General features: G+C 46.8%; 6 protein-coding genes across 11 annotated transcripts in view; 1 reads left to right on the top strand and 5 right to left on the bottom strand.

Moving 5' to 3' along the window:
- The window catches only part of ROR1 (receptor tyrosine kinase like orphan receptor 1), a 152,892-nt gene extending 123,888 nt beyond the window's left edge, over window positions 1-29,004 (bottom strand). Inside the window, exon 1 of the mRNA XM_063166276.1 lies at window positions 28,902-29,004. Within this exon, the coding sequence (XP_063022346.1) occupies window positions 28,902-29,004 (103 nt within the window). The remainder of the gene's footprint in view (window positions 1-28,901) is intronic.
- A 13,128-nt stretch (window positions 29,005-42,132) lies between these two features.
- PGM1 (phosphoglucomutase 1) lies at window positions 42,133-65,889 on the bottom strand. 2 transcript variants are annotated; one of them, XM_063166270.1, is made up of 11 exons: window positions 65,614-65,889; window positions 53,137-53,299; window positions 52,240-52,386; window positions 51,204-51,329; window positions 50,496-50,686; window positions 49,972-50,126; window positions 49,045-49,160; window positions 45,825-45,960; window positions 44,237-44,420; window positions 43,196-43,330; window positions 42,133-42,360 (listed from the first exon to the last, which is right to left on the bottom strand). In XM_063166270.1, the coding sequence occupies exons 1-11, from the start codon at window positions 65,857-65,859 to the stop codon at window positions 42,271-42,273; spliced, it is 1,689 nt and encodes a 562-aa protein (XP_063022340.1). In that variant the 5' UTR covers window positions 65,860-65,889; the 3' UTR covers window positions 42,133-42,270. The 2 variants fall into 2 exon arrangements, with proteins under 2 accessions (XP_063022340.1, XP_063022339.1); XM_063166269.1 differs by lacking the exon at window positions 65,614-65,889 and adding an exon at window positions 56,844-57,414.
- Window positions 65,890-65,979: 90 nt separating this feature from the next.
- On the bottom strand, window positions 65,980-85,917 carry EFCAB7 (EF-hand calcium binding domain 7). 3 transcript variants are annotated; one of them, XR_010029062.1, is made up of 15 exons: window positions 85,811-85,917; window positions 83,486-83,655; window positions 80,754-80,965; window positions 80,303-80,389; window positions 79,687-79,876; window positions 78,898-79,025; window positions 75,856-75,997; window positions 75,235-75,344; window positions 74,460-74,617; window positions 74,134-74,267; window positions 72,568-72,716; window positions 70,660-70,869; window positions 69,322-69,429; window positions 67,577-67,645; window positions 65,980-66,955 (listed from the first exon to the last, which is right to left on the bottom strand). XR_010029062.1 is itself a non-coding variant. In XM_063166268.1 (14 exons), the coding sequence occupies exons 2-14, from the start codon at window positions 83,652-83,654 to the stop codon at window positions 67,637-67,639; spliced, it is 1,806 nt and encodes a 601-aa protein (XP_063022338.1). In that variant the 5' UTR covers window position 83,655; window positions 85,811-85,917; the 3' UTR covers window positions 67,561-67,636. The 3 variants fall into 3 exon arrangements, 2 of the variants coding, with proteins under 2 accessions (XP_063022338.1, XP_063022337.1); XM_063166268.1 differs by lacking the exon at window positions 65,980-66,955 and having other exon boundaries at window positions 67,561-67,645; XM_063166267.1 differs by lacking the exons at window positions 65,980-66,955; window positions 67,577-67,645 and adding an exon at window positions 67,693-68,310 and having other exon boundaries at window positions 85,811-85,893.
- A 26-nt stretch (window positions 85,918-85,943) lies between these two features.
- On the top strand, window positions 85,944-104,644 carry ITGB3BP (integrin subunit beta 3 binding protein). Of its 2 annotated transcripts, none has more exons than XM_063166273.1 (9): window positions 85,944-86,010; window positions 90,342-90,384; window positions 93,066-93,180; window positions 95,426-95,498; window positions 96,237-96,315; window positions 97,042-97,135; window positions 98,202-98,261; window positions 103,268-103,388; window positions 103,768-104,644. In XM_063166273.1, the coding sequence occupies exons 1-8, from the start codon at window positions 86,006-86,008 to the stop codon at window positions 103,375-103,377; spliced, it is 579 nt and encodes a 192-aa protein (XP_063022343.1). In that variant the 5' UTR covers window positions 85,944-86,005; the 3' UTR covers window positions 103,378-103,388; window positions 103,768-104,644. The 2 variants fall into 2 exon arrangements, with proteins under 2 accessions (XP_063022343.1, XP_063022344.1); XM_063166274.1 differs by having other exon boundaries at window positions 85,946-86,010; window positions 95,429-95,498.
- A 1,680-nt stretch (window positions 104,645-106,324) lies between these two features.
- ALG6 (ALG6 alpha-1,3-glucosyltransferase) lies at window positions 106,325-124,098 on the bottom strand. 2 transcript variants are annotated; one of them, XM_063166272.1, is made up of 15 exons: window positions 124,035-124,098; window positions 121,557-121,660; window positions 118,615-118,699; window positions 116,822-116,911; window positions 116,082-116,170; window positions 114,346-114,428; window positions 113,682-113,746; window positions 111,811-111,996; window positions 111,511-111,604; window positions 109,399-109,484; window positions 108,950-109,034; window positions 107,855-107,925; window positions 107,501-107,569; window positions 106,949-107,147; window positions 106,325-106,784 (listed from the first exon to the last, which is right to left on the bottom strand). In XM_063166272.1, exons 2-15 carry the CDS (start codon window positions 121,636-121,638, stop codon window positions 106,590-106,592), a joined length of 1,479 nt encoding a protein of 492 aa, XP_063022342.1. In that variant the 5' UTR covers window positions 121,639-121,660; window positions 124,035-124,098; the 3' UTR covers window positions 106,325-106,589. The 2 variants fall into 2 exon arrangements, with proteins under 2 accessions (XP_063022342.1, XP_063022341.1); XM_063166271.1 differs by having other exon boundaries at window positions 111,469-111,604; window positions 124,035-124,094.
- Window positions 124,099-132,046: 7,948 nt separating this feature from the next.
- FOXD3 (forkhead box D3) lies at window positions 132,047-133,258 on the bottom strand. Its single transcript, XM_063165188.1, has one exon. It carries the CDS (start codon window positions 133,256-133,258, stop codon window positions 132,047-132,049), a length of 1,212 nt encoding a protein of 403 aa, XP_063021258.1.
- Between the last annotated feature and the right edge of the window lie 8,030 nt (window positions 133,259-141,288).

The following is a 141,288-nucleotide window of genomic DNA, read 5'->3' as shown; positions in this document are numbered from 1 at the left end:
AGCTCGTCTAGAGGGGAAAGGGGAAAAAAGGATATTTTTTATCATGCTCACTTCAAGATAAACTTTCTGTAGCCTAAAATAAGCCCTCCTGTTGGAGTGCATTCAAATCAGTGTTCTGATAGTGTCATGTGGAAGGGACACAGGCTTGTCCTGGATGTAAGGTCACTGCTGTCCAACAAATTCACTTCTCCTCACACTAAAAACAATATTCCCCACCCTCTAATCAGTGAGCACTTAGCCCTCAGAAGAAAGCTTTTCCTTTTCTTTCTTTTTTTTTTTTCTTTTTAATGAGAATATTTACAACAGGTAATAGGGAAACTTAATCAGCCCTTGGAAAGCATTTAGGGATAAAGAGGTGCACAGTGCTCTCCCCTTCCCCAGCAGAAATGGGATATTTCTGCAGAGCTGAAAGGCAGAGAGTTTATCATGTCCACTGAACACCTGCCTCCACTTAACCCTTTGGGGACTTTCTGCTTCAGCTGCTTTCTTCAATGGGGTGAGTAGATCAACAAGGCTCTAAATTCTTCACAAACTGTCTTCCCCCTGCCTCTTTTCAACAATATCTTACCAGACACTCTTTCAACACAGGGTCTCCATCCTTATGGTGTTCCAAAAGACTCCAGCTGAGGGATCACAGAAAGTCAGGACAAGGCCGTTTTGTTCCTGCCAAGGATTTGAGCTCAGATCCCCCCGTTCATTGTGTCAATCACTTGTCTGGGCTGGGTCAAGAGTTATTCCCAGCTCCAGATGCAATCCAGGATTTCGCAGTCTCTGTCTCCTGAGCCTCCATGCTGCACACACTGCTCTGTATCCAGGCACAAATGTGCAAAATTCTTGCAATATATAAAGTTATGCAAGTGTATTACCAATATTCATACAATTCATCCTCATCTCTGTGTGTATGTAAAATTTACAGCAGATTTCTTCGGGTACTTATGTTTTTAAAAAGTGTTCAAAAGCAATGAGTTTACTGAGAAAAAAAAAATAGGGGAAACACCACAAAGGAAAATGAGTGTGAGGCTCCATTAATATGAAAGTCAAATATTTTATGTTTTATTGGGTGGTTCATGTAAAATACTTGAATTAAGTGAACGGCAGCAGCAAGAAGCTGACAGCAGATATCAGGTCCTGTGCCTTTGCTGTTTGCACAGAACACCACAGAGGTGCTTTAAAGAGAGATAAAAATGACATTCACCCCACTCCAAACTTCCCTTCTCAAGAAAAGTGAGATAAGATTATCTCAGTACACAATTGTAAGTGTGCCCTATTTATTTACACACTTTATTCTGAAACATATTGAATGCTCCTAGTTGCAAGCAGCAAAGCTCCTTTCCCCCAGTCTTATTTAAATAAAACTGGCATTGTTACAGATTATTTTAATTTTTTAAGCCTAAATGCAGGATAGTTGGAATTGGAAGGATATTTGTCTTGTGGAGCTCAGCGCTACAGAAATCTGCCATCAAAAGTACAATAGAAACCAGAGTTTGGTGGGAAGTTCAGCTGCTTCACTCCCCTGCTCTGAATAGAGCAGAAAACTTCCATTAATTCCCTGCTGTTGCAGGCAGGGCAGGTCAATTCCCTCAGCCCCAGCCTGGAGACTCTTCCAGCAGGGCTGGATTAACCCTGTTGGTGCTGCTCCACTGCCAGCAAGCAGCGTGGCTTTCCAAAGCTCAGCTCCAAACTCTGCAATATGGACTGGCCAGTTACTCTAAAATCTGGGCTGATCTGCAGCTTCTCAGCCTGACATCTGCCCATTATCAGTGCACTTACAGGGACAAAGGGTGGCAGTTTTGGCATAAAACACAACCTGGATTTCCACTCTGTGCTGGCAGAGTGGCAGCAGCTGGAAGCTCCCTGGAAAAAGTCATTGCAGAAAAGACATGTAAAGGAAAAGACATGTAAAGCACAAAGTGCTCAAAACAGGGACAGTTAGCCCAAAATGCATGAAAAAAACTGCCTCAAGCACACTCCATGGAAAATTATTTGAGAAACACAAACTCAGGTCTAACATAACATTTTTTGCCATCTCAGATTGAAAAGCTGAATCACAAACCTGGCATTTTAACAACAATATCAGGGCAGATACCTGCTGAAAGGACTGAAAAAAAATGTGTTGCTGTAAATTCTAGATTTGCAACTAAAATTAGATTTATTATTAAAAAAACCAAAAAGGCAATACCTAAGCAACTGAAAGAGGATTTCCTAACTGGAGTTTGAAGCCACCCTGGAAGGGAGAGGGTTTGAGCTCCTTGTTCCTTGCAGAGTTTGGAGTAAGGGGAGAGCAGGAGGAACAAGTTGGAGGCAAAACCATTCCTTCATCCTCCTGCCCTGCATGCACCACTGGCCAGGCTGGAAAAGCTCTGCTCATTGCTGAGTTCCAGGTGCCAGCCTTGAACTCAGTTATTTTTATTTTTTTAATATATTTTTATATATTTTTAACAGAGTTATTTCACCTGTGCAGGGATCCATTCCCAGCTGTGCCAGGGGAATAGCACTTTTTGCCTGCCTAAGGAGAAACAGAACAAGGAAAATTATTTCAATGTGATGAGGTTTTGGGGTATTTGCAGTGATGAGAACTGTGAGAGCCAGAAAACAGGAGAAAATGGAGGTTTAGCCAAAAAATCAGTATGGAAAGCACTCCACAGTGCTTTGAAGTTCAGCTCAGCAGCAATATTGAATGAAATGGATGGATACTAAACCAAGTTCATCCCTCCTGGTGGTGTCAGCAGCCAAATACCTGCACAGAGAGAGACCTGCCCTGAGCAATGCTCCCTTTCTGGGCTGAGACTCTGAACAAGCCCTCCCTTGGCTCATTTGAATGAAATTCTGGCAGCCCAGTGCTCAGAGGTGCAGAGCTTTTGGCTTCCGAAGCTCCAGCCAGGGGCATGCACACAGAACCTCAGGAAAATCTGAAATGAGTCTGCTGTGCCCAGCTAAAACCCCTTCTCTCCTCAGTGAGGATGACACTCCAAGCACATGTTTAATAAATATCCAAATGTGTCTTTACAATGGAAAAAAAAAACCACATTTAGAAATGCTTAACTGGCTGTGGGAAAGAATTCATGTTCAGGAGAGGATCCAAAAGGGTGGCCACAAATGTGCCCTGTGGATTCTGGGCCAGGCAGCAAGAAGAAGGGTCCAGGCTGTCTCCTTTTCTGTGCAGCTGCCCCGTGCTGTGCAAGGACTGAAAAATCTCTTCCCACTTACCACAGAAAGAACTAGGAAAGTGTCAGCAGTGCCAAAGCTCAGAGGATGACAAAGAAACCAACGAAACCCAACAAAACCAAAAGAAAAAAAAAAAATCAGTTGCTATTTTCCCGAACAATTCTAGGAACACAAATATGGTTTTCTAGATTTAAGTAATTATTTTCTTAATGGAAACAAAAAATGAAAGAGAGCTGTAATACCAAAAAGTTATATAAGCTCCAACAAAAGCTGGTTATTAAGAGGAAATCTTTAACCACCTAAGGACCAGAATTTTTGCCAAGAAGCCAAGTGGCAGGCAGCTGCCACATGCCAGCAGGGGGAATTCATGGATCCAGGAGGAACTTGCTCCATTGTTTAAGAACTGATTTGCTAAGATATGGGCACTGGAAAAGCCAAAGGGCCTGAAACTTCCCTCCAGTGGTGGTGGCTGCATCCAGGCCCAGGCATCCCACCCACTCCTACTCGATTAACTACAGATGGTAGGGAAATGAGGGAGGAAAAACACAATATGCCACAGCTCTTTCCCACAGAGACTGAGCAATATCAGGGGATCACACTGTGTTATTTAAATCTGGGAGACTAAAAATACAGCTCTTTATTGCTCTGGAATGTGAAGGCCAAGAGCAGTTCCACAATGTGAGGTAACAAAGCTGAGGATGTCCCACAGTTCCTCCCTGTGCCCTGGGTTTGGTGTGCATTATGTTACTGCAGACCTTTTCCCCTCGGTAAAACAAACAAACAAACAGGCAAGCACATGCTACTAATTTTATTTACATTACACATTATCGACCAAATCTATATTTGGGGTTCTTTCCAGACCACCGAGGCTCTCGTTACAGGGACTTTGCACTGAGCAGAGAAACAAAAAAAACCAGAAAAATCTTGTCATTTCAGAATGAAACAGAATGAAATAGATGCAGAGTAAGAATATGTTTATGAAAATCCAGGGGTGGGAAAGACATTCCCATCTCCAAAGGGGAATGTCTATTATCCATATATTTAAAAATGCAGCAGACTCAGATCATTGTAGTGACAGCAAATTTGCTCCTATCACTCATCCCCGGCTCCAGCGGAGGAAAGCTGGCAATCTGCAGTGCCATTTAGAGCTGACAGGGACCCCAGAAACAGCAGAGACACCTCCAGCCAGCCAAGGCTGCTCCAGGGCGAGCTCAAAGCTCCCATTGACTTCCCAAGGGCTGCAGCAACCTGTGCACCCAGCCCAGTGCCAGGAATGTGATCCCCCAGCTCTGCCCTGTCCAATTCAAACATCTCCAGCACTGCAGCTTCAATAACCTCCCTTGCAGGATTATTCACTCCCAGGGATTTCACTCGTAGGAAACTCTGGAATTTAGCTGAGGTTTCCTTGTCTGCATTGGCTCCCCCCTATTTACAGTCATGCCTTGCTCTAAATAACACCCCTGTCCCTGCAGGTAGCACAAAGATGTGCACAAAACATCATCCCCCTTACTGCAACAGGGCTTCATACCCCAAAATAAAAACACAGAATTGATTTGGAACTTTTTCTTCCAGGGTTCAGCCCAGTTTGTTGAAATCTTTTCTTGGATATTAGAGATGTGCTCCCAGGGCAGTGCAGTGCCAGCCCCTGACCTTGCTGCTGCTGTGTCCCCTCCTCTTCACGTTCCTTTCAGCAGAAATCAGGTTTGGGGGATGTTTTTAGGAACAAATATCTATTTATTGCTGCCTAAATCCCTCTTCCTTCCTTTGTGACAGAGAAGGGAAAACAGGCAGAGGTTGGATTGCAAGGCAGAGGTTGGAATAGGTGACCCCAGGTTCCCTGGGGCAGCATTACAAGGATTCCACAATTTATAAAATTCAGGCATTCTGCATCCTGGAAAACAGCATGACTCTGGCACAACTGACTGACACCATTACACAGGACACAAACCTCCTTACCTAAAGTCTGATTAATAAATATTAAAAGGCTGAGTTTGATCTCTCCAGAACAGCAGCAGACTTCATAAACAGGGTGATGTCAGATGGAGATTACTGGGGCAAAAAAAACAACAAAACTGCAACGGAAGGAGGAAAAACTAAACACAGCCCCAGACTCCTGAGATTACAGGTCAGCCCATTTGAATAAAAAATTGAGTATTAAAGAAGGGGCGGGATGTGTGTCTCCATGTATTTTGGGGGGAAGGAGGAAGGGGAAAGGGGAAAGCAGCAATGGTTATTTGAGCAGGGCATGCCTTTTTTCTTGGCAATCTCTGCCTTCTCTTTTCAACAGACACATCCTTTGGGGCCTGAACTGTGAGTTAGACACATGTCCAGAGAGAAACGGGCCTCTGTTTTCTGTAGAACAACAGACTACTTATTTTTCAGTACAGACAACCCCTCCTATCTGGTATTTAACTTAGATGTAAACTAGTCCCAGCAGAGCTACCCCTCTTAATGGCTCACACAACCCTGGAAAACAGATTTTTTTCTGCCCTTGGACTGGGCTCATCACTGATGCATTAACTCAAAACGACAGTGAACCCAAGTCTGTTCAGTTCTGTGGAGTGATGAGGCTTCTTGGCAGACCTGAACAACTTGGGAAGGCAGAAGTGAATCAAAGGCTATTACACAGATAGAGCAAAAACACGAGAGAGATTCTGACATGCTCAATCCCTTCAGAATGTTTGATGTTCTGCTGTTCTCCAGTGACTCATGTGATTAATAAAGTAGATATATTTGTCATCTCCTTGGACAGAGCTAGAGATGTACTTTGCTAGGAGCAAAACCAAATAGGCTTTGAGAGAAACACCTCGGGTGGGTGAATACCACCCACAGCAGCAGGGATCTGCAGGAACTGCAGGAACTCCCTTTTTATGGGAATTCCCAGGAGCAAGGACAGCAGGAGCTCTCAGGATCACAGAACACAGTTTAGGTCTGAATCATGCTTGTTTGTGAATGTTCATATCAAAAAGCATTTTATACTGCATCAGAAGAAAAAACTTAGCTATGACACCATTATTGCTTTAATTCAGGAGTGTATTTGTAAAGGTCTGAATAAACAGGTGAGGGAAATATTGACAAAGGCTAAATGGAAGCTTTGGTTTCTCTGGGATGCCTTTAGAGTCACCACGATATCCAGGGTGAAAGAGATGGGGCCATGCCCCTCCCAGACTGTCCTAACAGATGTAAATCTAATTTCTTGTTAAAACACAGCCCTCACAGCCTCCCAGGACTCTGAAAGGCTTTATTCTCCTCACCCTGGCAAGTTTTCTCTCTCATATCTAAATTAAGCCCATTCTGCTTTAAATTAAGTCAAACATCTTTTGTCTTAGCAATCACTGCCATTGGGAATAAGCTGTTCTGTCCTTCCTTGTAAGAGCTGATGCAGTAACAACTCACAATATATCCTGTTACTCCATTTTCCCTCCTTTTTGGTGATGCAATCAATATACGTTTTTTTGCCTTTTTGGTGATGAAATCAATATCTCTTTTCTTCCTTTTCCCTCCTTTTTGGTGATGCAATCAATAGCCTTTTTTTTTCCATTTTCCTCCTTTTTGGTGATGCAATCAATATACTTTTCCTTCCTTTACCCTCCTTTTTGGTGATGAAATCAATATCCCTTTTCTTCCTTTTCCCTCTTTTTTGGTGATGCAATCAATATCCTTTTTTTCCTTTTCCCTCCTTTTTGGTGATGCAATCAATATCCTCTTTTTTTCCATTTTCCTCCTTTTTGGTGATGTAAACAATATGCTTTTTTTTTTTTCCTTTGTGGTGATGCAATCAATATCCTTTTATCCATTTTGCTCCTTTTTGGTGATGCAATCAATATCCTTTTTTTCCTTTTTGGTGATGCAATCAATATCCTTTCTGGTGATGCAATCAATATCCTTTTTGCTCCATTTCCCTCCTTTTTGCTCAAAGCTCACCCATCGTTACCAGCGTGGTTTTGACTCCCCTGGCCATTCTCCAGCTGCTCCCTGCCTTTCTCCAGACCCACTTCCCAAAGGCAGCTTTGCTGCTGCTGGGTCTGTCCCATGCTGGGCAGAGGGACAGAGACTTTCTGTGTCCTGCTGCTTGTGCTGCTGCCTGCCCAGCCAAACACAACGTTTGCCTTCCCCTCACACTGCAGCCCTGCTGCCTTGGCTCCCAAATCCCTCCCAAAGAGCTGCAGCCCAACCAGCTCCTGTCATTTACACAGCTGGCCTCTCCTTCAGCAGTTCTACACATTGCACTTAGTCCATATTTATTCTATTTCTCCCATTTAGCAATGTTATAGATACATGTATTATAATATTGGCTTTTCGCAAATATTAAAATGGATTTTATATGTGTCATGTTAAAGTTAACTTTGTTATAAAGATATAGTTTTTATTTCTGCTGTTAATTAAGCTCAGACATAGTAGTGCAATAGCTGATATCAGTGTGCTTGTGTCAAACTGCCTGCTTGGATGAGATAACACCCAGTGCACACATGATGAGGACACCTGTACAGATCTGCCAGCTATCAGCACTCACCCTCTGTAGGCAGAGTAAACCAAGGCCCAAAGAGTGGAAGTGATAAAGAGAAGGAGCCAAAACCACAGCCAGGAAACACACGTGCTCTAAAAAGGCAGGCCAAGGAGGGGCCATGGAAAACAGTTCTGGAAAACGTAAGCTAGTTTATAGATACGCAAAAGCTCTATGAATATGCAGCAGGCTGATGTAATTAAAAGGTATTTAAGGGGTGTCCCCAAAGGTGACAGTGTGGGCTGAATCTTTGCTTTACTGTCTTTGTCTCCTCATTGTCCTTTATTAACCTGTTTACATTTTCACAGGACAGTGAATGTGATTTCACAGCAACATCATTTTGAGCTGCCTCCCATCCCTCCCACCCGGTGTCCTCCAGCACCGCTGCTGCTCCCATTCCCAGTTTGCCCCACCAGAACCAAACCAGGCCCGAGCCTTCCCAGATACCTGGAGGTTCTCTGCTCCCATTCCCAGTTTACCCCAAGAGCCAAACCAGGCCCGAGCCTTCCCAGATATCTGGAGGTTCTCTGCTCCCATTCCCAGTTTACCCCAAGAGCCAAACCAGGCCCGAGCCTTCCCGGATATCTGGAGGTTCTCTGCTGTCCCTGCATGGGAACCACTCCAGTGCTGCCTTCACAGAGCTTCACTCCCGTGTCTGTCCCTGCCGCCACAATTCACAGCAGCTCCAGACTCGTCCCGTGTCCCCCACAGGGCCTGACAAGCTGCCCTCAGGGGAAAGGAGGCTGCTGGGACGGGATTTGGCCCTGACAGAACCATCTGAGCTCGCTATTTATCCCCTTGTTATCTCCCAGCTGCTTGCAAATGCTTTATCTGCTGTTAAGCAGATTGATGTTGAAATCCTCACACTCATTTTTTGCTTCCTTCCCAATTTTTTAGGGTCTCTCACTCCTCAGCCTGACCCGGGCTGAGCAACTTCCTCAGAGCTTGAGGAGCTGACAGGAGAAATCCCAAAACATCTCATTTATCCAAGCATTCCCTAGCAGTTTTTTCTCATTCTAGGCTGAGATTGCAGCGCTGATGTCTCTGCATTCCTGGTGTCTGCTGGGTTTTCCAGGGCAGGGTCAAAAGCAGTGCAAAAAAAAAAAAAAACCAAAAAAAAAAAAAACAGCATTAAAGATTTCAGCCTTTGGTTTCACTCTCCAGAACATTTCCTGTGCTCTGAGTCACAAGTCAGCGTTTTCTCCTGGCTTTCTCTTCTCCTGCTCCCCTCATTATCACTTGGAGCTTCAATCCCGTTCTGTGCCTCAGCTTTCCTGACTTTGTTGCTGTTTTTCCTAAACTTTTGTGCTGATCTCTCTTTAAAATACTTTCCTATCCAGGGCCTCTCTCTCTCTTTTATTCACACTCAGAATTCCCAAATCAAAAGTATAAAAATGTTCTCCATAAGTAACTATAGAGTCCCTTCAATACTTTGCTTAGATTTACTTCCCATAAGAAATGAACTTTAGTCCAACAAATCACATATTTATCATATTAGGGATTTATCATATTAGGGATGATATAAAAATATCATATCATCACGTGATATTTTTATATAATCCCTATTTCCTAAAAACTTTGAATTCTATAATTCAAAATTGTTAACTAAAATACTTCCCAAAGCCACAACAGCAAATTTACGAGCATTTTGTCATTTTATAATTGAGAAAAGAGCATTTCAACCCCACATTGGGCCATCTCAAGAAATGTCACAAAATGCATTTATTTTATGAAGGTGAGAAGTTTTGAAATAATTACCACCTCCAAAAGCAAACTGACAATGATTTCTTCCTGACAACATCCCACTCCCCTCCCCAAACCCACCAAGCTGGGAATGGCTTCAGCAGGATTGGGAAGGACCTGGGCAGGAGGCAGTGGTTGAGAACTTGGGCTCAGGAACAAGGATTTATGTATGTGAGATGGTTCCATATGGCACACCTAGATAGGTCCCACACTACTTTCAAATAAAGAAATAAATAAAAATGCTTTGATCTTGGAATTTCAGTAAAAGAGACATGTGGAAGAGCAGATCCCCAGCTTTTATTCCTAGACCTCATTTGGGTTGTTGTTTTTTTTTTTTTGGAAGCTCATACAAGATTTAACTTATACTCCTCTACAAAAGGAAAAAAAAAAAAAAAACATAACCCACAGCAAAAAAAAATCAAAATTGTTTGTAAACAGTTCTGAGCATCCTTGATCAAAACTACTGCTAAAAAAATCAGTAACTTCTGGATACTACCACCAGAGAAATAAAAACTGAGTGCTCAGTATTTCTTTTCGATGGAACATTGAGAAGATTTGCTTTTTTCTGATGCCTGCCAAGCTGCAATAAGAACCATATTTTCTGCATGAAATTTAACACCCAGAAGAAACTGTAAAGGACCAGAGGGTCTCCTGTCCCTCTACACTTATTACTGCTGTGAGCTCCATGAGCATATGGAAAGAACACTCTGGGTTGCCTGGAGATGATGTAAATACAGATAAGTGCATTCATCTGTTTAAAAACGAGTCAAAAGAAAAGAAAACCTCCAGATCTTATTTAATAAGTTATCACAAAAATATGAAAGTACATCTTTGCAGTGCATCAGTCCAGGCACATCATTTTTCACAGGTTTTATACGTTTGGGTTTATGTGCCTTTTCCTTTAGCTGCACTTCATGTTTCTCAGGACTCGGGGAAAAAACAACTTAATATATCTGACACACAAAATTTATTTGGGTATTTTCCATTCTGATCCAACACATATCAATGGCCTAAGCTACATATTATCAGCCTCAAGGAAACCATTCAAGAAACAGCACCAAAGGATGACAGGTGGTCAAAACCTGCTTTTTATCCTTTTTCTGCTTTCCATCATCCAGCTCCTCCCGCTCCAGCTCCCCCTAATCCAGGCAAAGTGAGTGCAAATATTGACTCTAATATAGAAATTGTGCACATTTCTGCACGAGCAGCTCCTCTTCCATCCCTGCATCCCTGAGAAAAAGCAGCTGCTGCAGCCCAGAGCAGGGGAAATCCAAACAGATTACACTCAAGTGCTGCTTTATGGGAGATTTAGGAGAGACCACAATAATCCTAAATCTGATCCCCTGCATGACACACGCCACAGTTCCCTATATCCAGTGGTTCTGCACACATCCCAGTGCTGCTGGGAGCACACTGTGCCCCAAGCCAGGCCTGATTTAAAGGCTCCCAAGTGATGAGGAGCCTCCCACATCATTTGACCGTTTGTTTCCCACAAATAGGTCCTTTCCAAGTGGAAAACTCACAGAAGAAAATGAAGTTGGCTGCCTTGAGTTCAAGCTGGAGATTTGTCTGTCCCCACTGCAAACCACACTGAGATGGGGAATTGCAGGAGCAAAGCTGGGAAGCAGAATTGGGGCACCAGAAGGTCCATGTGGGGAAAGGGCCTTGCCTGGAGCATCATCAGCTACAGAGAGCCTGTGCCAGACCCAAAATACCCAAAATAAATGATGTGTCTTCACAGCCAACCAGCCTGATTCATCTCTGCTGACTGAAGTCGGGGTATTTAAAACAAACTCTGAACAAAAATACCTTTTTTGTTTACAAGACTCTGCTCTCCAAGTGGTTGTCTCTGAAGATGGCATTTTCCAGCCAGCTCAGGCCTCTGGATGCTGTGAGGGATCCTTTGGGAATGCAGCTGAGTGGCTCCAGGACTTGGAGTTGTGTCAGTACCACTGTCAGAGCCCCAACCCTTCCCCAGGGGCTGTGCCCTGGATCCCAAGGAAGATAACAGCACAGGGAATGGCTTTGTACCCAAAGAGCCAATTCCAGGATTAGCCCTCAGCCTTCATTCTGAGCTGCTTCAGTGCAAAACTGCACAGCAAGATTAAATCTGCAGCAAAACCAGGCCCAAGAGGAGGTAAGGAAGGACAAAAGCTGTTCCCATCCCAGAGAACATCCTGTCACCCCCTTTTCCCTGATCTCCCTGCCTGCCTTTATGACATTCAATCAAAAATTACATTTTGTTATAGCCCAGTCTTAAAAGTTTGGATGAAACCAAAAGAAACCTCCGCTGGGCTGCAGCCTGTTAATGATACCGTGCTCCCCTCTGGCTCCCTGCCAGAGAGTGAACAGTGCCAACATTTGCAGACTTCCAACAGGAAATTAAATAACTGCCCTGTTGGAAATATAAACCCATTTACAGTGGTCAGGCTTGCATTTTCCAAAACAACGACACAGTTTGTGCACGTAAAGCTCGAGGAAAATTTGTCAGAAGATTCAGCCAAGCGAATATGAAACAAAGCCTGATGGAAAGGTGTTTCACCAGGTCTCCAAGTTAGAGTTTGTCAGGTGTATTTCCTGCCCTGGAGGAACAATTCTGGGCCCTTCAGTGAGTGCTGCACACACAGAGCCCCCCACGGCTGGAGATTAACAGAGCTCCTGCTTATTCCATCATTTTCTGTATGCTTTCATTTACTTCTCAAGAATTGTTTTGGGGAGCATACATAAAGTGCTGCTGCAGGCTGGGGAGAGCCTGGCCTTGATTTTTAACCTCTTTGGTGACTTTTGGTCAAATCTCTGCTCCAGGCTACCTTCCTCCTCTCTCAGAATCATGGAATCCTGCAATGGTTTGGGCTGGGAGGAGCCTTAAAGCTCATCCTGTTTCAATCCTGCCACCTCCCACAATCCCAGGTGCTCCAAGTCCCAATGTCCAGCCTGGCCTTGGGCACTGCCAGGGCTGCTCTGGGCACCTGTGCCAGGCCCTGCCCACCCTCACAGCCAGAAATTTATTCCTAATATCCAACCCAAACTTCCTGTCTTCCAGTTTGAAGCCATTCTCCCTTCCCCTGTCACTAAACATCCTTGTAAAAAGTTCCTCTCCATCTTTCTTGAATATTTATTGAAGAGAGAGGCAAACTCCTGTTTAGCCACTGGAGTTTCACCACTGCCATCACCACCAAGATCTACACTGTGAAAGTGCCAGAGAAAGGATTTCCAGTTCCTTCCCAGCAGTTTGAACAGCCTGGGCTGTGCCATAAACCTTGTCCAGGCCCCACAGGTAGAGCACACAATAAATATTATATTCTGGAAGCATTATTGATTAGCAAATTTGACCCTCATCTTCACTCCTCTTCATCATCCAACTGTTGAAACCTTTTCCTCTCCTACCTCCCCTTCATCTCCCTGCTGCTGACACTTAGTCAGAAATCACACAGACACACAATCCAGGAGAGAAAGAGGCAGGCAGAATATTCAATATCTATATTGAATATAATACTGCAGGAACAGCAGCAGTAGAATTTCCACACTTAAAGGATTAGAAAACCATTCTTCACATTTTTGCTAAGATAGTGATGACTGTAGTGCTGTTCTCCAATATTATTCCTTTGTTTTTCTTTAATATGAATCCTTTGCACCCCACAAATGCAAACCAGCTACACCTTTTTATTAATGAAATTTCCCCACATTCACTGTAAATAGTCTGAAGCTGCAGGTACAGAATGCCCTCCTCCCCACCACAGTGCCACCTTGTATTTTTGCACAGTAGGGCCTTTCATTCAAGATGTGAACCTGCATTACACAGGTGGGTGAACACGATTATCCAGCTTCAGTTGGATTGTTGAGAGTCCATGGCAAACCTGCAGCAGAGTCATTCCCTGAAGGGCAGATTGGTTTCCCTGGAGCCAGCACCCAGCCCTCTGGAGTAAAGACAACTTGCAAAAGAAAGAGTTTGTGGGATCAACCCACTAAGAAAGTTCCTCTCACTAATCAAAGTCATATGGAAAGAATTGCTTGAAAAAAAATCCCATTTCCTTAACAAACTCTTCTAAAATGGATGGAAGAGTCACAAGAAGAGGTTATCTATGTTTGTATTTTCAAGCCTCATCTTGAGTTTCATGTGTATGTACATAAAGTTGTGCATGTATTTAATGCCAGTGAAATAGAGAGACACCTCTGCATCACTGCCCTTTTGCTCCTTCTCTTCTTCCACCACACAGGCTGGGTTGAGGCCCTTGGAAAACATGACCAGTGACAGCGCTGCCCCGGCATGCAGTGATTTGCATCTTTCAGATTGCCGTTCTGCAGAAGCCATGGGGCTCAGAGCAGGAACACAGGCCAGGAACAGGCAGCAGGGGCAGAGCCCTAGAAAGGCTCAGCGAGCTCCTGGGTGCCCAGCACAGCACTGAGCAGCAGCCAGGCCTCACTCTCGAGCCTCACTGGTGTAAATGAAACACAAGCCCAAGTCTCAGTCCCTCAGGCGCTGCTCCAGGAAGGCTCTCAGGCGGGATCTGACTTTAAACACAGAGCTGGGCCCGCCTAAATCTCTGCTCTGTTTCCAGCCCCAGCCTAGGGGTAAGTGCTCTGCTGGACTGGGGCCTTGAGCAGGGATTGTTATTGAACACTTTCTCTGAGTCACCCTGCCGGTTCCTGGTGCCTCAGCAAACTTCATCTCTTTCCCATCCGCTGCATCCCCTGGTGTTCCTTGAACAAACACAGATGTCCCCACTTTGAGCACTGAGATTCTGCCACCACAGCCAGCTAGGAACCGGCAGATACTACATGCAAAGGGGACCTGCTATTTTCAGAGATTTCCTCAAGACAGGAGTAAATTAGCACCATTCACTGGCAAAGTGAAAAAAGGCAAAGTGGGGCAAAGGGAGCTGATAGGAAAGGGGAAATCAACAAAACAACATAGGAAAGGGAAAATCAAAATAACATAGGGAAGGGGAAATCAATGAAACAACATAGGAAAGGGAAAATCAAAATAACGTAGGGAAGGGGAAATCAATGAAACAACATAGGAAAGGGAAAATCAACAAAACAACCACCTCCATCCCTTCGTAGTAAAAAAGCCCATCCCAGTAGAAGAGAGATGTGTTGTCTCCGAGGGGAGCAAAGATAGAAGTTTTTGATAGAAAGCAAACCACCACCTACCACTCCAAAGTTATCACAGAAAACCAGTCAGCCCATCTCAATAAATCAATAACCTCTTAAACAGAAAAAATTAAATATTCTCAACACATAATACTTAAACAGCTCCAGAGGAGGTAACAGCTGGAGGAGTTTTCCCTCCCCACAGCCACTGCCTGGGGAGGAAGATCAGCAGGAGGAGCTCTCTCTTCTGGCTGTGGCTGATCAAAGACCAGGCCCTGCCACAGGATTTGCCTGCTGGGAAGCAGCAGAGGATGTGCAGCAGTGCCCTCTCCCAGCCTGGCCCAGAGCAGCCTCCCCTTGCTGTCACTGTCACAGCCCCGGGACCCCAAGGACACCCCACGGCACAGGGACAGAGAAGCAGCCGCAGCTCTCGGGCCTCCTCCCCATCCCTGCCCCACAGAGGCACCCGCAGACAGCACAGGAATCATCCCAGCAATCAAAGGGAACAGCTTTCTTCAAAGCTGAGCTGAAGAAACTGCTTTAACAGACCTCAGCACAGTCAGCAGGGGATCCCTCTGGAAAAACAAGACTCCCAAGGACCGTGAAGAAGAAAAACCACACTGGAGAGCAGAGATTAGAAAAGAGGAAAGAAACAGCATGAGGAGGAAGGGGTATCATGTGCTCTGCTAACTGCACCTCCTAATTAAAAGAACACAAGTGTGGCTCAGAGAAACAATGTGCCTGCACATCCCTGTACAGCACACGTTTAGAAAAGGGAAATATTCCTGCTCTTCCAAAGGCTGAAGGGTTTCCATTCATCTGGCTGCAGCATGTTACAGAACTGCCCAACAGCAAGGTAATCTCTGGAAAGCCTGGGCTGTTATTCATATATTGAAACATAAGTAAGATATTATTGGTTTGGAAGCTGTCAAGACATTCTCTGTGTGCTGCAACAGGAGTCAGAAGCAGACATTATTCAGCCCCTACCCAAGGCTTCTATTGGACACTGGAAAAATCAAAGACCAGAAATCCTTTGGGGTGTTGACATTATTTCCTAAACAAAATCATCGCCACTGTAGTTCCCCTTCACATAAAACTAATTTTATTTGAGATATAAAGCTTCTAATATAAACAAAGTTTCTGAAAGAAAAAACTGGTCAATCATTGCAGCTGCCACGGTGAATAATATTACAGATTTTTTATTTCTTAATACCCCTACAAGGTCTGGGCATGTGAACATCTGTAACCCTGCTCCCCAGTACCTTCTCCCCTGAAAATTAAAGTGGTACAGATGGATTTTTAAAAAAAATTTTAATAACCCTAGTCAGTAAAAAATGGAAAATAAGAAGAAAGCATTAAAAACTGCATTGTTATTGGTGTGCCTGTGTTGTATTAGCCCAGACATGTCTGTGCCTGGAAACAAATTGATTGCATCACTTGGTAAATCAGCCCCTCTGTGGAGAATGCACCAATCTCTCTCTGCCCAGATTAAAGAAGAAGCATCTGCTTATAAACACAAACCAACTGAGGAGCTGGCACTGCAGCAGCACTTCATGGCTTGTGTTCTCTGCTCCTCATCATGTGAGCTACAGCACATCTCTAACACCACATCAGGGGCTTCAGGTAAACCTCTAACTGCTCCATCTGCACAAAAAATCCATTTAAGGTGATTTTTTAAAAAATAAAATGCATGCAAAGTATGTGATGGAGCATTTATCATGGACTCTCTAATAATTCATTACCAGGGCTGGTACAGGATGCATTTATTGTGAATTTACTGGAGTGCAAGGAGGAACAGGTTTCGTCAAAATATCCTCCTGTGGCTTTAAAGATCCAATTAAGCAAAGCACATTCCCAAAATGAAAGAGATGCTAATAGAAAACATGGAAGCAGCTCTTGGCTGACACAAGAATCCTCAGAAACCCAAACAACCCCCAGGACCCTGAACTGCCAATGGCAATGATCCAGCAGAGCAGCTCAGAGGCACAGTCCCGAGTGGGCCCTGCTGCTCCCCAGGAGTGGAAAAGCAGCTGCTCTGTGGGATGTGCCCTCAAACCCCAGCATTCCTGAGCCAGCCTTTCACCACAGGCACAGCAAATCCCAAATTCAGTGTACAAAGGCACAGCAAATCCCAAATTCAGTGCACAACGTTCCCCCTCCAAAGCTCCGCCACAGCTCGGTCCCACAGAGGGCAAGCTTGTCATTAAAACACAAGAAAACAACAAAAAAATTTAAAAATCCACCCTGCCAAGCAGGCAGTAAAAGTGAATTTCTAAATATTTAGTGCAGAGGTGATCCTCCTGCATCTTCAGACATCCCAGGACCCGGGAATGAGCTGGGAGCCCCAGCAATAACGTGGATTAAAAGTGGCCCAGGGCAGAAAGTGCTGGTGCAGGCCAGGAAAGGGCTGCCAGACCCTGCCCTGCCAGGTGCACCCCTTTTCCAGCACATTTCCACCTGGGCTGGTGGCCAAAATAAACCCCCCAAGTCCCAAATCCCAAACATCAAAGATGAATGAGCACAAAGTATCTGAAATGTTTCCTAGTTTGGCTCAGACTGGGAAATTCTGCAGAACTCAGAAAGGATCAAGCTCTGTGCAACAGGAAAGAGACACTTGAAGCTGCCTCCCCTTTCACTTCATCTGAACAAATGTTTGATAAATTCAGCATAACGGAAAAATCCTGAAGATTATAAAATCCTTTCTCTACATATACAAAAATCACTCATTTCATAACTCTGTGCAGTGATGAAAAAGTAATAAAAGCCAAAAAAGCCACGTGAGAGACTGAAATGGGAGTTGCTTCCCAGTCAAAATTTAAAAGCACAGCGTTAAACATTTCCTTTTTTATCTTTATATTCCTCCAAAATGTGAAAAGTTCTTGCTCAGAGAGGTACTGCTCTCCTTGAACTGCACAATAAATTATTAAATATAGGTTCCAAGAACAAATACTGTCTCAAGTTGCAGCAGCTTTCACCAAGTACTGCAAATGTTTTCTTGACACACAAATGAAGTTAAAATTTGGAAATTATTTCGAGTTCCACGTTCAGTCTGAGAAATATCCCTCACAGAAACAGTGTATTTTCATTAGGATTTAACTGATTTATTAGTAGCCAAATGAGATACCTTTTGTGCACATTTTTGGAGGAAGAATTGGGATATTATCCTTAGGGTTGCTAGAGAGCACGAGAACATCTATGGAACAAAAAGTGCAACCATTTGCATTTGGCTGCTCATTTGAACCCCGTGAATATTTTTGGACAATATTTTGTTTGGAGAAATCCAATCCCCCCCTGAGCAGGATTTTCCTGTCTGCAGAGCCCTGGTCTGTCCTTCCCTGGGGCAGCCCTGGCAGAGCAGCCCTGTGTGCCCCCAGAGCTGAAGGGACACTCATCTTTCCCAGATCACACCAGCCCTGCTGCCCTGGCACGTGGAGCAGGAAGCCAGGGGAACACTGCATCCTGCCCCAGGACTGATCCCAAGGATTCCAGCTCCACACCTCCTGCACAGGGCATTGCCCAGCTCTGGGAAGGGCACAACCCCGGGATAAAACCATCCCAGTGGGCAAAAACCATCCCAGTGGGCAAAAACCCACAGGATAAAAATCCACAGGATAAAACCATCCCAGTGGGCAAAAACCCACAGGACAAAACCATCCCAGTGGGCAAGAACCATCCCACGGGACAAAAACCCACAGGATAAAAACCCACAGGATAAAACCATCCCAGTGGGCAAGAACCATTCCAGTGGGCAAAAACCCACAGGATAAAACCATCCCAATGGGCAAAAACCCACAGGACAAAACCATCCCAATGGGCAAAAACCCACAGGACAAAACCATCCCAATGGGCAAAAACCCACAGGACAAAACCATCCCAGTGGGCAAAACCCCAGAGGACAAAAACCATCCCAGTGGGGAAAAACCCATAGGACAAAAACCATCCCAGTGGACAAAAACCATCCCAGTGGACAAAAACCATCCCAGTGGACAAAAACTCACAGGACAAAAACCCACAGGACAAAAAACATCCCAGCAGACAAAACCCCACAGGATAAGAACCACCCCAGTGGACAAAACCCCACAGGGCAAAAACCCCACAGGGCAAAAACCATCCCAGTTTAGGATGGTCCATTTAGATACCAGAGATGCTGGGAACATTCAGGAGTTGTAGCAGTACAAAATATTTCTCCCATTCCTTTAAGCACCACGTGTATTTTGAGCCCAACAAAGTCCCTGAGAGGAACTGCACTTCTCTGTTTTTCAGGATAAAATGTTCCAGGACACTCTACGTTTGAAGTGTGTCTGGAAACAAAGCAGTAACAGCATTTTCTAAGGGGAAAAAAAGTGGATTTCAGTCTAAAACCAAGGAAAATCTATCAAAATAAATGTTCAGTGTACTTTGCTTGTGTACTGGTGACAAGTGCCATCATTAGCAGGCCTGAGTTCATTCTTTGGAGCTCTTTTAAGGCAATAATATCCCACACCAGGGGTGGGCACATCGTGACTTTCACGTGGAAAGTCTGTCTGTCTTCCTTTACACAGGAAATACTTCAGCTGGCTGAAAGCAACTGCCCACTGAAGTTACTAAAAGATTCATGACATGCATCCTCTAAAGGATCCTGGCAGAAAATCTGTCAGGCTCTGCTGCTCAGATTGACTGAATAATCAGCACTGCTCAGTGACTCAGCCATAACCAGGATCTTTAGGATCTTGGAGGATCTTTAAGACAGCAAAGCAAGCAGAGATCAAAAACTATTTCCCTGCTGCACCTCAGTCATCTTCAGTGTAATCCCCAACATCTCTGGTGTCAGTAATTCCCAGCAAGAACACAGCAACAAACAGCAGGATAAAATCAAGCCTCGATACCTGATGAAATGAAAGCTAAATTAGCACAATAATCCTTCAAGAACATAAGTGCCTCCTCAAGGAGCCTGACACCAGCTTATACAGGAAGGGCAGAAAAAAGCCTATAAAATTCACTTCAGTGGGATCAAGCAACAAAAGCTGAAGAAAGTTGAGCCTCCCATCACCACACATCCATCCCTTGCAACATTTCAAATGATTTTACAGTTCTCCTGACAGCTCTGTACATAGACACCTCTCAGCAAATTACATGGGATATACACACACCTAATCCCCCCTGCACTGCTGAGGCAGAACTCCTGCCCTCAGGCCCTGTCAGTTATTACAATTAGTCCAGGTGAAGTTACCCTTGATAATCTCAGGAGATAATACCTGGCAGCAGGAGCAGGATAACAGAACATCCGACAATTACAGGCTTTGGGTAGGGGATTTCTGCAGAGCTGACAACAAAATAAACAGCACCTGATGTACAGACCTGTGCAGGAGCCTGAACTCTGACTGTCCCCAAGCAGAGGCAGTGCCAGCATTGCTGTCCCTGCTGTGACCCTGCTGCATGGGCTGTGCTGCCTGAGGCCACAGCTTCACTCATTTACTGCCACAGAAAACTCCTGTTCAGACTTTGCTGCTGCATTCTGTCAAAGCTTTCTGAAAAGGGGGATTGCTCTTAGAGCTAACCATGGATTTTTACAGTTGGCTGTACCAGAGGTACTCCACAATCAATATGAGCCCAAAAACTTCACCCAGTGCTTCAGAGCTCCAAGCCCAGAATGACCTTGGGTGGGAGAACTGAACAGGACTGAGCCTTCTCTCTTGGATGAGGGAACCAAACACAACCATAAACTCAACTGAGCAACCTTAAATGTTCAGATTCCCAAAAATCCATGTAAAGGTGCCCTGCTTACAGCATCACTTCCACCATGAGATATTGTTACCCTACCAAAGGCCTCATGGCAAGGAAAAGCTGTCAGTTTGCAGGTGGTCTCTCCTTCTTTATTGCATGAATTCCCTGAAATTTCACTGTCCCTGCTATCGACACCAAGACCACCTTTTCCTCTTTCCCCAGTACCAACTCTCAACTTCTGAAGTTTTCAAGACAGATCAAAGAACCTCCCCAGAACCATTAGGACCTACAGAAATGTTCAAAGTGTGATCAGTGCCAAATGTGGCTCCCCAGTGAAACCAGTTCAGGAAGGAAGGAGTGGCCCAGTTCACCCAATGCCCAACCTAATTTGTCTCACCCTGAACAGCTCAACCAACAAAATATTGATGTTGACATTCCCTGGAGGCTTTCAGCCTGAAATGAGAGGGGTTGGTCACACACTCCTCACATCAGGCCCATATTTGCTGCTGGGAAAAGTAAGAGACAACAGATTTTTAAGAGAAAATTGTCTAAGTTCTGCACATAAAATACTTTCAAGTTTGTGAATATTTTACTGCTGCTCAGGGGTCAGAAATACTCATTAGGATTTAAAGAAAGATCAATCACAAACAGAATGCAAGAACACAAATCACATCCTACAAACAGGCTCTCCAAAGCAAAAGAGCAAATCAGATACCGTCTCTTCCTATAGAACACAAGAAAATCAGGTCAGTATTTTCTTTTAATCCCTGATGAAATATAATTTTGCTAATAAGATACCCCTTCAGTGAGAGAATGCCTTTGCAGCTTCTTCCCTTGCCTGGGCCTCTTTTTGGGAGAATTTGTGTAGCAGAGGGGAGTGAAAGGAGAAAAAACCCTTCAAGAGTTTTTACCAGGGTGTCCCAAGGCCCTCCCAAAGCTCTTTGCTGTGCTAAGAATGCAGTTTATACACAGGTAAAATGCTGCTGTTCTTAATATATTGAAAAACACTTTTTTTTTTTTTCCCCAACACAGAGCAACAAATCCTGCACAGAGAAGATAATGACAACATCCAGCTTATGGGAATGACCCAAAACTTGGGAGAAAAGGGGTCTGGAGCTTCAATGGTGCTCCACTGCTGCATCCACTAGAATGCATTCTGTTATCCCACAGCAGGTTTCAATTATTCATCTCTTAATCAAATTCAGATTGACTTCTTTAAAAGGATGCAATTTTAACAATAAATCTCATGGACAGTGTTAATTAAAAGCTAAATCTTGCCCTGAGCTGGACGCCCAAGGTCTATGAGAATGTTCACAGCCCATTTATTTACTGCAGCATTGTGTCAGTTATTGAATTACAGTAAATTAAAAACACAGTGACAGAGCAATAGCAGAAATGAGCGAGGCTTGTTGCATCTCACTTACAAAGGTTGCCAGACTTGGGCTCTGTCAGGCTGCCAAGAAAAGTGAATGTAAAAGTCAGGGGCCCTCGGTTCAGAAACATCCTCTGGTGAGCATGAAGGGTTTCAGCCTCAGAGATGCCAGCAGGCAGAAGCAAAGGTGCACCACGAGCTCTTCCCTGGCCTCCTGAAAGCATTTAATGATATAAATCCATCTTCCTGACAATCAGCTGGGAATTAAATGACCTCTTGTCACTGCAGGTGAAACTCACTGAAAGCAGAGCTCAACGTGGTGCTCTCTCCACTCAGCACGTTCTGGAGAAAAAGAGATGTCTCCATCGTGCTCCAGATTTTCATTAAATGCACAGAGAGATAATGTGTTTTGTAAAGAAAAACCCAAACATATGGAATGAATAATTAGCATACACAAAAAAGAATTGAAAATGAAAACGCGCAGAACGCTTGTTACTTATACAGCACATCAAGGACTCCAGAGTAAACAAAACAATTACAAAGACACTTCCTTTCATTGGCAGCCAAGTTCATTTTGGAGAGGAGATGCTCACCCATGATAACTGACCCCTTACAGGAAAAACTGGGAGAGGCAAGAGCTGTTGTAAATACAGTGCAGACTGCACAGGGCTCGGATGCACATTAACTGCACACAGTGCCACAGGTGAGATGGTCCCTGTACAACAGGATCATCCCTCTCCATGAGCAGATATTGTACAACAGGATCATCCCTCTCCATGAGCAGAGATATTGTACAACCCTGTACAACAGCATCATCCCTCTCCATGAGCAGAGATATTGTACAACAGGATCATCCCTCTCCATGAGCAGATATTTTACAACCCTGTACAACAGGATCATCCCTCTCCATGAGCAGAGATATTGTACAACCCTGTACAACCCTGTACAACAGGATCATCCCTCTCCATGAGCAGATATTGTACAACAGGATCATCCCTCTCCATGAGCAGATATTGTACAACAGCATCATCCCTCTCCATGAGCAGAGATATTGTACAACAGGATCATCCCTCTCCATGAGCAGAGATCCTGTACAACCCTGTACAACAGGATCATCCCTCTCCATGAGCAGATATTGTACACCCTATACAACAGGATCATCCCTCTCCATGAGCAGAAAGCTTGGCAGAGGTTCTGCAAAGAGGACCTCACTTGAGGAAAACCAGGTCTAGTCTCAGTTCTAACACTGATTTTGTGTTTTTATTGTCTGACCAAGCTTGTGTCTTCCTGAGACCTCTGTGTGCTCACAGCCACATTCATCTTTGAGGACAGAATGACTGAAGCTGAATTCAGAGAGAGAACAAACCCCCTCTACACCTTAAATGTTCCTCAGGAGCAGATGGCAACATGGTTAGAGCTAAAGGCCCTCAAGAATTTTGAAATTAAGGCCACCCAAATCCCAATCCCTCCTTGTCCAGCACGTGTTCCTGCTCTGCAGGAGCAGTCATGGTGTTGTGTATGGAGCAGCCACAGCAGGGACAGGCTCATTACATTCACACCCTCCATCCTCTAAAGCTCAGCTCAGCATCTTCAGGGGGGACTGAGCCACCAGAGCAGCTCTGCAGAGGAGCACCCACGCTGTGGCTGTGGAAGAGCACATCCTTCCAGAGGCAGCCTTCAGTTCCCAGGGTAGGAGAAGCATCCCCTGCTCCATTCCCAGCCTCTGGGATGTGTGAGGAGGTTACAAAGCATTTTTCCCTGGCTTATCTCTGATCTTTCCATTTCCCATGGCCTGCTGCTGCTCCAGCTCCCAGCCCCACCACTCCAGCTCCTTCCTGGATCTGCCTGGAGCAGATGTTCAGGGCTGTGCTGCAGACAGACAGAGCATCTGGGAACGGGACAGGGGGACAGCCCTGGGAGGGAAGGAGCAGAAGGTCACAGGAAGCCCTTGTGCCGTATCAGTTTCAGCATATGACCTGAGCAGCTTGAAAGAGAGCTTTTAATAAAATGCAGGCTTCCCCCAGAGCCTGCAGGAACTTTTCTCAAGAACTCACCCAGTTATGAAACCTTCCCAGTGCATACTGGGATGGCAAAGTCCTAACTTAAATCTAGTCCCAGATATCTGAGAGTGAGTGAAAGCACATCTCTGCACAGCTCAGGGCTTACAGAGACCATGGAACATCTGCACAAAGTGCCCAGCACTTCTGCTCCAGCTCCTGGGGACAGTGGCTGCCTGTACACACAGGGACTTGCCTTGTTATTTTTTTTTCTCTGACACAAAAAGCAGACAGATTTTCTTTGCCTTCAACATTCCCAGGGCATGATAAATACGCCCAGGATTCCTGTCTCCAATGTGACATCATAGAATCACAGAATCCTGAGCTGGAAGGGACCCCAAAGGTCCATCCAGTCCAGCTGCTGGCCCTGCACAGACACCCCAACAATCCCACCCGTCCCTGGGAGCATTGTCCAAATGTCCAAACACTCCTGGAGCTCTGGCAGCCCTGGGGCTGTGCCCATTCCCTGGGAGCCTGTGTGGTGCCTGAATACCCTCTGGGGGAAGAGCCTTTTTCCTGATACCCAGCCCAAACCTCCCCTGACCCAGCCTCAGCCATTTCCCAGAGCCACTGGTAACAAGAGCAGAGAGGTCAGAAAATCTCAGCTGGGTTAAGCCAGGCCCGGACCAGCACCCCCAAACTGGCACGTTGCAGCCAAGAGGGACACAGCAGCCAGCCCCACCAACACCATGACCCAGGACATGTCCTGCAGGACCATTCTGTGCTGTCCTTCACCCTCTCTGATCAACCTGACCCACTCAGCTCTCCAGAGGGGTTTGTTACAACAGGATATCAAGCCCCAAAACCCCACAGAACTCAGTGAAGCAGCAAAGCAGCCCCGACCTGAGCCTGGTCCTGCTCCTGCCCTGGGTGTGAGCTCCATGGGGTGAACCAGCAGGGAAAGGGCAGCTCTGCACACACAGCCCTGGCCCCACAGCCCATTTCTCCCTGGCAGTCCCTCCTCCATGCCTTCTGCTCCTCTCGGTGACCACTCTGCACCATTTTTCCAGGAATCCTACCTGGCAATCATCCTCCAAATCTGTGTCCATCCCACCAACAGGAACCATGGGATTCTTTCCACAAGCTCTTCCTTTCATCTGCTGCCCTGCAGATTTCCTTGGAACAGTGGCACTGCAGAGTCTCCACTTGAGGAGGGGATCCTGGAAAGCAGTCTCCCTCACGCTGGGATGCTGGCATGGAACAGGCTGAGCTTATTGCTTTCCTCACCAAAGGGTTCCTTTCTCAGGCTACTTCTTTTCCCCAAGCTGCCTGACTTTGGCAGAGCACCATTTTCAATATTGCACTGCATCAGAGTCCAAATATAGGCAAGTTCTTTTCTTTTACATTATATTCCTTGGAGGACTTCAAAGAACTTTACTATTAAATAACAGCAATATTTAGAGTTTTATCATCACATCACACACTAGTATAATATAGATCTATATTTAAGGTGAAATTATTCAGTTTTTCCACCTTGGCAAACTTCACAGTGTAGCCCCCCCTGGCTCTCCTGTTGTTCCAGCCCAATTAAATGACTTTAAACATGTCCAGGGCTCTCACATGCCACACTCCTGGCAAGGACAGCAGTGACTCTGCTTGTAAACAGACAGGAAAAAAAAAAAAAAAAAAACCAAAAATCTGGAACATCCTCTGCAGCACCTGACCAAATGAAACTTTACACCAAATGTAGAATTCCAGGAATTTTAAAGCCCTTCATCATAAAGGATGTAAAAGTGCAATCACCACCCCCACAGAAGCATCCTCAGCTAACACCAGCATTTTGTTTTTATTTACAAAGAATCACTGACAACTGCTGTCATTTACTCATTTCACTGCTGTTCCATTTATACATGTGCAGATCCGTTGACTTTCAACATCTCCTTGATTACAATGAAAAAGAAATAAGAGAAGCCCTGCAAATTCACTTCATTATTCAGCTCTTTGGGGCTGGGGCAAACCCAGAATTGCTTTGAGCTCAGCTCTGGGGAGCTGATTTCAAGACACAGCACGGGGTTTGCTGGTTTTTAAAAGCAGGAACCTGGATCAAAGGCAGCACCTTAACAGCAAAATAACTGGATTTGCTACTGGTTTAAGTGCCTGGAGAGGGAGGAGTGTGTCAGACGCAGGCTGGGTGTGAGAGCTCCACCTCTGCCCGGCGCCGTGAGACTCTCCAGCTGTGCCAGCTGTGATTTCCCCGGGATACCCACCCAAGGTGAGAGCACACCAGGCAGCAGCAAACACCTCGGACAAACAATTCCTGCTTCTGGAGACACAACATTTCACACACCAAATTCGCAGTTGAGGATGACTGAGGGGTTTTTTGGGTTTTTGTTTCCAGGGCTTGGGGAAGGAAAGGTTTACACTTTTTCTTTTGTCTGAGTTAGCTTTCTACAAGCTCCTGGCTCGCAAGACAATCGCTGTGTGTAAAGCAGCTGCATTTAGTTAGAGATTTTTTAAAAGAGTTTTCAGCTCCGAGGTGCTCTTTGGAGTCCCAGCAGACCGCTGGATTCCTACATCTGTTTCTAAAGAGCAGGATCCAGTGTCACACCTCAGGGAAACTCTTTTTTCCTGCTCTTTGCCTACTCAAATCCATGCACAAGCTTTAAAATACTCCCCTGCCTAACTCTCATTTGCAACACTTTAAATCCCGGCGAGGACGTAATTAACACAGCAGTTTCAGTAGAAGTTAATTATGGAAACAAAGGAACGATGTCCTGAAGATAATTTGCTGCTACTTCAAGCCACTTTTGTCAAGAAATACAAGGCTGCAACCTCAAACAGTGACATCTAACCTCATCCTCTTAGAGGCTTAAGGCAACAAAAGCATTTTGTTTGTTTTTAAACTCATTCCTGGATAGGCTGAAGCAGCAGCCTGTGACCCAGGGATGAAACAATTAACCACAGGGACTAATCAAGAGCTGTGCAACTTTATCTCGCAACTTCCAAGGAAATCAGCAGCACCCCTACAATCTGAAACACAATCTGGAGATCTGCGGGCTTACTCCAAGCTTTTAAAATGTTTTTCTGTTACTCACACGTCTTTCATTGTGACTCCTCACAAAGTTCCACGATCTGGAAGAACAATAATGGAGCTGAACTGGGAATATCCAGAGCCACATGCTGCAGAAAACGTCCAAGCTGGAGAGGTGCTGCTCCTTAAATTGACATTAACTTGGTGTTTTTATTTGGAACGCTCGGGCCAGCCCCTGAGCACCCTAAAGGCAGTGAATGGACAAAGATTTTGGGGTTTTTTTGCTCCCTGCAAGGAAAGGTCATGGACAAAAAGGCAGCAGCAGGAGACTGTGGTCCACATTCTCCTTCTGAACATGTCAGGGTTAAAGGGTAGGGACTGAAGATTCCATCTGGGCTGGGTTTCTGATAGAGCAAATTCTATTTACCCAACCACTACAGTCACCTTAAAGAAACCTGTAAAGCTTTTTAGAACAGGCTTTTTCTTTGTTTGGTTTTTTTAATTGGTGTTGGACGTTCAGGTTCCCTTGTTCTTCCACAAAACCTAGTATGTGGTTGAACATGTAATAGATGTCTATCTATAAAAAATTTAAAAAATCACTTGATCTGCCCATGAATCCACGCTGTAAGCATTTGCCAAAGATATTATTCAAAATACAGGAAATACTTCAGTGTGGAGAGTAACTGTACATAATCACAGATCACAGTCCAGGCTGGAAGGGAACTGGAAGGATCACCTGGTCCAGCTTTTTGTGGGAAAGGGAGATTATCCACTCCCATCTTGGAAACCTCCAGCCACGAGGATTCCACCACATCCCTGGGGTGGTAATTCCAGTAAATTATTGTTCTCACTATAAAAAAAACAAAAAAACTGCTTTCTTATATTGAGCTGAAACCCTTCTTGGTGTAACTTGTACTACATGAGCTGTGCTGTAATGACTACATTAATACATAAGGACTAATAATAACAATATTAATATATTCACATACAGGTGAATTCATTCTTTCTTAGGTACTTCCCAGCAGAATGCACAGAAAATAAGAAATTGTCTGTTTCAGACCCAATGTGATTAATTGTTTTATGTTAATGGGGTTTTATTTTTCCCTTCCAGGCTCTTTGAAATATGGAAAAAAAAAAACAAAAACAACTTGCATTGCCCTAAAGCTTTGAAACCATCTTAAAAACCAGGGGGAAATAGCCTTTTTTGCCCCTTTAAAAAATACAGCCATTTGTTAAGCACAGACAGCACTCCCTGGAGACACTAGAAAACGACTTTTGAAAATTTTCCCATTGAGATGTCATGAAGAATTCCCACCCCAAGCTAGAACTCCTCCAGCCATTGAATGTGCACCACGAGGCTCCCGGGACGTGGGGAAGTCATTCCAAGAGCTCCACTCCCTCTCTCAGTGCCGGGAACAGCATCCTCAGGGACAGCGGCACCAACCCAGGCTCAGCGACACCGCAAGACTTTCATCTGCTAGCTACAAGCACATTTTAAAGGCAGTTATCCCACAGTATTTACAATTTTAGCTTTTTCCACCAACTTTCGCTCTTTAGCGTTCACTTTTTTTCACTTCTTTAGCTATTAAATACAGGCATATTATCAAGCAGCACTGCTCCGAGTGGGTTGTGATTGAAGCACCCACCACAAACCGCTCTGGAGGAGCCGGAGCTCACGTACATCCAACTCTCAGAGAAATTCTCATGCAGGCGTCCAAAAACACTGCTCACTTTTTACTGCCTTGGCCTGAAGGAATCAGTCTTTTTCCAATTCCAGCTTTCCCAGCTCCAAGGTCCCTTTATGCCTGGGCTACGCTATGTTTTACACATAAATCCCTGGCAAAAAGGCTGGAGTCAGATAAAGCAGAACGATCGCGGGATAAATATCACTTTCTAAGAGCAAAACGGAGACGCTTTCTTTTGGTTGCAAATAAATAAACACATAAATAAATAAACAAACCTTTTTGAGGGGTACAAAATAGGTGGGATGGCGAAACAAGCACTGAGAGCGGCTCTGAGGGCCGAGTCCCCAGTGCGGTAACACACCTCGGGCACCATCAATCACGGACCGCAAAGCGGGACCGCCTGGCAGTGCTTACGCTGGGAACGCTCACCGGCCCCAACACTTGCAAAGAGCTTTTTTACGAAGCAATTAAACACGGACCGAGCATAAAACCCCGCGCTGGTTAACGGGAGGCGGCGCGGGGCCAGCGGGGCTCCCCTCGGTGCCGGCCCGGCCGCTCTCCCTCATCCCGGCCGGGACCGCCGCCCGCCCTGTCCCGTCCCCCTTACCTTGCGTGGCGTCCCCGGGCTCGGCGCGGCTCCCCGCTCGCAGCAGCAGCAGCAGCGGCAGCAGCAGCGGGAGGCTCCCGTCCGCGCCGCCCGGCTGCTGCATTCCTGAGCCGGCGCTGCTCCCGCATCCACCGCGGGGCCGCCGCTGCTCCGTCCCGCGCTGTGCCGGCGGGCGGGCGGGCGGGGAAGGCGGCGCGGGCGGGGAGGGAGCGGGGCCGGGCCCGCCGCCCTGAGCCCGGCCCGCTGTCAGCGCTGCCCGGCCCCGCAGCGCCCCCGCGCGGCCGCCCGCGCCGCCCGCCGCCGCCATTTTGTCCCCGCGCGGAGGGGCCGCCCGCCCTCCGAGCCCTCAGAGCCGCCCCTCAGAGCTGTGAGGGCGGCGGTGCGGGGATGTCGCGTTCCCTTCTGAGGGACAATCCCTGCGGGATGTCGCGTTCCCTTCCCCAGGGACAGTCCCTGCGGGATGGTCGCGTTCCCTTCTGAGGGACAGTCCCTGAGGGGATGTCGCGTTCCCTTCCTCAGGGTCGGTCCCTGCGGGGATGTCGCGTTCCCTTCTGAGGGACCGTCCCTGCGGGATGGTCGCGTTCTCTTCGTCAGGGCGATCCCTGCGGGATTGTCGCGCTTGCAGGGGTAACGCTTTGGGTAACGCAGTTGGATTATCGAGTCCAGCCTGTGAGCAGACACAATCATAGAATCGAGGTGGAAGGGAGGGAGTATTGCGGGTGATGTGGTCCAGCCTGCCTTCTCCAACATCCCAGAGCCCATGGCATGGGGTTGTGTCCAGAGGGTTCTGAAATGTCTCTAGTGAGGAAGACTCCACACTCATCTCTGGACAATCCGTTCCAGTGCATGGTCATCCACACTGGAAAGGTTTTCTTCCCTTCCCCAGGGTCTGCGAAACATCCTGTAACCGCAGTCTGTGGGATTACTGCACTCTGAGGGGCACACTTTCACAGAATCACACAAATGTGGAGGTTGGAAAAGACTTCCAAGACCATCAAGTCCAACCTGTGATCCATCCCCACCTTGTCAACCAGCCCAGATCCCAAATATGCTTTCCCCTCTCTCTGGTGACTGGAAACCAAGATTTTGGGCAGGAGGGTTGGAGTTCCCTTATGCCAATGGTGGATAACACTGCCAAAGCTGGTTGAAGCTCCTAGCAGTGATAACTACTTTCCATCCAGGAGAATGATCACATTTCTGGGATGCTTAGATTAGGTTTAGGGTTTCAAAAGTCAGCAACTGTTTAATAAAAAGCTCATAAGCAGAGTGGAAACAAGGACAAGATTAAAGGAATTTCCCCCTCACTTCCTGCTAGATCAGATCCCTTAGGCTTTTCTTCTGCCATATGAATCTTGTATTTCTTGTCAGACACTAACAGAGTTTCAAGAGGAGGAAGAAACCCAGATAAACATCTGGCAGCGTGTTAGGGAAGAGATTGAGGTCTGGAACCTCCTTCTTCTCACAGATACTAACATGCCCATGTACCTCCTCTCAGCAGCCAGGAAAAGGACAAGAGATTATCCATTTTCTCGGGAAAACTGGCCAATAAACAAACAGGGATGAAATGGATGAGGTGTGTGGAGGTTGATGTGTTTTAGGATCTGGTGTGACACATGGAAGGGACTGTCAGCTGCTGGCACCTGAGTGCAGTTTCTGCTGCTTTAAGTACTTGAAGCATCACCCCCAATCCAGGTGAACAAAGCAGGCCCAGCTCCAGCCAGGACCATCAGGCTGGTTCATGGTGGCAGGTCTGAGATCAGGCTGAGAACCAACAGCAGCTCCAGGGCCATTCCTCAGGGACCATTCCAGCAACATGGGACATTCTAGACACTGGGGCTGCTGACAGGTCCGTAGGGATGAGACAGGTCTGAGGTGAAGCAGGGAATGAGAAAGGTCTGAGGTGGAACAGGGAATGAGACAGGTCTGAGAGAGAACAGGGAATGAGACAGGTCTGAGGTGAAGCAGGGAATGAGAGAGGTCTGAGGGGGAACCGGGAATGAGACAGGTCTGAGGTGAAGCAGGGAATGAGACAGGTCTGAGGTGAAGCAGGGAGTGAGACAGGTCTGAGAGAGAACAGGGAATGAGCCAGGTCTGAGGTCAGTCCGTGCATCAGGAGGGTCCATAGCCCCACCCAGGGATGCTGCAGGGACAGACTCTAAGGGGAACAGGGCTGAGCTTAAAGAGAGCCCCAGCAAGGTGGGGTAGGACTCATTAAGAGCTCTGAGTGTCCTCAGGGGCCTGACACTTGTCCTGGAGATAGGGAATAGCAGGAATAGCAGGATTAGCAGAGCTGTGCCAGCAGGAAGGTCCGGCCATGCAGCTGGGATTGCAGTGCTGCCCACCAGCCCAGGCTTGCCTGACCCCCTGAGGTGACATTTCGGGTTATTTCTGACTGATCTAACAGCAAGAAAACCCCTCATGTGTTTCCTTGTGTTCCCCCAGGCCAGTCCATTCCATGAAGCCTCTGGTGAGAGGGAATGGGAGCTGTGTTCCCGGGGATCAGCAGCTGGGTCTGATTCCCCACAGCTGCAGGAGTGTTGGATCCAGCAAAGGTGAGGGGGACCCTTCTGCAGGGTCTCCACTGAGCCACTGCTCTTGGCAGCAGCTGCTGCTCCACCTCTTCAGCTCCAGCACAGGAGTGTTTCCTTCATCCCTCTGCAGTAAGATGTCCATGAGATCCAGATTCCTCTGAGCTGGGCACATGGATAACCCACTAAAGACACAAAAAACTCCGTGGCAGCTGCAGAAACTAAATGCAGATTCTCCAAGGTCTCTTTTAGCTTCGAAGTTTTAGCTCCATGCAGCGTGAGAGGATAAATCATTTATAATTAAAAAACAAACCACTTATTTTTAGCTGCAAATCTACCAAAGTGCATGCAATTAGCAGATATAAATCATTTCCTGGCTTGCAGGCTGCTCAGCACAGCACATAAATGAAAGTTAAAACATACGTTTGGGGAATACGTGGTACATCTGCTCTCAATCTGCGGCATTTGGAAATCAATACAAATATTCTCCCTGCTTTAACATGCTGCAGTCTGTCATCCCACAGTGCAAGGGCTAGAAATATATAAAACAAAGGGACTGGAGTGGACACAGCCCTAAAGACCCCAAAATGGATAGCAGGGAGTGTCCACAGTGATCTGGTGGCAAAAAGAATTCCAGGTAGGGGTCAACACTGGCTTGGGAGGACAAATTGGAGTTTCTCCTCATGGTCTCAGGATGCTTGGGTGATGAAGTGCACACATAAAGCTTCAGAAGGTGACTCCGGGGGAAGAATCAACCATTTGATACATGGCCACATATTTTAAAACAACGACGGGCTTGTAGTCAATATCTTTGTGGAATTAGTTCCCGCAGGGAAAATGTATTATCCACAAAACTTTCTTATTCTTCTTCTTTTTTTTTCTTTTTTTTTTTAATGAAAAGATAGCAAAGAAGCTGTCTGGGAATGATTTGTAAGTACAATAAACCTCACAAGAGGATGATAAGCAAAGCATTGTAAGAGAATCGTGTCAGAAGTACAGCAAAAGAAAAGAGAAACATTACACATTTGTAGTTACTGACAATGTGTGTTCTTAAGTATCATGTCACATTAGAAAAGAATCCTTGTTTTCCTTTCCAGCTTTCACTAATATTCCTATTAATCTGTACCAGATTTTTTGATTCCACCATTTGAGGCCATATCAATCACCCTTTTCCCCTTGAAATTCAACTGGAATTACACCAGCGTGTTCAGGCTTCCAGAGTGGAAGCTGGAAGTGAGGGCAGAACTTCCCTGGATTCCCAGAATCTGTGCATCCGTGGAAAGACCCAGCGTAAATCTGATTTCACCATGGATTTTCCAATTATAAGGTGGAAAAAAACTGTTTCTGTTACATTTAAAGTTGGAAGATTTAGACATAACTTACACTGAGTTCTTTAGGGAAGGAATTCTGTCTGATGCAGGTGAAATCATTGCCCACTTGGTGCCAGCTTTATTTTCCAGTGGAGTTTCAGGAGCAAGTGCAGCATAAATAATGTGTTTCCTTAAAAGGGATGGGAGATGTGAGAATAAATAGTTTTCTATTTGTTATGTTTGATTTTATCTTTTTCTATTATATTCTGTTCTTCTGTCCTGAAGGCAGCACACCAGGCCAGTAAGGAGGAAGTGCATTTGTGCCAGTATTTGCAACAGCTCCATCTCCTCAGGTGGGATTTTTCCTTTGCTGTGGGAGGAAAGCAAAGGCTCAGCAGCCACAGGGAAGGTGGCAGGGAGACTGTGGGGACAGGGGACAGGGGTGGCCCCAGGGCACAGGGACATCAGGAGCTGCAGGTCAGCCCTGTTCAGATCATTTCGTTCAGTCTGTGGTCTGGGAGCACTTTGAGAATTGGCAGAAAACTACAGAAAAGATGAAAGGAAAAGCCTTGAAATAGACCACAATTCTTTCATGTGTGGATTACACTGGAATTTTATATATATAAATAAATATACATATATTTATGTCTCAGGAGGACTCTGTTCTTTACATCCCTGAATTCCATACCTCCATAACATGAAGTGTCACCCTTCTGGGAAAAGGAGGGTGACAATGGAACACAAACAGCAGCAACTATTTAATAACACATGCAAATATTGGCACACTTATTGCACATTAGTTTTGTTGTTATTGTGACTTTATTTTCGGAACTGGCACCCCAGCCTTTCAGGGCAGCTGACATCCATTGTGCTGGGCACTTTGGAATGTTTCATTTAAGGACATGGTGCAGTCAGTGGGTGAAGTGTGTGACAGCAGCAATTCCAAACACTCATCCAGGCTGGGCATTCACACCTCGGGTGCTGAGCTTTGTAATTATCCTTAAAGGAAACTGCAATTATTTGATGCCATTCTCATTAGCTCCAGAAGGGAGCCAGGAAAAGAAGGACATGGATTTACAGCTCAGTTTGGACATGACCAAGTTGTCCTTTTGCAAAACACCTCAGGTAGTTTCAGGTGAAATTGCTCCATAGCTTCCAAGTTCCTCACACAGAGTTTGTTTGCTTCTAAAAGGAATCAACCAAAATCTGATTCAGAGAGAAGGTTGTTAGGGCAGTAGTTTGGAAAACTGAACCAATATTACACCCAACAGTCATAATCCATCACTTCCCACCACTTGCTGGGAGCCCCAGCCCTCCCTGCCAGGAAGGGCCATGGAATCTTTGGGATGAATGAGGAGATTTCATCACCTTCCCAAATATCCTCACCTCTGTGGCCAGGCACATGAGGCAGTAAAACACTTCAATGGCAAGAGGAAGGAGAACATCACAGTTTTTGCAGGAGAAAAAGAGATTCCAGGTCTGGTGGTTTGACAGGTTAATAGGAAGGCCCCTAGTCAGCTTTACAATTTATTTACTTGCAAGTCTACTCAGGGATTTGGCATCTTAAACAGGTTTTTACTCCAACAACATTTCAATTCACCTTTAAGACTTCCAATTAAGACAAACACAGGGGATCCAGGGCTGGAATTTGCATGGAAGTTAGCAGGGGGTTGGCAAAGCCCTGATAGCAGGGTTTAGGTATCAGCTTTATAGACTTGTATTGTCCTATCTAACATCTCGTATTTTCCACTCATTTTGCATGTAAAACTTTTATTGCTATCAGCATGAGTTTAGCACAGAGCTAACCCAGAGATGTGCCCCAACATGAGCTGAGGTGCCCCCTTCACTCACAACAATTTGGCTGCACTAAATCCTTGTGGTGGATGTTTGGTTTAGCTCCCCCATAAACCTCGTCTGCTGGATTTATATATTTTGGCTCCTTTTCTTGTGACTCTGGTGGCTGAATTTGGGATGGGTTTAAGTGACTGCAGTCCCAGTGGCAGCAGCAGCAGAGCTGCAGCACAGTGGGGATTTCTCCTTGTGTAAATACAGGGTTTGTCTGGCAGGATGCTGAGGGCACCGACCTGCTGGGGTTTCAGTGAGATCCCGGAGGGCTCAGCACCTCCAGGGAGAAATTCCAGCCCCAAGAGTGTCTGTGCTGCCTCTCTATGGCCCTTTGTCCCAGCTCACAATGCAGCTGCTTATCTCCTTGTGAATCACAAACACTAAAATGTTTATTTTCCTGTCTTATGAAGGCTCACTTCTATCTGCAGCAAAGAATTATGTCAATTATGAGGATGAGGAAGATTATTATGAGGATGATGAAGACATCTTCTCCCTCTAAAACTCTGTGAAATTTAGCTCTCTCTCATGTGGGTGTGGGGGTTTTAAATAAAGTAGTATTTCAATAATGGCTTCAGTGGGATTCTTTAATTCTTTTCCTCTATTTAGAGTTGATTATTTTTTTAAATCCATTTCAATTCCAGTGAAAATGGCTCTGATCTGATAAAGGAGATGAAGTCACTGCACAGGCTTACTATTTTATTTCCATACAGTTTGAAAGTTTTGTTCCCTGCAGTGTTTTGGAGCCCAGGAGTATTCATCTGTTTTGTAAAAGGAAAGTTCTACGGAACAACATTTGGTCACTGTTGTCTGAATTTCATTATTCTGTTCTCCAGACTAGCAGAGGGGAAAAGTGCAAGTTAGCTGGGTCACAGTCTGAAATGTGAGAGCAGTCAACTTTTTCTGAAGTTTATGGGAATGAAAGGAAATTTAATACTGTTCAAAAGAAAGATTTAAAGTTGCATCATGCGAAAACAATTGGAGAAGTTTAATCCCGAGGTCTTGGGTTATTTGGTAACTTACATGACCATTTGTCAGCCTGCAAAAGATGAAGTTGGCTTTGCCTCTGTTAACAGTTGGCCTCTGTTTTGGGGTGGTTCTGCAGTGCCAAAGGAACAAACAGGAGTTAGAGTGGGTGCTCTAACAGAGCACTGCTCCTTCCATGCTTGTGCAGCCTTTCAGCTCCTGCACGGGGAACATGTGCTGACAGGGGACAGGGGCTGCAGGGCCTGACAGCTCCTCAGGCTCCCAAAAACTCAATACATATCCATCATTTAACCTTTACCTCTCAGCCATTTCATTGGATGTGCAAGAAAAGCCATGGGACCCTGGCATGTCACTGAACACTTCGTGGCTTGTAATGTTTCCAGTGTATCATTGATGCTAAAAGATGTTGACTGAAACATTCTTTACACTTAGATCAGTTTCTGTGGAGCAAATTGAAGTGAAAAATCTACAGAGCTTTGAATATATAGAAACCAGAGAACTTTTTCCAGAGTGTCTCAGCACAAATTCCATCAAATAACTCTCAGCAAAGTCTCTTGCTGTTAAGAAAATTCTCAGGAAATGTAGCCTGAGCCTCCCTGTATCATCTCCATCCTCCCTGGATTTGGCATCACTGCCTTCTGTGTTTGGCCATCACTCTACAGAGACTTAAAATAATGGGAATCATTATTAAAAGGGAAAAGATGGTGCCAAAAAAAAGACAACTTGGTTTTGAAAAACATTTTAAACATTGTTTTGAGGGAGTTCAGTCCCACAGGAGTAACTTTTAAGAAGATCTTTGACGTGTGCACAGGGTGATGGCCATGCCTTGCAACTGCACAAGCTGAGGTTTAATCATTAAACTCAGGATGGAGCCTCTTTTCCTGTATTTCTCAATGCAATTAATTTATAAATTGTCTTTACCAGCTCTGAAAATAGGGGTTGATGTGGTCTCTTTTTCACCTGATCATTCAGTAACTCCTCAGACATCCGTGCTGGAGCTTGTGAAGTCTTGTGTTCCCACACAGAACTGCAGAAAAGAAATGAAATCTAGAGGGGAGAAATACTGTGCATGGAGAGGTGGGAGTGTGGAAAAGGGTGAAGGAGGCCAAAAAGGAGGAAAAGCCAGAAACAAAGGAGGGGAGAAGGAAGAGAAGAACCTTGTGAATGTAAGATGAAAATCCAGTGTGCAAGCTCTGAGCTACAAACCATAGTGCACAATTGTGAGGAATTAGTGCACAGAGACAGGAACCTGTTGCACTTCCCTGGATGTAAAAGCCAATTCCCAGGAAAGCCCAGAGGTATTTGCTGTTTACATCAGCCCAGCTGGCATGGCAGAAGAAGTCAGGAGGAGCTGAGGTGTGTTCTGTACCTCCTTCTACATACAATAAACTTCACACACATACATCAGGACATTAAGTTACTTGGTGGCCTTTCAGTCCCTCTATCTCAAATTGAGAAATGCAGCTCAGCTGTTTTTTATAAGACATCTACAGCAGTCACTTCAAAGCAGAACATACAAGAGCTGCTCAAGAATTGCCTGGGACTTGATTTCATTTAATAATTATTTTAGTTCATCTGCTGCCACTTTACCTGAGCCTGGGCACAGCTGTCAGTGCTGTGATGGGAACAGGACAAATAACACATTATTTTCAGTAGTACCTGGAAATTTTGCCCAAAACAGATGCTGAAGATGTGGGGATCAGATTTTGGATTTTATCACATGGAATTACCCCATCAATAACATTCCCTTGATAGAGAGCTCACCAGTGCAGCCAGGGAGCTGAAACCACAAATGTCTAATTTCACTTTTGCTGCTATTTAATCTGAATTGATCTATCCCATCTCTCTCTTTTTAATTATTTAATTTTTTTTTTAAATTTGAGAAAGCAGTAAAATAAAATGTCTTACCTTGCTCATTCTGCCATAAATATTATCAACAGTCAACACCTGAAATGCTGCCAGGAGCTGCCCTGTCTCACCTGCTGCTGGGAGTGAGACACTAATTAACAGCCCTGCACATGTTGCACATTTTTGCTTAGCAATAAATTAAAAAAACAAATTGCTTCATTTTGCATTCAATTTCTTTACTCTCCATACAACCTAAATATTCAACTTTCACAATAGCAACAGTTTAATCAGGAGGTCACTGAAAGCTAAAAGCCTTCAAGTAAGTGTGGGGGAAGCTCTGACCTCTTGAAAGTGGAGGGAGTTCAGGTACTCCTGAACTGGGCCAAATGCATTTTAGCATTCCAATAAAGTCCCATGTAGCTATTTAAATAACACCTACACACTAATTAACTTCTCCAGCCTAAGCTGCACATTACTGAGGCTGTCATTTGGCTTTGGAAAAGCTGTAGGTATCTGAAACTAGGCAGGACCTCATTTAAATTCATATTTATGTATTTTTTCCTCTGTCATCCAAGTGGTCAAACTCTCAAGCAGCTGGAACTTCTTGCAAAGGGAGGAACACCTCTAAACTGCTGCTGAGTCAAATTAAACCCCAGCACTGTTTAAAAATCCCATTATTTCCTTTTGTAGGAGCTGAACAGCTGATTAATGCCCTCATAAAGAGTCTTCTTTGAGGCTGACTGTAATTACAGAGTATTACACACTTTTCTCTTCGGCTCATCCAGTTTCATGGGCAGGGACACCTTCCACTGTCCCAGGTGCTCCAAGCCCTGTCCAGCCTGGCCTGGGGCACTGCCAGGGATCCAGGGGCAGCCACAGCTGCTCTGGGCACCCTGTGCCAGGGCCTGCCCACCCTCCCAGGAACAATTCCCAATATCCCATCCATCCCTCTGGAAGCCATTCCCTGTGTGCTGTCCCTCCATCCCTGTCCCCAGCCCCTCTGCAGCTCTCCTGGAGCCCCTTCAGGCCCTGCCAGGGGCTCTGGGCTCTCCCTGGATCCTTCTCCTCTCCAGGTGAGCGCCCCCAGGAATCATCTACCTGGATGATTCCACCAGATGGAATCTTCTTTAAATCTCAGAGCAGCCCTGGAGCATCTGATCCCCATCATCTCTCAGATCCATCCCAACAGCTGTGCCCTTGGCTGCTCTCACACGCTGTCACACGAGGAGCCTGGATGCATTTCAAACCTGGGCTGCTGCTCCTCACCAGGATTCCTCATGCTAATTAAAACTTCATTTGTTGCCTGCAATCAAGCTGTACGTGTGGAGCTGAGCGTTGGGCCCACAGGAGAGAGGCAGTTCACAGAGCTGAGGGGCACTGGGGTGCTGGGGGCAGCACTGACCTGTGAAGCCTTTTCCCAAAATGGGGAATAGGGCTCTTATCCCTGTGGATTCTGGCTCATAATCACAGCCTGTGCAAACAAAGGCACTAAAACCAAATCCTTCTCTGTTTTATCCCTTCTACTCTGCCTGTATTCCACCCCACTGCTCCCACCTCCACATCCTGATCCTGTCCCATCCTTGCCACTCCTCCCTCACCTCCTTCACCTCTTTGGCCCCAGCCTGGCCCTGCTCTTTTCTGCTCTCAGTTCAGCATTTCTGGGATCTTCCCAGAGCCTCCCACAGCTGGGAATGTGAGGGGATACCAAGGGAAGGGATGAGAAAAGCTCTTCTGGTCCCACATCCCTGGTCAGCGTCTGAAAACTGAGGGAACGAATGGGACTTGATTTAATTTAGTAATTGTTTTAGTTCATCTGCTGCCACTTTACCTGAGCCTGGGCACAGCTGTCAGTGCTGTGATGGGAACATGACAAATAACACATTATTTTCAGTAGTACCTGAAAATTTTGCCCAAAACAGATGCTGAAGATCTGGGGATCAGATTTTGGATTTTATCACATGGAACTACCCCATCAATAACAGCACTTGCAGTGTTTTCCTGACCTGTTTTAGGTAGTGCCAAACCTGTGGTTTGTGCCAATATTTCTGCATGGGAGCCCATCCTTAGGGACCAGCTGGGCAGCCTGTGCACCCACCAAGGCTGCAGAAACACAGGAATTGGGGCTGAATGCCAGGATTACTGATAAAGTCACAACAGGGTGAGGAGTGGCAAGACCCTGCCTCGGCTGGAGATGGCCCAGAGACTCTTTACCAATGCTGCCACCTAGAGAGAGACACTCCATCTCCAGAGTGGAAAATCCTCCAGAAAACCAGGATTTCAAGGCTTTTGTGCCTCAAGCACAGGGGTTCAACCATCCCCCTTGTGCTGGGAGTCACCCTGGACACTGGGGACCACTCTGGACACTGGGGACCACCCTGGACACCACCCTGGACACCTTGGATCACCCTGGACACTGGGGGACCACCCTGGACACTGGGGGACCACCCTGGACACTGGTTCCTGCCAGCTCCTGGCCATGGCACCTCTGCTCGAGCAGCCAGGCTGGGACAGGGAATTGCTGAGCACAGTTTGGGGCTGGGCTGAGCTCTGCTCTGGGCTGGGCTCTGCTCTTCCCAGGAAGTTCTTGGGATGTGTTTCCATCTCTGTGCAGCACAAACTGCGCCCAGAAATGAGATCCTGCCTTAGGTAAAGGTTACAGCTGAGACATCTGGATCCCATCGGGCTCCTCTGGGACAGGAGTCCTGAGCTCTGGCCTGGAGAGAGGCAGAGAAAGAGCAGGAGTCATTTTTCATGCAAATCTCCATCTGCACAGGGTCTCTGCAAAGCCCTCCATGCTGTGGCTTTGGCAAAGGCAGCCCAGCAATGCTGCACAGACTGACCCTGCTCCCCTGCTCCTGCTCTGTCCCTGACCTGGAAGGGCTCCACCAGGGTCCAGCCCAGGGGTAAAAGTAGATTTCCTGAGAAAATCAGCACTAACTGAGCCTCAGGAGTCTCCCCTAGCTGGAGCTGCCCCAGCTGTCCTGAGCCACAGCCCCTTTCCCTGCCTGTGCTGTGCCCTCAGGCTGTGCTGGCACTGGGGCTCAGTGAGCCAGCAGGCAAACCCAGGCAGGCCTCCCCAGAGGGATCTCTGGCCAGCAGCCACAGAGCCACACAATCATTTAGGCTGGAAAAGCCTCTCAGACCATCGAGTCTGAGTGCTCCCCAGCACTGCAAATCCCACCACTAAACCACGTCCCAAGTGCCACATCCATGTGGCTTTGGAACCCCTCCAGGGATGGGCACTCACCACTGCCCTGGGCAGCTGTGCCAGGGCTGGAGAGCCCTTCTGGGGAGGAAATTCTCACAAATTTCCCACCTAAACCTCCCATGGTGCAGCTTCCTCTTGCTGAGTGGCAGGTATCAGAGAGGAACCAATCCCCACCTGGCTCCTGGCAGGGAGTTGTAGGAACATTTCCCATGGCGTAAAGCTCCAAATCCCATTAGCCTGAGAGACAAGGGCTGCACAGGCACAAATTGTCACAGGGGAACAGTCTGGGCTCTACTTTGCAGCTCCTGTAGGTGTGGTGGGAAGGAGCAGCTGGAGGAACCGAGCCCAGATAAAGCCATCAGAGCACAGGAAACTTTGCCTCTCATTCTGAAGGTGCTGAAAGGAGCTGGGAGCCCCAGGAGAGGAGAGCTGTGTGTCACCAGACAGCTGTTAGCACCAGGATGGGCAGAGAGCAGCTTTTAGCACAGCTTGACTGGAAAACACTCCCAGTTCCATTAGGAGGAAGCCAGGACTGACCTGCTTTAACAAGAGGCCAACCATAAACTCAGGGGTCACTTGTTCAGACAATGCTTGAAAGGCAAATTAGAGCAGCCAGATTGTTTTTCCCCCACTAATCTCAGCTTCCTGCTTTAGTGCTCTGCAGCCAGCCAGGGAAACCTGTGGGACAATCCTGCCAAGGATTGGGCAGCATGGTGTGGAAAGCACAGCTCTCCCAGCCTCAGGCCCTTCCTGGGTCCTGCCTTGGCTTTTTAGACTCTTTGCATCTGGTTTCTGAGGGGTTTTATCCATTCCACAGCAGAGCAGCTCCCCCAGCAGAGCTGTCAGTGCAGAGACCCCTCACCTGTGCACAGGTGAGATAAGAAGCCTTTTGTCAGCACATCAGACTCCCTTGGAAGTGGTGCTGGCAGGTTGGGATGAGGGTGGGATGTTCCACATTCCTGGGGAATAGAGCTGCTCCCCCAGACCTGCCCAGGGACCCACTCTAAGTTTCATTCCTGGGGCAGAAGGTGAGATGGGACACAGGGATTGCAGGATTTGGGTGACAAAAGCAAGCAAACCAAGAGGGGACAGGACCTAAACCCATCCCACTAATGTGAGTGCTGCCAGGAAAAGGGCAGGAACGTGCAGCTGCACAGCCCTAACATCAAACCAAGCTCCAGCTGTCTCCAAAGTGACCCTCTCTGTGCCCTTGGGTAAGATACTGCACATTAATGCCTGCAAATCTGATTATTCCAAGGCTCTTACTGTCCCCATTCAACAAACAAGCTCATCCAAACTGGGATAAAGTATTTGTGCTCCTTTCCCAGGAAAGTTTCCAAGATAGTAAAAAAAGTGTGTGAAGAATTTGGTGTCTCTATAATTCCTAGAGCTTTTTGTTTAAGGAAAAGCCAGGAGCCCACGTGCTGCCCCAAAAGTTGTGTAAGGAGCAGCACACCCAACCTCCAGCAGCGCTGGGGACAAAGAGAGGCAGCAAAGGGGACAAGGGGTGCTGAGGGCTGGGGTTTATTGGCTATCCTTAGCAGCAAAACAGTGTTCTTAAATACAGGGATGAAATCAATATTTCTATTTTAGTGCCAGTTTGCTGGGGAGGGGCTGGGCTGCCTCCCCCCGTGCTCACTGCAGCTCTATGTGATGACGGTGGGCCCCGAGCGGCCGGTCCTCTCGTGGAGCTGGGAAAGTTTCAGTGCAATGGAAATGAGGGGTGCCAGCATCACCTGCAGGGAGCAAAGAGAGGCCTCAGAACTGCAGAGCTGCACACAGAACTGTGCAGCCTTCCCACACTGCATCCCTCAGCACCCAGGCCAGGCTGGGACACCCAAAGCTCAGCTCTCCCGACCAAAGGCTGCTTTGGGCATGGGGGATTTTCAGTCCTTTTGTCAATTATGGCACAGTGAGTTAGGCACAAAGAGCCCACAGGGTGTTTGCTGGGGAATACAGACTCAGAGACTACCCTGAGTTGGAAGGATCTCTAAGGATCATGGAGTCCAGCTGCTGGCCATGCACAGATACCCCAACAATCCCACCCTGTCCCTGGGAGCATTGTCCAAACACTCCTGGAGCTCTGGCAGCCTTGGGGCTGTGACCATTCCCTGGGGAGCCTGGGCAGTGCCCAGCCATCTTCTGGGTGAAAAACCCTTCCCTGATATCCAGGCTAAACCTAAATACAAGAGGAGGATTCTTATCCTGCAGCGCCCACAAGAGCTCAGCAGCATTTGTAAATGTTGCAAAACATTTACTGAACTCAGTGCAGAATGGGGCAGTCTCACCTTAGGTACAGCTGCATCCTGTGATCCACTGATTTTTTTAAAGCAGGCACAGGGATAACACAGACAGGAAAACTGTGCTGTAGCAGAGGCAGCTGTGAGGGATTCTCAGGAATACTTGCTCCAAACTGAGCTTTTGAAAATAATCCTATTGATACTGGCACAAAAGATACAAACCTCCGACTCTCTAAATTCCTGTCATCTCCACAGATCTCCAAGCAAAAGAGGGCTTAGAAAGGGCTGACTCAGGCAGGCAGCAGTGACAGGAGTGAGGTGCAGCACCCACCTGTGGGTCTTGGTTGATTTTCTGAGCATCCTTCTCGTAGCTGTCGATGTAGAGGCGCACGGTGGCCCCCGCGCTGCCGGTGCCGCTCAGCCGGAAGATGATGCGGGAGCCGTCGGAGAAGATGAGCCTCAGACCCTGCTCGGGACACGGAGGGAGGGAAGCTCTCAGCTCTGGGGCCATGGGTAGCCCAGGGGTGTTCCATGATCCCCATGGTGCCTCAGGTTTAGCTTTTATATGTTTCACATTCTGAGCTGCTTTAGTGTGTAATTCTGAGATTTGTATTAGGGGATGCTGAGCTCTGTGCACAGAGCAGGGAGACAAAACAGTTCCTGCTCCAGCTGGGCACCAAGGACAAATGATCCAAATCTCAGCCCCAGAGCACAAACAACAGCAGAATCAAGAGAGAAAAACAAGCATGAGACTGCATAACCTAAAGCTAAAATTGGACAATTAACTTGAAGATGTAAATGGAGCAGAACTTATAAAAGTGAGAGACTTTGTAACCAGTTGACCATTTTGTGACCATTTCAGTTCATCTTGTGTGCAGCCCTGGCTGGGCTCTTGGGGTTTATTGGCTATCCTTAGTAGCAAAACAGTGTTCTTAAATACAGGGATAAAATCAATATTCCTCTTTTAGTGACAGTTTGCCAGAGGAAGGGGCTGGGCTGCCCCAGTGCTCACTGCAGCACGGGCTGGCTCTATGTGATGACGGTGGGCCCGGAGCGGCCCGTGTAACCATTTATCCTTTTAACAAATCCTTACTTTATTCTTTAACTCTGTCTAGTCTCTGTTCTAGGTCAGCCTTCACAGGCATCACCCTGCATGGCTGTATCACACCTGTGCCATCCCTCTCCTTCAGGGACCCACAGAAAGCTCCCGTGCTCCCCTCTCCCCACTCCCAGAGGGATTAATGCCCATCCTAACCCACACTGCAGAACCTGAAACAAGAGCCAGGTGCCAGACACGGCATTCCCAGGCACTGCTCTGGATGGAAAGAGGACATGGAGGAAACAGTCCCAGTTCAGGCCAGGCTGTGCCCACCTGGTTCCTGGAGACGCTGCCATCCACGGGGTCGTTGTACTCGAAGTTGTCAGCTTTCTCCACCGTGTACACCTTGTCCCCACTCGACAGCTGCTTCCCCACGAAGGAGCGGTCGAACATCACCGCCTCCAGATCCTTCATCATTTTGTTGGCAGCATCTGCATCCACCTCCTCATAGTCGTACCTGCACCAGCACCACACACAGGGATTAGGGAGGGAGGATGCAATGAGTTGGGATGGTTTGGGATGCCCATCCTGATCTCTGTAGGTGTTCTCTGCTCCCATCCAGGCAGAAAAGGCACATCCAAGCACCAGAACACATTGCCCAGAGAAGCTGTCCCTGGATCCCTGGCAGTGTCCAAGGCCAGGTTGGACTGACTTGGAGCAACGTGGGATAGTGGAAGGTGTCCCTGCCATGGCACTGGATGGGCTTTAAGGTGCCTCCCAACCCAGCCCAGTGTGGGATTCTACGGAAAGAGAGGAGGATCCATGTGCAGCACTACACACACATCCTCGGGATGCAGCACAGCATATCACAAGCATTTGGTGCCAGGAGATGAAAGCACAAAGTGCTGTCTCACACTGAGTATCACAGACCGAGGGCCAGGGCCAAGATCCAACTGCCTGGCAAGAATTTCCTGCAGTTGTGCCCCCAGCACTGCACCAGCTCCCTTGTGGTTACTGTGAACACCCTCAGTGCATCCCCCCAGCAAACTGCAGCTGTGACTGCAGCAGGAAACATCCAGTGCCAGCTTTGATGTCCCTGCCCAGGCAGAGAGGCAGCAGAGAGTGGCTGGAGCCCACTCCAGGACCCCAGAGTCCACATTCCCATTGCCAGCAGGATTTGTGCTGCTGTTTGCTGCCTGAGCTGTCCAGCCCTGCACTCAGCCTGCTCTGCACACATACCTCAGGGCTAAAAGGCTGCCTCTTTATCCTAGACTTTGGCATTTTCCCCCAGGTTTCCATGCCTCAGATGTGTGCTGGCTTTTTGGTGAGTTGGGGGGAAAAAAGAAAAAAAAAAGGAGAGACAAGTCCTTTCACTTGGCAATTTGAGACAGAATTTTCATGTAGATCTTCCAAGCTGAAAGATTTCTGCCTAATGCTTTCACAGTGTTCCCACTTCTGCTTGTGTGCAGGCTGGTTCTCATTCCTTCCCTTGCCATGTCCCATGTCTACTGCAGCTTCATTTTGAGTATTTGGGGGCTGGACAGGAACTCAACCAGGGAGATAACAGCCACGAGGCTGGGCATCCATTCTGTGAGATGCTGCTGTCACTGAAGATATCACAAATTAACTTGTGACATGGGGCCTCAAGAATACTGATCCCATGGCATAAATTACTCTTGAAGGAAAAAAATCTCAAAAGGATAAAAAAGGTGCTTTACAAGTATAAAATGTCCAGACTTTGGTAGCAGATTTACACCTGGAGTAACAATCCAAAGCTGGACACCACAAAGGGCTATGGCGAATGCCAAGTGTTTGGGGAGCGGAACGACACAGAAACAGCCTGATGGTGACACAGCGGTGCCACCAGGGCTCTGCTCTGCACAGGACAGGGAATGGGAGGTGTCAGGAGCACTCTGCCCACCTGGTGAAGAAGTTCCTGCCATACTTCTGCCAGTGGTCCTTCATGATGTCCTCCACGCTCTGCTTGCGGGCGGCCAGGATGGAGAGCCAGGCCAGCACTGCCCACAGCCCGTCCTTCTCTCGGATGTGGTCAGAGCCTGGGGGAGCCACAGCACAGACACAGCTCCCAATTCCCACTCCTCACACCACAGCCCCACCTGGTCTCCTCTCCCCATCCCCTGCACAGCATTTCCAGAGCTCCCTCCCTGCTGTGTTGTTAAAATGGGTCAGATCTCATCTGCTCCAGCCCAAGTAAAACGCTCAGCATCTTTTAACACACACACACACTCATTGCTCACACATCCTTAACTCTGTTCCAAGGAAATAAAAGGGAATGCACAGTAAAAAAGGCATCAAATAAAAAACAAGAGGCAAATGCAAAAGAGCAGCTTGGGAGGGAGAGCATCAACAAGAACATCAACTCCTCAGCAGCTGTTGTGTCCTGCCTGCCAAGGAGCACCCTGGCATCATCTCCTGGCCCAGCACCAAGGGGAATGTCATTCCTCCTGAGGAACCAAACCCCAACAACCCCAAAATCACCCCAGAACAGGGAGAGGAGCAGCAGCCATGGGGCTGGCAGCAGCAGGGCAAGGAGAGGCTCCATCCACCTGCAGAGAGCAGGAGAGCCTCCAGCCTGCTCTCACTGGGGGCTGGAACAGCCCCTCTGCGGGTTAAAGGAGGATTCACAGAGTGGATCAGGTTGGAAGGGACCTGTGGGGCATCTGGTCCAACCTCCCTGCTCAAGCAGGGCCATCCCTGAGCCCAGGATTGCAGCCAGATTTTTGATGTTTTCAGTGAGGGAGACTCCACACCTCTCTGGGCAATCTGTCCCACACAGTGAGGAAGTTCCTCCTCGTGCTCAGGTGGAATTTCCTGCCCCAGTTTGTGCCCATTACCTCTCTTTGTGAATTCCCCCAAAGCTGGCACTGCAAGGAGAGCAGGAAGCAGCCAGAGGCAGCCCAGCCTTGCCCTGGGAGCACAGTGGGATCACACAGCACTGATCCCTTGGGAAACCTGAGAGGTGCTGGACCTTACACAGCCCCCAAATGAAATGGGATCAGATGGCCCAGAGCACACCCAGCCCACACTCAGTGCCTCTGGCAAGCCAGCTCCACCCTGTGCCCCACACATGCAAAGTTTTCCCCTTCCTGCTCTGGAAAACCTCCAAACAGGTATTAAAGAAATGCCAGGAGCACTGCAGAGCAGCCATGGCACCCTCTGAAGGAGTGCCAGAGTGGGAATGCTCTGGGAAAGGGCTGGGGCAGGGCAGGGGTTACGTGGTGCACAAATCCCACTGTTGTGGATGTGGCCATAAATTATCCCCACAGTCCCTCAGGGTGGAGAGAGCTGGGCAGAGGTGACACAGAGGAATGCTAAATAAACACCAGTCCCATGTGATGCATCAACTTATAGCTGGAATAAAATACCCAGGGAAGCAAGCAGGAATTCTGTCATGTCTCATTACTCTAATTGCTGCTGCACTCCAGTCCCACTGCCCCACAGTTTGTTTCAATTTTTGCTGGGTCTTTGGGCTGCTCTTTCACCTCTCTCCCTTTCAACACTCCCATTCAGTCCAGCTCCAAACAACTCCTCATTAACTTCCTATCAACCAACCCTCCTCACCCTTTTCACTCCTTTTTCCTTCCTGACTGCATTTGCCACATGGGAAATCCCCTTTGCATTTTAGGGGAGTCCAACTCTCCTGGGCCCTTTCCCAATCTGTTCCCCCAAACTCCTTCAGCTCCCACCACCTGGATGTGCTGCTGCCTGGCCAAAATCCCAAACCTCTCTCTCAGACTGGAATCACTGATTTGGGAGGCAGTCCCTTAGGGATGGACAGAAACTGAGCTTGTTGCTCTTACAAAGGTGGAAACAGTTTTGGGGAGCTGCTCATTTGAGATCAACTCCCATCAGCAGCTCCAGGAATTTGGTTTTATTTACCTCCTGAAGCACCAGTGCCCTCTCATTAGCCAAGGTCCAGGATATAAACTCAGCACATGCTGAAATCACTCAGGGCAAAGCTCCAGAATCTTTCTTTACTCATTATTTACTTCAAGATTTCCTTACAGAGATACCAGGTTCTCTGAAATTCACCCTTTCATCCAACCCACAGCCAAATCCCAGCCCCACATATCAGAGTAATACCTGACTGTAAAAATATTGTCCCTGGAGACTGCTCAGCCCCACAGAGCTGTGATTCCATTTCCTCAGCCCCAGGAAAGCTGGGCTAATCCTCTCCTGTCAAGCTGTTCATTCCAGCTCCACAAAGCACTTCACTCCAGGAATCTGGGGGTTTAAGGCACCCACACACAAGCTAAAAGGTTTTTCTGGGGTGGTGGTAAGAAAACACACAAAGTTTGAGTGAGAAATTCCCTCAGGACCTTGTGCCTTGCATATCCCACCAGAGATGCTGAGAGAATAGGAAAAACCTCATCTCAGGGAGAGTTCAGACAAAACTCACTCAGCCTTTGTGCAGGAATCAGATTTTCATTCGGGGAAGGTCCCATTTCCACAGGGGAGATTCCAGGCAGGGCTCAGGAAATGCAGAGACCTCCTGGGAATCCTGACTGTCCTGAGCACCCTGCTCTGACCTGGAGCAAATCCTGCTCCCATCCACTTCCCTGCACACCCCCAGTAAATTCCTTGTGATGTTCACTTGGTTTCTCAGTGACTCAATAACTCACTTAGACTGTTCAAAGGCAAGTGTTAATTTAAACTTTATAAATCATACCTTGTTTTCAGAACAGGAAAATGAGGGCCCTATTAAGCTCAGAGATTTAATAGTGACCTGAAACCTTCCCTAATAAAACTCCATGCTCCAAACCGTATTTCTTTCCAGAAATGAAAACATTGAGAAGGTTTTCCTGGCCACCAGGAGTTGAAAAATACATTTAGCATTGCATTTAATCCCCACAGACTCAGTGACCGGGCTGCTAAAGAGGCCCCCAAACCTCCACCTCCATGTGCCTTCCTGGAGAACTGGAGGAGAAGGAGCTCCTACCTCACAAATCCTTTAGCATTGTGTTCATCTCCACATTAATTCCTCCAAGCCTTTTTAAAATATTTTAGTATTTTTCAAGTATTAACAACTGCAGATGAAAGATAAATCCCAAGCTCTAAAGAATAAACAACTAAGAGGAGGAACACCACCATCATGGGTGATACTGGGAATGCTGACTTACCAGTCCCAAAGCTTTCCTCTCCACACAGAGACAGTTTGTTGGCATCCATCAAGTTTCCAAAGAACTTCCAGCCCGTTGGAGTCTCATACAAAGCAATCTTTGTGGCCTGGGCCACCCTGCCAAGGTAAGAAGGCCAAGTCACATGCCTGGAGTCTCAGTGTTCCCAGGGGAAATGGGATCAGCAGCTCTGCTGGGGTGCCACTGAAGACAGGGGATGCCACAGCTTTGGAACAATCCCTGTATTTAGAACAATCCCAGTGTGACATCTGGGAGATGGGTGGGATGTGCATTTACAGAACAGATACAAACACACAGCTCTTCAAAGCGATTTTAGGTTGCAGATCTCAAAGCATTTCACCAAGAAAGCATCACTACCAAATTTAAGGAAAAGAAGGGTAGGGAAGGTAATTTGTTTGGGATTATCTGTAGGGAAAAGAAAGGGCCAAGAGCTCAGCCCAGCTCTGCTATGTCCCCAGGCAGGGTTTAACCCATCAAACCTCACTGTTGCCCTGGCACTGCTGCACTCCTCACCAGAGCAAAAACACACAGGACAGGTCAGGGTGAAACCTCAGGAAAGGGGCACAGCATGCCCTGGCAGGGCTCTCTGCCCTGTGCCTGCCCACAGGGGTTGCTGTTACCCGTCCAGGGCCCCGCTGGTGGGCACACCATGCCCTGGCAGGGCTCCCTGCCCACAGAGGGGTTGCTGTTACCTGTCCAGGGCCCCGCTGGTGGGCACACCATGCCCTGGCAGGGCTCCCTGCCCACAGAGGGGTTGCTGTTACCTGTCCAGGGCCCCGCTGGTGGGCACACCATGCCCTGGCAGGGCTCCCTGCCCACCCAGGGGGTTGCTGTTACCTGTCCAGGGCCCCGCTGGTGGGCACACCATGCCCTGGCAGGGCTCCCTGCCCACAGAGGGGTTGCTGTTACCTGTCCAGGGCCCCGCTGGTGGGCATGCTGCGGGCCAGGCCGCGCACCCCTGTCTGCTGGAAGTAGGGGATGCTGAAGATGTTGGCGGCGATGACGGCCACCGAGTCGGAGGGGTTGACAAAGAAGCCGTGCTTGCCCAAAATCATGTTCCGGTCCTGGGGGAGACAGCACGGGCACAGCTCAGCCCCCTGCCCAGCCCATAAACCCAGCTCCCTCTGCCCAGCCCATAAACCCAGCTCCCTCTGCCCAGCCCATAAACCCAGCAGTCCCCAGAGATTTTCTGAAATAACCACAGAGCTTTGAAGAAGTTACACAGCAGCACTTCCACAGTGTTTCTCCTTCCTGCTGATTTTTCACAGGTTTAAAGTTATTAAAATACAATACTTGGGATTATTGATACAGTATCCAGCTATTTCTGTGGTGGTTCACTTCACTCATGATTAGAGAGAGGCAGAGGAAAGGGTGCTCCTCAGTCCCCAGAGGTGGTTAGAGGGAAGGAAGGGGAACTCTGAGCACTCCTTTACCCCATCTCCATCAAAGGCAGCTCCAAAGTCGTACTCTCCTGTCTTCATGGTCTGCACCAGGTCAGCAGCATAGGTCAGGTTGGGGTCAGGGTGGTGGCCCCCAAAGTCCTCCAGGGGGGTGCAGTTCACAGCTGAATTTGCTGGGGCTCCCAGCTCCTCACACAGGATCTTCTTGACATAAGGGCCCACAACTGTCTCAGCAAAACAGAGGGGAAAGAGCTGGCTCAGCCCCCAGGCAGCTCTGCACCACCCACCTCAGGCTGCTCAGTTTGGGTCACTCTGGGTGCTTTGTGGTTTAGGAGCTCACATCAAAATCCATCCCATCCCTGCAGGTGTCCCAGGCCAGGCTGGACAGGGCCTGGGGCAGCCTGGGACAGTGGAAGGTGTCCCTGCCCGTGGCAGGGGTGGAACTGGATGAGCTTTAAGATCCTTCCCAGCCCAAACCATTTCAGAATTGTATGAAACATTTCACAGAATCCTAGAATGTTTTGGGTTGGAAGGGACTTTAAAGATCAGCTCATCCCACCCCCAAAACACAACGCTTGACAAAAGAAAATAACACAAGACATAAAAAGTTTGCTCCCAAAAAGAAAAATCCAGTGGGTTACAAACCAAACCCCAAACTTGCAATATAAATCCCTGTCTGGGGTAGGTGACAAATCCCCAGAGACCCCTGACCCCACAGTGCCCCAAGCCCAGCCCTTTTACCCCCGTGCATGGCATCGATGCGGATCTTGAGCTGGTTCTTCCCTGAGAGCAGCTCCTTCAAGGCACTGAAGTCAAAGATGTTCCTCAGCATGCTGGCATAGGCTTCCACAGAGTCCACAATTTCCACTGGGAAAGAGAAGCAGACAGGGATCAACCCTCACAGCCTGGAATTGTGATAGCCAAGCCCTGCTGCTGTGCTGAGGGCCCAGCTCAGCACAAAGCCCTTGAACATCCCAGAATAGAGACAGCAATAATGGGGCTAAATTAGCAATTTAATTACAGGCTCTCACTACTAATCAGGTCACAAGTGGACCTACAAAATCAAACTCTGTTCCCACTTAAGGCTCCCTGGACTTCCTTCAAGAGGGATCAATCTCACTTCACTTAAATTTAAAAATATGTATATAAAATCAGATCTTTAATTTCCACCAAAGTCAATGGGAAGTGTGAACTTCATAGTTCAAAAAGTTGCACCTTTGCAGCCAACATAAAAACAAAATACAGCATAAAAATCCCACTATAAAGAAATGGAGACTGAGAGAAATACCAACTTTTATCATCTTTTAACTTTGTTAATTACAAGCACCAGGAGATGGTAAAAAAATACTTGCTGTATTTTTAAGAAGTCTTTTTCTAATTTATTTTCATATTTTACTGCTGACTCAGAAGAGTCATATGTGAAATGTAACAGCTTTCCCACTCATGGTGACAACTTCTATATATGAAACCATGGAAAAAAATCAGTTGAAATATTAAACTCTGCAATTTTTAATTAGGAAAACGCACTGTAACTGCATTTTTCTGTTTTCAAGTACATGTTTGCCTTGCAGAAAAAACAGCCTTTGATTTTAGGGAAGTTTGATGGATGAAGGTTTTGCTACTTCTCTTTTGATTATATCAATCAAAATCAATAAATAAAGGAATGCCAGGAGCAATGTCCTCACATGATTATGCAACAGGTGAGAAGGAGAGGTCAGAATGGCCACAGAAACACCCCAGTTCCTCACCCTTGCCAAGAGGAAGAACATTTGTTTACCTGTAAATGGCTTAAATTTGTTCTCCAAGTCAAACTGCTGCTTCCCAATGGTGCCCAAGTCCACCTGGAGATCTGGGCAGATTGCATATTCCTCAATTTTCTTGCTGATTTGGAAAATTTTATCCGTGATGGCTTCAGGAGCAGGACCTGCAAAATGAAATGGGCAAAGGGAAGATGTTAAAGAATCCAACTGCAAGAGGAGTGAACTTGAGGAATGGAGCAAGGACCTGGGCTGGGAATGGAGAGGAACCCCAGGGAATGAGGGGAGCAGAGCATCACTGGCTCCATTAGGGAAAGCACTGCTCAGGGCGCTGATTCCTGGGAATATGAACAGAAATGTGGATTCTTGGGTGGTGTGGGAAATGGATTTGTAGGGAATTCCCAAAGCCTGGCAGAAGGCTCACACAGTGTGCATCTGTATGCAAACCTTGAGACAAGAAATGCTGACTTAGAAATGCCATGGAGATGGCAAATGAATTAGAATTGCTGGGGGAGAGATTAAACTAGAAACAAATTTCAAAGGGTGGCCTTGCAAATAAGACTAGGTACTTTAGAGAAATTGAACTATGAAAGATGCGTTGTAGTAGGACCCATGAAGAGTAATTTTAGATGATTGGCTTTAAGGCATTTACAGCATGGGGTGACTGAAGCTGATAGGCCAAGAGATATTTATAATGTATTGTAATTAGGGAATAGTTTGCTTCTGATTGCGATGGTGTGAATTATAACATCTGTATCGTCTCACCCTTCACATGGAACTGAAAATGGAATAAAAGCTTTTAAGCACCTCTCAGTTGCCCCATCTCTGGGTCAGACAAGGCCTCAATCACACAGAGGGACACAAGAAATGAGCAAGGACAGCAGCAGCGGGCAGGAGGCAGCAGGGGGAGGGCTGACCTCCGTTGGCAATGTTGAACTTGATGCCGAAGTCGCCGCTGGGCCCGCCGGGGTTGTGGCTGGCCGTGAGGATGATGCCCCCGATGGCCTTGATCTTGCGGATGAGGCAGGACACGGCCGGCGTGGACAGGATGCCGTGCTGGCCGACCACCAGGCGCCCGATCTGCGGGGAGGAGCACACACAGCCTCAGGGACAGCCCAGCCCACACCGGTGCTGTGGCCGCAGCTCTCTGGCACAGGGAGACACGGGCACTTCCCCAGGCATCCTTCTGGGAAAGGCTGCGGGAGCAGCAGGGAAAAGAATGAGAAACAATTCTTACCTTAACCTGCTGTGCCTGGTACTGTGCACTTGTGCAATGTGTTATGGAGATTTCTTTACCAATTAATTAACCAATGGTGAGGGTCTTTTAATTAAAGGACCAGTCAAGTTCACGTGTAGCAAAATAGGGTATAAAAAAGCAATGGGTTTCGTAATAAAGAAAATTAATCAGCCTTCTGCTCATTTACATAACTTATTGCCCAGTTCTGGCCCGTTGCACTGACAGAGTTGGAGGTTTGCACAAACAGGATGGGACTGCTGGGACACGTTCCTTGAGCTTTATGAGCATCAGTCTCATTGCATGGTTGAGACAATTGAAAGATGGCAACAGCTCATGTCCTGCCAGCAGCAGCCAAAGATTTCTTTGGTATAGAGCATTTAAAAAACTTTCTAGCCAACAGCACATTGTTAAAGCTTACAGATAATTGTTCTAGCCAATCACTAAAACCACACATACACCTGCTTCACACAATGCGTGTTTTTATGTTTTCTATTAACAATCCACAATACTCCAGTATTAGGCCTAAAACCTTCTACTGTCTTGCTAAGCATATTTTCTGCAGTCTTAAGGTCTATCTTAACCAAGCCTAAAACTCAAACTATTGTTTCCTGTCCTTGCTTGCTGTACTATTGAAACTTATCTACTTTCAGCTAGCTGCAAGTTCTCTGCTCTTTCTTTTTCTGAGGCCTGCTTACACAGCTTTCTGAAAGTCTTCTCACCTTCACTATTTCCCACTCAGCCCAAACCCCAAACTCTGCCAACAGGTAAAGCACAGCCCTGCTCCTGCCAAAGCTCCCCATGGTGTATCCGACCCCGCTCTGTTGGAGCATTTTCCTCCATGAATGCTGCACATGGATGTACTGAAGGGCTGGCATTAAACACCACAAAACCCAGCATTCCCTCTGGCTGTGGCCTCAAAATCTGCCTTCAAAACACACAGCGGGGCAGAGAGAAGCCAAAAGAACACAAAACTTGAACATCCTGGGAGCAGCTGCAGATTCCTCCTCCTTCCTATAAATCCAGGGATATCTCCGAGATTGCATCCAGAGCAATGTGCTGAGCAATACAGCCCCTTCAGAGTCCAGGCAATAAACCCAGGGGAGCAGAATTCCCTGGAAGAACACACTCCTTCCCACAGCCCCAGATGAGGTGAGAGGATTTAAAACCTCAGCAGACCCCTGTGCACCAACTGAGAGGGTCAGACCCAGAGCAGGCGGGGGAAAGAGGAGGGATCTCATTCAATCCCAAGCTGGAGCAGCAATCAAGAGCAGCATTCCCAGGCTGTGGTGGGTGCTGAGCCAAGGGCAGGGATGGCTGTGATTCCTGACCCCTGGCACTGCCAGGTGCTAAGCCCCAGCCTCGCTGCCCATCAGTTATTGCACGGTCCAGCTGTCACAGCCCAGCTGCTGGCAGAGCTGCGCCTCCAGAAAATAACAGCAGAAATGGGAAAAAAGCACTTTACAAACCCAAACTGAGGGCCTTGCCCACAGCAGCTCACACTGGAGCCCTGGCTGTGCCCACACACTGATCACACATTTACTGCACCTCACGTTTCATTTGAAGCAGGGTTTGCTTTGCCCCATTCTCAGACAAGTCCTGTGCTTTATTCCAGCCTCCAAACCTTGCTCCTTCAGTTTCCCTGAGAACTCACAGGACCTCCAGAAGCTCCTCTCCAAAGCTTCCCCTCCTGCTCCCCAGTTTCCCTGTGAGGGTGACGTTCTGCAGCACCCTGTGCATCAGTGCCCCAGGAACGCTGCAGAGGAAGGGGAAATAAGGGATTTTCCCTGCCAAAGCAGGCAGCAGCTGCAGGAGAGCTGGATGAACACATCAAATCCCCTGTCCCTGCCTTCCCTGCACACCTGAGCTGCAGCTTTTCCCCACAGCAAGGAAGGAAGGGAAGAAGCAGAAACACTTGTCTTCGTGTGAGCTGCTCTGAGATTTGGGTCCTCCATGGCTTCCAGAGGTTTTCAGCTGCCATTCCCCACCCATCCAATGCTGAATCCTTTGTGGTAGGTTGCTTGGTGTAACAATGTGCTGAACGATTTACACTTCATCCTTTTTGAGTCTGGAGAATTTCTTATGAGGAAAACCTCAGGCTGCAGTGATGGACAAAGACCTTTCATGGATTTCTCAAAACAGACCCACCACTTTGTGCACAAGTTTGGGTTACAGCACTTCCAAACCACCCAGGCAATAATTCCACCCTGGTTTTACTGAGAGCCCCATGAGGATGCACACAGGGACCTCCTGCACACTGGGAACAGCTTTTCCAGGTCATGGAAGCCCCAGAGTGTCCCCAGCCCACCCTTGCAGGCCTTTCTGTGCAGGAGATGCAGCCCAAGGCACCAATCCACACCCTGAACACAGCACTGACAGGCACCAGCGAGACTGAGGAGAAAAATCCATGGAAAACACCCAAACCACCCCCTAAATCCCATTTAGGCAGACCTGGGCCCAGTGCTGGAGAGAAAAGTCTGAGCAGGTGGAGATCATCTCCCCTCACCAGCAGATCTGTCCTGGTGTCAGGCACTCCAAGCCTGGCTCTGCACACATTTCCAGCTCTTCTGCTCTGCCCATACACTGATTTCAAAGGAAGACATTCATCTGTAACGCCTGAAGATTTTTTCCCCACAAGATTTTAAAAATAAATTAATAAAATTCTCTCATCCTATTTTTCCCATTCACTATTGATTACACTGTCCTTGTCAGGTTTTTTGTCAAACAAACTCCTAAAATCCAGATCCCTTGGCACAAAGTTTGCTCTGCAGAGCCTTTTCTTCTTAAAAAGCAGAAGGAAACAAAGACAAAAACCCATGGCATGAACCATGATCTACCACAAACACACAAGCCTCTTGCTCTGCTTCCAAAACACAGAATTCCAGCACAACTGAGCTCCCTATAAAGGCTGTCACTCACTTGCTGACTCTCATATCAACTTTCAAAGGCTCCCTAAGCATTTATCCCACAGCCACAACTTACACCTGGTGAGAAAGGCAGAACATGGTTGTTTCTTCTCCTTTGCCACTCTCATGGCTCTCCCTGTTAGTCCATTTCTGAACAGTATCAGGGGTTTATATTCTTGTGCAAAGACTGAAAAACCCACAGGTGCCAACAGCTTGGGGCACGTCAAAGCACAAAACAAGGACACACAAAGCCCAGCAGAATTTATTTTCCTTTCTCCACATGTATTCTCTGCCCAACTGCAACACTTGGAGTGAAAAACCAGTAATTTCTGTACTCCCCAGCTGATCAGCCATTAAAAACATCACTCTTAGCAGTTGAATAAAGCCTTTGGGGAAATTAAATCTCCCAGTGCCTAATTTCTGCTGGATTTCTGCATTTCTCAGCCACACCCCGCAGGAATTCAGCCGTTTAACATTTACCAACCCCGTTGGCAGCAGCCATTTGGACAATCAGTTCCACTGCAGACTTATTGAGGTACCTCCCATCGCCTCCAACCACCAGAGAGGCTCCTTGGCGATCCCTTAGGTCTATGGAAAAAAAGATACTCTGGATGAAATTCTGCAAATAGTTCAGCTTGGATTCAAAGAAGAAGGTCTTCCTCCTCAGGCCGCTGGTTCCCGGTTTCTGGTCGCCGTAGGGAGAGGTCGGCACCGTCACCACAGGCAGGGGCGCGTCTTCCATGGCCCTTTGTCACACAGGTGCATTTAAAAAGCCAAATATGGCAAAATTAACCCCCAAGCTTGACACAGCAATGGCCCACCTATGAGGCAGGAGTTCGGGGGAGCCGCTGAGCCCCCCAAAATAGCTCCCTGCACCTTGTGTAACCGAAGCCGCGGCCTCGCACTTGCGGCGGGGGATCAATGTCAGGGAGGAGGCACAATTCCACGCTGCTGTCCCTCGCTGTAAAGGATTGCTGTCCTCCCTGTCACCTCCTGGTGGCCACAGGCACTGCTCCCGGCCGTGCCATGGAGCCCAGCAGTGTCGATCCGCGTGGATCTGCCTGGGGCAGGGAGGTGGGAGCAGCCCAGCCCCGCTGGGATGTGTTTGCCCAGTTCCACAGGGCAGGGCTGCGCGCTGGGGCTCCGGAGGCAAACTTCCAGCAGGATCCTGTTGGAGCTATTTTGCAAAGTCTGGTGAGTTAAAGGTCACTCTTAAAATGGAAGGGAACAGATCTGTTACCTCCCGTTCGCTCATGCGACTCCTGCCCTGACAACCTGACTTCCCACGGCTCCCCGAAGCACAGGGAGAATTCCCAGCAGGAGCAGCTGGGCTGCAAAGCCTCAGCTGAGCGCCCCCAGCGAGTCTCACCCAGATTCAAACCACAAAAAACTATCAAATGTTTGGGAAAACTGCATCCCATAATGCTGCTCGTTGTGGGACAGCCTAAACACAAACAGAAGAGACTCAGATCCCAAAAAACTGCAGTGAAGCCTCATCTTCCCAAGCGTGGGGAAGGGAAATGAAGGAAGGGAAGGCAGTGGAACTCCCATCCCTGTCAGTGTCCAAGGCCAGGGCTTGGAGCACCCTGGAATAGTGGGAGGTGTCCCTGCCCAGGGCAGAGGGAATGGGATGGGCTTTAAGGTCCCTTCCCACCCAAACTATTCCATGATTCTAAAATCAGCCTTTCCTCCAAGCCTTTAACAAAACTCAGAGTCCTCTGCCTGGGCTGCTGGAAACCATTTATAGATATCACTGGGGCAATTAAAGAACAGACACTTGGTAGTTATTCTGTTTGTCCCACCATTAAAGGCAGCAAAAAGGAGATGTGTACACACAGCTGAATTGTGGCAGGTCTGAAGGTGCTCAGGGACTCTTTCCTGTGGTGCTGATTCTGTCATTGCTGCAATAATTGATATATTTTCTTCCAAAGAATGTCACAGAACCATACAGTTTGGAAAAGCCCTCTGGGATAATCCAGATAAACCCTAACCCTGCCAAGGCCACACTGACCATGTCCCCAATCCTGGTTTATCCATCAGCACATTGAAATGGAGTTGGATAATTTGTGTGACCCAACACACCTTTTACCCCAGCAGGGAGGCTGCCTGGGATACACAGCACAACTGCTTTGTGTTTCATCCACCCACACCATTCCAGCATCCTGCAGCTCTCTTTATTCCCGTGCAAAGGGCCAGGTTTCCCTCTAGTGGCACAGAACCCAAAATCCAGCTCCCAAAATTGCACCTGGCAGGAAAAGGCCTAAGCAAGCTCTTTGCCTTCTGGCTGCCCTGGGAAATGCCATGGCATTAAGTGACAGGAGGAGGGCACAGGACACCCAGCAGCTCCTGTGACTGCACACGGGGTGTGCTTGGGTTTGCTGGCAGGGAAAAGCCCAGGGAGGGTGGGAATTGTGTGAAATTCAGTGCATGTGGAGCAGACAGAGGAATCAAACTAATTAAGGGCAGGAGCATCATTCATGCAAATGTTTATGTTCATAAAGTGAAGCACAGTCTAGTAAATGAAATATTAAAATAATATAATAAGTAATATATAATAAGTATAATATATCTTATTATAATATAATATTAATATTATATTATTATATAAACTAATATAGCTAAAACATTAAATAAAAATTTAAAATAGAAATTTTAAATCATGCATAAAAGGCACAGGGACAAGGACAGCCACACTCCTGGGGTGCTCCCTGGCTCCCAGGGCTTTCCTGTAACATCTCTTTGGGACAAACTCAATCACCAGTCACTGCCTAACCAGGACTGCTCAGGGGTTGGGGATCACACAGCTGCCAGAGGACTCAGAGGTGCAAAATGTCACCGAAGGTGGGTGCTGAGCACCTTTGCACTGGGCAGGGACTGGGGAAATGTCCTTTGCTCTGTGATCTGGGAGGCTTGGCTGGGTGAGTGCTCATTGCAAACCCCTCAGGTCATCTGCTCCCTCCCCACAGCTGGACCAAGGACACCCAGGTCTCCTCCTGGAAGTTGATTTAACTTGTTCTTGGAATGTTTTTCTCCAGGTAAGCCCTGCCAGTGCTTAATTAGCCTTGCAGCTGGAAGTGCTTCCCTGCAATCTGCTGGCACAGCAAACAAAAGATCATAATCCTCTTCCTGGCAGCTCCTCACTAAAAAATCCTCTGGCTCTGAATGCCCTCCCTGCTACAGCAAACAGCCCCAGTGTTTGTCCTAACAGCTTTTCCTTGTGCTCCTGTTCCCTGGATCTCTTATTCCCCATGGCAGGTGGAGGCTGCTGAGGGAATCTCCCTCTCTCCACAGCCAGCCTGGCACTGACAGGGATATTTCCTAAGCCAGCTCTCCTTTTACTGTCCTGCACTTCACACACACAAGAGCAGAGTTAAAACTATTAACTAACTGTTGAATTTAACGATGGAAAGACAAACAAGACTGTTCTGAGAGGGCTTAAATTCATTAAGCATTGCAGAGCCACAGCTCCTGCTTTGCATTAATTCCATGGTCCCTACCCATCCCCTCTCCCTGAGGGAGCTGTGCCATCTCTTTTGGGAGATGGAGCCTTCTTCAAGCCTGAGACCAGGGCTAGGGTTAGAGCCAGACTCTGCCAGTTCCTCACTCTGACACAAACCCAGCCTTCCTCCAAGCTACAATTTTATATGTAGGCATTCAGGCAAGAAAAACAATTGTGGGTGGAATCACCATGGAAAGGTCAAACTGAATAGTAATTCCCTGTTCACCCTTGGGTTAGGCTTCTCCAAGGTCCAGGGTGCCCTCTCCTCCTTTCCTCCCCATTCCTCTCCCAGGTTTTTGTCCCCATTCAGAGGGCAGATAAAGACAATGTCCCCTCTGTGGGGCTGTGTTTAGCTGCAAGCTCCCTTTTCCAGTTTTGCAGGAATTTTTGACAGCAAGCAGCTGCTGACAGGCATCTCCTGCTCCTTTTCTGTGCTCAGTCAAGACACTCAGCATGAAGTCCTGGGCAGAAATGGAGTAAAACCACTTTACACTTCATCTCTGACTCCCCTTTAAGGCAGAATCCCGTTCCCTTAGCTCCTGCCCTCAGGAAAGCTCCAGTGCTGCTGCTGTCCCTGCACATCGGCCATAAGAGGGTGCCAAGAGCCCTGGAAATCCCTCCTGAGCAGCTGCCAAAATCCGGCACTTTCTGCCCAGGATGACTCTGGTGCGGGCAGCCACTGCTGGGAGTGACATTTGGTAATGCCAGGACAAACGGAGCACCAAAAAATAAACATATTGCAAGTGTGTTATTGGTCATACAAGGAGAGCTGCTCCCACTGCAAAACGCTTTGTTTCTATTAGGAATTAATTTAAAATCCGAGTTTGAAAGTTGTTGTAGAGATTCCAGAGGGCAAAAAAGGATATTTGGCACCATCTCAAGAGCACAAGTGCACTCACATATGAATCACTCGAGAAAGAAGAGACTGTTCTGTTCCTACAACAGCTGAAAAGAAAAGGACTGGCAGGGCTGGGAATGAATCCCCATCTCCAGGTTTGCCCCACTGGCAGGGGCTGAGCTTTCCTTTCCAGGGAAGCACTCACCAGCCACCAGGATTGTGAAACCTTCTGTTCAATGGTCACACCACCTCACAGCACACCCAAAATCTGCACTTTATCTCTGCTGTCCTGCCCTGCACCAGGGAAAAGGGGAGGATCCCAGCAGCATTCCCTCAGTGCTCCAGGATTTCTGGCTCCAGCCTGCTGAGATAGAGCCCCTGGCCCTGGGTGCTCTTGGAAATCTGCACCTGAACCCAAAATACATTTTCCACTATCCCAGGTGGCTCCATGCTCTGTCCAACCTGGCCTTGGACACTTCCAGGGATGCAGGGGCAGCCACAGCTTCCATGGAGATCCTGTACCAGGGACACCCCACCCTCCCAGGGAACAACTGCTTCCCTACAGAATGACCTCAGCCAGTCCTGATGCAATCTCCCACACCCAGACCAGATCCTCTCTGAGGGCTGGTGCCCCAGTCCAGGACCTGTGCTCCTGGTGAGGCTTTATTTCCTGATTTTCACTTAAACCAAACTTCTTTTAAAACCAAGAAGTGATGTTTTTCTGGATAACTGGATGATCCTGCCAACTGTGTTTGCTCTCTACCCATCACATCTGCTGTTCGTTTTGTTATTCTGCAGCTTGTTCTATGAATATGCACTATAAGTGTGCATGTTACACTTTTATTACTTCAGAATTCTGGCAACTTCTTACTGATCTAAGCTATCTCTTTATTTCTAAAATACATTTCAGCTCCTCATCTGAAGCATGAATCAATATTTTGGCCAGCTCAGGGTCATGACAGGATGCATTTCTCAATCCTGGTGAGCTCAGATTTGGAATAAGCCCTGGACAGCAGCTCTCCAGCCCAGCTCCCTGTCCCAGCCTTTGCCCTGACAAGGGGAAGGCATTTCTGCCCTGCCAGCCCAGCCCCAGCTCAGGTGTCTGCTCATGCACATTGTCCCAGGAGATTACAGCTAAATCCCTGGTAGGATGAATTGCAGCTCTGCCTGCTGGATTTGCTGAGATTAACTGCAAAGCACCTTAGCTCTTTGCTCTGAGCTGGAGTTCCATGAGTGCAGAGTTGAAAATTCCAAAGGGGCACTGAAACTGGACAACCTGACCACTTAATCACCTTCCACTGTAAACTGACATAAGCCAATTAACTTTACAGGCCAAAGGAGTCTAGGCTGGTGTAAAAAGAGGCTGTGAGAGCTGCTGCCTTCTAAAATCCACATCATCTGCAGCCAGGAAATAGCACAGTGGTATTTATTTCCTCACTTTAGATATCACATCTCAATTTCCCCTTCTGCCTCTGAGAAAAACAGTAACATAAGTCAGAAATTGAGGTTTTTCCTAGTGGCCTGGAGGATCCAGCATCACCACATCTCACCCTGGTTGCTTTTTGGAAGAACTTTCTTTATGAGCATTTTATTTTGATGGTTTGAGTCCCCAGGAGCTTTTACTCAAAGGGAAGATCTCAGTGGGAGCTGGTCTGGGAGCTGTGGCAGAAGAGCACAAAGAAAAAGGGAGCTACCAAAGAGAGAGTGATAAATAAATGCAACAGGTTTGAGCACTTGGTTTCTCTGGGTAACTGAGGGGAGAGAAAGGTTAAAGCAGCCAAGGCTGGAACCCAAACTTCCTGGGGGAGAGAGAATAGCATTTCTAATAAAAGCCCTGTTTGTCCTGCAGCTATAAAAAAAAGCAGGCACTGTTTAACATGCAAGGCACAGCCTGGCACTCCCAACACCTTTCCAGCAACGTGCCTGAGAGTGGCAGCTTTGAGCACTTGGCAAAGTGTTCAGTTAGGAAGGAACCAAGGGCACAGTAAATTTGGGGAGCAGCAGGTGACAATGTCACTGCATCAGTCTGGTGCTGGTTGTATCATCACACCTGGATTTACAGTTTCTGCCCTTTTTGACATAAAATCATTGCACAGCCACAATTCTGCTCATCAGTGATGCTCCAGCAGGACCTGTGAATATCTGATTTGTGAAATTAAAGAGTCAGACTCACCATGTGGGAATAATACCAAAGAAAGCTGGCACACAGGCCAAAACAAAGCTGGCAGGCTACACTGGATACCAGCTGGAAATGGCAAACAATTTCAGTTTACTCACAGAAATGCAAACTTTAAAATAAGATAAACACCCCTTAACCTCATAACTACAAACTGAGTAGTTGCAAATTAAAAATAAACACTTAGTTCCATATTAACCATTCCAGGTGGAGACAAAATTCAAGTTAATTTCAGCATCCTTTGTTTTTATGCTGTAAAACTAAAGATCACTGGTTGTGGTCCTCATGTCTGTCCTGTGCCTGGAGAGCACCATTCAACCAGATGTTAAAACCAGGTGATTTTAGAGCATTCATCAACCACCTCTTCATCCTCAGGACCAGAAATGCACTTCTCCAGCAGTTTTGTTTTCTGAGTATTACTCAGCTTTTCTCAGCATGAGGCTGCTGAGCTTTCCCCCCAGACCTGGCTGCTGCAACCAGGAGATGTTTGAGCCCCAGCACCTGGACAAAGCCACAGCTGCAGGAAGAAGTAAGTTTCCATGTGCTGGTTCCTGTTCTGCAGGGCACCTTCTTACCATGAGTGAAGATGTCCATCCTTCTCTTTGAAGGGCAGGGAACTTCCAGTCACTTCATATTTACTATGAAGAAAGAGGATTTTAGGAGACTTACTTAACTACACTGTGGTAACCACCAGGGAACTGATATTTGCAATTACAGAGAAACCCCACTAACCAAGCATCCCTCAAGCACTCCAAAATACATCAAAATTTATTTCAAACCAGTGCTTTGCATTTGCTAAAGAAACCCTCTGGTTTTAGTCACCTCATTTCTTGGGACCAGAGAGTTTTGCTACTCTTGAGTTTGGCAATGCCTGCACTGCCTTATTTAGGCCAGAGATGCTAAAATATAGCAAATATCTGTAATCAAGTTTCCAGTGGCTCTGCCCTGTGTACCTCTGGTTATTTATCCAAGCTTTACCTGCTGCTCATTTATCAGCCCACATATTCTTCCACACGTTTCCTTCCCCCACCTCCCATTTTTCCCGCCTTTCCCCAACATTTTCTGCCTTCAGAGCCAATTCTGTGTCAGCACTTGGAATTCACACGGATGAAATGCTCCAAGGCAAATTCCTGCCAGCAAGGGCAGCCCTTGGGACCTGCTGCTGCAGCTCTGGCAGCGAGCTCAGCTCTGCTCCTACGTGAGGGACTGCACGGTCCAGGGGAGGACCCGAGACATTCCCGGCCCTCCAGAACACCTCAGCAGCCCCCAGCACGGCTCCAGCCCAGGCCTCTGCTGCTGCATGGAGCTGAAGTGCAAATGATGGAGAGGTTGGTGCCTGGGATGCTGCCACAGCCCACCAGGCCCTGGGTGAACACACAAAAAGCTGCACACACTCAACGGCTCATCCCAGGGAACAAGTTCCCCACTCTGCCTATTCACAGTGATCCACAGGGATCCTGTCTGTGTGTGCACTCGGGCAGGAATGCTGCATATTCCAACTGCAACCTCCTCCCAGAACAAACAAATAAAGCAGTGCCTGCTGCTTTGCCATCAGGGAAGGCTGCCCTATCCATCACTTCCAGAGGTGCATGCAGCATCCCAGGATGCTGGGCTATGGAATCAGAGGTGAGCAGCTGTCACACATCACAAAAGACAAATTTCTACATGGCTTAAAAAGAGTCCAAACCAGTTATTTGCTTCTCTATGCCCTAAGAAGGCAGCAATCACAAATTATTTTTTTTTTCCCCAAGTCAGATATTTAGAGGTGTTGGGGTACGTGGAAATTTGAACTAGGTAACTCTGAGGTTCTACCCTAAGCACCAGCACCCTCAGCCCCTCTCTACTTTGTGGTCTATGAGGAAGAATGTTTGCTGCTGGTGCCTCAGGAGAAGGGGATAGTTTTCCTTTGGAAAAGAGTAAACGTAGGGGAAAGCCTCCCTTTGCAAACCTGACTTCAGCACATCTCTCCCCATCAGTACCACACTCCCTGCTGGGATTCCCTTGGGCTGGACTAACCCACGGAGGAATCCCCCAGCAGCGAGAAACATTCCAATACTGTGGAAGGGAACGCTGCTCCCTCCCAACACCTCACAGCCGGTCTGTGTTTTAGCTGGAAACCCCAACCACAGAAGAAGTAGGAATTAGAGCAAAGTCGTGTTTGCTCCACACCTCCGCCCTGGCCAATGTCCACTCTCTCCCGCAGGCAGGCAGAGGCTGCCGGGGGCGTTTTCCTGCCCGGACAGCGAGCTGTCCTCTCCAGCCCCGTCAGCTCATCCATCTGTCACTCACCGCGTTACTTCCACGCCGCGGACAACGCCGAGCGCCAGCGATTTCCGCCGGCTGCGGGTGGGGAGCGCACCCCGTGCTTACCCCGGTGTACGGAGGGACCGTACACCGAGAGCTCCCTCCCGCTCGGTGCTTACCCCGGTGTAAGGAGGGACCGTACACCGAGAGCTCCCTCCCGCTCGGTGCTTACACCGGTGTATTTAGGGACCGTACACCGAGAGCTCCCTCCCGCTCGGTGCTTAACCCGGTGTATGGAGGGACCGTACACCGAGAGCTCCCTCCCGCTCGGTGCTTACCCCGGTGTAAGGAGGGACCGTACACCGAGAGCTCCCTCCCGCTCGGTGCTTACACCGGTGTATTTAGGGACCGCACACCGAGAGCGCCCTCCCGCTCGGTGCTTACCCCGGTGTACGGAGGGACCGTACACCGAGAGCTCCCTCCCGCTCGGTGCTTACCCCGTTGGCGGCGGCGATGCGCACGATGAGCTGGATGGCGTCTCTCATGTAGAAGCGGCCGTCGCCTCCCACCACGAGCGTGGCGTCCTGGCGCTCGGCGGGCGGCACGGTGGCCAGAATGCTCTGGATGAAGTTCTCGGTGTAGTTGGCATTGCTCTGGAACACCGTCACCCGCTTGCGCAGCCCGCTGGTGCCCGGCTTCTGGTCGCCGTAGGGCTTGGTCTGCACGGTCACGATCCGCACCATGGCCGGCGCCGGCGGAGTTCCGGGAGCAGCGGGGGAACCGCGGCCGCCCCGGCCCCGCCGCCGCCCCGCGACCGCCCCTTAAAGGCACCGCCCGCGGGCGGCAAACGTGGCCCGGCCCCGAGCGCCTCCGTGTGCCCGTGCTCTGTTCAACCCGAGCCATGCAACCATGGAATGGTTTAGGTTTAGGAAAGAGCTTGAAGGTTTTCAAGTGCTGCCGTTCCTCAGCAGTGCCAATGCCACCACTTTAAGCCATGTCCCCAAGTGCCACATCCACATTGGTTTTAAATCCCTCCAGGGATGGGCACTCCACCACTGCCCTGGGCAGCTGTGCCAGGATTAGACATTTTCCATCAAGAAATTTTCCCTGAGATTCAATCTAAACCTTCCCTGGCACAACCTGAAGCCGATTTTCCTCCTCCTGTCCCTGTTCCCTGGGAGCAGGGCCTGTCCCCTCCTGTCAGGAGCTGTGCAGAACCACAAGGTCTCCCCCGAGCCTCCTTTTCTCCAGGTGAACCCCTCAGCTGACCCAGGTGCTCCTGTCCCTGTGGCCAGCAGCAGGATGTCCCCACTGGCCTTACACACAGGCCCTGGCTCAAGCGAGCACCCCAGAGAAGCAGGAGCCCCCCAGAGCTCCAGAAGCAGAGGCACGGAAGGTCAGCGTTACAAAGCCTTGAAGAAACTCAATTTTGTTACAGCTCTAGTTCTCAAAAGAAATGTAACACTCCAGAAATTGAAATTACCTGATGCGGAGATATTTTCTCCTAAACGTCTCCCCTCAAAGAAAATAAGCTGGTACCTGTGTTGAACCTTAAAAAGAGAAGGTGAATTTTTTCTGTCTTGGTGGTTCCTGGATTTGAATCAAACTGAAAACACCTCCTCCAGGGCAGGAAAGGTAGGCAAAGTCTCCATTGCAGTTTCTAAGTCCTCACTTTAAAAACTGGATAATGAAACCCTTCCTGGCAGCAGGAGGATCAGACAATAAATGAGGTTCCCTGTGCAGTGCTGTGCCATGATTTTTACCTGCAGCAAACCCAACTCTTTCCACGTCCAGTGATTTCTCAGCTAAGCCCTTCTTTCAGCTTTAACCATTCCTTCCCTAAAATGCAGAGAGTTGCATATGAATTCCTGCCACATCTAAAAAGGCTGATTTTACAAACAAAAGAAATGTAAATAATGGACTGCTCACTTTGTGGCGTCTGTTCCACACAGTATCTCATCACTTCCCAACTCCTTTCTAGACAAGGAGCTGGGAATTTCTGCTTTACCCACATTTTGCCTGAGGCTGCATTTGCAGAGCTCAGTCAGAGCTAAAAATCACCAAGTACTTTTGGGGCCTCAACTTCTTTTAGACAGCTCTGAAAATGGAAATGATACCTGTGGTACTTGCTAAGGAAAAACCATGGAAAACTCAGAGCTCACCAGGAATCCTGCCTGAGTGTGTACATCAGAGCCCAGCTCTCATTTTGTCACTGACATTTACTTGCCCAGTGTAAGATTACAGCAGAGTAACAGCAGAGAGCAGCACTTGGGGCAGATAAAAATAACTCTGCAACACTGCTTGCTGCCCTCACACATGAGGTCACACACATTTAATGGCTATTTTAAACTCAAACACTTTTTAAGCATGCAGTGGCCAGGGTCATCTTTTTTTCACATTAAAGATATTTAGAGGAACCAGGAAAATATAATAAAATATAATACTTAATGGTTTTAGTACCTCAAAGATGGCTTTCATTGCTGTTGCAGCCCAAACTTGGTGCACTTCAGTCTTCTTATTTCAGCTGCCCTGGGAATAATTAATTGCTGTTAACAGTCAAGAGCCCAAGGCAAACCTTCATTTTTCTCAAATGATGTTATTTCCTTATTGCATATGGAAAGGCAGATTTTATTTTATATAAAAGAGTATAAAACCAGGCAGAAGTTACAGAACAAGGGTAAGATAAGGATTATCAGCAAATCACCAAAACAAAGGGAAAGAAACAAATCCTTTATCAAGTGACAAAATACAATGAGCCTCATCCCTTTATATTTTCACATCAAAACCACAGGAATGTTTAGTTAGGAACCCATTCAACAAAGTTTTTTTCTCCTCAGTGAAGCAGTTCCAGCCTGTGAGGGAATTACAATCCATGGTATGGAAAATAAGGGCACATTTAGGGAAACAATCCTTTAGAAAGCACAATTATATTACAACTGGCAGCTGGATTACTGAACAGCACTAATTTATATTGTGCCTCAGTGTTTTCATGCCAAAACCATCAAGAAATATAAATGTATGCCAGCTTTTTGAGAAGGACAGGACTATAAATTGTCTGAAAGCTGCCCAAAGCTAATGCTGGTTGAGTGTGGCTGCTGCCAGCCCTGGCACTGGGAGGTTTAACACACAAGGGAGTGCACACAGCTGTAAATCCACTCTTCCTGCTCATTCAGGGCCATCACGTGCTGAGAGACCTGGCACAAGAGAAAGCAGAGGTGAAAGAGAACTCTCTTTACTGGAAAACTGTTACCCAATGTGCTGTGGAAGCAAAATGTTCAGCACTTGTGTCACTAAATGATGGATATTCATCATCTACACTGACAGATAGTCAAAAATTACTCTTGAACTTCACAGCAAAATATCCATAAGGACTGAGCCTACAGTTTATTCTGAATGAAGCCTAAATTCAAATTAAAAACCACCTTACAGGATGAGGCAGTGGGTATCCAAAGTGTCAGCAGCAATTTAAATAGGGCCCAGCCTTGCCTGTGTCATGGGACTGCTCTGCTTACAACAGGTTTGAATGAATCCACCCTGGAAAGCTGGGAAATATAAAATAGCTTGGATGCCTCTGCTTTTACACAAGGAAAGTATATTTTCAGAAAAAGAAAACCAGGGGGTTATTCATAAATAATTAAAAAACATCATCTGCATTTGTCATGCATCACATTCCTTCAGGACCCTCATTTGGAATTGGCACTAAAGCCTGCCCAGCTCTGCAGCAGAGTTCAGCAATATCAAATTGTCTCATGGTTAATATGATCCCCAAATCAAGTTTAACAAAAGTTAACCACCAGCAAATCACAGTCTGCACAAGGACTGCAGTACATTTATTTCTCCTTCTGATTAGTGCATGCTTGGTCTGTTCTCACAAGCATCAATATGTGGGATTAAAAATGCTAAGTGAAAATAAATAAAATACAGGCTTAGAAAAAGAGTATTAAAATATTAGTGCATGTATAGAATGGACAAGTGAAACATGCCCACGTATGAAAGGTGGATTATTGATTTTTATATAAAATTGCATAGGAAAACAGAGATACATTAAATACACGATCAGCTTTGAAATAATAAAAAGTGCATCTGATCTGGTCAGAAGATGCCACTGTCCACATGCTCATTATCACAACAAAAGCCTACAAAAAGAAAATATAAATATGTCACCTGATTTTCTCTAAAGTTGGCTAAGCAATAAAAAGCCTTACCATCATGGATTTTGGAGCCACTTCCACAGCAAAAACTGTCAGCCCCCTGTTGTTCAGGCAGTTCTTACTCTGCTCATTGTTGACATGAATTATCACTTTATTTTCAGACTGCAGGTGAAAAAACATGAAGGAACCATTAAGACTTTCCTGGTTAAGTGTCTGTTCTTGGGGTAACACCTGCACACTCCTTGGACTTCTGTGACCTTGCTGTTTTAGGCATAGAAATGCTCAATGGATACTCTGAAGAGTAACAGATAAATTAAACAGTAAATAAACACTCCTTGAAGAGTAACAGTTTCAAATGTCCTTTAGCACCACAGTCATGGTCAAAAGCAATTTAAGCTTCATTGAAACAACACAAGGACTTGTGAAGTTACAATCTGGCCTTGTTGTATCCTCCCAGCCTGTCCAGATCCCCCTGTGGAGCTTCCCCAGCATTCCCACCCAGCTTGGTGAGATCCACAAACCAAACCCAAGGGGTATAAACAAAGTGGGCAGAGATCTGAGAGCATCAAGTTGTCTCAGTGCAGCCCTGATCTCCTTCTCTGACATATCCCCAAACATAAAAATAACTCTGGAATATCCACCCTAAAGGGCGAAGTGCAAAGCCAAATCCAGAGTTCCAGGAGCCTCAGCATCCAGTCCTAATATTAGTCCCTCCAAGCCACCCCCTTTAAATGTCTGGGCATTTAAAAATACACTTCTTGCTGTGATCCTTTAAGATTTAAAGCATCTGAAGTTTAACATCTTGCTGTGCTGTGTTTATTTACTCACAGCTCCTGGTATAAAGGAAACTGATTCTCTGTGATCAATGGAAAAAGGTTGAAAATCTCACCAAACACTTCTGCTTGGATTTACAGCTTTCAGCTTGAATTACTAATAAAGCAAACCTGGAGGAATAATCAGGTGAGAACTCATCCATTACACACTCCTAAAAATCACTGCTCTTTGACTTTCTTATGGACATTGAAAATATCCAGCAGTGTAAATGCTGTGATCTTTGCTCTTGCTCTAATTGCATTTCCTGCTGTTAGTGTTTGTTTCCTCATGGATGATACTGTGCCAAAATATTGAAAAATTGGGATGTGAACACAAAACATACTCAGTTTCTATATGGTAGTTAGAAGTGCTTCCCTCATTATAACAATCTGCCCCTTGCAGGAGCACTGCCCCAGGCTCTTCTGAAGCCACAAGGAGCACATCAGGCAGAGTTTTTTTAATCAAACAGACACCAAAACCTGATTTCAGGAACAGCAACTCTCAAATATGACCCAAGGAAGGAGGAGGAACAGTAACAGACATTAACACAGGGTACAGTATGGAAGTTGCAGGCCATACCTTATTTTCAATCACAGAGGTGATCCTGCTGCCTGATCTGTAGGTGTGGATGAAGATGCTCTCAGAGCCACCCAGCCCTTTGGCCTCTCCTTTGTTAACCACAGACCTGCAGAGAGCCCTGCTGAGCTGGGAGCCCCCTGCCTCCAGGGCAATGGCTCTAATTCTGGGTTTGCACCTCTCTGCACAGATGTCAATGACAAAGGGGCAGGCCTGCAGTGAAGAACATGAGTTTTAGCATCACTCCAGCTGGAGTTTTCCCCTCAGATTTTCACCCACCACTCCCAAGTATTTTCATATTTGAACTAAGATGACCCAGGTATAAATATTTCCCTGAATATTGAATATTATAAACTGTGAGCTGTGGCAATCTTTTACACTAAATGAAAGCCCAGGACAAGTGGCCTTTTTCATGCCATTCCCAGTACACCTGACTTAGCTCAACACACCAAACCCTTCCTTGGACAGCAAAATGTCCAGGAATTGAGATGAAACCTGAATGTATTCCAGTGTCTGAAATAAACCTGTCACACTGCTGCTGTCTGTGCCACCCCACACAGATTTAACACCTCTGCAATGTTGCACTGAGCACTCAGGGAGTATTGTGGATTTTACTCCTGGTGTAACAACCAGGAGTTCACATTTTCTTAGACTCACTCCCAGCACCTCCATTTCCTTCCAAAGGCTGCTGGAATTCACCAGGATTTCTCAAGTTCTGTCTCAGTGCTCCCAAAACATCAATCTGAAATTATTTGAAATCAAAGAACTAAAGAGTTAAGTGAGAGACACGAGTAAACAGCTGGAGATTTTTAGATTAATTACAGAAGCATTTGAGAGCTGAGCTGTCCTTTGGAAAGCAAAGGCTGGAGCCAGAACCCACAGCTGGAACAAGGCACAAAACACCTTCCTGAAATTCCTGACTGGAGAACTTCCCCAAAATGCTCTTTTTTGGAGGAGGGCTCTCTCTTGTGGCTGAAATGCAGAAAAACAGCCTTGCACGGGCTCTGCCAACCACAAGTCAGAGGAAAAGGAGCTCATCCTTAAAACCCTCAGCACCATCCCAAAATTTTCACTGAGAGATAACTGGTATCTCTCACACTGACTATTTTTAGATCTTCTTATATTTTATATACTGACTATGTTGACCTGTTTAACAAAATTAAATTATATTATCAGACTGTGATCCTAAAAATCTGGGAATTTCCTGGGAATTAATGATTTAATTACCTGTATATTGAATGCTTGAATATTTCATAGGTTTTTGTCTCTTCTTAAAAGAGATTCTCTTTCTTTAGAAAGAATTACTGACATCAGGAACATTAAATATGCATTTCAGAACATAAAAACAAATAAATAAATTTTAAACCTGTAAGGGCACAGAAACATCAGAGAAATAATCCCTGGTCCTGCAAAGTAAACAGTGGGTGACCCAAACCCTAAAATTTTAATGAAGTATTAAAACACTGTTCTGAAAGGCAACAATAACAGAAATAGTTATGTCTGGAAACTAGGAATTCTGAGTCATGTGGGAAAAAGTTATCTTTATCCACTTCTATTGTGGTTTGGCCACAAAACTGACTTTTTCTCCTTTATAATGTCCTGTTTTTTTCTAAATTTGCTGACAGGTCACAGTTTACCACCCTTATCTTCCTATCACTCCCAATCAACAGAGAGCATGGATTATTTTAACAGATACAACCAAAAATCCCTTCCTCTATAACTTCATAAAATTCTGGCTTTTTCTAAAGCAAAAGAAAATTTCTTTTTTCAAAGACCCAAATGCTGTTCTCAGAATCAGGACAGTGACAGCCCTGGGTGGTGGCAGTGGGTCCCTCCCTCCTGCTGTCAGTTTGTGGCAGGCACAAAGATTGCAGCAGTGAAACGTGCAGGAGTTTTGCTCTTCTCTCCTACCTCTGTCATTTCTAAGGCTCTGTTGTAGCCCAGGGACAACAAAGTGACCCAAAGGTCCCAGGGGTCCCCATCCCGGTCATTGGCTTCCATGAGATTCAAATCCAGAAATCCTTGTCTTGTTAGCTCATTCTTCTTCATCTCAAAGTTTTCTGTTTCAAAGGAATAAAAACAGCACTTAAAAATCTGTTCTGTCTGCAAACAGCTTCAAACACCTTCATCCTTCCAAAGGCAGAATCCCCCTCCTTTTATTAATAAATTTGAAAAATGGAACCAACTCAGAGCCTCAGATCTCCAAGGTTATTTGGGAAAGAATATCCTTCAGCAGGCATGTGCTGTTTGCAGAGCTCCCCTGTGGATCTGGGATAATGCCTACAAACATTGTATAACCCCAAAAAAGGGAGATTTCAAAACAAAAAGAATTTATATTTTTTTTTTTTTCCTGAAAGTTTGAGCTTTGCAGAATGGGGTATTTTAGGAATGGGAAATGAAAGGCAGCTGGAGCCAGCACCTTGAAATGCTTCAGGTCCTTGATACAGAAATGATTTACTTAGTTCCTAAAAAGCAATAAAATTCCAGTAATCCTAACACCCCTCTCTGGAGAGAATATCATAGATCCACCACTCTAATATCAGCAAACACATAATTGAAATGTCCTCATGTCAGGGACTTTTAAAAATGGTTTTCTCATCTTCATAACAATGCTAAATCTTTACTATATATTATTAAAAAGGGATTACAATTTAATAAATCTATCCAAGGGTACAGATGCTGTAATAAATGGCTTGAACTTTGGTGCCAGGATTGATGATATTCGTGTGAACCCTTCCTCTGATTGATGGCCTGGTGAAACATTCCCAGCTTCTCCTCCTTCCTCTCTTATTTATTCACACATTTCCACCCTCCTACTTGTATCACCCTGACAAAGCCATCAAGGGTGGGAAAGCACATCCAGGCACCAAACAGAGGAGAAATTCAGCCCTAGAAATGTATTTCTGTAGGAGTTTTCCATCAGTTAGGAAAAATTCTGATATCTCAGAGTGTTTTGGGAAAACATAATTAATAGGGCTTGCCAGATTTAAAATATTTTGGCCAATGTGCCACAGCCTCCAAAGGAATTATGTGAAACATGACATAGAATTATAAAAGCAGACACTGGCAACCCACAAAAACTCTGGATGCCACTTTGTAGCATCAGATCCACACTAATTAAATGTCCCTCTCCACACTTTGTGAGATAAAAAAAGCAGCACCAGCCCAACCTGCACAAAGGAGATGGATTAAACAAATACCTGTGGCAGTTTCCTTCCCCATAGGATCCAGCATTACAAACCCTGTAGGTTTTGGCAGCTACAAACAATTAGGAAGGGGAAGAACTTTCTCAGCAGAAGGTCAGTGGCACACACAGCAGAATAAAGCAAAGCAAAGGACAGGAGACTGGAAAAAAAAGAAAAAGAAAGGAGGAAGAGAAAAAGATCTCCACACGTTCTTGGAATAGGTACAGAACACCCAGTCCTACCCAGCTTGGAAGTTAATTGATAGGCTTAATTAGCACAGAAATGAACTTACCCTTGCACACAGCCCAGGCCTCCTGGTCACACTTCTCCCCACTTGTCCTCAGCTCAAAGAAGTTGTACTCCTCCAGACTCAGGAGGCCATTCCCATCCAAATCAATTGTTTCAAATACATCCAACAAAGCAGCTCTGAGGGGTCAGAAAGGCCAAACTATTTCCAAAGGCTTCCACTTCCCTTTACTGTCTCATAACATTCCCAAGAACCATCTAGTCTGTTTGAGATTGTTCTGTACAAAAAGTACTTCAGGAAAATCCAGATTTAAAAAGCCACATTTTAGCTGAAAGGAGATTTTTATTCCCATGTTTAGGAATAAAACTCACCGGAATTCTTTGGTGAGAGCCAGCTCTCCATCTTCATCCCTCCACACCAGTTTGGCTTCTCCAGCAATTTGGGTTTTTCCCTTTCTCAGCCTGCAGCCAGTTGTGAAAGGGAGCAGCCAATAAACTCCAGCTCCAAGCTCCCCTCTCCAGCCAAAGATCTGCTCTTAAAGGAAAACAGAAAAGTTTGAAGAACTTCTCAAATGATGCCTTTCCTTGTTGCCAGTAATATTCATACAAAACTCATTACTTGAAAATTCACTCCTTGGAAACCCTGGGAATGCTGGGTTGTCTCCTTAAAAAAAATTGGCTGAGTGAGGCCACTTTAAAGATTAAAAAATAGTAAATCTTTTAGAATAAAAGTTAGAAAAACAGAGATGAGGACCAAGGGGAATATAAATTCATGCTCTCTTATTTCTGCCACAGGAAAAGAATATTATGTACACTATGAAGTTCAAATGGCAAGGAGAAAGAAAATTCAAGGAAATTTAAACAAATTTTGCCTTGGAAATGTTGTGTTTGAAGGTGCAGAAATACAACTGAGTTTTTACAGAGTAGCTGTAAATATGGATAAATATGAGTATAAAATTATTGGATGGATTTGTTAATTAAGTTTATTCTGCTCCATAAATGTAATGTACATGTAAATGTACCCAGCAACTCAGCAATTCTGGGTACAGCTGGAATTCCTTCCAAACCTGTGGAATTCACACCTCCAGCATTAACACACACACTAAAAAATAACAATTAAAATAGGAATGCACCAAAAATCTCTAACCTCTTTGTCCTGGAATTCAGTAAAGCTCACAAGCTGTAAATTCTCTTGGGTTTCATTTTCCTTCAGAATAAACAAAGCTGTATCCACTGACAACCAAGGACAAGGTTTTCCTAAAAAGAAAAATATCCCAAATAATAATAATAATAGCAATAATAATAATAATGATGATAATAATGGCCCCAAATTAGGTTTTCTTTGCATCTCAAAATATATATTCCCATGGTATTTACTGATCCCTGTGATGAAAAATGGGGAAAAATTCTATTCTATATTATAGGGATTTTCTTCTTGTTTAGGCCAAGCAGATAAATTGTTCCAAGCTTTGTCTTACAGATAATTAATAATTTTATCATTAAGAATTATTGATAAAATAATTCTATCATTAAGGGTGAACAATATCAAGGAATGGTTACACACCACACAAATTAATTTTAAAAATGCCAGCCCAGGTGACTTTAAAACAATTTTGAGATTTAAAGGCTCCTGTTTTATGGGATTAAAAAGGGAATATTCTACTTGGGGAAAAACTAATTCCGGTATAGCAACTGGATGAAGCCCTGTGGTAAATCTTATAAAGAGGTGGTGGCTTGGAGAAGAAAATGAAAATATAAACTCCCTCACCTTGTGCCTGGGGAATACTGAAAGGTTTGATGGTGATACAAAGTGCAGATCTCTGGGGTAAGTGCAGCCTGTACTTGTGACTGATGATTTCCCCATTCTCCTCCAGGTAGAAGCAGCCTCTGGATTGTGCACATTGCCATTCCTGGAAACCAAATACATAGTAAGGGTTTTCTTCATTTTGGATGAAGATTAAAGTGCTTTCTCTGAAATGTTAATGAATTTGATTATTGAATAAACCCTGCATAGAGCACACCATGAGATACAGCATCAATATACTTTTATTAAAAAAAAAATCCCAAATAGTTCTTTTGAAGACAAATTTTGCTTCACTTGTTAAAATGCCTGAGAAGCACAGAGATCACCCCATTGCTCCTATAGCTAAAAATTAAACTGGAATTGCCACCAAGATTCTGCTAATTATATTTGCAAACAGCTGACAGCATGGAGTAATTTAAATACAAAATCATACACTTTGTAACTCCCTTCCTCCTGTTCTTTGGAGGTTTGGAAATCTTTTCAATTAAGGTTATGCTCAAGAAGTTCTAGAAGACTTCCAAAATAAATTGGCTGTGGAAAAGACTAAGATTAATTAAAAATTAAGTGGGATGGCCAATCCCTGGCAGGGACTACTGTCCAAGTCCCTCCCCTCCTATAATGTCCCATAATCTTTTCATTGTGGGCACAACCTGCTGGAGAAGTTTTTAGGGATAATCTTTAAGTGCAGCTATTTCTGGGCCATGGAGGCAGAGCTTAGCCCCTGGCCAAATTTGTGGAGCAAAATAAATCTAATTAACAAATCCATTCAATAATTTTATACTCATCTTTATCCATGGAACCAGATTTGTAGTGACAAGACAAGGAAAACAGGGACCAATCATAAAAAATAATTAGGAAAACAGTGGTCAGAGACAAAATATTCCTGGGATTTAATGGTGAGGGTTGAATATGCAGCAACAGCTGGGGTTGTGTCAGTCAAAAAGTGGATAATGGGAGCTGGGATTAACATAAATCAGTGAGAGAATTCCAACATGGAGTTCAGCCTCTTGGACCATTTCCACTGCTATTCCTAAACTGCTTATTCCAACACTTCATGACTCCTGACTTCATCTAAAAGGAAATTTTTTAAATGGATTTTTGTCTTCAAACTTGACACATCTGAAATAACTGGTTGTTTGCTCCAAGTTTGATACCTGCCAAAACTGTTGGACAAAACCCTTATACTTTCCTTTTGGGAACTCAAATCCTGTTACTCTGGTGTGGTGCTAGAAGTCCTAAATTATCAAATTCCAAACAGATAAGACCAGGAAACTAAAAGAGGATTTTCTGTTTGGATTTTCCTCTGTTACTTCAAAGCAGAATAAAAGCTGTTAAATAAAGGCTGAAGTGGGAAATGTTTGTGTTAGAAATGTTAGGCAGCACCTGCTGCTGGTCACTGCTACTGACATTTAAATTAATATTGAAAAAATCCACACAGTGATGCATAATTCCTAATTAAAAAGCAGTGATTGAGAGGAATTTTCTAAGGGTTTTTAGTTTTAGGTATTTCACCATGTTCTGACTTTCACTGTTTTCCTCTGTCAGAAATGTGAAGTTCATGTTGCTCCTGTGGGCAATATTTTCTCCCTTATACAGGAAGACATGTGAACAGCAAAAACATAAAATAAAATTCTTGGATATAAGACAAATAAAAAGAATTTTGGGAGGTGGATTCGCATTCACACCAAAAATAAAACCCTGGGTATTTATTCATTGATTCTGGCAGAGCTTGCATTGTGCAAAATGAAGTTTTTTTAAACTAATAGGTTATTAATAGGAAATATTAATTTATACTATATTGACTATATATAATTATATTAATATTATTAATATATAATTTTATTAATTGGAAATAAAACTTTCCATGTTTATTGATTGATTTCAGGTTTCAGATTATGCCAAACAATACTAATCAATTTATTTTTTTAGTCAGTTTTTACTGGCTTGTAGAAAGAAAAAGAATCCAATCTTGGGGAAATGTGTGCTGGTTTTATATACCCCAAAATCATGTTTGAACAAGGTGAGATTGCAGGTTAAATTGCATGGAGGTCCAGAGTGCACAGAACCCCTGGGAGATGATGTTTGGAAATTTTAATATAGAGCAAATGTCACTGTACAGCAATGGGGAAGATCTAAAGGACTTCAGAGTTCAATAACAAACCCAGAGTTGTTATTTGAAACAAAAATGCAGCTCCTGAGGACAATCAGTTCAGTTTGCCAGCAGCAGTTACACTCTGTGGTCAGAACCATTTTTTCCCTCTTATACAGGAGTCTCCAGGTGCTCATTTTTAATGGATCCCAGCAGTTCCCAGTTAATGTTTCCTATTTCTACAGCTATTATTTTCTGTTGAAAGAAAACTAGTAAAGGTTCAGTCAAGAAAGGGAAAACAAAGGGAAAAAGATCAATATTAACACTCTACAAATATTGACTTAGCAAAGTGACTTTGTTGTCTCTCTCCCCCAGGAATTTGTATTGAATGAGTGATTTATTTAAAAGAAAATACTGATAGAACATATTAGTCTAACTAAAAATCAATATTTTCAGGTTATAGCATCTATTTACCAAGCAATGCCCAAGAAACTAAATATGCTCACAGATTTGTTATTTATTTCCAATTACCTTTCATGCAAAGGTTTATGATACACAATCTTTCAGACTACTTAAGCATTTAAAGTTCTCACCAACCTAATAAATTATTCAATTTTAAATTTCTCAAGAAGTCATTAACTGTTTTCTCCAACAGTGGTTTCATTTATAAAAAACACATTTTGTTCTATTAAACCTTCACACCTGAAAAATTATTTCCAATAACTTGTTGTCAGCAAAACCAACAGTATATAAAAATGTTAATAATAATACATATCAAAAAAGCTCTCAGTAGTTTATAGCTGCCCTTGACAAACTGTTAATAAAACATAAGCCACCATTTTTCTCTGATTTTTAGCTTCTTTAAAATGCAATAACACAGGTGCCTAGAGGAAAACACCATCATTCTAGTGTGATACCTTCATTGTGTCAGGCTCAATAATTAGCTTTGTGTTCCTGCTGCTGCTGGCAGCCACAGTGACAGTGGTGGAGCTGGAAGCTTTGCTGCTTTGAGCTGATAAAGGTCTTGAAGGAGCTCTGCTGTCACCTAGAAACAGAGATATTTAATTACAGTTACATTATTTCAACCCTCTCCTAGTGCTGTTTATCACAAACCTTGCATTTAGAAGCACAAAGAAAACTGGATTACAAGAGCTCCATCAGAAAACTTCCCCTCGTCACTGTTGTGTAATTTTTGCACCTCTTTGATTTGAAGCAGCACAAACTACACCCCAAAATTTCATACTTGGTGCCTCTGCAGCCCATTCCTGTGGAGCTTCTCCAGTTTGGGAAGGTTCTGAAGTATTTCAAGGACATTAAGCTGTCCACAACTTATTAATTGTGCTTGAAAACAACCTCAATAATTGAAACAAACACGCAGCTTACTGAGAAATGTTTAGGGTTTAATCCTTGTCTAGGAGGGAAATAATTTGCCTATATTGTAACACCTGAGCATTCATTTCCTCTCTTCCCTCTGGACTGTGTCACATGAAAATCAACAGAATCCACCCTTAGGGATTTGTGAGTTTCACAGATGTAGCCATTTGAATATATTTTACTGACACATTGATGTGATTGCCACAGTAGAAATTATTTTCATCAATAAAATCTTCAGTAAACTGAGAAAAGCTAAACAACAACTTAACTGCTCACTGAGCCAGAGCTTCATCTCCAACAGAAAGAAAATATCAAATATCAAATATAAATACCTTTAGGCAGTTTGTGACCAGGTTTCCTGCAGCCCCTGGGGGATGGCTTTGGCACTGGCAGTGTGATCCCCTCAGGGACAGTTTCAGTTTGGTTCCCAAGGTGCTGCTGCCTCAGCCGAGGGTCGGTGTCCAGCCTGGCCCTGGCAGCCTTGCAGCACTGCTCCCTGGTGCCCAGGTACAGCTCACAGAACTGCAGGGAGTAAGGGAATATTTCACTCACCAAGCTGCATTGCCCAAAAGGTTTTAAGGAGTAAAATGTAGCATTAGCAAGGAAAGCACAGCTCAGCAGATGGAATGCATTTCCTCTTCAAGCCCAACATAATTTTAATTTTCGTTATCAGAACAACCACTCAGGTATCACAGTAAAATGCAGCTATGCTTCAGGAAGGTTCAAATATTGAACAAAAATTAAGTGTGGCTGTCAACTCTTCCTTTCTAGATATTGGAAGACTGATTTTTAACACAGATTTTTACCAGCTTTCCTCCTATGAAACCATATCTATGTACCAACCTTTGTGGGCTGTTTATTCAGTCCAAAATTTAGAATCCTGAGGTGAGGACATCACTAATGCTCATACTGTCAATTACACAGAACAAATATCACTCCTGGCCATACCTTGTTGTAGTCAAGTTTGCCATTGCAGTTAAAATCAGCTTGTTTAGTGATGCTGGTCACTTCCTCCCAGGTCATTCTGTCACCTCTCTGCAAGGAAAAACCAGCTCAGTTTGGGTTCCTAATCAAGATCTTGTTCAGCTACAGCACAAATTCCATAAACAAAGGAAAAGCATTTTTATATTCTTTCAGAGAATCTTATCTTGCAATAGACTTCAACAGATTTGGATTTGAATCATGAAAACAGAGGTCAAAATCATTAAAAATGTTGTCTTTACAATGCTACTAAATATCAAAGAGATCAGCTGTAGCAGTTTATGGAATTCTGTGGTGTCTTCTGGAAACCCACCATGAAAATCTTCCATAAAATGGGGAATCCCAGCTCCCAGTACCATCTAATTTCCAAAATCTCTACTAATTAAAGATGGATAATTAGTATTCTAGCGATACTTACTGTTGTAAGAATTTTACAAAGTTCATCATGTGAAATATATCCAGTTTTATCTGTGTCTATTTTACCAAATGCTTCGAGCAGTTCATTTCTTGTAGCTGGCTTTTCTTTCTTTAAAATAGCACAGAAATCATCAAAATTCAGTGAAGATGTTTGTGAAGTCCAGTATTTGTTAATGGTCTTCTGGGAAGGATTTCTTCCAGCCTGCTGAAGTACTGAACAATAAAACACAATATTAAACAGATAACTTCTTTTCTAACAGCTGGGGTTTCTCCAAACATCCTTGAGTCACTTTCCATGTTCAGATTTTTTTTAAAGCCAAATTACTCCAAGAGAAAAGTGGGTCTGTAGGACAGTTTTGATTATGATCTTAAAGTATCAATATGTCTATGAACTCAAAGACAGTCTCAAGTGTAAAATTCAGCCTATATCCAGTGTCTCAATATCATTAATATGTTATTTTTAAGTCTGCACATTATAGATCCTATTTATACTAAGACCAAAATCATCTTTGCACTTTCTTTGCCAAGAACTGAAATCTGGAGTAGAATTTATCTGAACATTTTCTGCCATGCCTGTACATTTGAACCTATCAATTCAAATTATACATGAATTTTAAGGGAAAAATGATACCACCAGTGCCATGGGGTGTTACACCTGGCATTCTCCAAAATGAATTTGCTGGACCTATTTGCCTCTTCCAGGTCTTTACTGAAAACATCCTTTCAGTTTTCAGTGTATTACACTTAATGGAAATTAAATTCAGATGCACAGCCTATCTGAAACGAGAGGGATGCTTTTGTACCTTCCCAAATAATCTTTAAGGGAAGCACAGGAGAGCCTCCATTTGATTGTGAGCCAGCTGAGCAGTGCCCAAGGCTGTGCTGGGAGCTGCTGAGGAACATCTGTGAAATGAGGTGGTGGCATGGTGACAATGCTCAGTGGGACCTGTGTCACCAGCAAACCAAACAAACAAGCAAGCAGGCACCTCTGCTGTTAATGCCTGCCTCAGTGCCAAGCACTAAATAAGGATTTGTGCCCTGCCACCTCTGCTGGAGGAGCCAGAGCAGGGCTCACATCCTCATCTGAGCCATGCCTGGAGCAATGGGTTGGGATTTCAGTGTCTGGGGCACAGGGAAGGAAGGGCAGTGACCCTGGGGGTTTGTTCCCATGGCTGGGAGAGCTCCCTGGAATGGCAGTGCAGCACATTATTATTATATTTGACAGATCTCCTTCAAATGTACAATTCCTATTTTTTTATCTCCAGGGACATCAGCACTTGCCATTCCCTCCATGGCTCCCAGTTTGCATTTGTGAGAGCTCCATCAGACTGCACCTTTTATTTATATTTCTTTATGGTCTGATTCTGCTAAACCACTCCAGTAATAATACAACAGACAGGAGATTAAGCTACTCTTTGGAGATCAGCAAAACTCCTACAAATAAAATTTCCCAATCTCTCAGTAAGCCCTTTAGTTTGGAATATCAGCATGCTTCATGAAGCAAGAGGGGTTTAAACATTGGCACCACTCATTTGAGACATGCCAAAATTGACTTAAGATTAAATAAAAGTCTTTAACTCTCGATGCTTACAAATTCTAAAATAAATTCTTAAACATCTCTGCAAGGATTGAGAGTCTAAACAATTAACTGCCCTCTCTAAGCTGACCTTGAAAGCAAAATGCCCAAACCCTTGCTGTGTAGCCAAGTGGCATATGGATAAGCTGGGAGCCAAAGCATTTATTAGAGAGATGACATTTGTTCACACCACCCCTCTGTTAAAATCCAGATTATCCCAAACTATCATTAGGATGCCATAAAGGCCCTTTTATTGCAGCTGGGAAAGCCTGCAGAGCACCAAGTCACAAGCTGTAGGAATATGCTTGGTAATGGGTGGAATTTCATGTTCTGCTGTAGGGAAAGAGGCTGCAATCAGTGCACTCAGCTTCTACAGTGGTGGTTGAAAAACCTTTTTAAAAAGAACAAAAATGTTCTTTAAAAAAAAAAAAAATCATCACCCAAACAGGGTACACAATCCTACAACTCCAAGAAACTGCAAAGTTGGAATTGTATTTGCTTGAGGAATTTTATCTGCCATAGTGAAACCTCCCTCAAAACTGAGGTTATTTATTACTCAGTCTTACCTTACTCTTTCCTTATCTTACCTGGTCACTAAGATACATTATTAAGAATTTATTATTAAGAAACTTCCATTTTTCAGGTAAATTTTTTTCATTTCCCTTTGAAATTCCTGAAGTTTTCAAACCAAAGCCCCACAGCTTTCATTTCCTACCAACAGCCTTATTTAGTGCAGCTGAAGCAGTCAGATTTGTTTTTCTGTTGTACACCTGGCAGCACCACCACCACTTACACACAAACATAGTCTGGACAAAAAAATGAGAATTTTAGATTCCAGTCTACGAAAGTAATCCAGTAACTCAGGAGGAGTTGAGATAAGGAGTAAGAATTCTTATGGAACACCAGTTGTGGTGGTTTTCTGTGCCAGGACAGAGGCACATCCTAAACTGAGCTGAGACCTTTCCTACCAGTGATTTAGAAATAAAATCTATAATTTAAAACCTACAATAAAATGCCTCTGTCTGGCATTCCCACTTCCAGCAGGCATCCAAAACTACTCTCAAATCCTTAAGCAAGTTTCTGAGTTTATGCACAGGGATAGCCCCACTGCAATCATCCCATGCAAGAGTTAGAGGGGAGAAAGATTCAATCATTACCTAAACTGAGCTGCTCTTTGGATTTAATATTTGCCAAGCTGCTTTTTAAGACAGCCAGATAAGCTGCTCTGCAGTCCATGTAAAAAATGGCTTCTTCTGCATGCTGGGACTTCTTCCCTGGGGAATTTCCTGAGTGTGCAGCTTTCTGATTCCCAGGAGTGCTGGCCATCCTGTGAGGGATGAAATTCCAGTTAGAATTAGTAATTGTCCTAAAAATGCCTCTGTTTGTCCTCTGAAACACAGACTACCCCATCACCCAAACATCCAGGTCATATCCTTTCTTTTCTCTGAATCTGGGATGGGAATTTTTATCTACACTTGTAGGGAAGCACCATGAGAGCCACAAGCAGAAAGAGTTTGAGCTCTACTTATTATTCACAGTTTATCCTTCATTGGCAGTAAAAAGTTTAATTTAACTATTTTTTATATAGGTGTAGATATTTGATATTAATCACTGTATTTTATATAAGTGCAGATATTTGATATTATAATATTAAATATTATAGTAGTATATAAATATTATGTAGTCTTGATTTTTGAAAGCACAAAACCACGTTTTCATGTTATCTGTGAAACAAGGCTTTGCCATCCATGTTTTCTCTTTTTACTCTTATAACTCAACAAAACATATGGATAATAATAATATTGGTCAAAATTGGAGACTTTAATCTCAAAAAATGCCAGGTTAAGCCCAGAATTCTATTTCTTAGAGTTACCTAAATATAAATAATAGAAATAAATGTGCATAAAACTTTGAGCAACACAGGCTGTTTATACCCAAGGCCCATACAGTTATACATGAATGGAAAAAAACCAAAACCATATTTTTTTCCTCAAGTATTAAAACAATTCAATGCTGTTTGCTCAACAATGGTCAGCAAACTCTGACAGCAGCTTTCTGCTTCCACCAGGGGTGATAAAGGTTTTTAGAAGGCCATCACAGAGGGACACTAAATCCTGTTGTGCTGTTGCTTTAACAGCTTCTTGTATTATTTTACCCAATGTTGACTTCAGGAAATATCTTCCAGGATAATAAATAGAATATCTCAAGTTCAGCAACAAGACAACACCATCCCAGGGTCCCCTTCAGGACTCATTGGATTTTTACTCAGGAGGCCTCAATCACTGGCACCTTGTTGAGTTATACAGATCTTTTCCACTTGGGAAAGGCAGATAATAATTGCTTATCAAGGATGAAGTACCCAATTTGTAACTCCCTGACACTTTAATATTGCACAGGCACCAGAAGGACCCCACAGGGACCCCCTGGCACAGCCTGGCTCCTGCACACGGGTGTCACTATAATGAAGCACCAGTGTTACACACACAGAATGGAACTGGGGGGAAAGGCAAGGAGGAGAAGAAGAAATGTCAATTTTCCAGCAACCAGTTTTTAGAAAACGTGAACTCTTGTCTGTAGTCCTTGGACTTCCCATTACTGAGATATTTGTTATGTGGCCAGGAAGTGATGCCAATCCATCGCTGGGAAATCCAGGGAGCAATGGCTCAGTGACAGCACTGCCAGCAGCCCCATGTCTGGGACATTTGTACTGGGTAAATGGCACTTCAGAAAAATAGACAGAGGGGAGCAATCCAGCCCAGGCTTCCAAACAGGGAGAGAGTAGGTTTAGATTAGAGACTGGGAAGAAACTTCTCGCTGGAAGCTGTGGCTGCCCCTGGATGCCTGGAAGTGTCCAAGGCCAGGCTGGGTGGATGTTTCAGCAACCTGGGAGAGTGGAAGGAGTCCTTGCCCATGGGTGGAACTGGATGAGTTTTAAGGCCCTTCCAACCCAAACCAGTGCAGCATTCTCAGCCCAGAGCACTGTGCCCCATGTCCAATTCTTCCTTGGACACCTGCAGGGATGGGGACTCCAGCCCTCCCTGGGCAGCCCCTTCCGATGTCCAATGACCCTTTCTGGGAAGAAATTCCCCCTGTTGGGCAAAGTCAGAGCCTCCGTGGCATCCCTGACCTTCACTCACAGGCTCACCCACACAGAACCCACATTGGCACGGGGAAGCTCTGCCCTGCTCCAGCCCCGTCCACCTGAAACGAGGAAACTTTTCCCGCATGGATCTCATCACCTCCCTCCCTAGTGGGCACAGGGGGCTTCAAGGTCTACATTTGCCAGCCATCGTAAAAAAAAAAAAAAAAATAAATAAATAAATAATAATAATAATTTAAGATTACAATCTCCTTCCCCCAGCCCTGAAGGGAACCAGCCCTCCCTCACAACCTCAGCCCCGCTCAGCGATCCCTGACGGACTCCTGAGGCGCGTTCGGCCGCCCCGAACCCGCCGCCCGAACATCCCCGGCCCGGCTCCTACCGCGCACAGCGGGACCCGGCGAGCCCACACGGACAGCGCTCTCGGTCCCGGGGCTCTCGGTCTCGGCCCCGCAGCCCTGCCGGGCTCCTCGGCCCCGCCCCGGCCCGCCCTGCTCTCGGCGCCGTTTCCAGCCGGCGGCGTTTGGCGGGCACACGGCGGGAACTGCGAAGCGGAGGCGGCGGGAACGGCTGCGGGATGTCGTAGGTGTCTGGGGAGCGGGGCAGCGCTGCTCTCCCTCTCCGTCCGCTCTCTCTCCCCCTTCCTCTGTTCTCTCGCCTCTCTCTGTGCTCTCTCCTCTCCCCCCGTCCCCTCACGGCAGCGGGTCGGTTCCCGCAGGCTCCGTGAGGGGAGCGCTTCTCCCGGCGCGCCGCGGCTCCCGAGCGCGTTCCGTGAGGGGAGAAGCGCCCTCAGAGCGGGCCCGGGAGGGAGGAGCGGCTGGCGAGGGGCGGGATTTGTTTCCCAATGGAAACAGACCGGGAAGGGCTGGCGGCGGTGGCTCCTGGAGCGGCTGGCGAGGGGCGGGATTTGTTTCCCAATGGAAACAGACCGGGAAGGGCTGGCGGCGGTGGCTCCTGGAGCGGCTGGCGAGGGGCGGGATTTGTTTCCCAATGGAAACAGACCGGGAAGGGCTGGCGGCGGTGGCTCCTGGAGCGGCTGGCGAGGGGCGGGATTTGTTTCCCAATGGAAACAGACCGGGAAGGGCTGGCGGCGGTGGCTCCGGGGGAAGCGCTGCGGGCGGGGCTGGCCGGGCGGCGCTGCCGCTGTGGGGGATCCTTTCTGGATTTTGCACTTCTGAGGGGTCGTGGGCGGTTCTGCTCACAGGTACTCAGCGAGGAGAAATGGCCGTAAACTAAAACACAAAGACTTTCACCTCAACATCAGGAACAACAGCTGTGCACTGAGGGTGGCAGAGCTCTGGAGCAGCTGCCCAGGGAGGCTGTGGAGTCTCCATCTCTGGAGAAGCCTAGGTGACCCTGCCTTGGCAAGGGGTTTGGACTGGATGAGCTCCAGAGATCCCTTCCAGTCTCAATTATTCTGATTCTATATCTCTACATAGCCTAGATAACACCCGTGGGGCTCTGTGGGAGAGGGGGAAGAAGAAGGATCACAAGATGGTTCAGTTTGGAAAGGACCCACAGTGGGTCATGCCTTGCCCATGGCACAGGCTGGCATCCAGGCAGGTCTGAAATATGTCCAGTGAGGGAGACTCCACATCTCTGAACAATCTGTTCCTGTTGTCATTATATTGCAAAAGCTCCTTTACATTACATTGCAAGAGTTCCATATTGCTAGAGTTTCATACCTCCTTGATGTTTCTTTTAGGCAGCTCCTCTATGCATTGACTCTTCCTTGTCCTTGCAGCAGCCAACTGACTCCAGTTCCCACCACCCCACTCTTTTATAACACTCTTCTTATTGGCTACAGCTGTGGCCTGGTAACATGAGGCCTGCTCCTAATCCTTAATAATTGGCTCAGCTGCAACTCTTTAGGGGGTAAGATTACATTCTATACTACCTTTATTTACTTATATTCTATCCCCCCTACATGTTCCAGTGCTCAGTCACTGCACAGGAAAGAATTTCTTCCTCACAGCCAGGTGGAACTCATTTTCTGCCCGCTGCATCTTGTCCCATTGCTGGGCAAAGCCTGGTCCATCCTCTGACCCCTCCCTTGGCCACCACTAAAGGGATTGGCAAAAAAAAGCAGGTTTTGGTATGAATTTGTAAAAGTGTGGCTTCAACAGAGTTTGATGGCAAGGTTCACTCTATTGCTCCCTACACAGATGGAGCATACACAGGAAAACGGGATTAGAATCAATTCAGAATGATTTACTTGGAGACCAGGGATACAAAAGGGTCACAGAGACAAGGATATGGATACAAAAGATACAGGTGCAAAAGAGTTTAGCAGCACTTAATCACTGACTGATTTAATATTTATAAAGTGATTCAACAGGATTTACTACAATTACAGCAGTGACTAAATTATAGATTCACACACACTCAGGTGCAGAGAGGTGGGAAGGAATTGCAGGCCTGTGGAGATCAGGGCATGACACCCCCATGTCCATTTCCCATCAGGCTGTATCTCTTCATTTTGTCTCCAGTGGGAATAAATCCTGCTCATTTTTCTCCTATATTTTGCAATTTATCAAGCAATAAGTAATTAATCAAGTCATGTAAGTCTGGTGCTGCTCTTGTGTGTCTCTGCTCATTGTGAGCTTCTGGAGATGAATAAAGAAAGTTCTTTAACCTGATAAATATTAGGCACAAAATAATCACTGCAGGTTGTACAGCTGGCTGTAAACACGTGCCATCATACTCTGCATGATTAACAAAATAAATTAAGCCTTGTTAGGCTAATTCAGGGGTAGGAAACTCATGTTGAATACTCTCACCACAAGTGCCCCATCTTTTTGTCTCCTTTTCTTGCTCCACTCTGGCATTGGTTCTGCACCACAGGCAAAGTGAGCTATATAAAAAAAAACAAAAAAAAAAACAAACTATAAGTGGTACTCTTCATGTTTTTTCCTAAAATACTTGAGGAATTCTGCCTGCATGTATTGTTTTCTCCCCCACATTCTTCTGGAAGATCTGAGAGAGGACAGTTCAGCCAACAGGGTTTTCATGTGAGGAACTGGTATGAATTTAGTCTCAGGGGTCTGCGTGGAACAGAAATTTTAAATTATTTTGCTTTAACTTCTCACATTATGGAAAGACAATCAGTGAAAACAAGCCCCCAGGCAAGGCGGGCTGTTGGGTGGCACAAGGTAAGGTTGATCTCCTAAAGCTAAAATCCTCTTTTCCAGTACAGCATTCCAGCTCTTTCCAGCGTTGAAGGGCTTGGAATGAGGCTCCCTCTCTGCCCCCACAGTTCAGGGTGCCTGCAGAGAGAAATCTGGGCTGTGTGCTGCTCTGTTGCTGTACACAATATTTGACAGACTTCAAAGAACGAGGCTTTCATCAGTGCCCAGCTTTCCCCCAAGAAATGCTCTCAGTGTTTATAACTTAGTGGGATTTTCATGTAGTTTCTCATTTATTTCATCCCACAGCTGTGATCCTGCTCCTGATTTCCTTTGGCTTTCAGCTCCTTTTGACACCTGCCATAAAAACTTCCATCAGAACATGCCTTGGTGGAACATGCAAATGCATTGGCCCCCAGAGCATCCCTGCAGTGTGGGTGCATTAATAAATGGAATATTTCTCTGCTGCCACGAGCTGGAAGCTGTAATGGAGTCGGGATTCCTTGAGCTATATGGGCTTCTCTTTAAAAAAAGAAATACATTGTAAAGAATTCCATCAAACTGTTGCAGCTTTGCTGCCCTTTGGCCAGGATTTCAGAGGCCTTTTTAATTTAAATGTTACCTGTTTACTTGGCTTTTTAAAGACAGGATATTTCTTTTCCCCTTTTTGTAATAGAGATAGCTGTAAAACAGTTTTCATATAAGACCCTTGCCTGAGTTACAGATCAAAGATGTGTTTCCATTCTATTTTCCCAATCCTTTAATTTACAGTTTTGGAATAGCAGCATAAATTTGAAAAGGATATGTTTGGAATGAGGTCATCTAAATTCCTTACAAGGCAAAACATTCTTTTTCCAAGATGAAAACTGAACTAAGTTCTTGAAATATGATGTATATTCCAAACCTTGTTTAATTCAGTATAATATATATGTTTCTTGGGGACTGTTCTTACAAAGATTTTTTTTTTCTCATCGTTTTACATCACGCTTTAAACTATTGTTAAGATTTAGGAACGTGCTTAAAAAGTTTCAGTTGTCTCTGGGAAAAATAGTCTTAATTTATGTTGACCTTTCTTTCCTTGGAGCATTTCGCCTGCATTCAATAAAATTTTGATGACTGCTCTTTAGCAGACAGCTGTACCATATAAAGTATTATAAATATTCAGCTTTCCTCTTCCAGTGTTGCCATTAACAGCTGGGCATCCAGTTCAGAGGAGCAGATTTTGCAGAGAGAGCTTGGCATGTTCCTGAATCAGGAGAGGGAAGAATGGAAGCAAACACTTTCTTATGGTTTGGGGACCTGTAAAGGCAGAGAGCATCTGTTCCCCTGTTAAGTCATAGCCTGCTGGCACTGAATCATGTTAAGAGCTAAAATGATGGGGAAAACTCCTTTTTTCACCTTGCCTGTACCTGTGTCTTAAATGTCTTAAACATTATTTCGACTAATGGCAAAATAATTCTAAGCCTTGCTCAGAAGGTATGTAAATGGAAATGCTTTTGGAGAGAGGTTTGTTGTTTATAGCCTTGGAGAAAAGATAAATACTCAGCATGATTTCACTTCAGTGCCTGGATTTTATCTCTGGTATAAAATGGAGAATCAGATTTTCTTAGGCAAACAATTAATCCTCCTAAACAAGCAACATTCAGGGAATGGATTTGCTTTGGATGCCATCAGTAAATGTGAAACCAAAAAAGGAAACTGTCTTTAGCATTATCAATTACAGACCTTGCTAACAGAAATCTTTGTGTCTACGTGACCATAAAACCTGTCCTTGTTTTTCTCCTGCAGGGTTAAGAGAGCATTAAATTTGGACAGTGTTAAAAAAGATAATGTAAGTATTTTTTGGTGTGTGGAGCCATCTGGGCTGTATAAATATGTATGTACGTATATCTGTGTGCAGAAATAAATGTGAATATAAACAATCTATTTCATTTTAGCTGCCTTTATGTTGTTACAGATTGGATGTTGTCTGGGCAAATCTTAAAGCACAAAATTACTGCTGCAAATATTAGTGTAAAATTGATTGTATTTCATTTGTCACAGAACTGCCTGGCGTTAAGTAATGTACATCTGCATGAATCACTTGAAAAATGTGCATATTGTTATTGCCACCACTATTTACCCAAGAGCTGAATGAGTTAAGATCCTTGGTGAAATCATTTATTAGAAATTAGCTCCATTATCCTGGGAAGCAAACGTTCTGCCATGTAATTGTACATGTGACAATATGGAATTATGATAATGCTGTAATCTGCATATTAGAAACTGCAAAATTGAAATGAAAACATTAAAGGCATTTTCATGTCGGGGCTGTAATTACCTCCCTCAGCTAATCTGGCATAATGAAACAATAAACCCCTAACGCTGCCATCAATTTCACTGCACTGAGCACAACCAAAATAAAATTGTACTGGTGCTGTTGTTGGTTGGGAGTGCAGCCCCAGCCCCTCCCAGGCACCAGCATGTCGTGACAAATGTCACTTTGTCACCTCCCGCAGTGGCTCCTGCTGCAGCCAGGGGGGGTGGCAGGGTGCAAAGGAAGGGAAATTTTGGAGAGGTGCAGGGAGAAAGAGCTGGTCAGCAAATGAGCTCCCAATAAATCTCCGTGCCAAGAGATTTTTGTACGTGCAGCACATATTTGGGGGGCCTCAGTGGTATTGAGCAGGGCAGAAATTGGGCTTTTAAAAAAATTCTGGATACTTATTATTTGAATATTTCAACAGAGGTGCAAAATATCACAGTGGCACAAAAAATAAATCATTAACAGTTTAATTAGCAGCTTAGAGTACCATTACCCAACTTGTTCTGCTCAGAATGCATCTGGGACTGTGATTTTGCAGCTGTTTCTTGGGCTGCAGTAACATTTTTGTATACATGGTCCAGCTGAAATTCCATGGAATGCTGTTCCTGCCCTACAGCCATCCCCTCCCATGAGATAAAAAGAGTTAATCCATGTTCACCTGCAGTCAAGCCCTTGTGGAGCTGAGGAAAAACCCACCTGAGTGATAGAAACTTTGTGGAGACTCAGGGATGGGGCTTTACACTGATTTTTAGTTCACACAATGTCTGCAATAGAGGCATGTCAAAGATTTAAATTAAGTGACTTTATAGAAGGAAAGAAGGAATAGAAAGTAGTGAACTCATGGTTTGGGTGAAATACATGATTAATCTTTGCTGTCATTCCTTCCCTGTTTTTATCAACAATTCCCCATTCCATGGATCAAAACCATGAATTTACCAGATCAGGAATGAGTATTTTTAGATTTTTGGAATCTTAGCATGGTATCATTAAAAAATTGCATAACTGGAGTAAAATTCTTCTTCCTGGAGGAGAAAATCTTACTGACAAGTAAAAATTGTTCTTTTAAGTGCTGCAGGAATTTTGTTTAAAATAACCTTATCCATGTCCAGAAATGGGTGAGGTGACTGCTGTTCAAGCAGGAAAAATTGTCTGAAATATTTGGAGATTTCTCTGTTGAAAAGGAGATTTGATGACATGTTAATCCCTAAATAGACATTGATACTTCAATTCATATTTCATTTAAAGATTATTGGAAGCATTTCTTTAACCTGCCTGAATGTGGCAAGACAGAGTGAGAATTTCCATGAGGTGAAGTTTAAATGCTGCTAGACTGGAACAAGAGTATAAATGAGAGGTGTGAAAATATTTAAGGTATTTGAGACTAAAACAAGGCAGAGGCAAGTGGGCAGCATTAAAATCTTTTAAAATCTGCTACAAGTCCCGCTGCTGATGACCAACAGCAGCACTTGGGGGTTGTGAAGTGAGGGTTTGGGTTGTTTTTTTTAATTTCTGTACATGGAATGTGCAGAAAATCCCAGTTTCTCATCCTTGCAATTCAGCATCCATGCTAGAGCCCATCCCAGATAATCCCAGTTTGATTCCAGCACTGCAGACTTGTTCTTCTGAAAACTTCTCTGCCCAAATCCTTCAACATCATTCAGTTCAATTCCTCTTATATCATTGGACATATTGAAACCCTGAACCACAGACAAAATTTTGGATTTAAGGGATTCACTTTGGATGTTTTCAATTAAAAAAATTAAATTAAAAAATTATTAGAAATAATTTTTGATACAATTAAAATCTAAAAATATTTGTGTCTTAAATTCTCATTACTGGAATAAAAATAATAACTTGGTTTGGCTGCTTTAAAAAAACCTCAGACATTGAGGTGATCATGCCAGAATAACTAAATCATTGGGAAAAAAATTTAAATATATAAAGAAAAAATATTTTTTTTCTTTATGGAACCTGGCAGACAAAGTGTTTGAAAGGATTTTTTATTTTTTAGAGTCACACTAATTTTATTGAGAGGAGAGAGTGATGGAGAAGCTTGATGAGCACCAAGTCAGCCCAGCCCAACTTTTAACAGGGGCTTTCCATAATGGGAATACATAAAGCCAGCAATTAGGGAACAAAAAAAAAAAAAAGGTTCAGAGAGGTTTTGTCAATACTCATCTGGAATTTTTTTGCATTTTTCTCTGTTTCAGGCACCTGAGGAAACCCCCCTGAGGGCCAAAAGGAGCAGCCTGAGCTTCTACTCCCCCACCACGGGCACGTGCCAGCTGAGCCTCTGCTCCTCTCCCTGCAGTGCCCCAGCACAGGGTGAGCTGGGCATTCCCTGTGTGTCACTGCAGCCTTTTCCTGCTTCCTCCTGCATTCAGGGACTTCTCTCCCTTCTGCTTTTCCCTCTCAAAGAATCTCTTCTGGAAAAGCCAAAGTTGGGACTCAAAGCTTCAATTTTTGCACTGTGAATCTTGGGGGTGTTTATAAAACTGAGTGAGACAATTTTTAATTTACATAACACTGAATGTTATCAGCTCTCAGAAAACACACCTTTGTAAGATTATCATGATATTATTTCCAGTTCACTTTAGGATAAATGTTCGCTTTGTTCCCCGGTCACAGCTTTTGACTCTGACTGCTCCAGAAGCAGATTTTCAGTAGACTGAGCTGCTTTTATGGCTGTGTAAAAATATTGTAAAAATATTATAAAAATATTGTGGTTGTGGCCTCTCTAAGTATTGAGGAACCTCAGGTTGCCTGGTGTAACTTTTTATTTTGAAAAGAAGAATACAGAGGGACCTTTTGTCATCTTTCCCTATAGAGCTTTCATTTCCTTGCAGTACAAGGAAGTAAAAACCTTAATATCTAGAAAAGATGGTTAAGTCTTAATAATAATATTAATATTAATATTATTAATAATATTAGTAGTAGTAGTAGTAATAATAATAATAATAATAATAATAGTAGTAGTAGTAGTAGTAGTCCATCACTTCTGCTGTTAGCAAATTCCTTGTCAATTATTTTAGTCATTAAGAAAAAATCTGGTTTTGAATTCGTCTGGCTTTAATTTTCAGCCATTGGTCCTTGTTGGGTTGCAGAATTTTTACTCCCCAGAGGTTTTGGAATTTATGTACAGTAATTGAGGCCTCACCAACATTTATGAATTATGTTGAGTAAAAATATTCTTAGCAAGGTGGAACAGCCACTGTTGGAAATTTATCTGGGTGCCTGCAGATTTTAGCTGTTGTACCACATCCTCTCCTGATGCATCTGCAAAGTGGAGCTTCCCTCCAGGATTTTAGATTTTATCCTAATTCTTTGTCCTGCTGCCATTCTTCTTCTTTTTTTTTTTTTTTTCCCTACAAGATGGTGTATAATTATTAAATCCCAGGTTCCAGGCTGTCCATTTAAACCCACAATTTCTGCTCTCCTTCTAAAATCCCACAGTACCCAAAGTATGACCTGTGTGATAATTGATGACTGATTTAAGTCCAAGTTCTATTGACTACTCAGATTTAAAATGAATTTTTTGAGGGTCTTAACTTTTAGCTACTGTATTAAAGCTTAAACTTTTATAGCACTTTGTCATCCTGAAGTGTTTCTAAATGTTTTACAAAATATTAAAATTAAAAGTTAATTCATCCTTGAGTGCTGAGACTTGGATGTAATAATTTAGATCTAACTAGAAGAAATCAAAGTGTTGAATGCTGAGTGTGGTCTCTTTTTTTCAGTCAGACGGCAGGAAGGAGATTTATTACAGTGAAATGTGGAAAGCTCCTCATTCCACAGGTCTGTCTGGGATCTGTACATTTGTTAAACTCATGGTAAATTCCAAATCTTTCACTTAAAGGTGAATTTACAGAATCCCCACGTTTTGTGATGCCTTCAGCTTCAGCCACAATTAAATCATTTCTGATAGTCAGATGTGACTTTTTTATTGCTGGAACAAGTATTGATAGACAAGCTAAAATTTTAATCTGGTTTTGTTCTGATCTGATTCCTGTGGGAATTGAGTAAATCATGCAAATTCAGAGTATCTATTGTGGTCAGAGGTCACATTTATCCTGCCCCATCCCTCACATGCCAGACTGGAATATTGTATTGTCAGTAGAGCACATTTGGAGCCTTTGGAAGCAATTCCCAGAATCTTTGTGGATGTTTAGGAAATGAACTTGGGGCCAGGCAGCTTTTATGGAGGGAAATGGGAATTCCATGGCTCAGTCATTCCAGCATTTTCAGGATAATGCTGGATGTTAATCTGCAGTTAATGGGATAAAAAGCTCCTGGAAGAGCACAGTAATTATCTGCCAGGATGATTCCAACTTCCAGGTGTTAATGCTGTAATCCCAAGGTTTCCAGAAACTGAGGAGAGCTTGAATTCCAAAAGTGTAAATTATAAATAATTTAGTGTGGTTCATTCCAAATCCTGCTTTCCAAGTGAGCTTGGAGGTTTTTCCTCTTCTCAAAAGATCACTCAGCACTCAAGGTTCACACCAACTCCTCCTTCAGGTGCTTCAAATACCCCACATCTGATTTTTATCCTAAATGTTTCTCTTTTTCCGAGGAGATGGGAACGAGCAGAGCGAATCCAGGAGCGGATTATCCAGGAGAGGGCAGCCTCAAACAGAGCACGATGTGTAAGTGCATTCGGTTTGGAGTTTGTTATGGCTGCAGGGCTCTGATTGCTTCTCATTTTCACCACCAGGCAATGACTGTGATGTTTATTCACCTAAATATTATGTTTGAAGTTGTAGCTCTTTATTTTCATTATTGCAATAACTCACAATTTGTTTCCTGGGGTTTTTGCCTCTGCTGGATGTTTTCCCACATCCTTAGGCTGAAATTCCTTCAGTGTGGGATAATGTCTTCCAAGTGATGGAGCTGGACAGATTGCTGGGATGACATTTAAACAGTGGAAAATAAAATATTGACATTATACCGCTGTAAAACTGTAAATTGATTAATTGGGGGGTTCTTTTGTGATTCAGTGAATCCCTTGGTCAACACATCCAGCCTCATCTCTTAGTGACAGGAACCCGGAATTACACAACAATTGGAGTAATTAGAGGCCTCATTGATATGGAAATGTTTGCATTCAATAATTCAGAATGTTTTTAAAAGCTTTGCAGGAGACCAGCAGTAACATTCAAATAAAAACATGTCTAAACCAACACCCACACTTGATATTCATGTGACTTCCACACACTTAATTTTACAGATGGAAAATACATTGTCCAGTACACTGATATAAATCCTCACAGCTGAACTGATCCATCCCCATTCCAATGAGAAAAACCTCTGGGAAACATTGCAAACATGGATTTTCAGGGAGTGGGGACGTGGATAATTGGAATTGTTTCACCTTTTTTACACAGGTTCCTGCAACTGCACTCCCAAGTGAGAAATTCCTTGCCCAGAATTCTGAAACTAAGAGCAAATCTGACAAGCCTGAAGGTCTGGTTTACACTGATTTGTCTTTTAAACTACTTCTAATACAGGATTTGAAAGCAAAATTAGGATTTTATATGCAACATTTGATCTTTGAAGGGGTAGGGAAACAAATAAAAGACTTGAAACCAGGCAAGCTGGACTTGGAAATCCAGAAAATGCAAACAAACTCAAGAACTTATTGGATTTTTTTAAACTAGAAGAGTTGCTTTTCCATGTCCTCAGTTTTTAATTTGTACAGAAATAGAACCAATATGAAGTAGTTCTCAATTATTATTTATAACTCAAAATATGAATTAACTGCATAGATTTTTATGTCTTTGAGGATTAAAGATCCTTTTGTGTTGAAGTGATTGTACCATTTAATTTAGCACTAAAGTATCATTATTTAATAGTCCAATACATGTTCAAATGCAAATCACTGCTCTCTTTTTTTCCCATTTTGTTTCCTGACTAAATTTGGCACAAGGTTCATTGCTGTGCATCAATAGCTGAGAAATAATTCAGTGTATTCAGAGGACTGTGCTGATTTATTTCATGTGAGCAAGGTTTTATTTAAAAAATAAAAACCAAACAATGATACTAATTGAAAATATTTAAATTGCAGTGTTTATTTAGAAAATGAGGAATTTCGAGCTTATGAACAATTTCCAAATTGGTTTTGGTATGTTGTAGATAAGGAGTAGATATTGGGAATGGGATTTAACGCTGATTTTAATTGTTGTTTTCCAGGCTTTGGAGGGCAGTAGAGAGCTGGAAAACATCCTCGGAGTCTCCCACTCGTCCTGTGACCTGAGTGCTGAACTGCAGAAAACCCAAGAGCTGGGTGAGGAGAGTTCAGCACATTTATTTATCCCCCTGGAACATTTACAGGGATCACTCCAGATGTTCCCTTTGGTACTGCCCAGCACTCAGGAAAAATGCACTTCAGGTGTCCCCTGCATCCAGCAGGGACATAAAAGCCAGGCAGGCTGGGGAGGGCAAGCCTGGAAAAGCAACACCTTTACTTATGGAAATGCTCAGTAAATAGTGAGATACTTAGTGGGTACTTAGGTGGGGATTAGGCTGAACATTTGCACTTGGATTGCTTGGCCTTTCTTCTCCCCTTCCGAGGAAGTTGGTTTGTTTGTTTGTTTGCCTGTCAGCAGGATTAGGCTGAATATAAATTTCCAGGCTTTAAAAATCTCTATTCATGTGTCCTGAGATGATGGACATTCCAGATGCTTGTTGTGTTGGGATCAGGGCACTCCACAGCTGCCACATCTGAAATGCTTTTCCAAAGGAGCCCAGAAAGCAAACCTGGAGAGCCTGGATGCTGCTTTTTGCAGCTGGGAATAGGTGGGCAGTAAAGCCACAGGTACCAGAGAAAATTTCTCCCCAACCAGTGGAATGGATGCATCACATGCTGGTCTTTCAGTCACCATTTTTTCTCTAACTCATATTCCAAACTCATTCCATTTTCCCCTGCTGTAGTGCCAGATCCTTTCTGAGCCACCGTGGAGTTACCTGGGCACAGTCTGGGTTCCATCGGGGTGGGACAGACAGACAGACAGCCCAAACGACAGCTCAGACCTCTTACTGCCACTCCTGTGTCCACTCTTTCCCTCAGCTCCTTGGGAAGGAAGCATCCTTCCCCCATCTCTGAATTAGGAACCATGGCAGCACTAGAAGGAAAAAAAATTGGAACAAAATGTGGGATGAGGCTTGGAAGCAAAACTTGTCAGAATTCTCTGAATTTTGAAATTTTTTGTTAATTTTTTTGAGCACAGTTACATAGGCAAGAGGGTTTTTTTCCTTGAAATGCTTTGAAAGTGAAAGAGGCAGCAGAGGTATTATTTTCTTTGAAAGCTCTGGGGCAACATTTGTTGATTTTGGATTTATTTCTTCACTAGTGAGTCAAGCAGAAAAACTGCAGCTGTTGAAAGCAAACTATGGAAAAGTCCCTGCCCGAGGTAAGGAACTCTTCATAACTCTGTGTAACAGATGCTTTGATTCCTTTGCCTTGATTTCTTTTCAGTCCTTTTCACTTGCAATGAGTTGGGAAACCTTTAGGATATGAAAACAATGATAATCAAATGTGTTTCTTCTGAATGGTCTGCAAATGTAAATTGAATATTTGCTGCTATTTTCATTGTGTTGGGTATTGCCCCATGAGACTGTGCAGGAGAAGGAATCATTCATGGCCTTACACTTGTGGCATGGTCCAGAAGATTTCCCATACCAATTTTCCTTGTTCTTCCTCATCCTCCTCCCTCCCACTGTGCTTTCAGTGTCACAACCTTGCAGCAAAACCTTTTTCACTTTGTGTATTTTGTGGGGCATTTCACCCACTCCAGGGGCTGTGAAATCCCAGCTCTGGGGTTTGTTCATGACCAGTGCTGTGGAAATATTGGAAGCTGGTGGTGTTTCATCCCCAGCTGCTTTGGTGCCCTGGCAGGAGGGAAGGGGACACACACAGGACACTTTAATTCCCTCACACTCAGTAAAACCAACAACCTCCCCCAGGGATATTCTGATATTTCTGTTACCTTCCCATTTTCCATCTGAAAGCAAAGCAAACCCAGAACAGGAGCAGTGGTGGCATCTCTGCTGTGGGGAATTCTCTTAAAGGACAGAAAATTGATCAAGCTTGGGTTTGCTGGGCTGCAGCAGATCAGCTGCAGGGGGAAAGGAGTGCCAGCCCTTGGGAGGGAATGGGGCTGATCTGAGCAGTGTGCAGGTGCTGATTTACAGCTCCCTGTGTGCTCCTGCTGCAGCCAGGGCTGCCAGTGCTGGGAGCCCTCTCTGCTGCCTTTGTGCTCCTTGCTGCTCACCACACACTCTGCAGCTCCAGCTCTGCTCCAGAAAGCAGCCCCGAGCCCCAAAGGCTGCTTAGGTGAGACATTTTGTGAAGGTAGGGTGGAAAAGACAATTCTGAGTTCAAGCTGAGCGATTTTGATGAAGTTCCAATGTCACTTTTGCTTTCACAAAGAATAAATTCAATTTTGCAGTCTTGAAAGTGCAGTAGCGGGAGAGGCAGAGAAGTTTGTGATCAAAGAGAAGCATCTGTAGATGTTTTTCTTTGCCTTTTAGTTTCAGATGTGGGTTTTTCATAATTATTTTTAATTAGTTATGGCAAGGCTTAAAACTTATGACTGTTCTGTGGCTTGGTCCAGATGGAAGGTCACATTATCATCACATGGTGAGGCATGAAATTTATTTACTTTACATAAACGACCTCCTCTTAAAACAACTTCATAGAGAACATTCCTGCCTCAATGGGCAGCCTTGTGCAGAGCTCACTTTATCATTTTGGGTGACCAGCATGGAAAAAGGGCATCATTGTTTGCCCATGACTCGAATTTATAGTAAACAAAATGTTTTTGAACAAAAAGTAAGCAAATTGTAAAACAGCTGCCAAGAGATGAATCGAGTCGGTGTCTGGGAGTCCAGAATGTGCTGAGAGTGGATGTGCAGGTTGGCATGGGCACATTTTGAAGGAAAATTTTTTAGGTTTGGAGATTCCAGGAGTGAAGGTCCTAAAAGGGGAAGCTGCTCCAGCTGGCTGTGACAAAGGACAGGGGCACTTTGCTCCCCAAACCCCTGGCACAAACCACGGCTGCTGCCCATGAGAGTGCTCCAGAGATCAAATACTTGCAGTGCTGAGGAAAACTCTGGCCAGGCTGTGATGAAATAAAAACACTTCCTTTGCTGTGGGGCTGCTCATCCTGCTGAGCCCAGGGGCAAATCTGATCCTCCCTGAGTTCTGAGCATTCCCAGCTTTCATGCTGGGTGAACACAAGGGGCTGAGGTTTGGCTCCTGGGACAGTAGGGGTGGCTTTCCAGGAGACTGATCAGGGTTAACTGCATGGAATTTATTCCTGCCCCTTGAAATCACTGATGAAAGCAAATCTGAGAAATCAGGGACCAAAACTCCTGAGTTTCCACCTGCCAGTCCAGTTCTGGAAACTGCATTTATTTTAAAGCATAAATCCCATTTCACAACCACTGCAAAATAGAAACACATCCTTAACAATCAGAGCTCCTCCTTGAACCAGATAAAAAGGTAAAAATACAGAATTCCACCCTTTATCCCATTTGGTGTCAGTTTGAGTGCAGAATTTGGGTGTCCTGAGACTGAACCACTTGGCTCTGATGGTTGTTGGGTGTTTATTTTCACATCGTTCTCCAATCAAGTGTAACAGATTTGTTGACCTTTAGATGTACTTGGGTGTCTGCCCCACCTTTCCTTCCTCCTCCTTGGAGATCTTCTGAGGAAAAGGAGCTGGGGGAGCCCCCACTTCTCCCTCCCAGCAGGATTTGGGGCTCTGGGCCTGTACCCACCCCTGAATTTTCCAAACTGGGCGAGCCTGGGCTGTGGGCCCAGCAGCAGGAGGAGTTTGGGGATGGAAGGGAGGAAGGAGAGGGGGCAGCTCCAGGCTCTGCAGTGATGGAGCACCCTGGGCTATGCAGATGAAATATTAAGCCATTAACTGCAGTGGCAGATCCAGAAATGCACATGAGACATATGACTGGAGGCCCCAGACAAGTACACAGAGAACTGTCAACCTGCATTTTAGATTTAGGCGTCAGCCCCATTTATTCCCAGATTTCACCCTTGTTTTTACACTCTATTTTCCTACGTGCCTTTCTAAAGATGCAACAGCTATGAATTTTTAATTCTGGTGGATCTAGTTTAGAGTATTAAGCTTAATGAAAAATTCAAAAGAATTGTAGTTCTTCCAACATGTAGCAACTCCTACATGAGAATAAATACTGCTTTCTCCCATGAATATAATTATTTTAAATAAAAAAGAAAAGAAACATTAGTTTGGACTCACTTAGTAGCAATTATATGTTTAAGAGGTGTAAATAACTTGCTATCCAGACATTACAAATATCCAGGTGCTCTGTATGTGCTGATGACAACAAAATTGAAAAGAAAGACTGTAATAATTCTGACTGGTTTTCTCTGCAGAAGATATTGATTATTTGTGTGTGGTGAGAGATTTGGAAAATTCAATTAAAGGAGTTGTGCAAAGGTTTCATAAATTTCCCCGGTACAGCGTGTACACAGACATTGCTGCGTATTAAATCAATGCAGCACTTCACAATATATTTTCTTTGAAACATAAAAATAAATAACATTTAAACAGTTCTGCTTACTACAGAAACAAATTTTATTTTCTGTGAAGCATTTAGTCATGTGCTATCACTGACTCATACACATTTGCCAGCTGTAACAAATTTTATAGACGTTTTCTCCAGAGACATAGCTCATGTACTATGAATTTTTAAATGAGCAAATGGTGAAGAAGGGATGTCAGCAATATAAAAATTGATCAGTTAAAAGATAAAAGCATAAGTAAAGAGATTTGTATGGTAGTCTTAATAGGTTTTATTAAATAAAAATACTATAAAAAGACAGTAATGAATAGACTGAAGGTTTTAACTGTGGTTGAGGTGGAGAAAAATTATTCTGGCACATTTAGTAGAAGATTGGTTTTATATCACCCGACAGGTGAACATTTTTTTTCTCTCTGCTTTTTAGATCTGTAAATGTTTTAAAGCAGGCCAAGTTGGGAGATGATGATGGGGGAACTTGGAGGGGAAAGGGAACTTGGGGGACTGAGCCCTTTCAGTGCCTGTGTGGTCCAAGGGCAGCTCCGGGTTGGGCTGTGAGCCCGGGGGCAGTGCTGGAGTCACTCCCTGGCAGTGTGAGATCCATGGGGTCACAGCTGGGGAGAGCTGAGGGGGCCCTGCCCCAGCAGCCCCCTGCCCATGGGGTTTGTGTGCAGCTGAGGGGCTCAGGCTGCTGGAAATGCCCTTTGTGTGTTCAGTGTCCTGAATTCTGCCTCAGACAGCCCAGAGCCAGCAGCCCTGGGGTGCTCCAGCAGAGCTGCTCATCTCTGCAGGGACATGTGGCACCCACAGGCACCTGCCCCCAGAGCCTTCCCCACGTGTTCCCATTCCCTGAGTTCCTCCTGCCCTTGCACACTGTCCTGTGCCTGTCCCAGGCACTGCTCACCCTCACCCAGCCCAGCCCCACGTGTGGGTGGCTGTGGGTGACCCAGGGGTGGCTGTGAATGATCCGGGGATGGGCTGTGAGTGATCCAGGGATGGGCTGTGAGTGATCCAGGGATGGGCTGTGAGTGATCCAGGGTAGCTGTGAGTGATCCAGGGATGGCTGTGAGTGATCCAGGGGTGGCTGTGAGTGATCCAGGGGTGGCTGTGAGTGGTCCAGGGGTAGCTCTGGGTGATGCAGGAATGGCTCTGGGTGATCCAGGGGTGGGCTGTGAGTGATCCAGGGATGGCTGTGAGTGATCCAGGGATGGCTGTGAGTGATCCAGGGTAGCTGTGAGTGATCCAGGGATGGCTGTGAGTGATCCAGGGGTGGCTGTGAGTGATCCAGGGGTGGCTGTGAGTGATCCAGGGATGGGCTGTGAGTGATCCAGGGGTGGCTGTGAGTGGTCCAGGGGTAGCTCTGGGTGATGCAGGAATGGCTCTGGGTGATCCAGGGGTGGCTGTGAGTGATCCAGGGATGGCTGTGAGTGGTCCAAGGGTGGCTGTGAGTGATCCAGGGGTGGCTCTGGGTGATCCAGGCGTAGCTCTGGGTGATCCAGGGGTGGGAGTTCTCCTGCTGCAGTCCCTGATTGGGCTCTGCTGGCACAGCCCTTGGGGATTCTTACTTATTCTTTTATTACTGACAGCAAAAGGCAGCACCAGCTTCTCGTCCTGGTAGCACATTCAGTTCTGCTTTGCCATCACTGCCAGTGATGGATCACAGGTGCAGCCACTCAGCAGGACAAGCTCTGAAATCCCTGCTGAGACACCATGGATGAAGAAAAAAGGGTGCTGGGTTCTTTAACCACCACAGCAACTCATTTAACTCGTGTGTGAGGCAGGATTTGCACAAATTCTGCCATCACACCACTGCTGTCTATCACACACTACATTTCTGTGTTTTCCTTGTTCACAGAGCACATCCAGGCTGGCAGTGCTGCATTCTTCACCTCATTCCTGGACAGAAGGAAGGAGCCCCTGGGGCTGCTCCCAGTCACACCCAGCACCGAGGCACAGCCAGAGTGACCAGGACCAAGGTACTCCTTGTAACCATGTGCAGAGAGCTCTGGGATGTCCTGCAGGCTGCCCTGGGGGGGATCAGGTGTTCTCTGCCGTGGGATTTGTTCCTGGTTTGTTGAACACTGCAGCAAAGAGCTTTTCTAGAAGCTCTGCTCCCCCAGTGAAACATCCTGTGCTGTTTGTCCTCAACTTGTTGCTGCTTTGGCTCCTTGTCCTTGTTCCTTAGAACATCCCCAAGTGTCCTGCAGCTCCAGGCAGAGGGGCTGGTGCCCTGCCTTGCCTGATGCTCTGTGTGTGTTTTACTGGACACCACATCCATAACTCCAAACAGATCCATGCAGGATGATGCTGCTGCCTAATTGCTATTTATTTTAGTCATTCCTCATCTCCCCACAGGCATTATGTGAAAAATGCATTCCACATCAACCCAAACTTCTCCATCTGCTGGACTGGACTTAAAAGGAGCGAAGAGCTGAGTGTAAACCAATCTCCCCAGCAAATCCCAGCTGGGGAGCGCTCGCTGTGCCGGGCAGGTGCACGTCCAGATAACATTTCTGGCATCTATTTCAACTTAACAATGTGCACAAGCAGATAATCTCAATGTAAATAATCCACCCGGGTGCTGTGCAGCCCTGTGCCCTGGGGCTGCTGCTCTGGGCTCTGAGGGCTCCTCCAGCACTGCCTGGGCTCTGGGCTGGGGGAGCTCTGCAGTGCCAGCAATTCATTATTGCCACCCTGGGTGGGTTTTAGTTGTTTGCAAACATTTCCCTGCTGGTGCTGCCATGGCTGGGGACAGATCTGTCACCCACACGAGGCTTCCTGTAAAGTCAGCCCCAGCCCCAGGGTGAAAAGGCCTCAGCCTCTGACCCAGCATTAACACAGGGCTCTGGTAACCTTTGCTTTTAGGTCAACATTTGAGTTTAGTTTTGGCATTTAATGCTGTTTTATATAAACCAACCTTTTTTATAAACCAACTGCTTTTTTCTTTCCTTCTCCTCAGCCTCACCCCTCCAGCCAAGTGAATCCCCTGCCTCTCAAATCCTTGCAATTAGGCTGAAAAAGTGCAGTAAAACTATTTATTCTTATTAAAGTCCAGCATAAACACAAACACTTGAATGTCCTTTCTACCACTGCAAAGTCCCATCCTCAAATAAACTGATTTTTACAAGTAAAATTCTGAGCACCAGCAAGATAAAGGTGTTCAGGGTGTGGCTGAGCACGCACACGCTCAAGTTTGGGAGTTTTCAATAAATAAAAATGATTTTGCACTTTGCCTGTGCAGTGTGACTGGGAAGAAGGTTAGGAAGGGTTTGAGGGAGTTGTGGCAGCTGTTCTCATTTCCCTGCTCTGCCAGGCTTTCAGCTGGGGGTGTTTTTGTGTGTGAGATGCCCCAGCCCTGCCTTTGCAGGCTTTGACCCAGCCAGGCTATAACCTCTGGAGCTGAAAATGAAATAATTATTGATCTGAGAAGAGTCTGGAACCAACTGTGCTGGTCTGAATCGAGCTGTTCTGGGCAGCCCTGGAAGAAGAGCATCAAACTGTTCAGGAGCCAAGAGCAAAGCAGCAGCGAGGCACAGCAGAGCTGCCCGTGGCAGGTATTAAATGGGGCACTTCCAGGGGATGGGAGCTGCACAGCAGAGCAGGAGAGCCCCCCACGCACAGCCCGGCCTCGGAGCCCTCCGTGCCTCTGACCTCCTGCCGTGCCAGCCTTTGCCTCCCAAGCAGCTGGGGCTGTTAAGAACCATTTCCAGTTCCACACAAGGTGGATCGGGTGACTCTCACTTTATCACCCCCCGAGGCCACCTCAAGGACAAAGGAAAGGGATACACCCACAACTAATGTTTGGCTATGGGAAGGATGGCCCGGGCTCATGGGACCCTGGGCCCCTCTGCTGCCATCCACCCTCGTTTTCCTGTCCCACGGTCCAGCCCTTCCTCAGGCAGCCGTTCCTTGGGGAAAACACGGTGGGTTTGGGGTTTCACAGCCTCTGGAGACAAACATTCCCAGTTTGTGTTCCTTTCTTGTCCCCTCAGCCCACACTTGCAGAAAGGCCGTGCTGTGGGCAGAGCTCTTGCATGCCACAGTTAAGAGTCAGAAAATCCTGAATCCTTGTGAGAAGATGGAAGTGTTGTTGCTTTATAAGGAACTGTTACAGTGTAGGGAAACCAAACCAATATCCTTCTAGTTCCTACTCCAGAGCCCCTTTTCCATTCCCTCTGAGCTGCCAGGGGGGCAGTGTTGCCTGGGGGTATTTTTTCCACAACAAACAAGCCTGGAAAGAAGTGCACAAATACACTGAGCTTGTGTTCCTGCAGTGCCAGGGCTCAGGACTGGCCCAGCTGGAAGTTCCCAGAACAGCTGATTCACACACTGAGGCCGAGGGCAGTGACAGCCTGGAATGTGACAGGGGAAGCCTTTAAACAAGGGGGGGCTTCTTTTATATTTATATATAGATACAGAAAAAAAAGGGTAGACTGACTCCTAATTAAACTATACAACCCTAAATTGCTTTATGATTTATTTTCTTCCTCCATGCTTTGTTATGTTTATAATTACTCAATCAATTTGTATTTTCTGAATTATTGGCTTTGGAGGCTGAGCTGTGCCCGGGGAGAAATTGCAGAGTTGAGTTCAGTTTACATCTGCAAATTGCTGTGCAGTTTAATAAGGGGTTTGGGTATTTTCAAACTGCACTGCAGCACCTCAGCTTTTATTGCAGTAGAACCAAAAGTTTTGACTTTTCAGTCCTGTTAAAGAGATCTGCAGCAGTTTTAGAGCCCCCAGCAAAGGGGGACAGTGACTGATGCCACACACCAGGTTTGTGCCATAAAGCAGTTCAGCAGCACAACTTCAGTGCTGAATAAACACAAGTTTACACTTTACCTGCACTACTTCCTTGGGCTTTTTAAGCTGGGAAAGGAGAAAACTTCATGCTGCTTTTGCTAATACAGTATTTTGGCATTAATTCAAAATTTGGTCCTTTATTAAGCATTTTAGGTTTACAAATGGTAACAAAAGTATAACACTTCCAAAGAAAACAAATCCCATTCCCAATGCTCTTCAAAATATTTCTCCTTTAAAACAGTCTTTGATTGTTTTGCGTTTAAATAAACAAAAGGTTTTTCCTGGCTTTCCTCGGGTTGTGTCCATCACCCACAGGCTCCTCTGCAGTGCTGGCACTCTCACTGAGCCCCCTCAGTCCTGCAGCTCCAGCTCCATTAACTGATTTTCTTCTGCCCTCTACTCTTGGGGTCCCAGAGCATCACGACATTGAAGTACAGCAGGAAGAGCAGGAAGTGCAGGCAGGACACCACGGCCACGGCCAGGGGGAAGAGGTCGGGCAGGCGCGGGGGAGGAGGCACGGCAGCGCTGAGCGCCGACAGCGCTCCCATCAGGGCCACGGACAGCAGGAACTGCAACACAACAGCGAGGGAGCCACGGAGCACCTCGGGCAGCTCGGCTGCCACCCCGCTGCTGGGGCTCTGCAGTGGCACTGAAAGGGACAGCCCCCCCTGCACCGGTGCTTCAGTGCTGGGAAAAGCTGCAGGGAAGAGGCAAAGAAATCAAATTTGCTTACCAGGCTCCTGACAATCCTGGGAAAGGACTTAACCCAGGACACATAGCCCTTGAGGGACAGGAAAAAGGCCTTGAGCTGTAGGTCCTCAGCTGAGGTCTTCTCCAGGATGGAGAAGGAGGCCAGGCACACGGCCAGGAAGGCGGGCGTGGTGACGGCGTAGGGCAGCAGCAGCTCATCCTTCAGCAGCAGGGGCAGCAGGCTGGTGGGACAGCAGGGAACACCAGTAAAGATTTGATCCCTGTCACTGGGGCAGAACAGGCTTTGCATGGAATCACTGATGGGTTTGGGTTGGAAGAGACCTTAAAGCTCATCCTGACACCTCCCACTGTCCCAGGCTGCTCCAGCCTGGCCTTGGGCACTGCAGGGATCCAGGGGCAGCCACAGCAAATCTGGGCAGCTGTACCAGGGCCTGCCCACCCTGCCAGGGAACAATTCCTGCCCAACATCCCATCCAGCCCTGCCCCTGGCAGTGGGAGCCATTCCCTGTGTCCTGTCCCTCCATCCCTTGTCCCCAGTCCCTCTCCAGCTCTGTTAACAGTTTTCCCAACTCACCTGAAAGTTGACACAAGTAGAAACCACGTGGCCATGAAGGGGATTTCATTTATGATTAAGCAGACTGGGCTAGAATGAGAGGAAGAAAAATAGAAATCAACCACTCCCATATCAAACAGCACTCCCAGTCCCTGTGGGTATCCCCAGGGAGCAGCAGTGCTGGTGACTGTCCCCACAGGCAGCACTGGAAGGACACACCAGCCTGGCTCTGCTCACACACCTTCATTTACAAGTGATGCAGAAAAACAAATGTGCAGAGTTGTTAAAATCTGATCTATTTGCAAGTGAAAGCAGCATGCAATAAGAAGATGAGGAAAAGATGAAATTTTATCCTTAGAAAAATTATTTACTTACACTGACACAAGAAGAATAGATTTTTCATGGACTTGAAAGGAGAACAGGAAAAATGACAAGGCACAGCTGACCTTAGGAGAGAGAGCAGAGAGGTGTCAGCCTGGGACTGCCAAGCAAAGCTCTGCTTTGGTGGCTGCAGGTGCAGGCTGAAACCAGCTGAGTTCTCCAGTTAACTGCTGCATTTCCTGCAGTGCAAACCCCAGAGCAGCTCCTGTGCCACCCTCACAAAGTTCCTTGTCTGGAACTTTATCCAGAATTAGCTACAAAGTCCTTCAGGTAGAGCCTTGCTCTTGCTCAGCTTCCCTGACAAGAGCAAGGAATCACAACATTCCCACACACAGGCACTGGCAAATCCCACTCCTGGTAAGAATTACCCCATTTTGGACAGGAAATTTTCTCCTCATCATGAGCAGCCAACAGAAAAAGTAAACAAGTTGTCTTTTTATTTCTCCCACCAAATAAAAACATGTCAAACCAACCAGTTCTTAGGATAAATGTTAGTTTTAGGTAATGTTGTAATAAAATTAAAATGAGAAACTCTTTTTAACTTTATTGTTGTAACTCTGAAGCTTGGGCCCAGCTCCATCTAATTCTGATTTCAAGGAGAACTCAGTTTTTGCACAGGAGTCATGGCAATGTGCTTCAATTCAATGATGTGACTAAGAGAAGGCAAACATTTTGGAAAACGGGATAATTTTATTTTGAAACCACTCATGAGCTCACAATGTCCATTTGGGGAATTTTTAATGGAATTTTGCAGCCAGTGAAGGAAGAAAAACTGGCACTTTGGAAGCCAAACAAAAAGAGGAGAAATCCCAATTCTATGTGAGGTTTAAACGTGTGTGGAATCTTCCAAAGGCTCTTCAGAGGAAGATAATAAAAATACAGAGTTAAATAAAGAAAACTGAGCTTAAGGAACAAGTCTGGGTTTAAGGGCCAGGTCAGAGCCCTGGATTTGAGACAGTAAAACACTTTCTAACCAATTCCTGCAGCATCTGATGGCTCCCACCCTCTGTGCCCTGCACAAGCACTGCTGGCTGCCCTCCAGTGCCCGTGGTGGGTACAGAAGAGGAGCAGTGAACAGCAAACACTCACCAAGGCAAACTTAAACCCTCGCAGGGAAGGCTGGACAGTGAGCTTGATACAGGCAGGGAGCAGGCTCAGGAATGTTACAGCAAAACTAAAGCATTGGGGAAGAAAAACAGTTTTAATACATGAGTGACTAGAGCCATTAACACTTCTCTCTGCAGAGCCAGACCTGAATTCTTCACTGAGGCAAGGAGAACTGGGAGCTTGACTATTAAGAGTGTTGAAAGATATTTGAATTCTTTGAATTTGAAAAACTTAACTCAGTTTTAACCAGGCAGCTTAAATCACTATATAAACAAGCAGGGAATTTTCTAGTCATAAATATTCTCAGTATTTCTCCAACATGACTTGGCAGAAAAATAGGGTATAGGAAAGAATACAATTTAAGAAAATTTACTCCTCTTGCAAAAAATATTGCAGATAAATCCACCTAAGGCACTCCAGTTGTGTCTTACCTGAGTTTTAGCTGAGTTCGAGGAGATATTACATTCTTTATCTTTATAAGGACACTTAGACTGCACCAAATATTGGCTACTTTATCCTGGAAGGAAATGAAAAGGCAATCAGTGATAATTATATCTAATTACACTCAGGTTTGTGGGAGCAATGGGGTTTGGGAGGTGGGGATTGTTGGGTTTCTGCCATGAGAGTGCAAGGAACACTTGCAGGAGTACATCACATTCTCAGATGTACTGGGGATGATTGTGCTCTTCAAAAATGGAAATTTTCAAGAGACCCAATTAAAACAGGCTCTAAAATAAGTGAGAAATAATTCTTCAGCACCAGAGACAACAACTTAACCCATGAGAGCAGACATTTTGTGGAGTAAGGCTGTGAGACTGTCCCTGGGTAAACCCTGGCCCGTGTGGATCCTTTCTCCCTCTGTGCTGTTCCCTCCCTACCTGCCCCGCTCGCTGCCCGCTAGCACTGACAGAGTTAACCCCAATAAATCAACAACTCTAAAGACATTAGCACTTGTGCTAGGATCGCTTTCAAAATTAGATTTGTAACTGCAGCTCTCCTGCTGGTGAAACTCATCCCCAGACAGCTGCTGGAGGCACAGCTGTGTGGACACAACTCCCAGCAGCAACTGAGCCCCCGGGTCCCGCTGGCAGCGCCCGGAATCTGCCGGGGATTGCGGGGAGCACGGCCCTGGCAGCGCCAGCACCTCCTCAGCCACCAGCAAGTGTTCCCGGGCTGCAAATGGGAACTGGCACACCCTGGCTGCAAATGGGAGCTGCACACAACCTGTCACACCCCAGGCCAAGTTACTGAGCGCTGCTTACGTGGACAAATTCTCATTTTATCTCCATCAGCATCCAGCAAGTCGCTGCCCTGAGCGGCTCAGAAAATATTCGGGCTAATATTAGACTAAAATCCTCCAGCTCTTTCAGACTCGTTGCTTATTGTCATTTTCTTTTGAAACCTGGTACTCAATAAAAGGTGTGCTGAGCAAAACGATTCCTTTATAAATTCCAAATAATTCTCAAGGAAAAGGGTCATTGGTTTTTTTGAGGTTGCTTGGTGTTTGTTGGGGTTTTTTAAATAAGCCAGCAGAGAATACACTAAGAACACCTCCACTGCCTTTGGTACATCAGCACTAACTTTTGGGAGGAAAAAGTGTCAGTTGTGATATTATTTACATCTGAAAAAGTTTAAAAGAATAATTAAGATTAATCAAACTACATGAGAACTTGCTTTAATTCCTTGTGAAAACCTGGAAATTCAAAGCTTCATTTTCTAGGTTAAGCCTGAAATTGAGAATCTGCTGTCAAAAGTGTAATATTGACTCATGCCCCAATTAAAACAGCAGCAGCTCCCTGTGACCTGGGAATCCTTTCTTTTATCCCAAATTCCTGTGGCATTGCCATTTGGACATGGGAATCCTTTCTTTTATCCCAAATTCCTGTGGCATTGCCATTTCGACATGGGAACCCTTTCCTTTATCCCAAATTCCTGTGGCATTGCCATTCAGTATGAGGAATTGAGTGACTGGATTAAGGCTCGGCACCTTCAGCATGGGCATGTCCACACCATGAGCCAAACCAAAAGCAGAAGTGGCCTAAAACTTTTGGAAAATATTGTGGAAACTGCACAAGGTGAGTCAAAAAGGAAGTTCTAGGCTGTATCTAAAACACCATAAAAAAACTATTTTTTTTAAATAATCCCATTGAAAAGAGGGGACAGAACCCAAGAGGCTGAAGCCATTGACTTTCAAGGTGACATCTTGTGACACTGTCAATTACTATGGAATCTATTTCAATGGAAAAATGTATGGATTGAAGTATGGGTTTGATGATGGGATAAGTGTTGTCTCCTGGTATAATATCCTGGAAGATGCCAGCTGAGCTGGGGTTAGACACTGGATTAAATAACTGGCAAGAAAGGACTGCTGAAGAAGCCGTCTCGAGTTACTCGCCCTGCGCTTGTCTCCCCCATGAAATCCTAAAGGTCAGCCTGAAGGTTCCTCCAGGGATCTAAGAATACAGGACAGGGCAGTGGGTGGGAGAAGAAAACATGCATGCCTCAAACAAGCCTCTGTCAATGGGAAAGAGTCTTCTGAGTACTTGCATGATTTGTTCCACGTCGGTGCCGAACGGGAGCCAGCAGGCAGCGAAGGACACCAGCACTGTCCCTGCCAGTTTGGCCAAGAGCACCAACCTGCAACAGCACAGCACATCAGCACAGCAGGGATGGGCAAAACCCTGCAGGACAGCAGCACCTCCCACAGCTCATTCCCACAGAAACGAACCCAGGAATGCCCACAGAAATGAACCCAGGAATGCCCACCTGCACACAAGGACAACCCCACTCCCCATTCCCCAGGCTGATTCCTGGGGAGGCTAAAACACTTTAAATCCACTTACCCCTTTCCTTTCAGTCCCTTCTTGAAGCACTTGCCAAGTAAATAGCAAAAAAAGGGCAGGGAATGGTAGAGCTCCATTTGCTTATAATTTAAGGCCAAGCAAAATGCCACAGAGCCCAGGAGGTCCCAGTCATGGGACAAACAAAGGACAGCCCACAGGGCCAAGCCAAGGCTCACTGAGTTGTATATGGTTTTTTATGTCAAGGACAAGATACACATCTCACTTTTGGAAGGCAGCAATTAATGCCCTGGGGGAAAGCAGAAATAGTTTGTAAAATGAGTTTTGCCAAGTTAGCTTTAAGAACATGTTGCCAGTTGTGACCATGTTGCCCCCAAAGATAAAAGAATTACTTCCATTGAAAGTGTCATTTTTAGATTTCCAAAGTTTGACTCAGAGCTTGCCCAGGCAAATCTGAGGGCAAATTCTGTGTGTGTTAATTACACATGTAATTACACATGCATCCAGCCAAGCCAGCTATGGTGGCAGTGACAGTTCTCTGCAACAAGCAACATTTCCTTCTTGGTATTCACATGAGTAATGATAAAGCTCTCACAAGCTTTCCCTGACTGCTAGTTGCTAAAAACAATGTTACTGCCTTGTGACTTTGAAAAGAGCTTCCCAGGCTCAGATTTTGAATAGACTAAGCTACACTTACTATTAAACTGCAACAAAGTTTTGCAATTTTTGTAAACTGTAACAAAAGCTTTGGTTTAACTTGTTTTCTGAAAAACTTTGAAAAAACAGTAAACACAGAATCCCAGACTGGTTTGAATGGGAAAGGACCTTAAAGCCCATCCAGTGCCACCCCTACCATGGCAGGGACACTGACACTGTCCCAGAGTGCTCCAGCCTGGCCTTGGGCACTGCCAGGGGCAGCCACAGCTCCCCTGGGCACCCTGTGCCAGGGCCTGCCCACCCTCCCAGGGAGGAATTTCTCCCTAATATCCAATCCCAACCCACCCTCTGGCAGTGGGAAGCCATTCCCTCCTGTCCTGTCACTCCATCCCTTGTAAACAGTCCCTTGTATTTCTTGTATTGTCAGAAATGTCACAATATTTTGTTTTCCCTCTGTCAAGCTAAGCAGCTGTGACAACACATCCAGCTTGCCCACGGAGCTCTCAGCCCACTCACATTTCCCACTCCCCATCACCAGGTGCATTTGACACCTCATTGATTTCACATCAGCAAACTCACACCGAGGCCCTGATCGTGCAGCAGCTCAGGGAAAGCAATCCCTGCCTTGCTGGGGCTGCTCAGAGGGTGGCATTGCCCACAGCACCGTGGCAGGGCTGGCACAGAAACCTGCAGGAAATCAGGAAATCCCTGCCTCAGCAGCAGTGCTGCACCTCCAGCACGGGATGAGCTGACAGCACTGGGCTGCCCCTGTACAAAACCAGTATAACAGCAGGACTGGCATCAAAGAGCCCCTGTGCAGGCAGCCCTGAACTCACCTCCCTGAGCCGGGCAGCCAAGGCACAAGGGGAGGCTGCACACAGCTCCACCTGCCACTGCTCTGCCAGCCTGGGAAGATCTGAGGGCATTCCCTGTGCACACACAAATCACAGGAGCACAGCCCATCACTCTCCTCCCTGTCACAGCCCCACTGATGCTGCTGCAGTCAAGTGACTGACAGGGAGATCAGCTGGAGGCATGGCAAGAGTGATATTCACGTTGGGATTGATTTGTGCCAATATCAATAATTTTTATCTCCAATATGTTTCAGACTTGCAGCTTCCTTTGAAATCTCTGTTTGGGGTGGGCAGAACCCCCCAGATGGCTCTGTACACCACAGCCACCCCCTGCTCAGCTAACAAGTGCTAAGGAGCAGTAATTCCAAAAACAGAATTCATTGCCATGCAGAACAAGGATACTGGAAGTGCCCATGGTCGATAAGGATGAGGCCTGGGTAAAGCAGGATGCAGAGAGCACTGGAAACCTGGCAAGAATCAAAAAGGAGAGGGGAAAAAGAATTAGTCCAAAATTAGACATTAGACAGAGGAACTACTCCAGTACAAAAATGTGCCCCTCCATGGTGCATCCTATAGGTAGGAATCTTATTCTCTACAAGTCATCATTTGCCATTAATAAAAAAGGATAAAGATTTGCCATAAATTAGAAAATATTGAATATTGCCTGCCCTTTACAACAGCTCAAAGATCACCTACACGTATGGTAAATCACTCCAAAAATCAGCTGACTTGTTATTCCAAAATCTACTGTAAGGAGTATTCAAGACAAAGCACAAATCTCCCCCACCCCACCACACATATTTTTTTGGGTTTTCTTTTACTACTCAAGTAATAAATTAATGGAAAATCTTGTAATTAAAAGCATTCAAATAACTGCTGTAAGATAAAAAAGAAAGACTTTTTAAATGTTTTAAAGTGAAAAGCTTATAATATAAGCTATAGTGGTTGCCATCAGTTTTACAGTGAAGCCATCAGGGTGTTCTAGGTGTAAATTAAGTCTGTGTTACACTTCTACTCTGTTGCAACAGTGTTTTCTTTGTTTAATTTACACACACCAGGTACTTGCCTTTTTTTTAGCAGATGTTTCTTTCAAGGAAAAACAATATAAAATAACTGCAGGGATATAAACCAGCAGATCAGCAACAAACACTGAAAAATAAAGATTAACTTTCCATTAGAATCCTCCCACAAGGAGGAGGCAAGGAAAAAACACAGGCAAATAAACATCAAAATATCAGAAATAAACCGGGCAGTTCCACTTCAAAGGACAAAAAGAACCAGGTCTACAGAATTTGATCTTGTTAATGTTTCTCAGGCTCATTTCTGATGTCCCCAAGCTGCTGCTGCCACGTGTTCAGCTGTCCTGGCTGCTGGCACAGCCTCAGTCACTCTCTAGTTCCTGACATGCCACAGGCAGGGCAGGCATTCGGGAATGGCCCCGAGGAACCAGCCCTGCTGCACCCAGGTTGTGGGGCAGCACTGAGAGCCCGGGGCAGGGAATAAACCCCAGATTATCCCAGTCTCTGTGGGAATTACCACTGATGGGGACAAAGGCACTGAGAGCAGGGATTTGGCTTTCAGCACCTGCCCACAGCAGGCATTTGTGAGAGGGGACAAGAAACAGAGCCAGCAGGGTCCCCTGCCCAGGGAATGCACAGCAGGTGAATTCTTCTTGAATTGTCATAAAAACCTCAGATTATTTCCACAAACCACTTTCAGCAAATGTGCAGTGGCTCCAAGAGGGAAACAAGCTGTTTAAACATTTCAGTTATCCAGGGGTGAATGGTTTTGCCAGCTTAAGCCACAACTAAACAAATATAACCAAGGTGTTAGCAAAACAAATACACTGAAGCTTAAAATAAAGCTGCCATTGACTATCCTGAATTATTTTAATGCACTCCTCTAATGGCCCCTGTTAAAAAGGGTTTATCAGCTCTCCAGATCCATCAGTGTAGTGTCAAGTGAGTTGATTTCAAAATTAATAAAGACCATTTCAAGGGTAATTAAATACTAGTGATTTTTATTTTTTTTTCAATTCAATCAATTGCCAGAGAGCAGACTGAGAGGTTTGTGAGGTACAGAAAAGCTATTGATGAACAACAAATTCTGCTGCTGCAATCAAAAAGCATTTTGTGTTAGAAAATGCGAAAGGCATTTCAAATGAAAAAATAGTAACAAGAAAAAAGAGTTCACTGGCCACATTGTTTGCTGTCCTGCTGCTGCAGCTACTAAATTATGGTACAAATCTTCTGCATTTGTTTGCAGTTCAAAATAATCAAATGGTGGAAGACAAATTTAGAATACAAGTAGTAAAATAAATTTTTACTTTTTTTCTCACAGTAAAAATATCAAATATCTCTGCCTTTGAGATCAGCTCCTAATGAAGATCTCTGATACCTCCAGATATTAAGTCAGGAAAAGCCAGGCTATATGTAAAATAATTTTACAATAAAAATCAAGTTAAGCTACAAATAAAAGACTATTTATCAGAATAGAAGGGAAAACAAGAATAGTTTTCAAAATTAAAAAGTGGGTCTAAGCTATGAAGAGTAGTTGTGTTTTAGAGTTTTAAATTAATTACTTGGGTTGAAAACTTGTTTCTATATTTTATATTTATCAGGTCACAGATGATGGCAGAAGAGGAAATAATGCAAGAATTTGGCTCAGAAATGGACCTGCAAATGGACCCAATTAAAAATCTGAGAATAAAGCAGTAAAGAGAGAGAAGCTGAAAATTAAACATGCTGAATTAGTAAGCAAGACAAATGTGCAGGATGATCCCAAGGAATATCATCTCCCTACCTGTTGTACGCATAAATAACTTATGGGGCTGGCTCTCGTAGCCCCGAGATGTGTGCAGAGCAACCCAATCAGGATTTATTAACTTTGCACTGTAAAACAAAGTACAGACACATCAAAATGCAGACAGTTCTCATTTCCCTTTACACTCCTTGCAGCAATAAAGATGACACAGACATGAGCAGATTCCAAGAATTAAGATGAATGAGAAGAAATATTTCAGAGAGCAATAGTGATCAATGAAAGCTTTCCTCACCACTAGATCAGTTTACACTATAGACTGTTTCACAATTAAAAAAAAATAACCTTTGGAAACAGTAAAAATGGAATACAATATTTATTAGGACAAGATAACCACCTCCAGTCTGGTTCCAGGGACTTTAAAAAAAAACAATTGTAAATACCTTTCATGCTTAAGTATTAAATATAAACCATTTACAGTTCACATAGATGCCCCACATAGCTGTGCCTGTGCACTTTAACCTACATTCTTATTCCATAAGTCTCATTCCAACAGCAGCAAAGCCCTTGTGGAAAAAGTATTCCAATAACAGAATTCTATTTACATGATATGCACTCATCAAATGTCACTTGGGCTCTGCACACACGAGAGCTTTCCCAGGCAATGCCCCCTGTTCCTGCAGCACTGTCCCCTGGGCATCCCACATCCAGCAGTGGTTTGTAGGGAAAGCTGAATATCCAGAGAGAAAAATGTAACACAGGATGTCAAACACTGAACTTACATGTAGGCACACACAAAACTGTGATAGGCAGTGAGAGGTGGGTAATCCAGGCCCCAGTACAGCAGGTTGTTGTCACTTGTATTGAAGTACCTAAAATAAATAAAATTTAATTTAAAGACTGCATTTCCAGCTTGGTTTTATCCAAGGAAAAGACTGAATACTAAATGCATTCCAAATCCCAAATAGAAGGTGGCAACATCTATACCTGCCTAATTTTACTGCACATTTAAAAAGTCTCAAGCAACAAAACAACAGCAAAAAAGTGATGCAGAATTCACATATTTGTGTTTGGGGAAAAAGCTGCTAAAGCTCACTTCAGTGGAGAGAAAAACTCCTTGCTCTACCTCCAAACCCAGGAGGGCCATGTGAAAGGAAGGAAAAGGATTTTCCCATTTGGGATTATGTGGTGTGAGGATTTCTGTGGCAGCAGTCACAACGAAGTCAGCTCTCCCAAATGAGATCAGAGGGGTTTGTCCAGGAGAAGTCCCAGCCCCTTCCCACCTCCCACTGAAACACTGCCTGCCTGCTCCCACTGCCACGGGGCAGGCTCCTGGCTCTTCCACTTCCTCTCCTCAAATGCAGCCAATTTTTGACATTTATAATAGTAAATGATATTTCTTGAATTCTTTATGAGCTGCCTGAAGTGTCTTCTGAACAGATGATAAATCACATTTCTTTGAGTTGCATCTCTGCCTCTTATCCTCCAATTCAAGATTGCTCCTGCCAAGGCAGTGCAGATTCTTCATGCAGGATGTCACAGTTTGCAACTTTCAGGGCACTTGCCAGTTTTAGGGGTTTCTTTTTTCATTTTACCTTCCATAAAGTTTTCAATTAAAAAAAATAAAAACAACTAATATATCCAGTGATATTTAGTAAGGAAGCTTTCAGAGTTTTAATTAAGAGTAGAATCAAAAAGGATATTTCTAAAGGACTTCACAGAATAATATAAACTAGAAATATTTAAATCCTAGAATGTAATCCCTTGCACATCAGCCAAGATGTGCTGTTCCAAACACCCAATTTGCTCTATTAAAGATTCAATTCCCCAGCAGACCCAACCCAAAAACCCCTTCAATTATCAATGTAAAACTACATCAATTACAGAACCAGAGAGCAAATACAAGGCCAAGGTGCCCACCTGGCAGCCCCTCAGGCAAAGCCAGCCTGCAGCAGGGTCTGATCTGGCCCCTGGGACTGCCTGGGGATATTGGCTGCTCTAACTCCTCATTTTAAGGAGATACAGCTCAGTGTAGCAGAGTGGATCAAAGCTGCCAACTCCATTATTATGTAACACCTCTGATCCCAACTCTGGCACGGTCAGGGTTTGGATATCCCACGAAAAAAAGTTCCTATATTCTCATTTTTGTCCAACAGGATGATCTGAGGTCACTACACAGAGCCATCTGCAGAGTTCACATGTATTTACAGAACACAACTGGTCTGTTCTCCAACAGATAGCCACAGAAAAATTACACCATGCACCCAAAACAGCCCTGTCCTTGCTGGAAGATGAGCTGGAATTCCAACAAAATCCAATTTGAGTTGTAGCACATATATGGACTAAATTTTTACTCTAAAGAATATTAGGAATAATGGAAAACCAAATAAAAATCTTTAGAATAATTCTCCCCCTGTTTTACATGATCTGCACAAACAAAGCTCACTCCACTTAAATCTAGGATCCAGAATTCCCACATTGAAGAATCCCATGGATCATGGAAGCAAACAATGAACTCAGAGGCGTCAAACACGAGCAGTTCTCCCCCCATTCTCCCTTTGTAAGCAGCACCTACCACTGCCTGATGGGGAGGTTGTAGGTGATCTCCTGCCAGTGCCTCTGAGCCTCGTAGTCTCCATACATGGGTGGTTTTCCTGCCCCTAAAAGGAGAGGACACAGCATTCAGGACATTATTTGGTTTATAGATTGCTTTCCCCCAGTTAGGTATTGCATAGTAATTACTAATTTTATTCTCCATCCCTCTATATTGAGAGCAAATAGAGACCTCATCATGCAGTCTAACAGAGAGAAAAAAAAAAAAGATGTGTGTTCTTTTGGCTTTCTGGAGATTTCTGCAATGAGCATTTATCAAGATACTCTGCTGTGAAGAACTGCTTCCTCATCTGACAAAAAAAATCATTTCCAAGTGCAGATGAAAAATGTGGTACTTTCCCTGAACTAGGAAAATGCACATAATGGACATGTTACAGTGATTCTGTGGGAGTTGCTGCACTCCTTGGTGTGTGATAATTGTCAATATTCTCACTTGTTTCAGCCATGCCATGGTACCTGACTATTCATATCATTATAATACCATTATTTGCTATTTTCAGGGAAAAGAAAGATTCATCGTTGCAAATACTTCAGATGTCAAATACTCTCCTTGATGGAAGCCTAACTGTGATAATGGCAGCATGCAAAGCATCTTCCCAGAGTTTATTTACTTCTATTAACCTGCTCATTGAGACCAGAAACCAGACTGATTGTGCTCCCACTGAAATATTGACATGAGCCAGACAGAGATTTAAGAGGTTCTTTAAAATATAGGAAAGCCATCTGTGCTTTTACCATGATCTATGTTTGTGGGAATCCCACCAGCTCAGCAATGTGCAATTTATTCCCAGAAAGTGCAAAGGACCTCTCATGTCTGCTAATTCCTTCCTGGGGATGGAGAGAGCAGATTATCTCCACTCTCACACATTCAGATTAAAGTTTCCCAAATAACTGAGGTCACTGGAGCTTCATCAGTGGCAATTCTGCAGCTCTAAGATCAGTGAAACAAAGAATATGCCACTGGATACACTGTATTACTGAAACACAGAATAGGTATTTGAATCACTGAAATACAAAATAGACCTTACCCAAATTTTAGAGCATTTGCGTGCGTATCAATTTCTCAATCTTGAGAAAAAAAAAGGATGAAAATAATTAATTGGCTTCAGAATGATCAAAAGTTTAATCCAAAGGTTTGATTATTAAAAGCCAATTACCAATCAGTTAGTTTGACAATGCACATTTAGCTTCCATCTACAGAAAGCAGCAAGTACACAGACAAACCTAGTTAAAAATTAATAAAACTGGAATGTTTTATTTTAAAAGGCTCACAAATACCTTAAAAGTAGTGATCTTATTCAGTTGTATTGTTAACCTGGGAACAGATTTTTTTTTAAAGGGTTTGAAGCTGCCTCCCCATACCTGTTTTTAGCAGGAGTTTGGACATGCATTCAAAAATCAGACATTAACCTATGAAACCAAATTTTTCCTCAGTAATTCCCCAAGACCAGGCCATCACTAAAGGTAACTTTTCAAAACCAGGTATTAGTTTCTGCTTCTTCACTGAATTCCAGAGGCAGATCCAAAATGATGGCAAGGAACAGGGTGGGAATGAGACAGAGATCCAAGGGTAACAGTAAATGAGGGTGGAATTAAAAGTTTATCACATCTGCAGGAAGACAAAGAGGAAAAAATAATCCCAGTGGATTTATGTGCTTGACAGCTCTAACACTGGGGTTTGCCTTTTTACAGCCAGCCAATGCTCAAAGTTAAGCTTCAATAATTTGCTGGACTGGATCAGATTCAGCTTTTCCTATTCCAAAAGCAGTTATATCAGCACTGGGGAGGAAATAAGATTTAAAATTTGTTATTTTAGCTCAGGCTTTATTTTAGACTCTCTTCCACAGTCTTGATTGGGATGAAATTAAATCAACTTACAAAAATCTAGTTAGCAACGGAATTCTAAATAAATCCTCTTGCACTGCAAGAGAAACTCAGTGTGTGCCTGAAGCCAGGGTGTTTCCTGCCTAGAAATGGGTAAAAAGCTCAGTCACCTACAGACCTCTCAGAAATGGCATTGTGAGAAAGCAAACTCAAACCAAAACAATTGGAAATGCAGTTCAGCTTCAAGCAAATTCTTCAAATAAAGGAAGCCCAGAATTACCAGTTAAAAATCACCAGAATGCTCCCGAGCAGCTCAGGGGATGGGGCTCCCCACTGCCTCAAAAAACCAACCAGAGTAGAATTGGACTTGTGATTCTTTGGGCTGATGAGGATTGGAAGTATTGGTTCATTTTTTATCTTTTTTAAATGTGCAGAGAGCAAGCCTTGTGCAAGTGTGGGAATGGAACTGGGAGGCTTGGAAAGGAACTTGCTAATTCTTTGCAAGCCTTCTGACACGAGGAGGAGAAAAACTCATCCATTACCAGAATGCAGTTCTGGCTCCTGCTGTAAACAAGCTTAAGGAGGTACAGCTACAGGGCAGAGTCATTGCTCACTCCATGTCACCTCTGCACTGTCTTCATTAGCACCAGCATTAGCTACACATAAGCTAAATAAAAATATAAATAATAAGGTCATATCTGCTACAGAATTTAGAAGACAATATGAGGCAAATGCACAAGTGGACTGCAATATTCTGCAAATAAAGGCACAGGGGAAAACAGCCAGATATTGATCCTAAAGCATTAATGATCATCAGCACTACGCAAAAAAAAAGTTAAGGTTGGTTTTTCCAGGGTTCTGCTCCAAACTGATGTTAATCATGGCACACTTCAAGAAATAAGAAAAAGGAATTCTTGGGGAAATCAAGAATAACAACAGTTGAAATAACACATTGCTTCCTATGTATGATTTTATATGAACACCAGTAAAATAAATAAGCAATAAAGCCCATTCATTCCCATTTGTGCCAAGCCCAGGCCCCCTCTCCCTGGGGCTGCTGCAGCCTGGGCAGTGCCTTACCTGAGTAGGAGCCCAGGGACACGGCCCAGCGCACGGTGAGCGCCAGCAGCACCGTCAGCGCCATCAGGCTCCACTTCTCCATGGCTGCCACCTGCTCCGGGCTCCTGGGGACACAGAGTGCCACTGTCACTGCACTGCCAGCTCCTGCGCCCAGCATTAACAACTCACTGCACTATAAACCTGGGCACACAGCAGGGTCACTGCCACAGCACTGCCAGCTCCTGTGCCAGCCTGCCCTGCTGAACATTAACAACTCACTGCATTATAAACCTGGGCACACAGAGTGTCACTGCCACAGCACTGCCAGCTCCTGTGCCAGCCTGCCCTGCTGAACATTAACAACTCACTGCATTATAAACCTGGGCACACAGAGTGTCACTGCCACTGCACTGCCAGCTCCTGTGCCCAGCATTCCCTACATTAACAACTCACTGGATTATTCACAAGCACAGCAGTTGAAAAGTGAGTCAGTGCCCCAGTGTTACATTAATGCCACTTCTTTCCTCAGCTAAGAGCACCACAGATTATGCAAAGTGCACACCTGGTTTATTTTAAACACTGCACTGCTGGTTTATTTTAAACAAAATAAAAGTTATTTAAAAGTTAATTGGTGTCAGGAGACATTATTCTTCATCCTTCCACCCCCAAAAAGCAACAGGGCTGATGTCCCATCAAGCTCATTTCACCACACTAAGGATCCTGTAAAAGTAAGAAATATTGTCAGGTCTGTCAAAATGAAGGCTGTGTGAATGAAACTCAGAAACCAAGAAACAGGAAGATTATTATGTTGCCTATGCAAAAAAATCTAAACTAACTATAAAATATGCAAATTTCAACCCAAAGAATCACAAAAAATTCAGTCTGAAGTAGGAAAAAAGTGAGGAAGAAACTACTCCAGTCTTGAAGGATACAGCTGCCACATATGTTCCTTGCAGAAAAGTCATCTTTTGATTTAAGTGAGTTTAATACACTTGTTACTGACCAAAACCAAAAATCCCATACAGCAGAAGCACTGAGCTGCTGTTTTAGTTACAAAATGCAACATCTAAGGCATGTTTAGATTATTCTTCTCCAATTCCAGCCATATGTATTTATTATTCACAGAAAGGTGTGACCCAACAAAACCACCAAGGGGAAAAAATAAGTTAATTAATTAATAATATAAATCTGTGGCAGCAGATCTCCATCTACAGGTAGGAAGGTGAACACTGATATTTGCATGTTTTCACCTGTGCCTAAGCTACACAGGAGGCACTTTTATCTAAAGAAAAGATACATCAATTCTGGGCATCCTGTGGATAACAATGTTGGGAATAATTTTTAGGGGATGATAAAGACAGTTTGGTCAATCCCAAAGTTTTCACCTTCCCCTGGATGTGCAACACCTGATCAGGCAATCTCAAGATCCTACCAGAAAGCATAAGGTGAAAATCACAGCTAAAAAAACCCCAAAAAACCCCAAAAAAACTGCTATCCTTCCACACTGCCTGCAATGAAGATTCAGGTAAATAGCACCAGCACAAACCACCCAGCCCTGGCCCAGGGAAGCTGACAGAACTCAGCCATAGATGCACGGGCCTGAATAGAACTTCTTTTAAAAGAGGCGTCAGCACTCATTTCAGCAGCTGTAAAACGCACACACTGAATGAAGGATTTCATTTGTTGCAGCAATACCTGTCCACAAGCCTGCTGTTTCCCTAATCCCTGTCAGGAGACGCCTTTATTCCTCCTCTCACCCCTCTGCTCTGCCCGGCCTCCTCAGAGCCCCCAGAGGCTCGCACCGGGCCGAGCTGCGAGCCCACCCGAGCTGGCCCGGTCACCAGCGGACCCTGCTGCCCCTCAGCGCCCCCAGAATCCCCGATCCGCTCTCCCTCACCCCCCTCAGCCTTGCAGCCCCCTCAGAATCCCCCACCCACTCTTCCTAACCCCCCTCAGCCTTGCAGCCCCCTCAGAATCCTCGACCCTCTCTTCCTCACCCCCTCAGCCTTTCAACCCCCCCAAGAATCCTCGAGCCGCTCTCCCTCACCCTCCAGAGCCTTGCAGCCCCCTCAGAATCCTCGACCTTCTCTTCGTCACCCCCCTCAGCCTTTTAACCCCCCAAAAATCCTCGACCCGCTCTTCCTCACCCCCCTCAGAATCCTCGACCCGCTCTTCCTCACTCCCCTAAGCCTTTCAGCCCCCTCAGCCCCCTCACAATTCTCGACCCGCTCTCTTTCAATCCCCCTCAGCCTTCCAGCCCCCTCAGAATCCTCGAGCCGCTCTCTCTCACCCCCCCCCCCCAGCCTTTCAGCCCCCTCAGCCCGCTAAGTCCTCAGCACCCGTAGCCGGCTCACCCCGCAGCCCCCTCAGCCCCTTGGCCGCCCTCAGCCTCGTCACTCCAAAGCCCCGTCACTCTCTCAGTCCCTCCGACCGCCATCACCCTCGCTATCCCACAGCCCCCTGGCCGCCCTCAGCCCCGTCACGGCACAGCTCCCTCACCTCCCCTCCCGGCTCAGCCCCCGCTCCGTCCCGCGCTCCCCTCAGCCGGTGCCGCTCGCGGGCTCTCACCAGACTCGGGCCGGCGCGCGCGCTTCCGCCTGCGCGGCGCCTTCCGGGCGGGCTCTGCGCGTGCGCGGGGCGGGAACCGGGAGCGCCTCAGGGACGCTCCGCCATGGCCGTGGCGGGGCCGGGTGGGAGCGCTGCGGGCTGCGCCGGCAGGAGGGGACGCGCCACGGGCATCTCAGAGCTCGGGCCAGTGTCTAACGGGGCTCCGGGAGAGCTGGAGAGGGACTCTGGACGAGTGGCAATGGAAGGGGAATGGTTCCCACTGTCGGAGGGCAGGGATGGATGGGATATTGGGGAGGAATTCCTGGCCCTGGCACAGGTGTCCAGAGAAGCTGCGGCTGCCCCTGGATCCCTGGAAGTATCCACGGCCAGGTTGGATGAGGCTTGGAACAACTTGGGGTAGTGGAAGGTGCCCCTGCCATGGCAGGGGTGGCACTGGATGGGCTTTAAGGTCTTTTGAACCTGAACCAGTCTGGGATTCGTGTTTTTCTGGGGAGCAGCCCCTCAGCCCTTAAAACTTGGAGACGATATCTTGGGAGCAAAGCACGGAATCCCCGGCTGGATCAGGCTGGAATACACAGTGAGATCATCTGGTGCCACCCCTGCTCAGGCAGGGCCATCCCTTGAGGCTGTCTGCACACAGCCAGGAAGATTCTGGAATCTCTCAGTGATGCACCACAGGCCTCGCTTTTAAACCTTTCAGTCTTGCCCCTTTTCATTCTCTCTACGAAGTACAGAGCATAACAAAAATCAGAGAATCACAGGATGGAATGGGTTGAAGGAGACCTCAAAGATCATCCCATTCCACCCCTTGCCATGGGCAGGAACACCTCCCACTATCCCAGGCTGCTCCAAGCCCCGTCCAATCTGTTCTTTTCTTCTGGTTGTGTGTCTGACTGAGGTCAGGACATGAAATGGAACAGAAAACTGATTATTCCATAAACTAACAGCACGTACTGAGGGTTTCATGGCCACACCTGCCAGGTGAGCTGACAGCAATGCTCCCCTTGGGCTGGAATCCCAGGGCTGAAAGCTGTGATGGATTTAAACACAGCTGCTACAAAAAACAAATGCGGTCAAGAAATGTCTGGACACTTACAATAGAAATGTTAAAGTAAACAGAGATTACTGCAAATCAAATTGGTTTGTAATTTTTTTCAGATGTGCAGATTATTTTTAAAACAAATAAGCACTATAAATATAATATTTTGTAACACCAGAGATAACTTTTCTTCTTTGGTGGTTTGCCAATGCAGGATGCTGATTTCCACTGTCCCAACCGTTTTTGTGTACAAATTATTTGGACATCCTGGTCCTTCTTACACCTGCCATAATTTCAGCCACTTGTGCTGTTGCCTCATGTGGGATGGTGTGAAGAGACTGAAATCTCTCTTAAACAGATAAAGGTAAAAATCACACCTGTCTGCTGGCTTGCCAAGGTGTTTGGAGCCACAATCCTTTGGAAAATGGCAGATTGTGACCATCAAATTTTATATAGTTTGCCTAATCTGATGTACTCAATTATTTATATTCCTGCTGGGTAAAGTGCGTCCATTGCCGGATTTTGACAGGATGTTTGGAGCTGACAAGTCTGTAAAATAAGGATAATCCTACAAATTCATCAATTAGGAACTACTTTGAGTTACACCTGAACGCACAGCGGCCGGAGCTGCTCTATGGCACTGAAACAAGTGAATTTCCCAGCCTGAGCAATCGCCAGGGCAGATTCCTATCTCAGTGCCTCTGCCCTCTCCTTTTACTCTCCCCTCCAGGATTTTCCATGCCCGGAATTCCCCAAAGAGCAAGGCCGGGGAGCGCTGAGAACTCAGCTGCCCCCGAGTCCGTGCTCGTTGCCTATGGACTATTACAAAAAAAAAATTTAAAAATAAATTTTTAAAAAGAGGAATTTGGGGTTTTTTTCCTTGGAGATTATTGCTGATTCCGTGCTGGAGCTGGGATTAGCGAGCAGGAGCCCGCGGCCGCACATTCAAGTGCATTATTTCAATTAGCCGAGCGCTCTTTGTTGCAAGGTGAAATCATTCACTCCCCGCGAACGCTTTTTTATTGAATGCTTTCTAAATACTCGCATCGGGCGCGTCGCCTGGAATTGAGTCTCTGTCACTTGTGTTTCTGCGGTGACTTTGAGCAGATCAATGACTGGAAAAGGCATTCAGGACGCATTGATACGGCGGGCTGCGAGACGAGCGCGGTTTGGCGCTCAGGAGTCGGGAGAAGCCGATAACGAGCAGATAAACGGCTTTCCTTAACCCTTGGCGTTCTCGGGAGGCTTCGCAGCTCCGCCGCCTCCTCTGCTCCACCCCGGCTCTCTGCCTTGATGGCAGCCGAGCGGTGGCAAGGCAAAAATCCATAAATTTGGGGCGAAATGCGGCCGGAATAAGGAGAAAGTCTTTGCTAGGGCGGGCGGGGGTGAAGAGCCTGCGGCCATAAAAAGTTCCAGCTCTTGCAGAATTTCTTATTCGGTGCCGGAGCGAACGGGGGAACAAACTCTGCAGGCGTTTGCAATCGCAGATTCCCAATCTGCAGATTCCCAGATTATCCCGAGCCCAGGAATCGCCCGGGATGTGGCGGGCACGGAGCATCGCGCCTCAGCAGCCTCGGCTCTTTCGCGTTCCCCTTTGCCGAGCAAAACCGGGAGTAACCGAGTCAGAAACCACTACCTGAGCCTGCAGGGGGATGGATTTATTTTTATTTTTCCCCATTAAATATTGTCACTTAATAAAGTAATTACAGATTAGTGAAGGTTTGGGGTTTTTTCTTGAATTCCTGCCATTTTTTGGGCGCTGAGCTACACGGAGTTTCCTTCGTCCGACCCGGGGATCCCAGCCCTGGGAATGCTCCGAGTCCTCGGTAAAGCAGAGCAGGACCTTTCCTTCCATCCTTTCCTGGACAGGAGGGGTCGGGCGGTTTTCCTGTGTCCGGTTTTTCCCTTTTCTCTGCAGCTCAGGAAAACCGGAATTTTAGGGATTTTGTCGCACCTGGAGTTCAAGGACGCTCCCTCTCACATTTTGCCGTCTTAATGAAGTCGCGCGGTTCCCGCTTCCTCGGCTTGCTTACCAAATCCCGGATTAATAAAGTTTACTTAGTTATTTAAATAGATTAAATGTCACATTTTAAATGGAAGGGGAAGGTTCTACCTTCCTGACCTATTTTTCATTTCTGATTTAGAAAAAGGCAAGATTAGCATGGATATTGCATTTTCAAGGACCTCGCCACTATTAAATAGACTGTTAAGTGCATTTTATGGCTGGAGAGTCTGTTCCCAGTTCAGTCTGGAAGACGTGCTAAGTTCATCTCTACCTGCTACATTGAACATTCACTGACTAAAATACTTCCTGTGGATGTAATACCTGTGCTCTGTATCTTTTTAAGTACATAACGCTTAATGTTTTAGGACTGGTAACACGTAATTCAATGAAAGCCCCCGGAACTGAAGAGTTGCCTCTCAGGAAAGCCGTGTGGGGGGTGTTTGCTCGGGCGCGGCTCGGGGAGAATGCGGGATGGATGGCACGGATGCTCCCGGCCGCGGGCGGAGGTTGGAGCGCATCAGTCGCCGCCCCGGGGGATGCCCGGGCTGTTCCGCGGCCGCGGCGATGGGCAGCGCAACTTGCGCGCGGAGCTCGCTGCGATTCTTCACTCTCCGCCTTTTAACACCGATGAGATGCCCCCGGGAATGGCCAGGCTGGTTTTCCGCCTCCCCGGAGCAGGCGGGGACAGGCCTCGAGCGCATCTCGGACACGAGGGAGAGAACAGAAACTGCCCGAGGTGCCCCGAGAGGCAAAATCCCATCGAAATCCCCATCCCCCGGGACTGCCCCCTCACCCGCGCCCGAACGGGTGTGGGCAAATCCCAAATTCCCCTAAAGCAATCCTTGCTGTCTCTCTCCCGGAGCGGGACACCCCGCGAAGGATGGGGGGTGCCTCATCCCAAAGCCAAATGTCGGCGCTCCTTCCTTGGTGTCCGGCCCAGGACACGCCGGCTCGGGCAGCGCTTGGCGGGGTAAATCCCCCGGTACCGCCGGCGCCGAGCCGAGCCCGTGACCCCCGAGGAAGCCGGAGCCGTCCTCAAACGGTGCCCGTGTCCCAGAGCGGGCTGGTGTCTCCGGTGGATGATTCCTGCGGCCACCTCTCGGTGCGACAGACCGGGAAGGGAAGGACATCGCTGCCCGGCCGCCCGGAGCGCTCCCGGCGCTGTCCCCTGCGCTAACCCCGGCCTCAGCTGCGCCCTCCCGCAGCTCCGGAGTCTCCGATCGCTGTCCCCCTCCGGGGACACTGCTGCGGCCACGCGGGCTGGGCTGGGGGTGATACCCCGAACGCTGGGGCTGCTTACTGAGACAAAAACACACGCGCGATAAACACACGCTTATAAATAACCGCAAAAGGTCTTTCCCTGCCTTTTCCAGCGCTCGCCGCAGCCTTTCAACACCCATTAGCCCGAAACTTTCAGCCCCGCTGGGTGCCCGGGAGAGAGCAGCGATGCTATAAATAGGCGGCGTTGGGAGCGGGGAGCGCGGAGAGGGAGGAAAGGGGGGCGCAACTCCCGCGGCCGCGCAGCCAAAACGAGAGGGTTCCCCGGGAGCCCCGCATCAGCCGAGGAAATGGCCCTGATGAGCCCCATCTCGCCCCCTTTTCAACCAGCGTGATGGTTTAGAGGATTAGGGCCAGATCCCATCGGCAGATCCTATTCTAAATCCCTTCCCCGGGCGGAGGGAGCGGCGGGGCCGTAATTGGAATAAATCAGGAGCGGGGTCGGGGAGGGTGCAGGGGTGGCGGTTCTGGGTAAACTCTCGGGGCTGCGGGAGGGTCATTTTCCCGATGTTTCGGATCTAGTTACTTCCAACACACCCCGGGGACCGACGTGACACGACTTATACTAATGGGCATCTGTCACCGGCCGTGTCAAGTTTTGCCATATGCGGCGGACAAGTTTGTGGAAGGGAAAACAAGGGAAAGAACAAGGGAAGGAGTTTCTGTTGTCTGGCTGCGGCCCGTGGCTGAGGGAACCCCGCCGGGATTTGCTGCTCCCGCTTCTCCCCGGCGCGGCTGTGGGGGCCGCGCCCGCTCCGCTGGGAGCCGGGAAAGCCGCTCCCGTCCCGGCTGCAAACCCTCCCCTATTCGGGGACCGACTTTTGACACCCCATCTCCGGTCCCCGCCGGTAGCTCTGCCGGGACGCCCCGTCGTGCCGTCCGCTGCAAGAGCGCGCCCGGCTCGGCGCCGTCCCGGGGGCTGCAGGCACCGGGGGCGCTCCCGATCCCCCGAATTGCTCCCGGATTCCCCGATGACTCCCGGCCCCGGGGGTTGCTCCGGGCCCCGGGGGTGTTCCCGGCCCCGAGGGTGTTCCCAGCCCCGGAGGCGCTCCCGACCCCGCGGGCCGTGAGGGCGATCCCGGTCCCGCGGATGCTCCGGGGGTGTTCCCGGATCCCGGTGCTGCGGGGATGCTCCCGGTCCCGGGGGTGCTCCCGGCCCCGGGGGGGGGCGCGCCCGTTCCCCGCGGGCGCAGCGGGAGCTGCCGCGCCCCCCGCAGGCCCCGGTGCGCCACTGCAGCCCCGCCGCCACCGGGAGCCCCCGGCTGCGGGCACGGCCCCGCTGCCGCTCCCGGCCCCGCGGCTGCGGGCAGGCGGCGGCCCTGGATGGGGGGCTCATCCCGGGGTTCCTCCCGAGCCCCGCGCCTTCCCCGTGCCCCCCGGCCCCGGAGCCGCCGCCGCCGCCTCCCCGGGAAAGGCTTCTCCGGGGGGCCTCGCTGTCCTCGGCGATGGAGGGGACAGCGGGGGACAGAAAGAGAGGCCGGAGGTTACGGAGGGAGAAGCGGCTCCCGGAGGAAGGCAGCGGGCAGGAAAGTTGCCGGTGCCGCTGCCGCCGGCGCGCAGATGCCGAGCGGAGGCATTGCTGCTATGTGGGGAAATATGAGCGAGTAATTTTATAAGTAACAAAGGCTGGGGAATGGAATGAGCCCCTGTTATCCGGTGTCCTCTGGAAGCCCTGGATCAGCAGCTTCTTGAGCCTCGCAGCGACTCCGGGCAGAGGCTCCTTTCTTTTTTCCCAGGGGATCGGCTAAATATAGAAAGCCCCTCGATCGCACGGATCACCCACCATTTGCTGTTTGTGTAAAACTGATTAGCCAGACACAACTGTGAAGCAGCTCGTTCCTCTGACACCGCCGCATTCCGCTCCGCGGGGTTCCGCGGGGCCGTGGGTGCCCGCGCAGGGCCCCGCGTGTCCCCGCTCCCTGCAGGTCCTCCCTGTCCCCGGCAGATGATTAGCGAGTCCTTATTTATAAAGTTCAAACGATCTCATCACCGGGGCTGCTCGGTTTATTTTAGTCTATGTATGCGGAGGTATAAATATTTACTTAGGAAGAAATAATATTTACTGCTTACCAGGAAAGCAAGGACACTTTTATTTATATATTTATTTTAAATCCACGGCTGCCAGAGGGTTGTTGGAGGGGAAACAAGCGCCTGCTTCAGCTCCTCCCGCAGCCGAGCCTGCCGCATCCCGCATCCCGCCTGCATTTTACGCCGCCGATTTTCCTAACAAAGACAACGAATTATTTGAGCGGAAAAGCGAAATCCACGACGCTTTTCCAAGGTGACAAAAATTCAGCTTTTGAAGAGGGATATAATAAAGCACCAAACACTGTCAGTGCACGGGAGACACCGAGATCTCAGCAGGCTCAACCCCCCGACGCGCCGCTTTAAATATTAGAACGCTACATATTAATTCCTTTTTTTTTTCATTTTAACTGTCTCCTTATTTTAGCTCCGAAAATACACATATATATATACATGTATGTATATTATTTTTAATTTTAACAGCTGCCATTAAAGCTGAGTTATTGGGAATTAACTGGGAAAGGCCGATCCCTTCCCGGGGGAAGAACCGCTGCTCTAACCCTGATTATTTTCCTGATCTAAACGAAAGATCCGCGCTCGGACACCGCACGGCCACGGCCTGAATAGATATATATTTTTTCCCCCTCTAAAATAAATAGTAAACATTGATTAAGTCAACCCAACGTGTTTTATTTAAAATAATTTCCCTTATAATTAGACCCGACCGCAGACCCAAAGCGTACCTATTCCGGCCGGGAATGCCGCAGCGCCGGGATGTAGTGGTGAAGTCAGGCCGAGAAAAATTAATATATTTAGGGAAAAATCACGGCGCGCTCGCGGGGATCTCGGATCTGCCGGGGAAGGTCGGATTTGGGAGGAACCGGGGTGATGCCGCCAACGAGCAGGGCCGGGCGCTGTCGCTGCGCGGCCGAAGCGGGTGCAGGGACCGCGGGGAACCCGCCCGCGGAACCCGAAGCTCCGCGGCACCGGAGAACCGGAGAACCGGAGCTCCGCGGCCGCGCCCCGAGCGCGCCCCTCCAGCCCCCGCGGGCGCGCAGCCCGTCCTGCGGCCGGGGGTCACAAAGACACCGCTCACACAGAGACGGGCAGAGCATTTTAAAAATTTATTTACAAAGTTGTGTACAACACGAAGGGATAACATTTAGAATACATATATTCATTCATATATAAACAGACTTCTATAATAGAATGACAGCGTTTTTCCTCCTTTTTTTTTTCTCTCCAAAATTCTCTTTTTTTTTTCCTGTTCGTTCGTTTAATATTTAAAATTTCCCCCGCTTATTTCTGTTTTATACAATTATTTTTTTTTTCCCTCGTTTGTTCGTTTATTTCGGATAAAACCGCTCGGAGCGCCGGAACCTTCAAAAAAAGTGAAAGTTCGCAGCTCCTAATCGCGACCGTCATTTTCGCCTCTTTAGAAAAATAAAAACCCCGAAAGCAACGTCAGTGATTTTTGATACAAATATGTACAAGCGGCGGCGGCGGCCGGTGCCCGCTGCTCTGCTGCTGCTGCGGCTCCGGGCGGCCGCGGAGCCCCGAGGGGGCGGCCGGAGCTGCCCGGGGCGCTGCCCGGGGCTACTGCGCGGGCCACTTGGCCTGCACGGCGGCGGCGGGGGCCGCGGGCTGCAGGAACTGGCCCGCGATGATGTTGGTAGGCACGCTGAGGATGGGCGCGATGGCCGCCGTGGTCCTGGCCAGCGCCAGCGGCTGGTGGGCCATGAGCGCCGACTGCACGGTGACCGGCGGCCGCAGGAAAGTCTGCGCGCTGGCGGCCGAGCTGGCGGCGGGCACGCCGATGATGTTCTCGATGCTGAAGGACGGGCGGCTGCTGGGCTCCGACTTGACGATGGAGCCGGCGGCGCCCAGGCTGTTGAGCTGCAGCTGCAGGCTGGGGCTGAGCTGGGAGTTGAAGGCTTTGCGGCTGAGCTCGCTGGACGGCAGCAGCGGCACGGCGGGCGGCAGCATGGGCCCCACCGGGGGGATGTAGGGGTACTGCAGCGCGGCCGCGGCCGCCGCGGGGTGCGTGTAGGCGCCGGGGTGCAGCCCGTAGGGGCGGCCGTAGGGTCCGGCCAGGCCGTAGGCGCCGAAGCCCTGCATCATCAGCGCCGTCTGGTCCCGCAGGTGCTCCTGCTGGTGCCGCTTGAAGCGCTTCCTGCGGCGGAGGAAGCTGCCGTTGTCGAACATGTCCTCGGACTGCGGGTCCAGCGTCCAGTAGTTGCCCTTGCCCGGGTTGCCGGGCTCCCGGGGGATCTTGACGAAGCAGTCGTTGAGGGAGAGGTTGTGGCGGATGCTGTTCTGCCAGGCGGGGAACTTCTCCCGGTAGTAGGGGAAGCGGTTGCTGATGAACTCGCAGATGCCGCTGAGCGTCAGCTTCTTCTGCGGGCTCTGCAGGATGGCCATGGTGATGAGGGCGATGTACGAGTAGGGCGGCTTCACCAGGCTGCTCTTGGGCTTGCTCTGCCCCGCTGCCCCGCCGCCGCCGCCGCCGCCGCTCGCCCCCTCCTCGCCGCCCCCCTTGCCGCCCTCGGCCGCGCCGCCGGGGGCCGTCCCGGCCGGGCTCCCGCTGCCGCTGCTGCCGCTCTCCGCGCCCGCCTCCGCGGGCAGCGCCAGCTCCGCCGCCTCGTCCAGCGGCAGGCGCGGCAGGGCGGCGGGGCTGCCGGCCTCGCCCTCGCTGTCCTTGCCCGGCCCGTCGTCGCCCTCGCCCACCACGTCGATATCCACATCCTCGGCCGCCGGGACGGCGGGGCCGGACATGTCGCTGGCGCTGCCGCCGCCCGACAGGGTCATCCCCGCTCGGCGACGGGGCGCGGCGGCGGCGGCGGCGGGGCCTCCCGCCCGCACCGGGCTCCCCCCGCGCCCCGCTCCCGCCGCTGCTCCGACCGGCCCCGGGGGCTACACCCGAGCGGCCCGGCTGCGCCCCGCGGCGCCGTCCCCGCGGGGCATGGGGCGGCCGCGCCCGCTGCTCTCCCGTCCGCGGGGCTGCCCTGGCCGCCCGGTCACCTCCCGCCGCCGGGCATCGGGGCTCAGGCGGCGCCGCCGGATCCCGCCCGCCGCGATGCGCGCCCGGGGGCGCCGCGCATGGGGCCGCTCCGCGGGCCGCCGCCGCTCCACCGCTCCGCTCCGCGGCCGCGCCGCGCACCGCTCCGCCGCCCTCCGCGCCGCCCGGGCTGCTTTTTTTTTCTCTTTCCTCTTCCCTCTTTGCTCCTCTGGTCTGGGGTTTTTTTGGCCGCTGTTTTTTCCCCCCCTCGGCGGAGGGAGGGGACGGAGCTGCCGGCGGCCGGGCCGGGCGGGGCGGGGGCAGGAGGCCGGGGGTCGCGGGGCCTCGCTCGCCACTTTGGCAGCGCGGCGGTCCCGACTGCCTGATAGATTACTTTCCCGTTAAAGATATACTCGGAGGCGGCTCCACGTGACCGCCTGACGTCAGGCGCCCCGCTGTGAAGTCATGCAAAACTCGAGTTGTTTCATGGACTGTCAACAAAGAGCGGCGGCGGCTCCGCTCGGCCCGCCCCGACGGGGCCCGACGGCACCGGCACCGTTCGGCCCCCGCGGAAGCGCCGCCGCTCCGGGGCTCGCCGCTGCCGCTCTCGGTGCGCAGCGCCCGGAGCCGCCGCTCTCGGGGCGCTCGGCAGCGCAGGCTCGGCGGATGCGCCGCCGCAGGAGCGCTTAAAAGCACCAAGTTTGGGCTTTGAAACCACTTTTCTGTGGGTTTCTATTTTTTTAAATTTTTAATTTTCTTTTTTTTTTTTTCCCAGCGGCAGCAGCACCAGCTGGGAACGGAAGACCAGAGAATAGCTATTGATTTATCTATTAGGTTAGTTGCAGAGAGAAATAAAAAAGACGTAAAATAACAAAGGAAAACTATAAATAAAGAACCTTTTAGCCGGTTACTTTTTTTTTTCTTTTTTTCTTTGCTTTTTTTTCTCTCTCTTTTTTTTTTTTTTTTTTTTTTTTTCTTTCCAGAGGTGTTAACGACTTAATCATTGCGGGCTTTAGCATATGAAAAAGTAGGAAATGAGGGAGTGTGTGTGAATGTGAGGACCGTATTGCCGCGGCCCCAGGTAAGCCCCGGCCCGGGGAAAGGCGCCCGGCGGGGCGGGAGGGGGCCCGGCCGCCCGCCCTGCCCCGGTGCGGAACCCGGGCGGCTCCGGGGTTTGGCTTTTCCATCCGTCCCGCCGAGCCCTTCGCTCTGCTGCTTCCCGCACGTGTTGTCCGCTTTGGGTAAATACAATTAAATGAGGGAAATGCCCCAGGAGTCAACGATTTCCTACGAGCGGCGCTGGTTTGGGGAGAGCCATTCCCGTCCTTGTCCCAAAGCCGCCGGGGCTCGGAGGGGTCGCTGTCCCGGGCCCGTTCCCGGGGGTGGATGGGGGACCCTTCCCGCGGGCGCGGAGCCGCTTTTCCCCGCGTGTCCCGCAGAATCTCCGCGGGCCGTGACCTCCGCACCCGCGCACCGCCCGCTGTCACACGCGCAGTCACAGAGCCACACGCTCACACACACTCGCCTTGTGTGACACCCTGCGCGTCGCAAAGCCTCTCCCAGGGAAAAAAAAAAAAAGAGGAAAAACCCCAACTCCGCAGCCCCCTGTTCCATTTGTTGCGCTTTTCTTCGGCACAATAAAAGTCAAATTAATTGATTCGCGTTATTAATTACGGTGCTTAGCGTGAAAAGAAACGTTTCCCCTCGATTAGGGCTCCATTGTGCTAATCCCGTGTTCAATCACGGCTGCCGGCTGAGCGGGGCCGCCCCGCTCCGCGCCTCTCCGCGCCCCTCCGCGGCTCCCCGGCCTTCACCTGCTGGAGCTCAGGGCAGCATTTCCATCCCCATCCCGTTGGAAACTACTCAGGAGCCCACCCGGGCGGAGAAAGGCTTTGCTAAAAATCAGGAAAGTTTCCCCCAAATAAAGCGGGAGCCCCCGAACCCGTGGAAGTTCAAGGGCTGGAGGTGAGCGGGAGCAGGAGCCGCGTCCTGCAAAGCGATAAAACAATTAAAGCGGCGCCCGTGGAGGTGGAAACCCACGATAATGACACGGCCAGAAATAGAAAGTGGGCGCCCATATAGACAGATAGATTTAGCAACAGGAGAAAAACAAACTGTATCGTCCGGATCGATACGGAGTCAAATAGAGACACGGCAGCGCAACGGGAAAAGGGAGGATGGAATAAGTTATGATAGAGAGGGAGAAATTAATTACAACTCAATTTGATTCTAATATGGGAAAGCAAGATCCTGGGCTGCGAAGCGAGTTAAAAATAAATCCGGAGGCTGAGCCTCGGGGGTGGGGGGGATTGTGGAGGAAAAACAGGGCTGGGGCGATTTCTGCTTCTGTAATCGTTTTAAAGGAAGGAGAAACCAAAGGTGTCCCCTTTCAGCTCCTTAAGCCTATTACTTTCACTAATGAGTTATATAAATCGTTGACCTGACCTGGATTAAACCAGCATTGTCGTTCGGTACGAACGTGCGGGGGTAACGGGGCTCGCAGGAAAGGGGCTGCGGGTGAGAAATCCCTGTAAAATAAACACATCCAAGGGAGGGGACACGACAGGGACACGCAGACATCCCCCGGCCGCAAGGACCGGGGTCGGGGCCGAAATGGGGCGAGCGGCGGGGCCTGGAACCTCCTTCAGCAGGGCTTTTCGCTGAAGATGTAGATTATTAAATATATATAATTTCCACCCTTCTATTCCTAGGCCTCTATTTGCACGTGTTTGGATTATTATTTTTCTTTTTCTTTCTTTCTTTTTTTTTTTTCCTTTTTTTTTTTTAATCGTAATAAATCGCTCGTAAACCCGGCAGACCTCAGTGTAAAACGAAATTGGTCATGTTTCCAAAACGGTTTCGGATTTATTTGTATTGGAAATGTACAAACATCCATTCTGGTAAAAGGCAACACGTTTAATTAACGATGAGAGAGCAGTTAGGGGCAGAAAGCTAGTAAAATTGTGTGATAAATTTATGGCATTGTTAGCGTGCTTTTAATTATGGCTATTATGTTAATTATTTCACATTAGCATGGAGTTATCAGCAGCATGTCAGATTTAATCAAAACGAGCCTTTCTCTCGAAAACTGTGCTTTTCGTTCGCCGCGAGGAGAACGGGGGGTCCCGAGCCGAAACCGCTTCCCCCCTTCTTTATTTATTTAAAAATAAATAAATGAAGGCTTTTAAAAAGAGACTTCCCAATGAAAAGAGTGGCTGGACGTGATCCGGGCTGGTGCAGGCGGCAGATCCCTTTAGGCTACAGCGAGCAGCGCAGGGAGGCAGAGGAGAGAAGCGACGCTCTTGTTTTTTAGGAATTCACCATTTTCGCCCCCTCCGGAGAAGGCATTTTATCATTTTGGATCATTCTGTCAAACAATATGATGTTGCTCATTTTTATCTGTCCCGTTTTACAAAGCCCCCGTTCACACTGCTGGCCAGGACAACGCGCCTCAGTACAAAAGAATAAAAGAGACAAGCCGGGAGGATACGGGATCGCTGCGTGGATCAAAAAGGAGGAAAGAGGAGGAGGTGTGTGCGAGTGTGAGTGCGTGAGTGTGTGTGTGTGTGAGTGTGTGTGTGTGTGTGTGTGTGTGTGCGCGGTGGGCTCGCTGGGGCCCGGCCCGGCTCCGTGCCCGGCGCTGCCCCGCCGCTCCGCGCCCGCGGCTCCCGCACCCGCTCCGCACCCCGCGGGGCCGCTGCTGCCGGGGGAGCGCCCCGCCGCCTCCCCAAAGCCTTGCGGAGCTCCCGTGCAGGAATAAGAAGAACTGAACGCAGAGAAATACACAGAGAAATGAAACCCCGCAGGTGTGCCGGCAGCGAGGCGGGCCGCGGAGTTTTGGGGCGCTCCGTCCGCGCCCGCGGAGAGCGGCGGCCATCGCTCCGCGCAGCCCCGCGCAGCCCGGCCGGCCCTGCCCGCGTCCCCTGCTCCGGCCGGCCCCGCTCCCCCTTCCCCACGGGAGCGGGGGGCTGCGACCACGGCAGCTGCTGGCTTATTTTTAGAGCATTTCCATTCCTCCGGTTAATTTTAGATCGATCCATTATTTAGCCCCAGTTCGCCTTTAGGGAAACCCAAGCTGGGGGCGGCCGGCGCTCCGCGGCCGCGGGACTTTCCCCCGTGCGAGGTGCGCGGCCGCGCGGCCAAGGCAACTTTGGGGATCCCCCCTGGCCCCCTGGGCGCTGCCGGAGGGACGGGGGGCGAGGGGCGCCTCCCCCGGCTGGCCCCGCGTGTCCCCGCGCTCTTTGCGCGCTGCCTCTGCCGCTGAGCCTGGCTCTCACCAGGCGCTGGTTTTCCACGTCCTGCGGCCTTTTCCCCTTTGGGAGATACCCCCAAATCCACACACGCTCCCCCCTGCCCGCCCCTCCGAGCAGGGCCGAGGTGCCGGGGCTGCCCCGCGGGTCCGGCCCAGGGGGACGGCGGGTGCGTGGAGGAGGCACGGACCCCCCGTGCGGCCTCTCGGGGGATGCGGATGTCGGTGCGGTTCACATTGATGGGGCCGCACATGCTCCCCCCGGGCAGCCCCCGCCGTCGGGGCTCAGCCCCGCACCGTGTCCATCCTCCCTCAGCCCCGCACCGTGTCCGTCCTCCCTCAGCCCCGCACCGTGTCCACCCTCCCTCAGCCCCGCACCCTGTCCATCCTCCCTCAGTCCCGCACCCTGTCCATCCTCCCTCAGCCCCGCACCGTGTCCACCCTCCCTCAGCCCCGCACCCTGTCCATCCTCCCTCAGCCCCGCACTGTGTCCATCCTCCCTCAGCCCCGCACCGTGTCCATCCTCCCTCAGCCCCGCACTGTGTCCATCCTCCCTCAGCCCCGCACCCTGTCCATCCTCCCTCAGCCCCGCACCCTGTCCATCCTCCCTCTGCCCCTGCGGCTGCACCCGGAGCCTCTCCCTGCTCCGGATCCAAACGCCGCGCTGGTGCAGAACCGCGAATCGCCTTCACTTTGGGGCTCGTTTCTCCTTGGCGCTGGTCATTGCTCCTCTGTGCTCCCCTCCCCTGCGAGCTGGCACGGTGCAGGTGGAGGGACACCCGGCCGTGCTGGCTCGGCTCGGCTCGGCTCGCAGGGAGACGTTCCCGACTTGGATACAGGCAGGAAAACATCCCGGGGAGCTGGCAAAACCAGGCAGCAGCGCTCAGGTGTGCCAAGGAATCCTCTTGGGATCCACAAAATAAAATCAAAAGGGTCAGAAGAGTGGAGCCTGGTACAGGTTAGAGATTTGGATGCTTTACAAAGCAAGGAGAGAAAAAAATTAATCAAATAAGTTAAAATATAGAATTATTATTAGGCAAATGAGGCTGCGTGAGCAGAGGAGCTCTGCCGCCTTTTGGGCGAGAGGGCTGCAAAGTTAGCTGAGACCTGATTTGAAAAACAAAAAACAAAAAACACCCAAACATTTGGCAGTCGTTCAATCAAAATTCGTTTGTTCTTCAGATTCTCATTTTGCAAATCCCCACTCTAAACAAATGGAGATTTATCCCCAGCTTTGGCTGCAAGCACCTGCACCCACTCCACAGTCCCACGCAGCCCTGGCATCCAGCAGCGCTGATTCCTGGAAGGGCCCTGCTCATGTCCCCAAACATCCCCAAAAAATGGCTAAAATCCATCCCTGCACACGCTGGCACATCCCTGCCCCTGGAGGAGGCTCCTGTACTGTGAGCCGTAATAAACACACAGGAGCAAAATTCACAGGCAAAAAAAATTCCTTTAAATTTGATTGATTGGAATTCGTGGAGGGAAGGGATGGGTGGGAAAGGGTGGCCCTGGGCAGGGGTGTGGGGGAGGCACAGGGCAGCCCCCAGCCCTGCTCCATATCGGGGTGGGACACGGGCACCCCCAGGAATGGCTGCTGTGGGAAGGGATGTGCTTAGGCCACTCTTGCTCCTCCAAAACCTGGGCATTCCTCCATTTAGGGATGGAAAGGGCACTCTGAAGAGAAGGTTTTGTGAGAAAATGAGGGATTTTTATGTGAAAATGCCCCTGTTTATCTGAATAAACCAACACGACAGAGTATTTTCTCCTTCATGTCCGTGTGGCCCGAAGGGATGGTGCAAGTTTGGCAGCGAATATGGGGACGTGCCTTCAGAGAGTGGGTGAAACACAAAAAAGGAGAGACACGACTCAAAACGAGGAGCCACGGAGAGGTGGCAGCTCCTTTCACACCCTGTCCCCGCGGGTTTACTTGGCTGGGAGGCAGAGGTGTGAGGGACACACAGCAGGGCTGCTTGCTCAGTTATCCCCTGGCCAGCCAGATGCAAATGAAGACGCTAAGAGGATTTCCAGGGCTGCGAGGAAATCCCTTGGCTGAAAACTGGGAGCTCTCCATGGGCTGCCCCAGTGCTCCTGGCAGCACTTAACTCATGACAGACACCCCCATGAAATTCCCCACACCATGAGATCCTCCAGCTGATTTAATTTAATTTAATTTTATTTCATTTCATTCCTCAGCACAGCCAGGACACTGGTGGGAGCCAGCTCCCCCTCCCCGTGCTCTGCTGCTTCCCAGGGCTTTGTTTGTTTGTTTTTAGCAGGATAGTTCTGTACAGCACCCTCGATGCCCTTTATTAAGCGCGCCAAGACAAGCGGTGAGTTGTGACTGTTGTTAATAAAATTACTCCGCTAATATTTTTCCCCAACTCGTGGAATATTATTGATGGGTCAGGGATGGGCCCATGCATCACCCCAGCTCCACGTGCACCATCCAAATGGGGCCTTGGTGGAGCGTAAGTGGTGCACAGGCCTTTTATGGGCCTTCTGCAGAACGCTGAATTTTACCCAAAATGCAGGTTAAAACCCATGTTAGGTATTAATGTAATCAGGTCCATAATCTCTCCATCAAAAACTCCCCAGGCACCTCTTCACCTGCTAAACCAGGTAGCTCCTTATCTGGAGAGTGCTGTAACACATTCTAGGGGACTTCTTGGCTGTTTTTGGGAAAGAAAATATGCATTTCTCAGCGCCTGCAAGTCCTGGCTTAGGGCAGAGACACCAAAGGGCCATCCTGACATGCCAGTCCAACATTTTCCTCCTCCACCTTCAAACACAGAATTAAATGATCACAATTTTTCTATGAAAACTTGGTGACCTCCACAAACATCTTGGAAACAGAAGCACCAGCTGTAGAAGGAAAAAAATCCTGCTTTATTCCCCCCCATCAAAATCTATTTTTTAAGACCAAAAAATACATATTTTTAATTTTTCTGGGGCAACACACTTCCAGGAGAGCTGCAGATTCCTTCCCCCATGAAAATTTATCAGCTTCATTCATCAGGGCATTTCTGCAAATTCCATTTAGATCCTTCACCTTATTAGAGGTATTTTATTAAACATTTTATTAAAGTCTTTTAATGCCTTCCAGGGCATGTTGTAAAACCCTACTGATTTCAGAAGCTTCTGGATGAGCTTTTCCAGCACTCCCATGTTGAGAGCACATGTTGGCAACTCAGCTCCTGTCTAGGACAGGACAGAAAAAACCAGGGAGGATTTTAACTTTGACCAAAATCATTAAAGGGTGGTATTTCCAATTAAAAGTGGAGGATGTGAAGAAGAAGTATTTATTCTCTAAAACACATCAATATTTTTTTTTTGTTGGATTTCCTGCTTTTGCTCAGGTAAGAAAAATTTCCAAGAGGAATTCCAGCTGAGGAAGTGATGAAACACATTGAGCTGGGTCAGGCAGTATTTGCAGTCTGTAAATAAAGATTATTTAGGGACTCTTGGTAAAGTATTCTGTGATAGAAGAGTTCAACAGGCATTTTTAAATGGATTCTGAGCAACTGGGCAGAGAGAAAATATGTCTGTGGGACCATGAAACATTTATCTGTCCAGAAGGAGACAGGGGAA

Source organism: Melospiza melodia, chromosome 11, assembly GCF_035770615.1.
Source record: "Melospiza melodia melodia isolate bMelMel2 chromosome 11, bMelMel2.pri, whole genome shotgun sequence".
Taxonomy (NCBI): Eukaryota; Metazoa; Chordata; class Aves; order Passeriformes; family Passerellidae; genus Melospiza; species Melospiza melodia.
The sequence above is the reverse complement of the archived record's forward strand: the minus strand, read 5'-3'. Positions and strand labels throughout refer to the sequence as shown.

Coding starts and splice junctions, on each gene's coding strand:
- ITGB3BP (XM_063166273.1), top strand. Junction 93,181..95,425: donor CTGCAGTGCCCCAGCACAGG/GTGAGCTGGGCA, acceptor TCTTTTTCCGAG/GAGATGGGAACGAGCAGAGC. Junction 97,136..98,201: donor GCAGAAAACCCAAGAGCTGG/GTGAGGAGAGTT, acceptor TTTCTTCACTAG/TGAGTCAAGCAGAAAAACTG.
- FOXD3 (XM_063165188.1), bottom strand. CDS start 133,258: ATGACCCTGTCGGGCGGCGGCAGCGCCAGCGACATGTCCGGCCCCGCC.
- ALG6 (XM_063166271.1), bottom strand. CDS start 121,638: ATGGAGAAGTGGAGCCTGATGGCGCTGACGGTGCTGCTGGCGCTCACC. Junction 116,171..116,821: donor AGTTTTGTGTGTGCCTACAT/GTAAGTTCAGTG, acceptor TTTGTTTTACAG/TGCAAAGTTAATAAATCCTG. Junction 114,429..116,081: donor GTTATTTATGCGTACAACAG/GTAGGGAGATGA, acceptor TTTATTTTTCAG/TGTTTGTTGCTGATCTGCTG.
- EFCAB7 (XM_063166267.1), bottom strand. CDS start 83,654: ATGGCCAGCACTCCTGGGAATCAGAAAGCTGCACACTCAGGAAATTCC. Junction 79,026..79,686: donor TGGTCACAAACTGCCTAAAG/GTATTTATATTT, acceptor CTCTGTTTCTAG/GTGACAGCAGAGCTCCTTCA. Junction 68,311..69,321: donor TGGCTCCAAAATCCATGATG/GTAAGGCTTTTT, acceptor CTCTTGTGCCAG/GTCTCTCAGCACGTGATGGC.
- PGM1 (XM_063166269.1), bottom strand. CDS start 57,101: ATGGAAGACGCGCCCCTGCCTGTGGTGACGGTGCCGACCTCTCCCTAC. Junction 45,961..49,044: donor AGAGGAAAGCTTTGGGACTG/GTAAGTCAGCAT, acceptor TGGCTCCCCCAG/GCTCTGACCACATCCGAGAG. Junction 42,361..43,195: donor AAATCAACCAAGACCCACAG/GTGGGTGCTGCA, acceptor TGCTCCCTGCAG/GTGATGCTGGCACCCCTCAT.